Source organism: Salmo trutta, chromosome 30 (genome assembly GCF_901001165.1).
Source record: "Salmo trutta chromosome 30, fSalTru1.1, whole genome shotgun sequence".
Taxonomy (NCBI): Eukaryota; Metazoa; Chordata; class Actinopteri; order Salmoniformes; family Salmonidae; genus Salmo; species Salmo trutta.
Genome location: NC_042986.1, coordinates 19,917,932 through 20,062,110, shown reverse-complemented (window position 1 = coordinate 20,062,110; position 144,179 = coordinate 19,917,932). Strand labels below are relative to the sequence as shown.

General features: G+C 41.9%; 1 protein-coding gene across 1 annotated transcript; it reads left to right on the top strand.

The window, feature by feature from the left end:
• The first annotated feature begins 41,695 nt into the window (after positions 1-41,695).
• Positions 41,696-128,835, top strand: LOC115168180 (adherens junction-associated protein 1). Its single transcript, XM_029723204.1, has 6 exons — positions 41,696-42,579; positions 77,431-78,188; positions 111,636-111,723; positions 111,874-112,116; positions 127,369-127,500; positions 128,356-128,835. Exons 1-5 carry the CDS (start codon positions 42,551-42,553, stop codon positions 127,439-127,441), a joined length of 1,191 nt encoding a protein of 396 aa, XP_029579064.1. The 5' UTR covers positions 41,696-42,550; the 3' UTR covers positions 127,442-127,500; positions 128,356-128,835.
• Positions 128,836-144,179: the final 15,344 nt, after the last annotated feature.

The following is a 144,179-nucleotide window of genomic DNA, read 5'->3' as shown; positions in this document are numbered from 1 at the left end:
ATATTGTTTTAAATAAAATAATAGTCAATCATGTAGCTAGATGTAATATGCTAATGTTAACTAACTGGCCTGGTGTATCGTTGCCCATGAAAGAAAGTTAGGCTAGCGAGCAAGTATTTTAGCCAGGTAGCCTAGGACAACAAAAACTAAAAGCGTGTACTGTATGACAGAGTCATAGACCATTTAGGAAACATGAAAGAGGAGGATGGCATTGGTGTTTCTCTACAAGTAGGGTGACATGTTTTTGTACTTGCACGCATGCACACACACATAAATAAGTACCATTGACAGACACATCGTATTTAGCGTACATTGATTGGACTAAATTGTTTTTGGTATGTTTTAGTTGTCACCGTATTAGACTAAGCATAGGTGAAATGTTGAAGTTGAAATGGTGCTGGAACAGTGGAGGCAGCTCCTGTTTCCTTTGTGACATGAGGTAACTCTCCGTGGTTCTAAATCAATTACCTTGCTTGACCATGCAGTAGGTCATGTAACTGTTTGTTGTTTGCAATATGTTTTGTGAACTTCACTGGACAGATGTTGCTTTCTGGTTTTGTAATGAAACAAATGTGTATTTTAGTTTATTCTGCCACTGTGTCTTCTTATTGCCTCGGCCTTAGACCTATATATCACAGTGTCAAGGCATATCAACTAAGAGGTTATAGAGTAAACAACGCAATTATCACATCAACACCATTATCCCAGAAACCCTAGATCCACTCCAATTTGCATACTGCCCCAACAGATCCACAGACGATGCAATTTCTATTGCACTCCACACTGCCCTTTCACAGCTGGACAAAAGGAACACCTATGTGAGAATGCTATTCATTGACTACAGCTCAGCATTCAACACCATAGTGCCCTCAAAGCTCATCACTAAGCTAAGGACCCTGGGACTAAACACCTCCCTCTGCAACTGGATCCTGGACTTCTGGTAAGGGTAGGTAACAACAACAAATCCAACAACCTCTCCCTCAACGTGATCAAGACAAAGGAGATTATTGTGGACTACAGGAAAAGGAAGACCGAGCACGCCCTATTCTCATCGATGGGGCTGTAGTGGAGCAGGTTGAGAGCTTCAAGTTCCTTGGTGTCCACATCACCAACAAACGAACATGGTCCAAGCACACCAAGACAGTCGTGAAGAGGGCATGACAAAACCTATTACCCTCAGGAGACTGAAAAGATTCGCCATGGGTCCTCAGATCCTCAAAAGGTTTTACAACTGCACCATCGAGAGCATCCTGACGGTTTGCATCACTGCCTGGCCTCCGACCGCAAGGCACTACAGAGGGTAGTGCGTATGGCCCAGTACATCACCGGGGCCAAGCTTCCTGCCATCCAGGACCTCTATACCAGGCTGTGTCAGAGAAAGGCGCTAAAAATTGTCAAAGACTCCAGCCACCCTAGTCATAGACTGTTCTCTCTGCTACCGCACAGCAAGCGGTACCTGAGTGCCAACTCTGGGTCCAAGAGGCTTCTAAACAGCTTCTACCCAGCTTCTGACATCTAATCAAATTTACTTATAATTTACTTACACTCTTCTACGCTGCTGCTACTCTCTGTTATAATCTATGCATTATCACTTTAATAACTCTACTTACATGTACATATTACCTCAATTACCTTGACTAACCGATGCCCCCGCACATTGACTCTGTACCGGTAACCCCTGTATATAGCCTCACTATTGTTATTTTACTGCTGCTCTTTAATTATTTGTTACTTTTATTTCTTACATTTTTTGGGGTATTTTCTTCAAACTGCATTGTTGGTTAAGGGCTTGTAAGTAAGCATTTCACTGTAAGGTCTACACCTGTTATATTCAGCACATGTGACGAATCAAAATGTATTTTATTTGATAGGTTGTACAGTAATATGGCAGTAATATTTTTTTCTGGATTGGCTTCCCCGGTGATTTACCTACGCACCGCTACTGTATTTCAGTCAGGCATTCCAACCTGTCTCTTTTGCAGCAGAGCGGAAGAGGCAAAGCGAGAGGTTTCACTCTCCAATATCTGTCCAAAATATGCCCAATACATTGCTATGGGCTTATTTTGGACATAAGCTTTTCGCCTGTGGGACAACGACTCCCATTGTTAGGGTGGAGACATGAGCATCTCGTCATTATATACAGCTCTCTGTTTGCAGTCACATTGCTCTTTTGACAATATATAAATCATAAGGATGTGGTACTGGTGATGTTAAACACTTCTCCAATCGTTGTTGAGATCTGATATTCTGCGCAGTGCAAGGCGATATGTCATATCATCAACCAATCACATTTGTAAAATCCGTTCAGTTTCAATTCCAGCTAAACTTGGTGAGGACAGTTAGAAAAGAGCTACAAAAGTAAATACATAGCCCTATTAGACTGAAAATATATATAAGGTGATTAAACTGAAAAGATACAAGGTGATTTTGTCAAACTTGTACCGCTCTCCATGCTCATTAGTTTCTCATTTAACATATGTTCTGCTACTTCACTAAATCTGTTTTTCAAAGTCTCCCTTCCTTACTGCTTTATATTCCCTGAGAGCAACCAGAAATGTTTCCTTGACAAGTATTCCCAGATTTTCCTAAAACAGACACACAATTGGTCTCGTTTCTGCATGACCACATTTGCGTGAGGCAAAATAACATTAATGTACGCTACACTGTCCAGTAAATGTCCCGCAAAATCATCCGTTTGTCCCTCAATTGGGTATTTTAAATGTGGTCACCTTCGTCACATTGTAATGTGATAAGGAGAAGCAGGAGAATCTGATATGATACTGAAGCCAATGATGAACTCTAGCAAGGTTACAAGAAGAAAACACTCTGAAAGAGAGAGGGAACAAATGCATTGTTTGATTGTGTGAAGTGAGAAGTTAACCACTGAATTTGAAAGGGAAGGGTGGCAGATGATCAAAGCGTGTGACTGCAGTGGGAACACGCTACGAATCACACTCCATTAACTTCTGCATCGGAGCCAAGGCAAGAAATACGAATGTCATCAAGCTGAACTGTGTGTCACTGAGCCCACATAATGCGACTTGTGGCAGTTAATGAAAATGTATTGTCAATTTGTGAGGAATTAATCATCGCTCTAATGACAAATGCAGTGAAGTGAGATTACGGGAGCTAACAAGCTATCTGTGGTGAAATGGTGTGTCAGTGACAGAAGCAGGCATACTGTATAGTGAAACAATATGCAGGCCACATCCTCAGTATGGTTCATTGTTGGTCACAGAAATGTAGATTGTCATACAGTAAATCTACATACATTATATATACAAAAGTATGTGGATACCCCTTCAAATTAGTGGATTCAGCTATTTCAGCCACATCCGTTGCTGCCATGTGTATAAAATCGAGCACAAAGCCATACAGTCTCCACAGACAAACATTGGCAGTAGAATGGCCTTACTGAAGAGCTCAGTGACTTTCAACGTGTCACCGTCATAGGATGCCACCTTTCCAACAAGTCAGTTTGTCAACTTTCTGTCCAGCTAGAGCTGCACCAGTCAACTGTAAGTGCTGTTATTGTGAAGTGGAAACGTCTAAGAGCAACAAGGGCTCAGCTATGAAGTGGTAGGCCACACAAGCTCACAGAACGGGACCGCCAAGTACTGAAGCGCGTAGGGAGTAAAAATTGCCTGCAACACTCACTAACTAGTTCCAACTGCCTCTGGAAGCAATGCCAGCACAAGAACTGCTCATCGGGAGCTTCATGAAATGGGTTTCCATGGTCAAGCAGCCGCACACAAACCTAAGATCACCATGCGCAATGCCAAGCGTAGGCTGAAGTGGTGTAAATCTTGCTGCCATTGGACTCTGGAGCAGTGGAACGTGTTCTCTGGAGTGATGAATCACACTTCACCATTTGGCAGTTCGAAGGATGAATCTGGGTGTTGGTGGATGCCAGGAGAACGCTACTTGCCCAAATGCATAGTGCGACATTTTTACGTTTGGTGGAGGAAGAATAATGGTCTGGGGCTGTTTTTCATGGTTCGGGTAGGCCCCTCAGTTCCAGTGAAGGGAAATCTTAACGCTACAGCATACAATGACATTCTAGATGATTCTGTGCTTCCAACTTTGTGGCAACAGTTTGGGGAAGGCCCTTTCCTGTTTCAGCATGACAATGCCCGCGTGCACAAAGCGAGGTCCATACAGAAATTGTTTGTTGAGATCGGTGTGGAAGAATTTGACTGGCCTGCACAGAGCCCTGACCTCAACCCCATCGAACCCCTTTGGGATGAATTAGAACGCCGACTGTGAGCCAGGCCTAATCGCCCAACATCAGTGCCTGACCTCACTAATGCTCTTGTGGCTGAATTGAAGCAAGTCCTCGCAGCAATGTTCCAACATCTAGCGGAAAGCCTTCCCAGAAGAGTGGAGGTTGTTATAGCAGCAAAGGGGGGACCAACTCCATATTAATGCCCATGATTTTGGAATGAGATGTTAGACGAGCAGGTGTCCACATACTTTTGATCATGTAGTGTATCAAACCCTATGGACACTCTAAACTGAATTGTCTCCTACATTAACAACTTCCTCCACCATACAGGCTCAAAGGACAACTGAGTAGTGCTGTTACAGTGTATCAGACCAACATAGGCCAGTCTGTGTTTCAGAACCACAATCCAGTTCAACTACAAAGCAATGTCACAATGTTGAGCAGAAATAAGTCAGACAGTCAGAACTGGAGCCGCTCAAAACAAGGACAAGCCGCCACCACAACGAGGGCAAATCTCTCCATAGTTGGCTGTCCCATAGCTTAGGGCACTGCAAACATCTGTTGAACGTATTAAGATCTTAACTTAAGCCAATTACCAGCAAGGAACACTGCCCCCAGTCAATCAGTAGCTCGTCCCATTTGTTCATTTGCATAACTCGCACTGGCTGGTTGTTGACTGGTTGTTTGTTCCCTTCTTCCCCTGCAGGTGTATAGCCGCGTCTGGTCCAAGGACAGGGCCGAGGAGACTTTACAAAGCAACAGAAATGAGGACCTTGCAGTCTGACGCGCTTCATAAAAAATCAATGCGCCAGCACATGAGTGGGTTGTGTGGGGGTGTTTTTTGTGTTTGTTTGTTTGCTCATCTCCTCTCTCTGGCAGCTATTTAACATAGATATATTAAATTGCAGAAATGAGTTTCATCCCTGGCATTTTCATGTGCTGTGCATAGGTGGATGGACCTGAAAAAAATAGGCGATTACGTTGGATTGGTGGTTGTTCAGAAGCTTTCTAAATGGGCAACTGCCAGATCACTGGCTGGTGGCTAATGTATGTAAAAAATTCATAAAATTACATAATTTTCTTTGATACCAGAACACTCATATGTAACAGAAACATGCCACCCACCCAGCATTTTTAAACATTTGAAAAGGCTTTGGCAGGTAGTCAGAATGGGATAGATCTGTGACTGTAGAGTAGCGTGGCTGGAGATAGGGCACATGCTCCAGGTCTTGGCTGCATCCATGACATTAATGTGCTCTGTGAATCTAATAACGCCTCCACGCTTGTGTAATGAAAAATAAATCTAACGCTGTGCTCCGTAGCAGTCAAAGCCAAGGCCATAAGAAACAAGAATACAACCTATTTTGACACAACCTATTTGTATGTACAGACATTGAAGAGGACCCTCACTATAACCTATATTTTGATGACTCTCTCCTGACAGGTGTCTGTACCATTTAAAGATGTTACCAGAAGAAAATGCAAATATACACTTGCACCTGGAAAAGGTGTTACATTTCCAACTCAGTCTCTCCTTGTCTCCCAATTACCTGTGATCTGTACAATTCATCTGATTTGATTTATCAGGATCCCCAATAGCCGACGCCAGTGGCAACAGCTAGTCTTACTGGGGTCCGACATATAACAAAAAATACATTACAGAGAAGACTTTACAATTTACATATACCTGCTTTCCTCTCTATCACCACCACCCCAGCTGGACCCCTATTTTGGATTCCACAGGAATTCTACAGGCAGAATAGCTCTATGCTAGCCCACTGTTAAACACGGAACTTATTTTGTATGCTGTGTGAAGTACTTCATCAGACCAAACCTTGTCCAAGCAAATGTTTACTCTGTCTGGACATGAATCGAGGCGCCACACAAATATCCAGTGAAAGAGTAAGAGCAAACATGTGGAAGCAGCAATCCGCCTGTAGATTGCAGTTCTCATTGACAGTTAAATTGAATGAATATCAAAAGTTAGGCCTGTTATTCCAGCTAACATGTTAGGATGTAATCCAGTATTTATGACTAAGGATAGGGGTATAAGTCCCAGAGCTGCCTGGCTCATTTGCTACTCATGTAATGGGGATGTGGTGGGCTGTGCAAGTGCACCTGGGTGTGTAATGACGGCCCCATTCCCCCATGCTCAGCAGTGCAGCCTGGAAAACCATTGACATTTCTTTGTTTATACTAGAACGACGCAATGTCAAGCAGTGCACAACTTCCATCAGCTGTCTGTCAGCCATATAAAACTCAATTACACCCAGCGAAGTGAGCTGCTTATGCCTCCACCAAAAAAGTAATTTCACACCAATTAAAAGCTAGAACAACAGAATCTGTGATTCGGTATCATCGACTCCTTCAATCGTGCCTGCGACCCAGACAATGTGATACAATGAGTTTATGAACGTGAGAAGATGGATCCTGATCATTGTTCTGTGGTAATGGTTAGACTTGAGAAAAACTAACATTTGGGAATACATACTGTCTTTCTGAGACGAAAAGGAAACAAACATAATGAAAAGAGAGGGGGGGGAAAAACACACACTATTAAGGGAGAGGAGAAACAAACACAGAGCAGCTGTTGAAGAGGCTAGATAATTAAAGACACAGCACAATACCTGTGTCTACCTGATTGGTTTAGATGGCCAGTGTTAAACTGACAAATTATATTTAATGGAAATTGGGTTGTCAGTGTGGTTTGATGAATTAGAGAGAACAATTTGCACAGGTTACCAAATCACCTCATTGGTGCCCGTGCCAAAGGTAATTTTTTGACATGCATCCCATAACATTTTAACATGGAAATAGCTGTTCTATCATTCAGCCACCAGTAACAGCCAATGTGTGGTGTTCAATGTAGGCCCGATTATGCTAACCTCAGGCTATTGGCTATTTAGCTTATTCAAGCCTTTCTCAAAATGCAACACTGGCCCTTTAAAAAAACATTTAACTGATTCGCTTTTCAAAGATGTCTAGAAATGTATACGTTTTGTGCTCTTGTAGGAAGCAATCACCCCCCTATTGCTAACTACAAATTACCTTAAACTTGGCTAATAACTCTATCTAGCAAAGCTCTCACTTTGATTTACAAACAACCGCTCATTCTGTAAACACAGTCCAGTTAAAAGTAAATGGCACAGATCCATACAGTGGGGGAAAAAAGTATTTGATCCCCTGCTGATTTTGTACATTTGCCCACTGACAAAGAAAGGATCCGTCTATAATTTTAATGGTAGGTTTATTTGAACAGTGAGAGACAGAATAACAACAAAAATATCCAGAAAAACGCATGTCAAAAATGTTATAAATTGATTTGCATTTTAATGAGGGAAATAAGTATTTGACCCCCTCTCAATCAGAAAGATTTCTGGCTCCCAGGTGTCTTTTATACAGGTAACGAGCTGAGATTAGGAGCACACTCTTAAAGGGAGTGCTCCTAACCGCAGCTTGTTACCTGTAAAAGAGACACCTGTCCACAGAGGCAATCAATCAATCAGATTCCAAACTCTCCACCATTGCCAAGACCAAAGAGCTCTCCAAGGATGTCAGGGACAAGATTGTAGACCTACACAAGGCTGGAATGGGCTACAAGACCATCGCCAAGCAGCTTGGTGAGAAGGTGACAACATTTGGTGCGATTATTCGCAAATGGAAGAAACACTAAAGAACTGTCAATATCCCTCGGCCTGGGGCTCCATGCAAGATCTCACCTCGTGGAGTTGCAATGATCATGAGAATGGTGAGGAATCAGCCCAGAACTATACGGGAGGATCTTGTCAATGATCTCAAGGCAGCTGGGACCATAGTCACCAAGAAAACAATTGGTAACACACTACACCGTGAAGGACTGAAATCCTGCAGCGCCCGCAAGGTCCCCCTGCTCAAGAATACATATACATGCCCGTCTGAAGTTTGCCAATGAACATCTAAATGACTCAGAGGACAACTGGTGAAAGTGTTGTGGTCAGATGAGACCAAAATGGAGCTCTTTGGCATCAACTCAACTCGCAGTGTTTGGAGGAGGAGGAATGCTGCCTATGACCCCAAGAACACCATCTCCACCGTCAAACATGGAGGTGGAAACATTATGTTTTGGGGGTGTTTTTCTGCTAAGGGGACAGGACAACTTCACCGCATCAAAGGGACGATGGACGGGGCCATGTACCGTCAAATCTTGGGTGAGAACCTACTTCCCTCAGGGTCGTGGATGGGTATTCCAGCATGACAATGACCCAAAACACACGGCCAAGGCAACAAAGGAGTGGCTCAAGAAGAAGGACATTAAGGTCCTGGAGTGGCCTAGCCAGTCTCCAGACCTTAATCCCATAGAAAATCTGTGGAGGGAGCTGAAGGTTCGAGTTGCCAAACGTCAGCCTCGAAACCTTAATGACTTGGAGAAGATCTGCAAAGAGGAGTGGGACAAAATCCCTCCTGAGATGTGTGCAAACCTGGTGGCCAACTACAAGAAACGTCTGACCTCTGTGATTGCCAACAAGGGTTTTGCCACCAAGTACTAAGTCATGTTTTGCAGAGGGGTCAAATACTGATTTCCCTAATTAAAATGCAAATCATTTTATAACATTTTTGACATGCATTTTTCTGGATTCTTTTGTTGTCATTCTTTCTCTCACTGTTCAAATAAACCTACCATTAAAATTATAGACTGATCATTTCTTTGTAAGTGGGCAAACGTAAAAAATCAGCAGGGGATCAAATACTCCCCCCCCACTGTATATGGCAATGGTCTATTTGCATATAGACCTACTGCAGCTCTGATTGTTTATGCCACACCGGTCTGTGTAGAGTACGGGCTGAGTAATGCGTGTCAATGCAATAAAATCCTACTCCGATGTGTTCTGTCTACATAAAAATCTCTTCAAATGAAATACAATTTTATTGGTCACATACACATATTTAGTAGATGTTATTGCGGGTGTAGCGAAACGCTTGTGTTTCTAGCTCCAACAGGGCAGTGGTATCTAACACCTCACAACAATACACACAATATAAAACTAAAAGAATGGAATTAAGAAATATATAAATATTAGGATGAGCAATGTCTGAGTGGCATTGACTAGAATACAGTAGAATACAGTATATACATATGAAATTAGTAAAACAGTATGTAAACATTATTAAAGTGACCAGTGATTCCATGTCTATGTACATAGGGTAACAGCCTCTAAGGTGCAGGGTTGAGTAACTGGGTGGTAGCCAGCTAGTGATGGCTATTTAACAGTCTGATGGCCTTGAGATAGAAGGTGTTTTTCAGCTTTGATGCACCTGTACTGACCTCACCTTCTGGATAATTGCGGGGTGAACAGACTGTGGATCGGGTGATTGATGTCCTTGATGATCTTTTGCGGGCGGTGCAGTTGCCATACCAGGCGGTGATAGAGCCCGACAGGATGCTCTCAATTGTGCATCTGTAAAAGTTTGTGAGGGTCTTAGGGGCCAAGCCGAATTTCTTCAGCCTCCTGAAGTTCTTCATCACACTGTCTGTGTGGGTGGACCGTTTCAGATTGTCAGTGATGTGTACACAGAGGAACTTGAAGCTTTTCACCTTCTCCACTGAGGTCCTGTCGATGTGGATGGGGGCGTGCTCCCTCTGCTGTCTCCTGAAGTCCACGATCGGCTCCTTAGTTTTGTTGATGTTGAGGGAGAGGTTGCATAGTTTGTTATGTTTCGGTATGTTGCATTGAAAGTGGCTAATATTGTGTTGATTCGATCACAGGAAGGGGAAACATTGCTAGTGTTAACAGGGAAAACTCTAGAACAGCGCTCACCAACCCATGATCACTTTGAGTTAAAATGCAAGCCAAGATTTTTTTAACATGACTTTAAAAATGTAAGCCTATGCAACATAAACCAATTAAAAACAGTACTGGAGCAATGAAGTTGGTGCAGTAAGCTATAGGCCCAATACATTATCACTGCATATTGGCTTTGCTTGAATTGCCCTGCCAATGCATTGCTGTTCGGGATGAAAAAATATAATTACATTTCAAAATTTGAGGTAGGCTGTATGACCACACCAGTAATATATCCATTGTTGTATTATTTGTTAAGCACAGCTGAGTGAGCATACATTTCAATAATTAGCTTCTTTTTTTTTACTGGGTTGATGGGCAGATAGTGCCTGCATCTGACGGTCAGTCTCAGCAGAGCGAGAGAGCATAATCTTCCACTCTCTATGATCACTGAATGTGAAACAATGAAGAACTGGGCTCATTATTAATACCTGGAATGTACCTCAAACTATCTGGGTTGGCACTGTGTGTCTAGCAATGTACAGTAGCAGTTCTGAAGACTTCACTGGGTCAGAACATCTCTGTGTGCCCTACACCCTCCAAACACTCCAAACAGGATTCCAAAGGCATCCTTAACGATGTGAACATATTAAGTTACAAGAAAAAGTTCAGCATCTCATAACGAAACCATGCATAAAGGGCAATGAAGACTATCACAACAAGCCAATTAGAGTGATAAAGCACCTTATGCATGTATTCGCTCTGCAATCCATCAAAACAAACAAATGAACTCACAATGAACACACTTTTACGTGTGGTAAACACAATTCATACACTGGTGTGATTAATTAAAATTCCACACATTTCTGTACATTTCTGTATCATGGTCAGCAGTTCATTATAGATTGTTCATCAACTTCTGCAAACTACTTCTGTCACTCTGTAACAACCAATTTAAATCCCCAATTACTGCTGTATCACAATTTACGGCTGAACCTTGCCTCTCTGTATTACGTGTCAACTGATCTTGTAAGTTGAGGTATTTGAAAAGAGAATGCCATCTTCCTAATTAACGAAACAAGGGATTCAGGCTCCCAAGTACAGCAGCCGTCTCTGTTTGACGCTCCATGTTTCCTCAGAAGCAGGTAGCGCCGAATACGGTGGCTGTGAATTTGTAGCGGCTAATTAGCTTCACAAGGAGCTTATTAATGCAACGCCTTTATACCCCACACTGGGTGTCCTCTGTCCTGAGAGATTTCTCCCAGAAAGATACAGCAGACTGAGTCACGTTCTATTATACATTCTGTTTTATTGGCTGTGACAGCGAAGAACAGCCCAAAGACTGTTGTAACTTGACAAAAACTAATTTCGGAAACTGTCATATATCCGAGTTCCAGTGGCATCAGTCGAACAACAACGCAGGATATCATAAACTCGGGACCTTGTGCCCCACCTAATGCTGGGGCAATGAGGAAGATTGTGTAGACACTACCCTCTGCCGAGTCCCCAACAAAAGTATTTTCCGGGGGAAATGGAAAGAGCGCCTGTGACCCAACTTCCCCTTTTGGATGTTAACAGCACTGTCTTTGTTAACAAGGCGACACTCCATTTAACTCCTCCTCTACATTTACTGGATTGGTTGAACAGTGCAGAACACAGTTTTTTCCCTTCTCGTCAAGATCAGTATGTAGGGGATCTTGTTTCAGGCATTTATTTTACGCCTGCTACGTTAGGTTATGTACACACAGACACAAAGTTGTTGTCTACAATCTAAGCCTCGGTGTGTGAGCCTGTGTGGAATGTGGACTATTGACAAAGTTGTGTGGTTGAAGAAGATGAAGGAGGTATCCATTTGAATGCCCCGTGTCCCGTCTGTCCCATTGTGATTGGTATCAAATAATGTATCTTTCTGATGTGAAAAGGGAGACAAAATCATTGTGGAAAGAATGGGGGACGTCGATAAGCCCAGAGAATTATTATTGCACAGCGATATGAAACGTGGCAAGAGCAGAATATAAATGAAGCTTAATGCGTTTTCCACAAAGATTGGACACAGTCTTAACTGAAGAAGAAGGCGACAAGTTTCATTTTTTCTTGGAAATAGGCATTTTTCCATCGAGGACCTGTATTTTGTCCTCAACATTAGGCAGTCTGTTCACAAGTTTCTACATGAGCAGTTGCAAATGGGGAAAATCTGAAAATGTTTAAAAAAGGAAGAGATTGGGCAAAAATATATCAGGCATTTTAGATATCAATGGGTGTCTAGCCATTGAACCTCCTTTTAAGCCTCCCATATGTCAGCATCAAAGGCACACATTACTCACTACACTCACACACTAGGCTACTTTACTCTCAAAGATCATGTGGGTTCATTTTGAGGTTTGATAAAGGCTTGGTTGTGCCTTCATTATGGATGAATAAGCATACAGTATGTGCACATTTTGATATTGTATTCCTGTGTTGTCACGTGAGGCATTTTCTTGTCAGGAATTAATTAAACATCAAGCTGGGTCATGATGCTGCTTTTCATACACCCAGGATAACACTGCTATCTGCACCCAAGCATCTCCGCAAGGATCACACAGCATAACACTCGACTGCTGTTGCAGAAGTCTGCAGGAAGACAATTTAGTCTCTGCTTTGAGTGAATGTTATTTTCTTCTACTGTTTTCTTGTGTTTTACAAAAATTCCCAAAATCAACACATTCTTGGTAAAATAAAAACCTCAACTGACCTGTCGGAGGGCATCTAACATTGTCACTGACAGTGTTCGGTTCTCTCTTGGATGAAGCACTAGTTGGGAAAACAAAAATCTTCTAAGCAAAGTGGCTCCTGGAAAGTTTGTCTCATGCATTTTCCAATATGTAAGGGAGCTTGCCTCACTGTCTGCCACGGAAAGACACATGTACCACCACTTTTTTAGTTCCATTTCAGTAGAGTTCCTTATCTGAAATGTCTGGGACAGTGGCTCACTTAAAAAAGCACCCTAGAGTCTTCATGGCCTTCTTTAGCTGGCACTGGCACTGCTCCTGTTACAGCGATCTCTGATTCTTGAGAATGAGACATAGTCGCACCAGAGTCAGACTGGCATTGCTATACAATTGACTGCAGTTTTGAAACAGCTGCTGGACAGGTGGTATCCATGTTATTATCACCAATGAACAGGAGCCTCATCTCAGGGTTAAAGTTCAATACTTGTCATCTCAATAGTCCAGAAAGGTCTGTTGTAAATATTTGTAATCTTATTAGTCCAGAATGGTGTGTGCTATGGATTCAGAGGAGGCCTCACATCTCAAATCTCAGGTGTCAGATAAAGAGACAACGACACAAAGATTAATGTGGTCTACCTGTGGGGTCTGGTGACTGACCACCAGTACAGGCTCACAGTGCAGAAAGATGTCTATCATTTTACAAAGTAGGCTTATGAATGCATGGTGTATTTATTATTACTTTTATTATTACGTGTTTTACTTTTCTATTATTTCTCTATTTTTTTCTTTCTCTCTGAATGGGAAGGGCCCGTAAATAAACATTTTACTGTTAATCTACACCTGTTGTCGACAAAACATGTGACTAATGAAATTGAATTTGATATCAATTTGTAAGTCGCTCTGGATAAGAGCGTCTGCTAAATGACTTAAATGTAAATGTAAATGTTAAATGTATATGAGTCATTGTGTTGGAGTGAATTCAGACCTTACTGGACATTCTAGCAAAAATTGCCCCTCCCTACCTTCAGGCTATGCTCAAACCCTACACCCCAACCCGAGCCTCCTCAGGTCTCTTGGCCCTCCCACCCCTACAGGGGGGCAGCTCCCGCTCAGCCCAGTCCAAGCTCTTCTCTGTCCTGGCACCCCAATGGTAGAACCAGCTTCCCCCTGAAGCTAGGACAGCAGAGTCCCTGCCATCTTCCGAAAACATCTGAAACCCTACCTCTTCAAAGAGTATCTTAAATAATCATCCTGGTCACTTTGACCCCCCTCTACTGAAAGCTACATTATTGAGGAAAAATGCCTGTGATATGCGGTTGTCTCACCTAGCTATCTTGATGAATGCACTAACTGTAAGTCACTCTGGATAAGAGCGTCTGCTAAATGCCTAAAATATTAAATATAAACAATCAAGCAGTGATTTCCGACACCGCACACACACACAATTCCTTGCTTCCAATACATTCCAACTGATTCCAATACAACACATGTTGTTAACATAGGTGATTGATTATTGAACCAGCCAAATACCACCTGCGTACAGTAGAGAGAACATTTCCTGGTATTAACAAAGGTTTACCTCAAAGACAATGGGAAATAAGGGAGGAAAACAGGGGGAATTGTTGGGGGCTATTGGGACGGAGTAGCCTGAGTAATTGTGTGGTGTTGTTGGGCTAGAGGTGTGGGTGGTGTCATTGGGAGTGGAGATTCCACTCACCCCTTGGCCTATGTAGAATGGAACGATGGGCAATAAATCCAAGGACCTCTTGACATGATGAAATATGTCTGTATCACCTCGAGATCCATGAGCTCCATTTATTCTCTGCACCACAAGGTCATGATGGAGATGTATCTGTCAGACAGCTTTAGTCTTTTACTACTCAGTGGCTTGTGTCCCTCCCATTTGTGAACTAGACTAGAGAACACCCCAAACAGTAGTTGATGTGTGGATCATCCCGATTTCTCCCTCCCCATGGTTAAGGGGATCTACAGTGGGCACATGCATGCCCTCGGGCAAGAGTTCTGGTTAGAGTCTTTCCTAGTGTCTTAATAATAGGGGGTGGGAAAAGTATCACAAGCCAATACTAATACCAATACCAATATCAGGCCCGATACATATGCCGAGTCCAATTCTGATTACAATTCCAATACCCAATACCAATATCAAGTGAACCATTACAGAGAAAAAGTTGTCAACTGTCAAGGAAAGATTGTTTTGACTAGACCATATTGAGACCAACCACCCTATTCACAAATGCTTTGCTAGCTAATATCCATATACAGTTGAAGTACATACACTTTAGCCAAATACATTCAAACTCAGTTTTTCACAATTCCTGACATTTAAATCCTAGTAAGAATTCCCTGTTAGGATCACCACTTTATTTTAAGATTGTTAAATGTCAGAATAATAGTAGAGAGAATGATTTATTTCAGCTTTTATTTCTTTCATCACATTCCCAGTGGGTCAGAAGTTTACATACACTCAATTAGTATTTGGTAGCATTGCCTTTGAATTGTTTAACTTGGGTCAAATGTTTCGGGTAGCCTTCCACAAGCTTCCCACAATAAGTTATTGTGGGTGAATTTTGGCTCATTCCTCCTGACAGAGCTGGTGTAACTGAGTCAGGTTTGTAGGCCTCCTTGCTCGAACACGCTTTTTCAGTTCTGCCTCCCCAAATTTTCTATAGGATTAAGTTCAGGGCTTTGTGATGGCCACTCCAATACATTGACTTTGTTGTCCTTAAACCATTTTGCAACAACTTTGGAAGTATGCTTGGGGTCATTGTCCATTTGGAAGACGCATTTGCAACCAAGCTTTAACTTCCTGACTGATGTCTTGAGATGTTGCTTCAATATATCCACATCATTTTCCTGCCTCATGATGCCATCTATTTTGTGAAGTGCACCAGTCCCTCCTGCAGCAAAGCCCCCCACAACATGATGCTGCCAACCCCTGTGCTTCACAATTGTTCTTTGGCTTGCAAGCCTCCCCCTTTTTCCTCCAAACATAATGATGGTCATTATGGCCAAACAGTTCTAGTTTTGTTTCATCAGACCAGAGGACATTTCTCCAAAAATTACGATCTTTGTCCCCATGTGCAGTTGCAAACCGTAGTCTGGCTTTTTTATGCCGGTTTTGGAGCAGTGGCTTCTTCCTTGCTGAGCAGCCTTTCAGGTTATATCGATAAAGGACTCGTTTTACTGTGGACATAGATACTTTTGTACCTGTTTCCTCCAGCATCTTCACAAGGTCCTTTGCTGTTGTTCTGGGATTGATTTGCACTTTTCGCACCAAAGTACGTTCATCTCTAGGAGACAGAACGCGTCTCCTTCCTAAGCGGTATGACGGCTGCGTGGTCCCATGGTGTTTATACTTGCGTACTATTGTTTGTACAGATGAACGTGGCACCTTCAGGCATTTGGAAATTGCTCCCAAGGATGAACCAGACTTGTGGAGGTCTACAGTTTTTTTTCTGAGGTCTTGGCTGATTTCTTTTGATTTTCCCATGACGTCAAGCAAAGAGGCACTGAGTTTGAAGGTAGAAATACATCTACAGATACACCTCCAATTGACTCAAATGATGTCAATTAGCCTATCAGAAGCTTCTAAAGCCATGACATAATTTTGGGGAATTTTCCAAGCTGTTTAAAGGCACAGTCAACTTAGTGTACGTAAACTTCTGACCCACTGGAATTGTGATATGGTGAATTATAAGTGAAATAATCTGTCTGGAAACAATTATTGTAAAAATGACTTGTGTCATGCACAAAGTAGATGTCCTAACTGACTTGCCAAAACTATAGTTTGTTACCAAGAAATTTGTGGAGTGGTTGAAAAACGAGTTTTAATGACTCCAACCTAAGTGTATGTAAACGTCCGACTTCAACTGTAGACAGGTGTGTGCCTTTCCAAATCATGTCCAATTAATTGAATTTACCACAGGTGGACTCCAATCAAGTTGTAGAAACATCTCAATGTTTCAATGGAATCAATGGAAAAAGGATGCACCTGAGCTCAATTTCGAGTCTCATAGCAAAGGGTCTGAATACTTATGTAAATAAGGTATTTCTGTTTTTTATTTGTAAAAAAAGGAATAATTCTATAAACCTCTTTTCACTTTGTCATTATGGGGTATTGTGTGTAGATTTATGAGGATCTTATATTTTTATTTAATCCATTTTAGAATAAGGCTGTAATCTAACAAAATGTGGAAAAAGGGAAGGGGTTTGAATACTTTCTGAATGCACTGTATATGGCTGGTGTGTGAGAGTGAGGGGTCAATAGTGACTTCAATGAACTGACAGGCTTAGCTGAACAAAATGCTCATCGGTTTATTGACACTGGTTCTGAAGAAAAGACTGAGGAATGCATAGTTGAAAAACGAGTTTTAATGACTCCAACCTAAGTGTATGTAAACTTCCGACTTCAACTGTATAGCTTGTCTTGACAACTCTTAAAACAATTGTAATTAACAAAAGTGTGCTTTTAACATGCATTTGATCTTGGCCCTCTTCTGAAAGCAGAGACTTAAAGAGAATAAAAGTGAGCATCCTTTTAATGAGCTTACCACAAATATCCTCTCTTGAGTTTTGCTTTCAGGTGCCCTTACCTGTACAAAATAATGTAGGAGAGTGGTAGTAATTAGTGAATTTAACAGAGGCTTTTGGCATTTCTAAAAGCAGGCACTCAAAAATAATTCTCCCTACTTTCGATTCAGAAAATGGAGGAGGTGTGAAGACTTCCATACTACAGTTCAGTCTTCAAAGAGTTAAAAATGATGTGCTGTGGATATTGCAATTGTACAGTCTTGTTGACTCCTTTGCTATCTGAGGTAAGATCGGTAGTCTGCAGGTCATGAAGTTCACAATACTGTATATCTACGAAGAATATATCAAATAACGTCTAATAAAAAAGTATTTGTCCCCTAGAGAGCTAGGGAAATCTGCTTTGATGGCACTACATGAAGTTGCTCTATAAACTTAATCTGTAATTACTGTTAACCTTGTAAGGGGAATTTTTAACACTGAAGTTTAAGACTAAAGTTCGTATTACATTTTAAATGAACAACATAATGTTTGGCATATGTTGAGTGTGTGTAATACACATCATTTCCAGTGTTCTATTTCTAACACAAGCCACTAGACTTGTTCTGGATTATTCTCATATCTGTTGATTGTGGTTGACACCAGACTGGAGGTACAACGACCGAGGACACACTGATTATTATCTGTTGTATTGATGAGATTCTATGAAGGTTGTGATTCTGTAGTAGCTGACAAAGTCACTGCCTTTTGTTTTGACTTCCTAAAAGCCCCTGAGGCTGGTGTTTACAGAACATTTGGTGTTGTCTCATTGGGATATAAGGGCCTGCTCAGAGAAAGCCAGTTAGACATTTTCTCTGCTTCTGTGCTGGGTGGTGTCTCCCTGTTGCAACTTATAATAAACCAGATCGATTTTTTATTGACTTTATCAACGACTGCTCTCCTTTTTGTTCACCTGGAAATTTCTAATACAAACCTCATATTAATATGTACTATTCCACTAGTGTAGTATAAAACACACTTAACTGTATTACAATGCAATCATTAAAGTAGTATGTAACATATACAATGCTGTTACTTGGGTATTTACAGTGTTACACAGGTAAGAGCAACTTCATGTTAAGTGTTACCGTTGCTTCTGATTTGGTGCGTTAGTGCCATAACAAACTTTTGCTGTACGGTATGTAATGTGATAGTCAAAACCTACACAACTCCCCCATACTCAATTACAATCAATGATAATATCAGCAAATGTCATAAGGTCTCAGAAGTCAATTCCTCATTGACATATAGATTTATGAACTAGCAGGTTGAATGCTTTTCGCCTAATTGGTCATTAAATCAAAAGCCTTGGGTTTGGATTGCAGTTTTGCATATCTGAAGGGCTGATATTTCATAAAAGTCAACAGCCAAGGTTCAGTAAACAGTAAACGGAGGCCATTAAGACTGCGGAAATAATTAGCTTCCTTAAAAAAAAAAAAAATTGAACCACATGTTATGAGAATTCTGTTAAGATTTATTTGGCCTGAATGTATCACTGAATGCTCTATTAAGTATTTATGGTCAATTAAGTTCAATCATCAATTCATCTCTCACAGTAATTACAGAATATTTTATGAAGTAAGGAAGTATTTGACAACAAATACAAAATATTTAAACCTATTCTCTCTGAAATGTCCGTTTGAGCTGCTGAGACTCAAATAATTCTAATGAAAGTGTGTCTGGTTTGGACATCTGGCAACTTCCAGGGGGACAATAGCTCTCTAACTGATTTCAAATCATTTACATTTACATTTGCAATTAGATGCTATTATTTTTCGTTGACCACAGGCAGAATAATCACTACCCATCATGCTCAGGATATATTTGAAGGGAAGAATTCAATCACAGCACATTGCATTCTGAAGCACACAAAAAGTTAACAATACCTGTCCCTACCACAGTTAGGATATAAAGATATCCTGTGAGAGAGTATTGTGGTTTCTCTGAAAAACAGAAGATTTGCAATAAGTCAATAGGTCCTTATGGCCTCATTTATAGAATTGATCAGAACAAGAAAGGAGGACTATTAACATTGATGAGCTAAATAAGGTCCCAATTACCGAAAATACTCATTTACCCCATTGATCCACAATGATCTGGTACATTCTAGGAAATTACGTAAGGTCATTGTTTCAAATGACCATGGTCACATTTGCGGCACATCAAATGTAAATCATGGAAATATGGAGTAAAAGGGATTTTACATGCAGACTAATCCCGCATTGAATTGTGGGATTCTGACTGTGCACCACTAAATTCCCATATCGGTAAAAAATATTGAGAGAACATTTTACAAAAGATCCAACAACATGGTACATTTCATCTCTGTTAGAAACTCTTTTTACATGAGCAAATCTGGAACATGATGATAGCATGTTATTTAATGTAAAGCTTGAATTAATGATGCACTAGGCAACAATCGCTCCGCCATTTCCTGGTTGAAAAATTCTAATAGTTTGCCTAATTTCAGTTTACGTGAAAAAACAAGCAAGTATAGTTTAGAGCAGTGGTTCCCAAACTTTTTATAGTCCTGTAACCCTTCAAACATTCAACCTCCAGTTGCGTACCCCCTCTAGCACCAGGGTCAGCGCACTCTCAAATGTTGATTTTTGCCATCATTGTACGCCTGCTACACACACACAATACAATACATTTATTTAGCATAAGAATGTGTGAGTTTTTTTCACAACCCAGCTTGTGGGAAATGACAAAGAGCTCTTATAGGACCAGGGCACAAATAATAATATAATAATAATCAATAACGTTGCTCTTTATTTAACCATCTTACATATTAAACCTTATTTGTTAATTGAAAAGGGTGAATAACTCACCACAGGTTAATGAGAAGGTTGTGCTTGAAAGGATGCACATAACTCTGCAATGGTGGGTTGTATTGGAGAGAGTCTCAGTCTTAAATCATTTTCCACACACAGTCTGTGCCTGTATTTAGTTTTCATGCTAGTGAGGGCCGAGAATCCACTCTCACATAGGTACGTGGTGGCAAAGGGCATCAGTGTCTTAACAGCGCGAATTGCCAAGGCAGGATACTCTGAGCGCAGCCCAATCCAGAAATCTGACTGTGGCTTCTGATTAAATTACATTTTCACAGAACCGCTTGTTACAATTTCGATGAGGCTCTCTTGTTCAGATATCGGTAAGTGGACTGGAGGCAGGGCATGAAAGGGATAATGTATCCAGTTGTTTGTGTCATCCGTTTTGGGAAAATACCTGTGTAATTGTGCACCCAACTCACTCAGGTGCTTCGCTATATCCCATTTTACGTTGTCCATAAGCTTGAGTTCATCTACAAACAAAAAATCATACAATAATGGAAATACTTGTGTGTTGTCCTTGTTAATGCAGACAGAGAAGAGCTTCAACTTCTTAATCATAGCCTCAATTTTGGCCCGCACATTGAATATAGATTTGGAGAGTCCCTTTAATCCTAGATTCAGATCATTCAGGCGAGAAAAAACATCACCCAGATAGGCCATTCGTGTGAGAAACTTGTCATCATGCAAGCGATCTGACAAGTGAAAATGATGGTCAGTAAAGAAAACTTTAAGCTCGTCTCTCAATTCAAAAAAACGTGTCAATACTTTGCCCCTTGATAACCAGTGCACCAGTATATGTTGTAAAAGCGTTACATGGTTGCTGCCCATATCATTGCATAGTGCAGAAAATACACGAGAGTTCAGGAGCCTTGCTTTAACAAAGTTAACCATTTTCACTGTAGTGTCCAAAACATCTTTCAAGCTGCCAGTCATTCCCTTGGCAGAAAGAGCCTCTCGGTGGATGCTGCAGTCTATACAACTGGCGTGGGGAGTAACTGCTTGCACGCGCGTTACCACTTCACTATGTCTCCCTGTCATTTTCCATCTACGTAACATTGCAAAAATCAGAAACTTTCTGTCCAAAAATGATGCAGAAAAATTAATCCATGCTTTTGTTACTTCTAGGCTGGACTACTGCAATGCTCTACTTTCCGGCTACCCGGATAAAGCTCTAAACAAACTTCAGTTAGTGCTAAATACGGCTGCTAGAATCCTGACTAGAACCAAAAAATTTGATCATATTACTCCAGTGCGAGCCTCCCTACACTGGCTTCCTGTTAAGGCTAGGGCTGATTTCAAGGTTTTACTGCTAACCTACAAAGCATTACATGGGCTTGCTCCTACCTATCTTTCCGATTTGGTCCTGCCGTACATACCTACACGTACGCTATGGTCACAAGACGCAGGCCTCCTAATTGTCCCTAGAATTTCTAAGCAAACGGCTGGAGGTAGGGCTTTCTCCTATAGAGCTCCATTTTTATGGAATGGTCTGCCTACCCATGTGAGAGACGCAGACTCAGTCTCAACCTTTAAGTCTTTACTGAAGACTTATCTCTTCAGTAGGTCCTATGATTAAGTATAGTCTGGCCCAGGAGTGTGAAGGTGAACGGAAAGGCTGGAGCAACGAACCGCCCTTGCTGTCTCTGCCTTGCCGGTTCCCCTCTCTCCACTGGGATTCTCTGCCTCTAACCCTATTACAGGGGCTGAGTTACTGGCTTACTGGTGTTCTTCCATGCCGTCCATGGGAGGGGTGCGTCACTTGAGTGGATTGAGTCACTGACGTGGTCTTCCTGTCTGGGTTGGCGCCCCCCCCCCCCCCCCCCTTGGGTTGTGCCGTGGCGGAGATCTTTGTGGGCTATACTCGGCCTTGTCTTAGGACGGTAAGTTGGTGGTTGGAGACATCCCTCTAGTGGTGTGGGGGCTGTGCTTTGGCAAAGTGGGTGGGGTTATATCCTGCCAGTTTGGCCCTGTCCGGGGGTATCATCGGATGGGGCCACAGTGTCTTCTGATCCCTCCTGTCTCAGCCTCCAGTATTTATGCTGCAGTAGTTTATGTGTCGGGAGGCTAGGGTCAGTCTGTTACATCTGGAGTATTTCTCTTGTCTTATCCGGTGTCCTGTGTGAATTGAAATATGCTCTCTCTAATTCTCTCTTTCTCTCTTTCTTTCTTTCTCTCGGAGGACCTGAGCCCTAGGACCATGCCTCAGGACTACCTGGCATGATGACTCCTTGCTGTCCCCAGTCCACCTGGCCGTGCTGCTGCTCCAGTTTCAACTGTTCTGCCTGCGGCTATGGAACCCTGACCTGTTCACCGGACGTGCTTGTTGCACCCTCGACAACTACTATGATTATTATTTTTTGACCATGCTGGTCATTTATGAACATTTTAACATCTTGACCATGTTCTGTTATAATATCCACCCGGCACAGCCAGAAGAGGACTGGCCACACCTCATAGCCTGGTTCCTCTCTAGGTTTCTTCCTAGGTTTTTGGCCTTTCTAGGGAGTTTTTCCTATGGAGTTTTTCCTAGCCACCGTGCTTCTTTCACATGCATTGCTTGCTGTTTGGGGTTTTAGGCTGGGTTTCTGTACAGCACTTTGAGATATCAGCTGATGTACGAAGGGCTATATAAATAAATTTGATTTGATTTGAACACATGACAACACAGCATGGTAGCAACACAACATGACAACAACATGGTAGCAACACAACATGGCAGAAGCACAACATGGTAGCAGCACAAAACAGGCTACAAACATTATTGTGCAAGAAGGTAGAGCAGGGCAAGAAGGTAGAGACAACAATACATCACGCAAAGCAGCCACAACTGTCAATCAGTGTCCATGATTGAGTCTTTGAATGAAGAAATTGAGATAAAACTGTCCAGTTTGAGTGTTTATTGCAGCTTGTTCCGATCGCTAGCTGCAGCGAACTGAAAAGACGAGCGACCCAGGGATGTGTGTGCTTTGGGGCCCTTTAACCGAATGTGACTGGCAGAACAGGTGTTGTAAGTGGAGGATGAGGGCAACAGTAGATATCTCAGATAGGGGGGAGTGAGGCCTAAGAGGGTTTTATAAATAAGCAACAACCAGTGGGTCTTGCAACAGGTATACAGAGATGACCAGTTTACAGAAGAGTATAGAGTGCAGTGATGTGTTCTATAAGGAGCATTTATGGCAAATCTGATGGCCGAATGGTAAAGAACATCCAGCCACTCGAGAGCACCCTTACCTGCTGATCTATAAATTACGTCTCCATAATCTAGCATGGGTAGGATGGTCATCTGAATCAGGGTTAGTTTGGCAGCTGGGGTGAAAGAGGAGCGATTACAATAGAGGAAACCAAGTCTAGATTTAACTTTAGCCAGCAGCTTTGATATGCACTGCGAGAAGGACAGTGTACCGTCTACCCATAATCCCAAGTACTTGTATGAGGTGACTACCTCAAACTCTAAACCCTCAGAGGTAGTAATCACACCTGTGGGGAGAGGGGCATTCTTCTTACCAAACCACATGACCTTTGTTTTGGAGGTGTTCAGAACAAGGTTAAGGGCAGAGAAACCTTGTTGGACACTAAGAAAGCTTTGTTGTAGAGTGTTTAACACAAAATTTGTGGATTATTGTCTCAAGACATTTCACCTTTTCATTTTTAATTAATTTGTAAAACATAATACCACTGACATTATGGGGTATTGTGTGTAGGCCAGTATCCCCCAAAAATCTAAATTTAATCAATTTTAAATTCATGCTGTAACACAACAAAATGTGGAAAAAGTAAAGGGGTGTGAATACTTTATGAAGGCACTGTACCTCTGTGAGTTTACATCCATACCATAATCAAACCGCACATATTGGGACATCAACGAAGCAACACGCCCTGAAAAGTGATCTATTTTTGCAGATATTTAACTTTTCCCAGCACTCCATCACACTTTTCTCATACTCATGGCAAAAAGAGATGGGAAGAAATTGAAGGCATGGTTGTTATATGGCACTTGTAAGAGTCCCCACACTACACTTCCTGATTTATTTAGTTTTCCCTCCCTGGGATCTTCTCCCTTACCTCTTCCTCTCTCCCTTCACAATTATCTCTTACAGCCTGTGAGGTGATGAATGGCTTTCATTTGATGTTCTCACTTACCCTCCACCGAGCACCAACAAATAAAACTACAGCCGACACACAAATTGTCCCACAGAAGAGCAGTAAAAGGGGAAAATATGGGATCTGCGAAGGACAAAGAAGAAGAGAAATCTGGCCTTTGGAAAGAAAAACATTTGCCAAAAGGTATCCGGCTTGGAAGGCTTTCTCCATGTAGCCCCTTTCCCATGAGAAATCCCCATAGTGCTAATCTAGAGTTATTACAACCGCCAATGGCAGTCTCCAAATTAAAGGAGGGGAAAAACACTTAAACCTTATCATTGCTCCTATTCCCATCTCTACTTTGTCGGGACTCATTGCTACAAAAAATGTATACATCCTCATAAAAACAACGTTGTTTTCTTTAGATACAATGCCGGTCCCCGGTTTTTAATATGGAGAGACAATGTGGGAATGATCCCAACACGTCAATGCCAGATTTTGGTACAGCAAATTATGACTTGGAAACCCCCACACAGAATGTAACATTAGCTCACCAAAATAATGACTTTAAGGACAAGAACCTGGAAGGTTAAAGTCGGGCAATAAGCCCGGACTGGTTAAGAATAAGAGGCTGGAGGATATAACAGAAATTATAGGTGGTTCGAGCCCTGAAAGCTGTTTGGCTGACAGCCGTGGTATATCAGAACGTATACCCAGAGTATGACAAAACATTTATTTTTACTGTTCTCATTACGTTGGTAACCAGTTTATAATAGCAATAAGGCACCTCGGGATTGTGTGGTATATGGCCAATATACCACGGCTAACGTCTGTATCCAGGCACTCCGAGTTGCATCGTGCATATTGGCCATATATCACACCCCCTCTGGCCTTATTACTTAAATCTAACTTCATTACTAGACATATTACTCCCTTGGAGACAGCTTGCAATCTTTTATGAGACATGACAGGTAGTATCACAGGGAATTACTTCCCCACCATGTTTAGTATATCTATATTACGTATGGGGAAAATGTATTACTGTATACCAATCCATCTATTCACAGAAATATTTAATAACATTCAAAGACCATAAGCAAACATAAACGTATGTAAATCCAACTATTTGGCCCAGATGTGAAATGAGAACTGTTTCTTCTCTGACAAATTAGAAAATATTGACCTTGTTTAGAAGAAGAGAGACGCAAATACCACTAATGTCTGATGTAACCTATAGGAATCTACAGCAATCGCTCGTTGAGAACCTGATCACAACCTGACCTGCTTTTCTCTTGGCTTTCGACAGATCGTCTTTCTCCAGACCATTTCTCAGCTGTCTTTCCCTCAGACATGAAGGAAATGCCAGCGAATGACATTCAGCTCAGTAAAGGGTACATCAGTCCATCTGCTTAGTGTAGCAGCTGTCTGACCACTTACCAAACCCTGTCTGGGTATCATTATCTCATGTTCACTGCCCTTCCAACAAGTGTACTCTACGTGAAACAAATACAAGCAAACCCACTAGGTCATTTAGATGCGTGGCCATGAGATACGAGAAGAAAAACATAGCTAACTCTGCCTGTAAAACACGGTTGTCTTGATACTCGAGATAAAAATGAGATTGAAACTTATAAAATGTTCATGTCAAAGTATTTTTAAACCACCACAGTTTTTAATCACAATAGAACATTTCACCATCACGCAAAAGCACCGCAGCCAAGTCACAGTACCTATCAAGTTTGAGAAGATGCACTATATATACAAAAGTATATGGACACCCCTTCAAATTAGTGGACTCGGTTACTTCAGCCACACCTGTTGCTGACAGGTGTATAAAATCGAGCACACCGACATGCAATCTCCATAGACAAACATTGGTAGTAGAATGGCCTTACTGAGGAGCTCAGTGACTTTCAACGTGGCATAGGATGCCACCTTTCCAACAAGTAATTTGGTCAAATTTCTGCCCTGCTAGAGCTGCCCTGGTCAACTGTAAATGCTGTAATGTGAAGTGGAAACATCTGGGAGCAACAACGGCTCAGCCGAAAACTGGTAGGCCACACAAGCTCACAGAATGGGACTGCTGAGTGCTGAAGAGCGTAGCACGTAAAAGTTGTCTGTCATCGTTTGCAACACTCACTACTGAGTTCCAACAGTTATTGCATCCTCAGCACAATAACTGTTCGTCGGGAGCTTCATGAAATGGGTTTCCATGGCCGAGTAGCTGGACACAAGCCTAAAATCACCATGAGCAATGCAAAGCATTGGCTGGAGTGGTGTATAGCTCGCCGCCATTGGACTCTGGAGCAATGGAAATGCATTCTCTGGAGTGATGAATCACGCTTCACCATCTGGCAGTCCAACAGACGAATCTGGGTTTGATGGATGCCAAGAGAACGCTACCTGCCCCAATGCATAGCGCCAACTGTAAAATTTGGTGGAGGAGGAATAATGGTCTGAGGCTGTTTTTTTATGGTTCAGGCTAGGCCCCTCAGTTCCAGTGAAGGGAAATCTTAACGCTACAGCATACAATGACATTCTAGACAATTCTGTGCTTCCAACAGTTTGGGGAAGGCCCTTTCCTGATTCAGCATGACAATGCCCCCGGGCACAAAGCGAAGTCCATACAGAAAAGGTTTGTTGAGATCAGTGTGGAAGAACTTGATTGGCCTGCACAGAGCCCTGACCTCAACCCCATCGACCACCTTTGAGATTAATTGGAACGTCGACTGCAAGCCCAATTGCCCAACATCAGTGCCCGACCTCACTAATGCACTTGTGGCTGAATGGAAGCCAATCCCTGCTGCAATGTTCCAACATCTAGTGGAAACCCTTCCCAGAGGAGTGGAGGCTGTTATAGCAGCAAAGGGGGAACCAACTCCATATTATTGCCCATAATTTTGGAATGGGATGTTCGACGAGCATATACTTTTGGTCATGAAGTGTACTTAGTTTGTAATTAGCAAATGGTAAAATAAAAATGACAATCTTCCGCAAGGTATTCTGCAGAAGTGGATCCGCAATCAGCAAAGTGCCGGAGCACACTGCAGCATTTTACTTTAACAAGGAAACTAAACCAATGTATAAGGAGGGGGATAAATCATTCAAATCACCTGTCTCTGAAGCCTTGGGTGAATTTATCACAGAGAGGGGAATAGCGGGTCTCAGAGAACTTTACAGGGCTCTCAATAATCATATGAATAATATAGAGAGAGCGTCATTAAGGCTGGCCTGCACTCTGATCCTAAATCGATGCATCAAGAATAAATTAAATGCCGGGGCGAGGGAGAACAGGAGCGCAGGGGAACTGACTGTGGTGCGATTAGAAGGTGATTAGAACAATGTCTCTATAAATTGCTACACTGCCTGAGAATGTGCTGTATTAGGGGAAACAATGGAAACAAGGGAGCCTATTTACAAGCTCAAATTTGTCTGCAAGTTTTTGGGCTGATCAGATTTCCACCTGCTTGCTAAGGTATTCGTGAAATGGTCTGATAAAGAGTATTCAAAATGTTTGGGGTCTATTGTCAGCAAAATCACAAGGAGATAAGTATTTCAGTGTATTTATGCAAATATTCGCAGGCTCTACTGGTGAAACACTGGAATCCTTTTCACAATACTGTAATATCTACAGACAATGGGCCTCATTCACTAATGGCGCAGGAGGAGATGGCTGCTGTTTTACGGGCTCCTAACCAATTGTGTTATTTGCGTTATTTCTAACTTATTCTGTACATAATGTTTCCGCCACCGTCTCTTATGAATGAAAACAGCTTCTGGAAATCAGAACTGCGATTACTCACCTCGTACTGGATGAAGATTTTTTCTTTAATGAGTCGGACACAAAGGATTTACTTCAGACACCGGACAAGGCCCAAATCCCCGTCATTCGTATGAAGACAGAGATATTGGGGACATAGGTCAGGGTTCCTTGTAAGGATCTGATGGCGAGTGGGTAATCTGCCTCTACCATCAGTCCCATTAGCCAATGTGCAATCATTGGATAATTACATTCATTTACATTCTAGTCATTTAGCAGACGCTCTTATCCAGAGCGACTTACAGTAGTGAATGCATACATTTCATACATTTTTTTTCCCGTACTGGCCCCCCGTGGGAATCTAACCCACAACCCTGGCGTTACAAACACCATGCTCTACCAACTGAGCCACACGGGACCATAATAAGGGACATTAAAATCTGTAATGGGTTTTCCGTGCATCGGCAAGATAGAATAACTGCCTCTGGTAAGAAAAGGGGTGGAGTTCTGTGTCTATTTGTAAATAACAGCTGGTGCCCGAAATCTGATATTACGGAAGTCTCGAGGTTTTGCTCACCTGAGGTAGAGTATCTCATGATAAGCTGTACACCACACTATTTACCAAGAGTTTTCATCTATATTTTTCATAGCTGTCTATTTACCACCACAAACCGATGCTGGCACTAATACCGCACTCAACCAGCTGTATAAGGCATTAAGCAAACAAGAAAATGCTCATCCAGAGGCAGCACTCCTAGTCGCCGGGGACTTTAATGCAGGGAAAACATAAATCTGTTTTACCTCATTTCTACCAGTATGTTACATGTGCAACCAGAGGGAAAAAAAACTCTAGACCACCTTTACTCCCAACACAGAGATGAGTACAAACTCTCCCTCGCCCTCATTTTTTGTAAATCTGACCATAACTCTATCCGCCTGATTCCTGCTTACCGATAATGTTTCAAGCAGACCACCATGGTCCCTGTGCCCAAGAACACCAAGGTAACCCACCTAAATTGCTAACCGACCCGTAGCACTGATGTCTGTAGCCATGAAGTGCTTTGAAAGGCTAATCATGGCTCACATTATCCCAGAATTCATAGACCCACTCCAATTTGCATTCTGCCCCTACAGATCCACAGATGACACAATCTCTATTGCACTTCACACTGCCCTTTCTCACCTGGACAAAAGGAACACCTACGTGAGAATGCTATTCATTGACTACAGCTCAGCGTTCAACACCATAGTGCCCTCAAAGCTCATCACTAAGCCAAGGACCCTGGGACTAAACACCTCCCTCTGCAACTGGATCCTGGACTTCCTGATGGGCTCAAACATGTGATAAGAGTAGGTAACAACACATCTGCCACGCTGATCCTCAACACAGGGGTCCCTCAGGGGTGTGTGCTCAGTCCCCTCCTGTACTCCCTGTTCACCCATTCTTGCATTGCCAAGCATGACTCCAACATCATCATTAAGTTTGACAATGACACAACAGTGGTAGGGTCTGATCACCAACCAACAATGAGACAACTTATATGGAGGAGGTCAGAGACCTGGCAGTGTGGTGCCAGGATAACAACCTCTCCCTCAACATGATCAAGACAAAGGAAATGATCGTGGACTACAGGAAAAGGAGGGCCGAGCACGGCCCCCATTCTCATCGAAGGGGCTGTAGTGGAGCAGGTTCAGAGCTTCAAGTTCCTTGGTGTCCACAACACCAACGAACTATCATGGTTCAAACACACCAAGACAGTCGTGAAGAGGGCACGACAACGCCTATTCCCCCTCAGGAGACTGAAAAGATTTGGCATGGGTCCTCAGATCCTCAAAAAGTTATACAGCTGCACCATCGAGAGCATTCTGACTGGTTGCATCACTGCCTGGTCTGGCAACTGCTCGGCCTCCGACCACAAGGCACTACAGAGGGTAGTACATACGGCCCAGAACATCACTGGGGCCAAGCTTCCTGCCATCCAGGACCTCTATACCAGGTGGTGTCAGAGGAAGGCCCTAAAAATTGTCAAAGACTCCAGCCACCCAGGTCGTAGACAGTTCGCTCTGCTATCGCACGGCAAGTGGTACCGGAGCACCAAGTCTAGGTCCTAAGTGATTCTTAACAGCTTATACCCCCAAGTCATAAGACTCCTGAACAGCTAATCAAAAGGCTACACAGACAATTTGCATAGATTTTTACGCTGCTGCTACTCTTTGTTTATTATCTATGCATCATCACTTTACCTCCACCTACATGTACATATTACCTCAATTACCTCGACTAACCTGTGCCCCCGCACATTGACTCTGTACCGGTACCCCTTGTATATAGCCTCGCTACTGTTATTTTATTGTTGCTCTTTAATTATTTTATATATATATAAATAATTATTTATTTTTACTTAAGTTTATTTTAGTAAATAATTTAAGACTTGTTTTTCTTAGAACTGCATTGTTGGTTAAGGGCTTGTAAGTAATCATTTCACCATAAGGCCTACACCTGTTGTTTTCGGTGCATGTGACAAATACAGTTTGATTTCATTTCATTTCATTCACACCTAGAGATGCGCAAACTGCACATGACAAACAAACTTGCATATTTATCAAATATCTCTAAAGAACCAGGGAAAACATAGTGTTCATGACGTCCTGCATTGTTGCACGACCACCACAAAACAGTGTGTGGTCTCAATTGATAGAGATTAGAGTGCATGCCTCGACGCCTACAGATAGTTAGACCCTGCAGCTATAAAAAAAGTCATTTTTACATGAAAATACGCCTACGGTTGCAGCACTGCATCGGGATGTCGTGCTCCATTTTGAGATGTACACACATAAAGTTGACCACTCTTTTGGACCTACATGTGCGACATTCAAGCGTCGTCATTCCAGTGTAATTTCTGATTAATAACAATTTGGACCATGGCTGTTCTCTCAGCCAGCTATGTTATCTTTCTGCTGGCCATTACTAGTCAATTGGTGGGAGGGGAGCTCCCAGTGCTTGATGTTTGTCAGTGAAACTGAATTAGTGCAAATGTAGGGTATTACCCCACGGGCTATGTCACTGGGATGGCTTAAATCACTCTGGCACCGAGCAATAAAAAATGTCAACGAGCAGATTTAAGACACTCTAGCTATTAACTTTTCTTTTCTCTTCACAATCTTTACAAGGTTGACATTTAAAAAGAACTAGGCCTTTGAAGGAATGCTCGTAATCATCTTTGCTTTGTATCTCAGGCCATACTTCCCATTCATCTGTTCCAGTTGAAGGATGGCATGTCCAATAAGGCTGCTTATGCTGTGTATTATGAGGTATTATAATAATAATTATATCATTTATATAATTATGAGGTATTATCTGTTATTAAAAATATTTTACAAATGTACTGAATAATTTCCACCACAGCTACCATAATGCATACTTTCCATCTCTTGGGTACATGCGTAATACTGACATAATGGGGATTGTAAGTGCATTTGAGGTTGGTGTTACTCTGCATTTGATTACTCTTTCGCGCCCTCTTTAGCCAAATATGCAGCCCCCTCCATTCCGCCCCTCCCCTACCCCCAGTAAGGGGATGCCACTGTCAAATGAGGGTCATAAACTCAATCAGATTCTTCACAGGCTAAAACAAGATTAGAGTTTAATCCAATGTACAACAGGGGCTACAGCTCTCGTCACTCACAGCAGCATCGCTACAACATTTCCCAAATGAAACAATAGAAGTACATCATTTTAGCCACAATCTCTTCAATTGATATGGTTATTACCTTAACTCCATGTTAAATGGATATTCACCCAAATTACAATATGACATATTGGTTTTCTTACCCTGTAAGCAGTCTATGGACAAAGTATGACAGCAATCCATGCTTGGGTTAATTTCACTGGCACTGTTTCCAAATGCTAACGTTTTAGCACATGTGGCACAAATCCCATTGAAGTCATGGTACTGATATTAGCATTTTTCACACACCATGTTCAAATAATCTATAAGTGACTTTGTTGAGCTTCAAAATCAATTTGCATTTTATACTTTTGGATGATTTGGGCATAATGTGTGAAAAATGCTAATATCAGTACCATGAATTGACTGGGATTTGTGCCACAAATGCTAAAACGTTTGGAAACAGTGTCAGAGAAATAAAACCAAAGCATGGATTGCTGTCATACCTTCTACATTAACTGCTTACAGGGTAAGGAAACCAATGTGTCATTTTGTAATTGGGGTGAACTATCCCTATTGAAGTCCTCATTTGTGGAACGTCTTACATACAGAAGACAACCTCTAAATATCTTTATACAAAATATAAGCATATATTTTCCTATAGTGGCTACCACTTTCGCCACAGTAACCTAGAACTAATTATTATATGTGCTGCTAACTTCTACAGTTATCTTTGGCTGGACATTGTCCTGTCCACTCATCCTCTGTAGATATCTCATGGTACTTAATCCTATAGCCAACCATGTGCGATATTGGCCACGCTAGCTTGATGGTCCCCTGTCCACCCACTGCACTCCAGCTATATTTTGTTCCTTGGCTTGGAGTTGTGGAATTATGGTTATTCTGCCATTTCATTGCTCCAATTTACCAATGAGAGAAGCACATTTCCCAACTGACAGGCAGGCAGACAGGCATCTTTCTGCTAGAACGGGATGGAAATAAACATACATCAGCTAGGCCTACTAGCACTAGCCCAGTTGATGTATGTGGGGGAGGAGCTAAGTTACATTATAATTTGGGGAAAGGGGAGGAGCTTCTGGCTGACCCTGTGGATGAGTTTTGGGGTGAGATCAGTTTCAATTTCAATTCAGTTTTCAGTTGTAGCCTTTTCCTGCAGTCAAGTGCCGAGTGACCTCATGGGTGAAATGTTATTAATATTTTTCATAACCAGTGAAAATCTGATATTTCTATGTCAACAGTTTTGTTATATTTCAGTCTTCTGTTATATATACAGTGTAATATTGGGATACAAACTCAAAATGAAATACATTTCAACTCAATATCTGGCATAGTACAGATGTCTTTCTTTAAGCTCATAACCATATGTGTGAGGTGTGTACTTTGGTTTCAAAGTAGATTTGTTTAAGATTACCAAGAAACACTCTGTGTGACCCTGATTTAGCCCACTGCAGTTAAAGGTTAATGTCACTTGCACAAGTACAGTGAAATGCCTTTCTTGCAAATGCCTTTCTAAACCCAACAATGCAGTAATCAATATCAATATAGTACTACAAATAACATAAGTTGGAACACAAACAAGATAAAAAACAAATAAAAATAAGGTCAGTTCCAATAGAAGTATATACGTATAGGGGTAAGGTGACTAGACATCAGGATATATGATGAACAGAGTAGCAGCAGTGCACAGTATATGATGATTGTATGTGAGTGTTTGTGCGTGTTTGTAGAGTCAGTATAAATGTGTGTGCACGTTACATGTGTGTGACAAAAGATTTTACTGAGTTACAGTTCACATAAGGGAATCAGTTAACTGAAATAAATTCACTAGGCCCTAATCTATGGATTTCACATGACTGGGAATACAGATTTGCATCTTTTGGTCACAGATACCTTGAAAAATGGTAAGGGCGTGGATCTGAAAATCTGTAGAGTATCTGGTGTGAAGCTCGACACATCTCCTTTGCAGTTGATAAGGCTGTTGGTTGATTGTGGCCTGTGAAATGTTGTCTCAAACCTCTTCAATGGCTGTGCAAAGTTGCTGGATATTAGCAGGACCTGGAACACGCTGTAGTACATGTCAATCCAGAGCATCCTATACATGTTGAATGGGTGACATGCCTGCTGAGTATGCAGGCAATGGAAGAACTAGGACATTTTCAGCTTCCAGGAAATGTGTACAGATCCTTACGACATGGGGCAGTGCATTATCATGCTGAAACATGAGGTGATGGCGGCGGATGAATGGCACGACAATGGGCCCCAGGATCTCGTCACGGTATCTCTGGCATTCATTTGCCATCGACAAAATGTAATCGTGGTTGTTGTCCATAGCGCATGCCTGCTTATACCATAAACCCACTGCCACTATGGGGCACTCTGTTCACAACATGAGCAAACCACTCGCCCACAGGACGCCATACACGCCGTCTGTCATCTGCCTGGTACAGCTGAAACCGGGATTCATCCGTGAAGAGCACACTTCTCCAGCGTGCCAGTGGCCATCAAAGGTGAGCATTAGCCGACTGAAGTCAGTTACGATGTCGAACTGCATTCCGGTCAAGACCCTTGTGAGGGCGATGAGCACGCAGATGAGCTTCCCTGAGACGATTTCCGACAGTTTGTGCAGAAATCCTTTGGGTGTGCAAACCCAGAGGTTCATCAGCTGTCCTAGAGGCTGGTCTCAGATGATCCCACATGTGAAGAAACCGGATGTGGAGATCCAGGGCTGGCGAGGTTACATATGGTTTGCGGTTGTGAGGCCGGTTGGACGTACTGCTAAATTCTCTAAAACGATGTTGGAGGTGGCTTAAGGTGGACAAATGAACATTCAATTCTGTGGCAACACCTAGGGTGGACCTTCCTGCAGTCAGCTCCCTCAAAACTTGAACATCTGTGGTATTGTGTTGTTTGACAAAACTGCACATCTTAGAGTGGCCTTTTATTGTCCCCAGCACAAAGTGCACCTGTGTAATGATCATGCTGTTTAATCAGCTTCTTGATAGGCCACACCTGTCAGGTGGATGGATTATCTTGGCAAAGGAGAAATGCTCGCTAACAGGGATGTTAACAAATTTGTGCCAAAAATTTGAGAAATAAGCTTTTTGTATGTGTTGACAATTTCTGGGATCTTATCTCAGCGCATGAAACATTGGACCAACACTTTTTCAGGAGCCTGTTGATGTCAGACTTGATACACCTGTACCGCTTGCTGTGCGGAAGCAGAGAGAACAGTCTATGACTTGTGTGGCTGGAGTCTTTAACAATTTTCCGGACCTTCCTTTCACACCGCCTGATATAGATGTCCTGGATGACAGGGAGCTCAGCCCCAGTGATGTACTGGGCTGTCTGCATCACCCTCTGTAGCGCCATGCTTTCGAGGACGGTGCTGTTGCCATACCAAGCGTGATGCAGCCTGTCAAGATGCTCTCAATGGCGCAACTCTATAACCTTTTGAGGATTTAAGGGCCCATGTCAAACCTTTTCAAGCTCCTGAGGAGCGCGTGTGTGGGGACCATTTTAAGTCTTTAGTGATTTGGACACAGAGGAACTTGAAGCTCTCGACCCGCTCCACTGCAGCCCCGTCGATGTGGATGGGGTCGTGCTCACCCCCCCCCCCCATTTTTTTGTGGTCCACGATCAGCTCCTTGGTCTTACTGACATTGAGGGAGAGGTTGTTGTCCCGGCACAACACTGCCAGGTCACTGACCTCCTGCCTGTAGGCTCATCGTCGCCGGTGATCAGACACAGTACAGTTGTGTCATCAGTAAACTTGATGATGGTGTTGGAGTCGTGCTTGGCCACACAGTAGTGAGTGAACAGGGAGTACAGGAAGGGACTAAGCACACACCCCTGTGGGGCTCCTGTGTTGAGGGTCAGTGTGGCAGAGGTGATGTTGCCTACCATCACCACCTGGGGTCAGCCCGTCAGGAAGTCCAGGATCCAGTTGCAGAGGGAGGTGTTCAGTCCCAGGGTCCTAAGCTTGGTGACAAGCTTGGAGGGGACAATGGTGTTGAACACTGAGCTGTAGTCAATGAAGAGCATTCTCATATAGGTATTCCTTTTATCTAGGTGAGTGAGAGCAGTGTGGAGTACAATTGACATTGGGTCATCTCTGGATCTGTTGGAACGGTATGCAAATTGGAGTGAGTCTAGGGTGTCTGGGATGATGGAGTTGATGTGTGCCATAACCAGCTTTTCAAACCACTTCATGATTACATATGTGAGTGCTACAGGGCAGTAGTAATTGTGGCATGAAGCCTTGGGAACAGGAATGATGGTGACAGGCATGATGGTGGTCTTCTTGAGACGTGGGGATTACAGACTGGTTACACGAGAGGTTGGAAATGACAGTGAATATGCCTGCCAGCTGTTCTGCGCAAGCTTTGAGAACACGCCCTGGAATACCGTCTGGCCTTACTCACGTTGGCCGGATCACCCAGTCCTCTGGGTTAGTGGGGGCCCATCACGCACGGCATGGTGTTGTTATTGTCGAAGCGTGCATAAAATGCATTGAGTTAGTCTGGTAGAGAGGCATTGTTGGGCAGATCAAGGCTGAGTCTTCCTTCGTAATCCATAATGGACCGCAGCCCCTGCCAAATGCGGCAGGCGTGGGAGCCTGTGTACTATGACTCCACCTTATTCTTATATTGTCCTTTTGCTCATTTGATGACTCTGCAGAGATAGTAGCAGGACTTCTTGTGTTTGTTCCTTTCCTCAGGGTTGTTTGCAATAGCACTGTGTGCAGCAGCCATGTCCTTTAGCTCGGTGTTAATCCAGGACTTTTGATTGGGGAGGAAGCAAACCTTCACTGTGGGGACAACATCGCCGATACATTTCCTAATGAAGCCAGTGATGGAGGTGGTTAGCTAGTTGATGTTATCAGTCTCAGAACATATTCCAATCAGCGTTAGCGAAGCAGTTCTGTAGCATAATCTTTGATTCAGAAGACCATTTCTCAATGGAACGGGTCACAGGTACTTACTATTTGAGCTTCTGCTTGTAAACAGAAAGCAGGAGTACGGAGGCATGATCTGATTTGCCGAATGGGGGATGAGGGAGTGCCTTGTATGCTTGCTTCTGGGTAGACTAACAGTGCTCTAGCACATTTTCGCCCCTATCGTGTTGATGGAAGTTGGGCATCACATGTCTTAATTAATTAAAATTGGCAGCAATAAGAAAAGCAGCAACTGCACATTTTCCTGCTTATTTATAAGCAGGAAAATGCTTATAAATAGACTTCCACTGCGCTTTAGTCAGCAGACCATTTGTTGTTCACCGAACGGACAGGTCATTGGAGTCAGGCAAATCGAGTCAAACCCTGCCCCTTCTTGATTTGCCTGACTCCACTGGCCTGTCTGTTCGGTGAATGGAGAATCCATCTAATTAGATAGCCATGGGGGGTATCTTGTCTGAAAGACATGTTTCAGAAAAGCAGAGAATATTGCAGTTACAACAGTACCATTGGTAGCAAATCCGTGATCGGAGGTCATCCATCTTGTTATCAAGTGACTGGTGAATGGAATGGAGGGAAAAGGTGGCCGTTCACCTTAATCTCACCAGGACTCCCCCTGTCTTGCCTCTGCAATGCCGGCATTTCCTCTTGGATACTCCGGTCGGAATTATAGAAAAAGCCAAAGGCAGATGAGTCAAAGTTAAAGCCGGAATTGAGGTAAGTAACTGCCAATCTGATGTTGAAAAGTTATTGTAGTTTCTAAGAACTATAGCGGTTATAGCGGTTATAAGGAATGAAAAATAAACGCCAAAAGAATTACAAAATAGCAAGTTGGGTTGGAGCTCGCAAAACGGTGCTCCTACTGTACGCTGCCATCTTTTCAAATCACTGTTGATGTTGAGAAGACCAAAGGGAATTGTGGTGAAAGAGACTTGTTGACTCTGAACACAGGATCATATAGCTTTCAGTGTTTATAGTGTATATAATACAATTAGATATGAAGCAAAAATATAAACACAACATGTAAAGTGTTGGTCCATTGTTTCATGAACTTAAATAAAATATTGCAGAAATGTTTAATATGCACAAAAAGCTTATTTTTCTCAATGTTTACATCCCTGTTAGGGAGCATTTCTTCACCTGACAGGTGTGGCATATCAAGAAGCTGATTAAACAGCATGATCATTACACAGGTGCACCTTGTGCTGGAGACAATAAAAGGCAACTCTAAAATGTGCAGTTTGCCACACAACACAATGTCACAGATATCTCAAGTTTTGAGGGAGCATGCAATTGGCATGCTGACTGCAGGAATGTCCACCATAGCTGTTGCCAGAAAATTGAATGTTCATTTCTCTACTATAAGCTGCCCCAATGTGATTTGGAGAATTTGGCTGTATGTCCAACCCAGTCATGTGAAACCCATAAATTAGGGCCTCATTTTTTTTATTTTGCAGGTGCTGGAGTTATAGGTGAACTCATGAAAAATAAAAAGGAAAATGCCGTACACTACTGTTCATGCTCCAAGGTGATTTTATTGTTACAACGTTTCGACCCTTAGGTCTTCATCAGGCATGGATGCCAGCTTGTTGTTCTGCTGTATCTGGCTATCGATGTACGACCAAGTAAAATGGTTCATGCCATTCATGTACTTTGTTCAGTTCCATCGACAAACCTATTTGGTACGATTTCTTCCTCGGCACAGTTTCTCTTTAAGCTGTGGCCTATGTATGCCTTTTTCCTTGACCGTTACCCTTGTTTCCTTGTTTCCATAGCAATGCCTTTTTCTGTGCTCCCACGCTCACTCTCCTCCCAGGTAGGCACTCACAGGATGACATCATAAACTGGTGGATCTCTGATCATTAGACTACAAGACCTCCCTTAGAGTGTATGGTGAGACATTCCCATATACATAAGTGGTATGACCTTGAGGGGGCCCAAGGCACTATTAGCAGACATTCTTTAAAATGTTTTAATAACAGAACGTTTACGCCTGGCCTTGTCTTTAAAACATATTAAGTGCAGAGTGCAGAAAACATTTAGAAATGTGTTAGTACGTACTCTTATGTGTGTGTATTTGCATAATAATCTCAGACAAAGCTAGAACAAACATTTATTTGCTTTGACCGAGTGCCAGCATGCTATGTTATACGTCTCAAATTTACAGAATTGTGCTGTAGCATTGTAAGGGATCACATCTCTTGAAGTAAAGTTGAAAAAAATGGTTGGTTCCCTCATATTTCAAACACACTGCAGTTCTGCTGACGATGTGCAAACGGTAAGTTATTTTAGCACGTTAGATAGGTGTTAGCACCTACTAGCTATAATAACAGTAAAACGCCACTTAAACAAGACGTCTTCGTTTTAACAACATACACAATGGATGTTATAGCGTCACTTTTCTGTTTTCAGGGCTTCTTCTGTGGTATATTTTTCTGAGTTGGTGCTTGCTCCTGAGAAGTGATCCCAATTCCGGTTGTGTTTTTGGAAAGAGTAGGAGTTGTCTTCCCACACTAGGCATTGATTCCCACTGATGCCATGATTCATGAAGCTTAGCCTACTAATGCATTTACATTTTCTATTGAATCATCAGAAGTCCAGCTGCTGAACAACGTTTTTGTGAGGATAATACTTGATACATGTGATGATACTGCCATTCTGTATTATACATTTTTAGGGGAATGCAAGTCTAAACATTATTGAAGAAAGTGTGTTTGTCTCTGAATTGACAATATATGACATTTAACATTTAGCAAACTTGTCAGAACACACTGGACCTGCTATCTCGTGTGTGTGTGTGTGTGTGTGTGTGTGTGTGTGTGTGTGTGTGTGTGTGCATGCGTGTACACACAATTATATAAATTATTTGAAGTAACATGCAGTTATGACTACCTCAAGACAGCACTAACCTGACATGAAACTGGTAATACTACAGCACACCTTACATATATTGAACCCACAATCTTAGCTTAACATCGTCTGTTGATATATGCACAACCTTGCCAAATTTTGAGTGAATGGAGATGCATTGCATCCTACATTCCCAGCAATATTCCGATACATGGTCCCTGATGTCATTGTTTGCTTTTGTGCAGAGTGGAATTCGCAAGGATTTCCCCATAGTATAAACAAGTTCAATACAAACCACTCATCATAGCAGGGTAGAGTTGCTGCTCTCTCTGTCCTCCCTTCATATGGCATAAAACACCAATCAATAAGTGGACATTATTCAGGAAGACATCCCATATAAAGGAAAATAAAAAAACATATAATTAGTAGATACACCAAAAAGGCCATCATTGTGACACTGTGAAAAAAGTTCCTCTGAATAACTCCTCCTAGATTTCTTCATGTCTATTAGCACTTTGTTTTGTAGAAATTGAGAAGCTCATAGAGATAGAAAGGAATTTTCTTTGTGAGTAAAGGAATTTACTCTGAGTTTCTGTTTTCCATCGCAGCATGCAGTACAGGGGAATCCACTCTAATCCACACTAGTCTAAGGCAGCCTACTGTTTGGGAAAGCTCTAGGTAGCCTAGAGCAAGGCACTTAACTCTAATTTGCTCCAGGGGTACCGTACTACTATGGCTGACTCTGTAAAACAACACATTTCACTGCACCTATCTTGTGTATGTGACAATAAAACATTTCTTATTTTGTTATTTTTTTTAATACTGCGAGTACTTTTACTTTGCACAAACGAAACTAAGAAATGCCAATGTGAGGCACTGAAGAGCAATGCAGACACGCTGCACAGCCCAAATCCCTCTCCCTTTAATTCTAGTCCTCATTGCGGGGCGTTAATGACTTACACAACAGCTGTTTCACCAGTAGCGTTTGGGTTTACGATTCCTCCATGTGAACCATAACACCCACAGTCTGACTGATGCACAGCAACCAGTGACTATCTCTGAGGTAAAACAACAGCACTCTCCTCATCAACGCTGTCTTTCTCTCTCAATCTCCCTGTCACACACTCTCTCTAATATGTGTGAGAGTGTGTGAGAGAGAAAAAGAGAGGGGAGGGGAAAGAGAAATCAAAATCAATTCTATCACAATACACTTCACAAAAATAAATGAATAAAAAAGAAAGAAAGAATGAGATAGAGAGGGGGAGACAGAGGGGAAATGTGAGGGCGTAATAGCCCAGTTACTCATAGGATTAGAGTTCAGCATCAGGACTCAAACAACTTAGAAATAACCCACTGCTGGGTCAAAAGATGTTTTAACAACAGTAACCCAGAAGGAAAGTAAAACAATCCAAAATAAGCCCCATTGAGATAGTCACGCAACCCAGTGGTGATTGGTTAATAGAGAGAGAGAGAGAGAGAGAGAGAGAGAGCTACCTATCTACCTTAATTTCACTGCCTGAACTGCCAAAATGTAATGACCTAAATGTAAATGACCAAATGCACAGTTGTAAAATATGCTGGGTATTAGTCTAATGACCTCTGTCCCACAACAACAGAAACTCTTTGACCAAACCAAATTTGGTCAGTTCATTCTACATGCATTAATCTGGTACACATCAAGTTCCACCAAGTTAAGTCAGTTCTACAAGAGACAATTACATTCTGCCATAAAACATGAATGGATTGTGGTAATGTTAATAAAATACGATACAGCAAAACTTAAGGGCAGCCAAAATAAATGTTTTGAGTGTAGAGGTTTGTTTATCTGTCTCACATTCCTAATAGCTCACCTTCAAACACAACAAATTGGTAATGCAATGTTTGCTGTGTAAATCATATATAACAGGTGATTTCAACAGCTGACTGCACCTGTTTGACACATTGACCCTGAGGTGCAAAAGAAGACCACCACGTGCTCTCTCTGTATCACGCAAGAGCTGAGCTTGTCATATGTAATGTTTTCACTTATCTCGCTGTGGTTATATCAGTATGTCGAGTCTAATGTGATGGGAGGTTGCCTACCTCCAACATCTTGTAATACAGGTGTGCCGATGGCTGAGGGCAAGACCAGAGCGACGGTTTGAGTTTGCAGTGTGGTCTCCAATATCACATATTTTACTTTAAAATGACGTCAGATGGGTGTCAGCCGAAGTAGGACTGGCAGGTTGTTATTCAGTCTGCGAGAGGAACGGAAAGGCACGGAGATATAGCACGGTGTGATAATATTGCACTCTCTCTCTTCAAATGACAAGTGGTTATTTTTCCCTATACCGCTTACCACACGCAACATCTCGCGCTGACGCGCTCACAGACACTCTTCCAAAATAACCCGTTCTCTCACCTAGTCTCCTGTTTCTTTTTTAACATTTTAACCTTTTACTTACATTCATTTATTCAGAGATGTGCGAAATGTGGAATTTTGGCCAACGGTGACCTATCAGCATTTCGAAATTCTTCGGCGCATCTTTTCGGGATTGACTGTTATAACCGTCCTTGCTGGGTATATTTCCTGATGTTTTGCTATTCTCTGCTTCTCAATAATGTAGAAACGTGCGTGGTCATTTTCAGCGCCGAATCCACTGAGGATGCCAACGAATCACCTTGCCTCTCTGGTGTTCTTTTTCATAGCTTTTTGACTGTCTAGTGGAGTAAATTCGATGATTTATATAAAGACAAAGTTTGACCGACACAAGTGGTCAGAGGACACCTTTTGGTAAAAGCACAGTGGACCACCTGTCCACGGACTCGGTGCGTCCTTATCAACCTTATCAAATTAATGGGAAGATAATTGCCAAGTTAGAATAAACAAGCAACGTCCAAGATATTTGCATATTCTCTCCTTTGGTGGTGTAATATCAGGGTTGACATCATATATGGAGTAATTGTATATGCGCAATGTTGAAGGATATAGCCTTAGAATGTTTGCATTAATGACATTTGGAGTAAGGTTCGTCACTTGAGTGTATTAGCCACTATCGACTTTTGTGGAAGCCATCTAAATGGGAGAATACCTGAAGAACTGACTCGAAATTGTTGTCGAGAAAATGTGGATAAAACGGTGTATTGCACGCAGGTAAGAATAATTTAGTCTCTACCTTATATAATTTGCATTATATACGTTTTATGGTAAGTGGAACATGTCTGTTGGTGTTTTTCAATTTATAATATATTATTGTTTCATATTTGCATACGCCCCTATCGACAAATGCTCTATAAACTACGCCATGGCAAGAGTTATGAGCGTCTGCTGGAATTTAATATTACTTTATCATTAATATTATTTATATACTTCTATGGTGTCTTTACTGTGACAATGGTTTTTAGATTGTGCATTCAATATTTTGAATGTGGGCATCAGTCGTATGAAGACTCGGTTTCCAGCTATGTGAAGAAACGGAGAAAAACTTTCACTTTCCGCACGCTGGGGGTCGCCAAAAGTACATGCTGTTGCACGACACGACTGCAAGCGCTAGCTGGCAAATAGGTCGACACACACACACACACACACACACACACACACACACACACACACACACACACACACACACACACACACACACACACACACACACACACACACTATATTTTCTCATTGCTTAACACAAGTTCAATATATGAATTACAAGCCATAAGTTGTACCAGAACTGTCAATCCTGTTCCAAAGAGACTATGCTATAATTAAGCAATAAGGCACGAGGGGGTGTGGTATATGTCAATATACCATGGCTAAGGATGACACATCTCGGAGTGCCTGGACACAGCCCTTAGCCGTGGTATATTGGCCATATACCACAAACCCCCGAGGTGCCTTATTGATATTATAAACTGGTTACCAACTACATTAGAGTAGTAAAAATACATGTTTTGTCATACCCGTGGTATACGGTCTGATATACCCAGTTTATAATTAAGCAAAAAGGCCTGAGGGGGTGTGATATATGTCCAATATACCACGACGAATGGCACGATATATGCACGACGCAACGCAAAGTTCCTGGATACAGCCCTTAGGTTGCTAGATCGAATCCCCGAGCTGACAAGATAAAAATCTGTCGTTCTGCCTCTGAACAAGGCAGTTAACCCACTGTTCCTAGGCCGTCATTGAAAATAAGAATTTGTTCTTAACTGACTTGCCTAGTTAAATGAAGGTAAAATAAAATAAATAAATAAATATTGGCCATATATCACAAACCTCTGAGGTGCCTTACTGATATTATAAACTGGTTACCAACGAAAATAGAGCAGTAAAAATAAATGTTTTGTCATACACATTTGAGTCATTTAGCAGACACTCTTATCCAGAGCAACTTACAGGAGCAATTATCGTTAAAGTGCCTTGGTCAAGGGCACATCAACAGATTTTTCACCTAGTTGGCTCGGGATTCAAACCTGTGACCTTTTGGTTACTGGCCCAATGCTCTTAAGTGCTAGGCTACCTGCTTTCCCACCCATGGTATACGGTCTGATATACTGCAGCTTTCAGCCAATCAGCATTCAGGGCTCATACCACCCAGTTTATAATAACCCTTGAAATGGGTGACTTTATTTGTATGTGACAATGTTGTGTTTTTGATACATATTAAAATGTCTACATGCCTAGTCATATTTATTGCATGAATTTGGTGGCTAATATGTCTATGAGATAGCATCATCCGGCACCACTAGATTCTTTGAAGTTTGTTCCTGTGGCTGCCCACATTAGAGCAGAGCTAATGTAAGCACATCCCTCTTGCCAAGTATGCTAATGTTTACTGCTAATGTTTATGACAGCAGTTACATGGGAAAGTATCAAAAGACATCAATCGTGGCACACCTTGTTACTCAGAACACACAACTAGTTAAATACCCCTAATGAAGTAGCTACCCCTTCTCACACAGTCAACATTAACTCAACATCAACTCTACATGAACTCAACATCACACCATTAGGGCCACACAACCAGTGATTCATACTGACTTCTGTGGTGTTCAGATAGGATGAGGCTGGTTGGTTGGTTGGTTGAGACAGGTTCCCCCCTGTGAGAGGTAGAAGAGAGGAATATTATTAGTTTTTTATTCAGAATGAATTCTTTAATTAGGAAAGTAATAGTATGGGAGTGAACAAGCTTTTTAGGTGATTCACTGAATGCAGAATGGGAGGGACTGCTAATTGGAATAGGATTTCATGCTGAATTGTGTTTCTAATCACTAGACATTTATTTATTTCCCACTGAAACAACGTTAATTAGACATTATGGATAACTTCACAGTCAAACAATAATAATTGTGGACAGAGCACTCATTGCTTTGGAAGATTTAGAAAAGAAAAGGCAGAACGCCTATAAAATGATTGGTCAGGTTAGTGACATCACAGCTAGAGAGCTAGAGATCGAGTCCCACAACCCACACCCACCACATTTCCCTGGCTTGCTTTAAAATGCCATTAATTATATTTATATAGGAGTTGGTTTTATCAGGCTGAAATATTATTCAAACAATTCTGAGAATTTTGAGGTGCAGCATTCCATATTGAGATTCTATTATTGTGTTATTACTATTCAGTGTTATCACTCTGGTCATGTTACGAAACATGATCCTAGAGGAAAGCCGCAACAATTTGGTCTCCCTAATTCTAACATGTGATTGTATCATTATGCGTGTTACCGTGTGTGTGTGTGTGTGTGCGTGTGTGTTTAGGCTAGTAAAGTGCATAAGAAGCTGTTGATGTTAACCTATGGAGATTTAATACCACCTTGTGTTGCTGTAATAGTCAAATACTACAGGCAACATAAATAGTGTAGTAGCTACAGTAATGTGTCTGCTAACATCTGTTGTTTGTAGAATGGAAATTAGACATTTTGGACCTTGTTCAAACACCCTCATCAACTGGAAGTTTATTTTTGTATATATCATTTTTTTTATTGGTGAAATTACAATTTTATTGGCTTAAATGAACATAAAAGCACCGGGTTTAATGTAATAATACTTTGATGATTACAAATGAAGAGCTTATTTCCAAATCACTATATACACCAATATTTCACATTGTGTTTTTTCACCAGAAATTATAGCTTATGGCAGGGGTGTCAAACTCATTCCACGGAAGGCTGAGTGTCTGCGGGACTTTGATTTTTCCTGTCAATTAAGACCTAAACAAACAGGTGAGAGGAGTTCCTTACTAATTAGTGACCTTTATTCATCAATCAAGTACAAGGGAGGAGTGAAAACCCACAGACACTCGGCCCTGCAATGAGTTTGACACATGTGGCTTATGAGTACTTTCATGTGTGTGTAAAATATTAGTGTTCTCAGATTTTGATTCATAGATTTTAGGTGTTCATTAAAATGTTTTTTTGTTGTTGTTGCAAAACGCTATTCATTCATTCTTTAGCTGGAATGGAATGTTCGCGTATACTATATATTTGACTGTGATATGTGGTTGTCTCACCTGGCTATCTTAAGATGAATGCACAAACTGCAAGTCACTCTGGATAAGAGCATCTGCTAAATGACTAAAATGTAAATGTTTTCCATACAGTTCTCATATTACTGTGTTGATTCATTTATTTATTTTAAATTTGGTATCACAAATCTTACAAAAAAATGGTATTTGCTACATTTGACTGTGTAAAACATAGCAGTACTACTTTATCTGAGAGTGAAGTGGTTATATAGCGTTTTGCAAGAAAACATGATTATTTTTCTCTCTGAAGTGAAACCATCAAGTGATAGATTTCAAACAAATACATGGATGTCATTGAACAACCCCATGCCAGGATTAGATAGTGAAAAACACACCGATCTGTTTCATAAATTCCTTAAACAATAAAAGCTAATTGACCAACATTTCTGAAATGGATTTATAGAGTTTTAGAAAAAAAAGCTCTTTAAATGTAACACCAAATTCCTACACCTCCTGCTGCACAAGTTCCTCCATTGGGCTGGAAAAATGGCTGGCTAGAAACCCCAAAACAATCAACACAGTATTGACTAACCAAGCACGAAAGTATTGCTCATTATTCTAATCTAATCTGTCCTCTTCACAGACTAGCGAGAATGTGGTAGGACAGCACATGTCACCTATTTGTTCATTTTATACCAAAGCCAGTTACTACTAAATATGAATAAAAATGCTTTATTTACGGAATATAGGTGATTGATTCACCGTGAACAGTTTCAAATGAGATAAACTCAAAGTAGACATTGTTCCCTTGAAGCCCCCCCAGGGTTTTCTCCTGGGACCTATACGCATAGTGTGTGGGAGTGCCCCAAGATATTCATATTTTTAAAAGTGGCCCCAAATGGTTCGTTATATTTAAAGATACTCTTCATTCTACTTCTCATTGTGATGGTATAGAATAATAGAGTCAGCATGCATGGCTCGTCTTAACCAATAGGGATTCCTCCCGCTCTCCTCCTCCTTGGCATCAATGGGCCTTATCTTGAGCTCTTTTCATGGATGTCACACATGTGATGTTCCCTACGGTGAGCCCTGGCAGTAGTTAGATAGACCAGACAGCCTCTGCTACTGTTGCTGGAGGGGAAGACTTGGCAGGGCTGCCCGGATCCTTCGGGAGGGGTTTAGGGGTGGTATTTTTTTGTGTGTCTTTGTTAATGAATGTATAATCATTTGATAACTAAAATCAACTTGATTTATTTCTAATTGTTGTTGAATTTTCGAGAAGGAACCTGCAAGTAAGCATTTTATTGGACAATGTATCTCGTACATACGACTAATAAAAAGTGAAACTGAAAATTATAAATGGATCCTACACATTAAACATTTGGGGGGGTTCTACTAAGCTATATTGAATCGTTTTAAGAAGGTCATACTGAGGATCATTTTGCTATTTGATTTGACATTTTCAGACACCTTGAAGGATAAAAAAATATATATATATTTATTTTGGGCCTTACTGCTATTAGTCCATACAAACGCATGAATAACAGATTTACTACATGAAACAACAGTTAGTCCCCCCCAAAAATGAAAAGGAAGTTTGTTCTGAAGTGTCTGTCCTATATCTGAGAGATATAAGAAAGATTAGGAAACATTTGTCTTTAAAAAAAAAAATGTTACATGTATTTAACCCCTTATTTTTGGCATTTTTTCAACTGGTACCAGGGACCTTCAGATGAGTCTTGTGAGGCCTTTGAGCATCCTAGAGCAAAACAGACATGTACGTGTTCGTGAGAGTCATCTGTCCATAGAGGGGTCATAATAGTTTCTAGGCCAAACCGTTCGGACGCTACAGATGATTTTGTGGGAAGACCGATTTTCTCACGGTCTGAGAAACACCGCTCTAGCTCTGTCACCTTTTATTGCAGATGCGGAAGTGCGACATAGGCGAATGCTGTGGATTGAGATATCTCTTTGTTAAACTGACATATTTTTATGGGGATTTTTGTATTATGCTAATTAGATTTCCACAGGGTGCGGACATCAACCTTAGTTTTTTTTATTTTCTCATTTGCAGTGAAATAGGCTGTGTTGCATCTCTGAGCTTCCCTTCTCTGGAGAAGTGTGTATGTGTGTGGGAGCGTGTGTGGGTGTGTGTGTGTGTGTGTGTTTGTGTGTGTGTGTGTGTGTGTGTGTGTGTGTGTGTGTGTGTGTGCGCGTGCTTACAAACACCCTACACTCAGCAGTCTGCTAAACCCAGGAGGGGGAGGAGAGCTGGTCCCTGTGACACACAGCAGTGACAGCAAAACACAAACCGCCAACTTGGACCATGCTATTAACACCTGACGTAACAGTATACATCTCAGTTTGCCCAGCCGCACAGCCTGATCATCTGAATCTCATTAGTGCGTTATATAGCTTAATAATTGCCACAACATATAGTGGAGTTGATCAGACCTCTTACTGTAGCACAGCACTGGCTGTTAATGTGAGGCACCTAAGTCAGAATTGTGATTCCCTGAATGGTGTTAAAGTTAGACTCAGCATAATGACATCAGCATTCACAGCGGGGTTACTTCCTGCCTACAGAAACAACAACACCAGGATTCAAGACTGACACTAATTTGGCCCTACCTTGAGGCATGCCCATGTTGGGAAGAGCCAATAGTGGCAGTCTTGGCAGATTTGAATTTTGTTGTTGTTGGTTTCTGTAAGCAGGAAGTTGCCTCGCCTACCTTTAAGGGAATTGAAATACCACCACAACAGAACAAGACTTTGCGACATTAGTCAGGTTATGTTGTTACATTGTTGTGTCATGGTAAAATATGCCTAACATCTGCAGAAAGTACACAAGTTATGTACATGACAAAGGTTTACTAAGAAGAGTTAGAATCATAATGAATATTTCAGACCATCAACTTATTGAACTAAACACCATGCATGTCAACTACAAATATAGGCCTAGCTCCATTCCATGCAATTGAAACATACTCTGTTCCAACCACAATATGCTAACTGCAGAGAAGAGGTTGATAGCAAATGTGTGAGTGGTTTTAATGACCACTGCTGTAACTAAGCCTTGCCACAGTTGCCAGTGTGTGAGCATGTGAAGGAGGATATGGGCTATTATTTCACTGAAGCACATCCATCGCACTGAACCGAGCCTGGGAGAGGAAGCAGCGGAGCTCATACCTGATTCATGTAGTGAGCTTTTGTCAGATCAATACTGACTCTACAAAGGATCAGATTTATCCGTCAGGGCACCTCCACTAACTGGCCTGCTGCATGCAGGCATGGAGGTTGCCTCTCAGCGGCCTGCTTTTCCGAAAACACTTCATAAATGAACAACAGGGATTTTCTGGGAATGGTTTCCCTTTTCCCCGCTCCATCCAGTCAGACTGTACAGTAATTGAGATGGCTGGATAGGAGGCGAAAACCTTGAGTATGAGAACTGAGTTGATTCTAACATTGTCCCATAAGTCCAATCAGGAAGCTTGGGGTGGTTCCCCCCCATCGCTCTCCTTTCGCCATGCAGCCTCATCCCCCCGCTTATCTTTTTCAGCATGTGGGTCATGTACACAGTAGTGGAGGACGGTGTGCTGAGGGATTAATTAATGGAACGTCAAAGCGCCCTTGGCTGTTGCATCTTGGATCCTCCACATTTTTTGTTTTTCCAGGCGTAGGTTCCCACAGCTAGCGGAGACGCAACATTACTTCATCTGCCCGTGGTAGCAGCTGCTGCCTGCTCTGCCTTACAGGCATGGTGTGTGTGTGTGTGTGTGTGTGTGTGTGTGTGTGTGTGTGTGTGTGTGTGTGTCTGTCTGTATGTGTCTATGGCAGGGTTGACTTTTTACAGCTTTTCATGTGAGAATCTGAAGCATTGTATTGAAGCACTTGATATATTTCGTAAAATATTTACCACCTAGAGGCCTGCACTGAGGCAATCCATAAATCAGCAGAACCTTCGCTTGAGCAATTTACTCTGAAATAGTGGATTTCTACTGAGAAACCATGACGCTGGGCTAGTTCCCTGGTTCATAGCTACAGTTGTCGGAAGTTTACATACACTTAGGTTGGAGTCATTAAAATTCATTTTTCAACCACTCCACACATTTCTTGTTAACAAACTATAGTTTTGGCAAGTCGGTTAGGACATCTACTTTGTGCATGACACAAGTCATTTTTCCAACAATTGTTAACAGACAGATTATTTCACTTACAATTCACTGTATCACAATTCCAGTGGGTCAGAAGTTTACATTCACTTCCATCCAAGATGGCATAGCAGTCAGACGTCCTTTGTCCTCATCTTGTCGTGTCCCATGTATATATATATTTACATATTTTCTTCGCATATCTTTTTATATATTTTTTTTCTAAAAACTTCAAAACACGCTCCTGCAACCCGCCTCACCAATTGTTTAAAAAAGTATTATTCACCTCAAATCTGAAATCCACAACAGAAATTAGTAAGAAGTTAGCCAGAAGTTAGCCAGTTCACTGGCTAACGTTAGTATTCAGCTAACCACGGTTGGCGGTCATCAGCTATCCTTTAGCTCGAACAGCTATCGCCAGTTTTTGTACAATGCGACTCAGACCAAAGCATACCGGACCTATTTTCTCTCCATATCCCCGGATTTCAACCGCAAGCTCTGGACATATATACCTGGATCTTGCAGCTATCTGAGTGACTATTGGCTAACGTCGGTCCCGGAGCACACATCAATTATTCCGGAGCTAGCCAGCTGAAGAGTTCCATCAGCCACTCCTGGGCTACAATCACCTATCCGGACCCGTTTTACTGCTGATGCGGATGCCCGAGGGAGTTATCCAACTGGCCCCTCCGTCGCGACGTAACCTGAATGCCCATCTGCGGCCCGCTATTTGTTAGCTGTCGTATCGGCTGCTATCTGAATAGGTCTATCGGACAATTTTCTTGGGCCACTATAACTATAACTATTTTGCCAATTGGATTGGTCCCCTCTACCACATGGAACCCCACTAATCTACCGACAGAAACGCACAATGTGGCTAAAAACAGACCATCTTCTGCCAGCTTGCTACCCATGGCCGGCTAGCTGTCTGAATCGCCGTGACCCCAACCAACCTCACTACTCACAGGACCCTTATGATCACTCGGCTAAGCATGCCTCTCCTTAATGTCAATATGCCTTGTCCATTGCTGTTCTGGTTAGTGTTTATTGGCTTGCTAGCCCTGCTAGAGGAACCTTTCAGTTCCACCACCCACACATGCGATGACATCACCTGGTTTCAATGATGTTTCTAGAGACAATGTCTCTCTCATCATCACTCAATGCCTAGGTTTACCTCCATTGTATTCACAGCCTACCATACCTTTGTCTGTACATTATACTTTGAAGCTATTTTATCGCCCCCAGAAACCTGTTACTTTTATTCTCTGTTCCGGACGTCCTAGATGACCAATTCTCATAGCTTTTAGCCGTACCCTTATCCTACTCCTCCTCTGTTCCTCTGGCGATGTAGAAGTGAATCCAGGCCCTGCAGTGCCTAGCTCCACTCCTATTCCCCAGGCGCTCTCTTTTGATTACTTCTGTAACCGTAATAGCCTTGGTTTCATGCATGTTAACATTAGAAGCCTCCTCCCTAAGTTTGTTTTATTCACTGCTTTAGCACACTCTGCCAACCCGGATGTCCTAGCCGTGTCTGAATCCTGGCTTAGGAAGACCACCAAAAACTCTGAAATCTCCATCCCTAACTACAACATTTTCAGATAAGATAGAACGGCCAAAGGGGGCGGTGTTGCAATCTACTGCAGAGATAGCCTGCAGAGTTCTGTCCTACTATCCAGGTCTGTACCCAAACAATTTGAACTTCTACTTTTAAAAATCCACCTCTCTAAAAACAAGTCTCTCACCGTTGCCACCTGCTAAAGACCACCCTCTGCCCCCAGCTGTGCTCTGGACACCATATGTGAACTGATTGCCCCCCATCTATCTTCAGAGCTCGTGCTGCTAGGCGACCTAAACTGGGACATGCTTAACACCCCAGCCATCCTACAATCTAAGCTTGATGCCCTCAATCTCACACAAATTATCAATGAACCTACCAGGTACCACCCCAAAGCCGTAAACACTGGCACCCTCATAGATATCATCCTAACCAACTTGCCCTCTAAATACACCTGTCACAACGGGTGGCTTGAGGAATCAGGAGAGGTGGAGTCAGTCGCAGGAGACAGATGATTCCGGGAATAAAGTTTAATAAAATATTCACATGGGAAAAATATGCAAAGAACGGAGTGCAGGGTGTGCAAAAATAAAGTCACCACCCTTAAAAGAACGTTCACCAGGGACGCAGCCCAAAAACAATACAACGTAACTCCAAGAGGGAAAAACACAGAACCTCATAACAAACAATCAACCCTGACAACGAACAATCCCGCACAAACCACAAACCTAACTAGCTAGCCTAAATACCCTTCCCCACTAACAACTAACACAAAACAGGTGCGTAACTAACCTAGGCCTAACTAACAGAACGTGAAACATAAATCGGTGGCAGCTAGTAGGCCGGCGATGACGACCGCCGAGCGCCGCTCGGGCGAGGAGGGGCGCCACCTTCCGTAGGTGTCGTGACAACACCTCTGCTGTTTTCAACCAAGATCTCAGCGATCACTGCCTCATTGCCTGCATCCGTAATGGGTCAGCGGTCAAACGACCTCCACTCATCACTGTCAACCGCTCCCTGAAACACTTCAGCGAGCAGGCCTTTCTAATCGACCTGGCCCGGGTATTCTGGAAGGATATTGACCTCATCCCGTCACTAGAGGATGCCTGGTTATTCTTTTTAAATGCCTTCCTCACCATTTTAAATAAGCATGCCCCATTCAAGAAATTTTGAACCAGGAACAGATATAGCCCTTGGTTCTCTCCAGACCTGACTGCCCTTAACCAACACAAAAACATCCTGTGGCGTTCTGCATTAGTATCGAACAGCCTCGTGATATGCAACTTTTCAGGGAAGTTAGAAACCGATATACACAGGCAGTTAGAAAACTCTCCTTCCAGACTCACATCAAACATCTCCAATCCAAAGTTAAATCTAGAATTGGCTTCCTATTTCGCAACAAAGCATCCTTCACTCATGCTGCCAAACATTCCCTCGTAAAACTGACCATCTTACCAATCCTCGACTTCGGCGATGTCATTTACAAAATAGCCTCCAATACCCTACTCAATAAATTGGATGCAGTCTATCACAGTGCCATCCTTTTTGACACCAAAGCCCCATATACTACCCTCTACTGCGACCTGTATGCTCTCGTTGGCCCTCGCTTCATATTTGTCGCCAAACCCACTGGCTCCAGGTCATCTATAAGTCTTTGCTAGGTAAAGCCCCAACCTTATCTCAGCTCACTGGTCACCATAGCAGCAACCACCCTTAGGACGCGCTCCAACAGGTATATTTCACTGGTCACCCCCAAAGCCAACTCCTGCTTTGGCCGCCTTTCCTTCAAGTTCTCTGCTGCCAATTACTGGAACAAATTGCAAAAATCAGTGAAGCTGGAGACTCATATCTTCCTCACTAACTTTAAGCATCAGCTTACAGATCATTGCACCTGTAGCCCATCTGTAAATAGCCCACCCAACTACCTCATCCCCATATAGTTTTTTCCCCCTGCTTTGCACCCCAGTATCTCTATTTGCACATTCATCTTCTGCTTATTTATCACTCCAGTGTTTAATTGCTAAATTGTAATTATTTCACCACTATGGCCTATTTATTCTCTTACCTCCCTAATCTTACTTCATTTGCACACACTGTGTATAGACTTTTCTATTGTGTTATTGACTGTACGTTTGTTTATTCCATGTGTAACTCTGTGTTGTTTGCGTTGCACTGCTTTGCTTTATCTTGGCCAGGTCGCAATTGAAATTGAGAACTTGTTCTCACCTGGCCTACCTGGTTAAATAAAGGTGAAATAAAAAATATATAAAAATGATAACGTGGTGAACAGACTGTGGCTCGGGTGGTTGATGTCCTTGATGATCTTTTTGGCCTTTCTATGACATTGGGTTCTTTAGGTTCATGGAGGGCAGGCAGTGTGCCCCCAATGATGCGTTGGGCAGAACGTCACTCAATTACCCCATGTCAGTTAAAGGTCCAATGCAGCTGTTGTAGCTCAATATCAAATCATTTATGGGTAACAATTATGTATATTACTGTGGTTGTTTTCAATTAAAATGGTAAAAAAGAAACAAAAATGGATTCTTAGCAAGAAAATTTGCTGATATTGGCAGAGAGCTTTGGAACTCTCTTTCTTATTGGTCTATTAACTAATTTACCGCATGGTGATGACACCATGGACGGCCAAGACTCCATCCCACCAAAACAGGCAGATATTTCAGGCAGTCTTTTCAAACAGCTCTTTTCAGACAGGACATTATCATCATTTTCACAATTTCACAGTATTATTGCAACCTCATAGTGTGGAAATATATATATAAAGGCTTTTGAATACACTTGGCAAAAAAAAGAAGTAACGTTTTTGAATGCTCTGGGTTTAAAAAAAAGGTTGATTGTTAAATTAGGGCGTTTTCACATGAAATTCGGCACCATGGTTCGGTTTCCGGTAGTGTTTGTGAGAATTCTACAAAATACGTTTTGCAAGATCTGAAAAATCTGTTTCAGGTTCTATTAGCAAGACACACATTTTACATGACGTTAGCGAGCTATCTTGTTTACAATGGGGGGAAAAAGTTCCACACATTGCTGCGTCACAATACCTGGTACTATGGTCTTAGATCTTGGACCCACTACTCACGCAGGTCCAGGATTAGTTTCAGCCAGGGTTCGTTTGCGTTTCACACATGCTTTATAGCGTGGATCAGGGTGCCTAGCTCTCCAGGATCTGGATCATAAGAGGATATGTGAAAGTGCCCTTAGTCTAGTTAGTCTAGCCAGCTATTTACAGTAACTTGTAGTAATCATGGCAAAATTACAGAGCAGGGCACTTAGGGCACGTGCCCAGGGGTCCTGACCTCCAGGGGTCCTGACCTCCCAGTGTTCTGACCTTCAGGGGTCCCCCATTGATTTGTTTTAGTCACGCTAACTCAAATATCAAATGAACAAGCCATGGCAAAATGTGTACAATTGCAGGAAATTTGCTTTTTAAACTACAAAAATGTATCCCACCCAATGTTTCCACACTGACCAGAAACTGGAAACTGCACACTCCAATTAAAGTTCCAGCTTATACTTATATCTCAAATAACACTGTTTGATTAATGATTTCAAAATGTCTTGCGATGGGAGGAGTGTGTATACTGTAGTGTGTGTGTGTATGTGAGAACATGCTGGATGGTGTTTGCTCTAACGCTTACTCTAAGAGGTTGAGTACACAGGCCTCCCAACAGGCTCCAAATGGAGGCTCAATGGGCTCTCAGCCTTTCTTAAGACTTGCCGTTTTAAACAGACTTATCAAAACCACACAGACTGCTAACAATATTCACAAAATGGGATTTATTGAGCAAACACAAGCCACTAGGCCTACAAAAAAACTATATTTTGCTATTACTTTTCTGTTGATGAACAAGTGACAAAAGTGATACGTTTTCCAAGTGTCATGAACTAGGGCCCTGTGTTTTAGTTAATCATGTCACATGACCTGGATTTTAACCTTTATTTAAAGCTTTTTTATCAATCTGTCCCCTTTTCTTTTCATGTCAGATGGTACAGGACCATCCTCAGACAATTTCTTTATGTCACATGCACAAGTACAGTGAAATTCCTTTCTTGCAAGCTCTAAACCCAACAATGCAGTAATCAATAACAATGTAGTACTAAAAATAACATAAGGGAGAACAAAAACAGACAAGAAATAGAAATAAGATAACACGAGAAAGTTCAGACTTAAATTGACAATATCAGACTTAAATATTAGACTTAAATTAACAATATCTCCAGTATGACAGTATGACAATATCACCAGTATGCTCAATCTAGTCTCCATGGTTTAAGTTTTGCATATACACTCTTAAATGTTTTAAACAGAAGCTTAGAGAATATTATCAATTATAAAATAAAATAAATTCTACGCACACTTCCAAACATTTTCAACATTTAGCTTATGCTGGGCTGATTATCGCAACCATTTAGCCACTTATCTAAAGCCTGCCAGAGGATGATGCTTTTCTCTTCTCCAGAACACCCCCAATAGCCCACCTTCCCCCTGAATCTCCCCTCCACAACGCTGCTACTCTTAGCAGGGGCCAAGGCTGAGCCCTTTCTATCTCTGGTCCAGAAGCTAAGACAGTTATTGGAAAAAAGGGAAACAACATAGGCAATAAAAGATTAAAATAACTATAAACAAATTTGCTAATGGCCCTAATTTGAAGCACTGCCACAATGTGACATTTACTCAGGGGATTATACGTAGGAGATAAGTAATGCATTGATGTCTCAAAAGAACCCTAATGTTTTCCAGGCTTTGATAATAGATTCAGTGCCAATGGTAGTATTGGATAGAATGCAAGCTAATATGGAATGAGGCACTTTATATCTTGTATTTCCTAATTCTGTATCCCGAGACTACTGGCAGCGCATGTACTTATTGTCTGTGACTGTGCAATATCTTACAGTGTGATAGAATAGGCCTAACCTTTTTTTGTGATGACTGTATGAAAGAATAACAAGTTTTTTCTCTTCTACTCGTGTCAGAATATGGCACATTCAATGAAAGAAGAGATTTTGTCTGGAGGACTGTAGTACTGTAGTACTATAGCAGAATAAACTGTGTGTGTGTGGGGGGGGTTAATGTAATTAAAGAAGCAGCCATGTATCCTCATCATTCATGAATTTCCAATGCGGCAGCATCCATCAGGGTCCCTCCGAATCCCTGTCAGTATTTTGTATACACCCTGACATATTCAATTAACCTTATCGTTAGTAATTCATTGAGTTTATTGGACTGAAAGAAGGGCTGCCATATTTTTCATTTCAATAACACAATTTTCTGTGAAGTCCTGCTATTGTAAATGTCTATATATCTCCGGAAAATGATAGCTGGTGTTTTACCAACATCATGGATGATTAACTTAAGTGTACGCGTTCCTTTCTAAGTAACATTGGAGATTAACATCAATTCAGCTCTTGAGAGACACTTGCATTACAGTGTACTATAGCGTCGTTCCATCAAGCTTAATTCAGGGGAAGAAGATGCCATTGCCAATTAACGTTCTCCCCATCATTCTCTCCAGTGAGCTAACTGTTAGTCTCACTCTAACTATCTGTAGAATAACAATTTGCCAGTGATTCATTGATCATCTTCAGAATCAGCATTTCCCTTGAATGTCATTTTAACCATTCCTGACCAGGGTGATTGAGAATAAGAAAGTAATTAAGAGGAGAATGGTGCAGTAGATCTTCATAAGTGCTCTAATAATTCCATCCCAACCATCTCCAAGCACCAGTCTTAAGCACTGTAATATAGCTCTCGTTTTCCTAATGATATCTGTGTTCTAAAGTGAAGATGGTGATAAAGGTATTGGAAAAGAATGCTGTGGAGATTGTATCTCATTTGTTGATGTGAGTTCTTGGCAAGGAAGGACCACATCATCTGCCACCCCACCCCATTCCTAAACCTACAGTACCTAGCCATAAAAGTAAATCTTGAGCACCAGCCCTTCAAAGAAACTCAAAACAGTATGGAACCACAGGCTTTTTTGAGAAAGTTATTAATCACTTGGCTGTTTCAAGGTTCTGATACAGGTAGCGATAGAGAAATTAGCCATGGAGACTGACTCATTCACTTCACTACATTGCAGTGGGGGTTGATGTCGGTGCAATGTGCAAAGACGTCATAGGTGAACAGAAATTGGGCTTTTTGTAATCTCTCTGTAATTTTCTTGTTTTTGTAAATATTTATTTCATAGTGGTCAGTCGTTTATTTCAGTCGTTTGGAGCACAGTTGCTTAAGGCTATTCGGGCTTTAAAGTGCATCTCCACTGACCTCGTCTTAAAAACAGTGATTATTCTGGGTCAGACTCCCTTAAAGCTGCAATGCTCGTATTAATCGAAGTGGGAAGGCAGTGAAGGACTGTTCTCCTGCCCTTGTTTTGCCGTACCCTCAAAATAGGAGAGAAAGAAACCGCATGACCCGCTCTCTTCCTTATCTACTTAGGGTAATGTAAAAAAAAAGGCTGCTTATGAATCGCGGAGATACAACCACCCACTGTGGATATTTTGGTTAATTTACACTTCAGATGTAATTAATTATGGGGTAATTGCCATCCTATGGTGCGTGTGTGTGTTTTTTGTTATTTTTTTTGGGGGGGGGGGGGGTTTACTGTAATTTACTGTAATTTCCAAACCAATGTTGGTGCACACACACTTCTGATGTTAACCATGGTAGTAATATGAAATGCTCAGTCTAATCTGCCAATATGAAAAACGTGTTTTCCAATTCCAATCAAGGTCAACAACATTCTCCTAATACAACAATGAATGGTTGCATTTGAAGCATGTTCATTAGTTTCTGTCGATTAATCCTTTTAAGATGTAGCTATAGCAGCATTCATTGGAACAAGACTACTGTGCTATTTCCCATCCAGACTCACTGTCGATGGTGCATTGACACATGGTTGTTTGGGGAATGCATCAACATGATGTCAGCTTGTAATACCACAATCTGCTGCTGCACCAAAAACAATAGCAGAGCCCCGGTCCCTCTCCTTGCATGCTTGAAGCTATTCATAGAACCCAGGGCCTCGGCTCTCTTCTGCTCTCCTCTTAACTACACTCGTGGGGCCATTGTTGTAATTTGATGAAGCAGTCAAATCTGTCCTGCTGCCAGTGGGCTCCCAGTTGCTGTTTCTGCCTGCACTGCCCCTGTGAGTCAGATGAAAGGGATCCGTCCTTGTTCCATGGACTGTATGTGATCACACAGTTTCCCCCCGCTACACCACTCTGCAACTGTTCAGAAGTTCCTCTCAAGGTAATGCAAATTCTACCCCCCCTGTCCCTCCCTCCCATTTCCCCCACTCTTCTATTTTAAGTATCATAACCCTCATGTGAGCAGGCGCTCGAGGCTGACAGTTTCAGGAGAGGAGAGGTAGAATGAATGGATTCCCATTGTATGAGCTACTGCTGATATTTTGCTTCAGTGTCAGATGCCTTTCAATGCCCTTTCAATGCTCTTCATGCAGAGATGAACCTGGTTCATAGTGCCACGACTCAAACTGTGTGGTTTTCAGAATGTCGTTCCTTACCCCCGCATACCCTAAAGGTGATGGAAAGCCTTGGCAATGCTGTGTCTTTGCAATGAAAAATAAGGAATAAAAAGCAGCCTTTTCAGACAACTTGTCTATCTAACTTGGTCTTATGTCAGAATACACACAGGCATAAAATGACAGAGGGTTCTCTCCCAGTCAACTGGAAATTGATCCTGTTACGTAAATCACTATACTCTTCCAGAGTTGTGAAATATATAATTATTTATTAAATAATTACAACAAGCTTTGTAATATACACTGAGTGTACAAAACATTAGGAACACCTGCTCTTTCCATGACAGACTGATCAGGTGAAAACTATGATCCCTTATTGATGTCACCTGTTAATTCTTTAGAGTCTAAAACCTTGTGGGGAGGGGCGACGCTAAGATGACATATGGAATTGTTTTAAGATGGTCATACTATGGATCATTTAGCTATTTGATTTGGAATTTTAGAACCCCTTGAGGTATCCCCCAAAAATATTACAAAATTATTTGATCAAATATTGATTTTGAACTGTACTACTGTAGCCCATAGAAACTAATTGAATAACACATTCATAAATGGAAAAAAGGACTGTCAAAAAATCTATAATAAAAAACATGGTTCTGAAGTGTCTGTCCTAAATCTAGGAGATATAAGAAAACTCAGGAAATATATATACAGTGCCTTCGGAAAGTATTCAGACCACTTGATTTTTTCCACATTGATCAATCTTCACACAATACCCCATAATGATAAAGCAAAAACAGTTTGAAAGTTTATTTACTAGCAAAAACTTTATTAAAAAAATCTAAAAACTGAAATATCACATTTACATACGTATTCAGATCCTTTACTCAGTACTTTGTTGAAGCACCTTTGGCAGCGATTACAGCATCAAGTCTTCTTGGGTATGCCGCTACAAGCTTGGCACACCTGTATTTGTGGAGTTTCTCCCATTCTTCTTTGCAGATCCTCTCAAGCTCTGTCAGGTTGGATGGGGAGCTTTGCTGCATAGCTATTTCCAAGTCTCTCCAGAGATGTTCGATCAGGTTCAAATCAAATCAAATGTATTTATATAGCCCTTCTTACATCAGCTGATATCTCAAAGTGCTGTACAGAAACCCAGCCTAAAACCCCAAACAGCAAGCAATGCAGGTGTAGAAGCACGGTGGCTAGGAAAAACTCCCTAGAAAGGCCAAAACCTAGGAAGGTCAAGTCAGGGCTCTAGCTGGGCCACTCAAGGACATTCAGAGACTTGTCCTGAAGCCACTCCTGCGTTGTCTTGGCTGTGTGCTTAAGGTCGTTGTCCTGTTGGAAGGTGAACCATCGCCCCAGTCTGAAGTCCTGAGCGCTCTGGAGCAGGTTTCCATCAAGGATCTCTCTGTACTTTGCTCCGTTCATCTTTGCCTCGATCCTGACAAGTCTTCCAGTCCCTGCCGCTGAAAAACACCCACCACCATGCTTCACAATAAAAAAAATGCTTCACAAAAAAACAAAACACTAATCAAACATGGAATCATCATAAACCCAAACTCTTTAAAAAAAGAAAGAAAAAAAAGACATTCTGAATAATTGCTAGAGATATGGAGCAATTATGGCATGAGATGGTGCCAGGTTTCCTCCAGACGTGACGCTTGGCATTCAGGCAAAAGAGTTCAATCTTTGCTACATCAGACCAGAGAATCTTGTTTCTTATGGTCTGAGAATCTTTAGGTACATTTTGGCAAATTCCAATCGGGCTGTCATGTGCCCTTAACTGAGAATTGACTTCCGTCTGGCCACTCAAATCAAATTAAATCATTTGTCACATGTGCCGAATACAACATGTGTAGACCTTGAAATGCTTATTTACAAGCCCTTAACCAACAATGCAGTTCAAGAAATAGAGTTAATAAAATATTTACTAAATAAACTAAAGTGAATTTCTTTCTTTTTATAAATTAGTAACACAATTAAATTACATAACAATAACGAGGCTATATAGAGGGAGTAACGGCACCGAGTCAATGTGCAGGGGTACAGGTTAGTCGAGGTAATTTGTTAAGATACTATGCATAGATAATAAACAGTGAGTAGCAGCAGTGTAAAAACAAAGGGGGGGAGGGGGTTGGGGGGGGGTGTAACGTAAATAGTCTGGGTGGCCATTTTATTAATTGTTCAGCAGTCTTATGGCTTGGGGGTAGAAGCTGTTAAGGAGCCTTTTGGTCCTAGACTTGGCGCTCCTGTACTGCTTGCCTTCCTCTGACACCGCCTTGTATATAGGTCCTGGATGTCAGGAAGCTTGGCCCCAATGATGTACTGGGCCGTACACACTACACTCTGTAGCGTCTCAGGTGTGCGTAATGATGGGCAGCGGGAGCAGGCGTGACACAAAGAGATATTTACAGTTTATCACTGTGTATGATGTTATAATATCTTATGTAGGTGTAATAATGGCTTTATGAATGCAGGCATATATGAAAATGGTGAACAATTTGCCAGCACACCGACAAATCGCAGATGAACGGCAGATCAACATTCGGTTTGGTGTGCGTGGTCCTTAAGTGTAAGGTCTCCAAAATACATGTCACCAGTTAAATGTTGCACTGACTTTGCACAGTACTTTTGGAGTAGCTGCTGAGACAAAAAAAAATTAACTGTAGATGTTTTCCTGTCAAGGGTCTTACACCAAGATGATTAAATGGCCGCAGCACTCTTGTGGATAGCAACCAAGCTCGAGTCTGATGCCTTGGACAGGCTCCCGGTTTAAATGTGCATAATCCAATGAAGGCAATAGCAAAACCTGAATCTACCTCGTCTCATACACTAGACGTAATATAGTAAACACAAATCTGGGACACTGAATTGAGTATGATATGTTACATTTGGTATGGTTACATAAGATAGAAAGTTACTTAAGACAAAAGCAAAAGCAGAGTGGTCAGTGTGGATGGGTGGGTGCATAACGTGAATGTTATATACACGTTATATACACCCACCCATCTAGCGATCCAAAGGTTGCGTTTTCGAATTATCACGGACAACTATAGCATTTTAGCTAATTAGCAACTTTGCAACTACTTAGCATGTTAGCTAACCCTTCCTCTAACCCTAACCTTAACCCTAACCCCTAGCCTAGCTAACGTTTGCCACCTAGCTAACCTTAGCGTTAGCAACCTAACCCCCTAGCTAACATTAGCCACAACAAATCAGAATTCGTAACATATTATACGTTTTCAAATTCGTAACATATTGTACAAATTGCAATTTGTAACATGTCATACAAATTGTAATTCATAACTTAATACACACTAATGCTTACCATACGAAACGTAACATGTCATGCTGAATGGAGTGTCGTGGATTTATATTTACTATGTTACATCTAACCCTGAGTCCAGCTTGAATAAATAGGTAGCAACAGTAACCAAGTGGGTGGAGCTTAAGGAAGGGTGAATTAGAAACTCGATTTAAACCATTCCACCTAGTGGTGCACTATGGACGATATTAAATGCTTTTTACATTGTTGCAGCTGACATGATTGATGAAGACTTGAGAAATGTTTTCAATTTTGGCAGCTGTAATGTCCTTTGGACTTGTATAACAATCTCAAGGTTATTGAAATATTATGGACAATGAGTTGCACCAATGCCCCTGCTCCTGTGACATGATGTTGGAAGCAGAAGTGAGATTAGGGACTGCAACAGGGCACCACCACCATCTTAGGGTGGGAAACGGAATGAATTTCTGTTGAAAACTACTGGAAAACTGGATTTTGAGTTTCATCCCCTAAAAATTCTAATTTAACCCTCAGATGTTTGCGTATGTGGACCATCCAAACTGTACCACCTACTGTAGAAATGAAATGCATGCTCTCTGAAGCTTGCATATCTTTGCCCATTGATTTGACCTCAAGGCCATTTTTTTTAACTTTGTGTGGGAGAGAGCATGATACAACAATAGCTGGCATAAATACACCATCAATTGCTAGACACCTCCCAACAAAAAGCTTCAGTTACTGTATAGGCTCTGAAAATGTCAACATTAGCTTAAACCACGAGACATTGCCTCTAGGGCTATAAATCACATAGAAAAGACGAAACACTGATTCAGTGGGAACCCGCCTACCTGCCATCGCACCTGCTGTAGCTCTTTCAGCCAAGCAGAGGGAATGGCTGTGTTGGGAAGGGAAATTATGTGTACTCAGTGCAAGGGTTGTCGAGGGCAATGCTGATAAAATGTCTATTGATGGCAATGTGGAGCAGTGGGGAGGTGAGTGGTGGGGGGGGGGGGGGTGAACTAGATTATTTAAAGGCCTGCCTTTCTCACCTCCCTCTGGTGAAGAACCTGGATCTGCCAAAGGCCTTGTTTCTGATGCTACCTGACTCCCAGGAAGAGTTCTAATTACAACCTATATTGCACACAGCATTACTGTACTGTGAGTATGGCAGACCTCCGCTTGCCCAGCCAGAAGACAATAATTATAGTGGAATAACTGATTAGCTTCAGAGGCAATGTTTTTCTTTAGCGCTTTGTATAGTACAGCATTCACACCCAAGATGGAGTAGCAGCAAGATGTGTTTGTTTTTGTCCTGTGTTTTGTCCCGTGTAAATATTCAGCATTTTTCGTTTAAAAAAATAAAACATTTCTCTTTTTCCATTTTCAAATTAAATATACCTTCTTGCAACCCACCTCACCCAACGTGGTACGGATCTGCAATTTTTTTTAGACCTTATAACTGGAACCTCCAGCAGCTAGCCTTCAGAAGATAGCCAGCTAATTAGCTACTAGCTATTTAGTCATTGTTAGCCACTGCTAGCAGTCTTTACCTTTAGCACAGACACCATCCGCTTTAGCCCGGAGAGCCCGGATAATATCTGCCAGTCTGCACAGCGCGATATCAGTCCTGAGCATATCGGACTGCTTTTTTCCCCCACTACATCACCGGATTCCTGCCGAAAGCTCTGGACCATTACACCTGATCATCGCAGCTAGCTAGCTGCTACCGAGTAGCTATCGTGGCTAACGCCCTTGTCCAGAAGCAAGCACCAGTTAGCCTCGAGCTAGGCCCATTCCCCGGGCTAGCAAACGAAGTACACCAACTACAATACCTCTCTTGCCAATTGGCCTGGACCCTTTGTCGACACGGAGCCCCGCCGATCCATCACGACTTGTCTGCTGACGTATTTCGGCTGATGTGCTCTCAACCGGTCTCTGCGTTGACGCCACTAGTTACGTGGCGTTATTTACCTTGAAACTAATACATCTCAGCTGTGATGGAATTGCATGAAACTGCATGTCCCTATGTGCCTGGTCCTGGATGGTTTTCTTAATCTCTATCACTGCCATTGTAACCATGGATGCTCAACTGTAGTCGGCTAGTGACACTACCCTCCTACGTGAGGCTTTGCTCTCTGCCCTTTGTTTTTTCATAACCACCGAACGTTGTCCAGCCTGGCCTCATTACACACCTGAGATCTGAACACCAGGCACAAGCTCTCATAAATCCATTCCCAAACAAGGAATTGCTACCTAACCATCCATTCAATTACTCTCTGATTACACCAGTGATGGATGTCTCTCCCTGTCTTCCAGTTGTGTTCCTCTCAACCTTTCAGGAAACGTTAACCAGCTCTTTTAGCCAGCCACGTTTGATTACTCTAAACTAAAGTAGTCCATTGTGCGTTCGTCAGTGGCTCCTGAGTAAAGCCCCGAAGGCCAAGACTGAGACAGTCTGAACTACAAACAGCGAAGAAGGGGGAGTCAAATGTCACTGGTTCTCAGTCACAAGTGTCTTAGTCATCCTGCCATTGAGCGTGAGGACCATTGAACCCTCTTTGCGCTCTCTCAGATTGCATAGATCACAGAGAGCTCAGGCTTAAATCGCAGCAAATATGCAGCCCAGTTCACTACTTCACTATGTCAATGAGTTGATAATATCATAATATAGGCCACATCCTCTTTGCACAGTATGCCCTGAGCTGTAATTCCATAAACACATTGAATGAATCCTTTTTTTTATCCTCCAAACATTCGAATAAGGATTATTTCCCAAATCTTTTTGCGAACTGACATCAAAGGAAGGTTATGATATTCTATGCTCATTTAGCTTTTGGATAGCTTTGAGTTGACTGATGGAACACTCAAGTTTCACGTGCAGGTAATGGCATTAAGTAGAATATGCATTTATTTTCTATGGATCACAGTTTCTTGTCCGTTGGAATTTAAAGTTTGGTAACACTTTACATAAAGCCTGCAGGTATAATGCTGCCCAAGCCTTTATACTGTCTTACAATCAGGCATATAAAATGTTGTTTCATTATGTATTAACATTTCAAGTGACTCAAAATGGATAATTATTAGATGATAGACGACATTATAAGGGGGTTATTCTTGCTCATAACATGTCCTATATCATTTATTATACATTTTCAGTTGAATGCATTTTCAGAGTGTATACTTTAATCTTGTTTGTGAAATCTCCAAGGTGCCAGTTTGTTAACACGGCCTGATATTCAAGAGTCGGTTCAAGAGAAAGCGCTTTTTTGTCCACAGGCATGTTTTAAACATAGTCACAGAATATTATTTATAACTTATTTATAACTTACCCTAACAGTATAATCCAAGTTTTGAGTCATATGCCAATTATATTTTTTACTAAAATGAAAACCTATGAATGTGTTGCAGATTGACGTTCATCTAGCATGAGGCTCATGTGCTTAATTTAGAATGCCTGTCTAGGCCTAATCCTAACCCCCTTGACAATGGAATTTATATAGAGCTGCAAAATAACGTTACAGTGGATTTACTCTATACTGACAGGCTAAGGCTGGCTCTGTATGTGGAATATTAACTGAGAACATTCCTTCAGCAGATTCAAGTGTTGTTTTTTCCAAAATGCAAAACAAACAAATGGCCAATGTTATTGGCAATCAAAACTGTTGAATTCAAAAGGCTAGAATTCAATGATAACCTCAGTGCTTTAGAGAGGAAAGCACACCAGAGCAACGTACGTCGGCCGATTGTGTGGTCTTCCTATCACCTCTGATCAGAATATCGGCCACCAATTTCTGTTAATTTCCAGACAATTCTACATGTTCAATCACCACTGTTCGTCACCACCTTGCAGGTAGTCGCTAACACACTGCGGCCACCCACTGCTTTGAGCCATTCATCTCCACTGTGTTTTTATTCTCTTACACCCGCACAAATAATATTGTCCCTGCCTCATACAAAAACACATTTGAAGTATTAACCGGTAATTAACTTTAAATTAGACAATGTTTTCGGCTTGAAAGAAAACTAAATTAATCTTTGTTGTTGATAAAAATTGTGTGTGTGTGTGTGTGTGTGTGTGTGTGTGGTTGTGTGTGTGTGTACCTTTGCTTGTGTGTGAGCCTGTGTGTGCATGCTATCTGCCGGATGTCTAAAGAGAGCCTGAATAATGCATATTGTTTACAATCAACTTGCCCTTTGCCAGTCTCTCAGCACTAAGAAGTGCATATGAATGTGGATATGTGGGCTCTGTCTCTGAGTAATTGTTCTTCCTGCTGTTTTACTGGGTATGAAGATCAATGAGGCTGTACCATCCATAATGACTCCCACTACCATGACCATCTGAATGTATTATGCAAGAGCGGTGGTAGGGTGTGGGAGTTGTGGTGGTTGGGTTAAATGTGACTGGTTACAGGATCGGGGGCGTTTGATGCTAGTTCCTACTTCACAGTAGGTCCTTTCGATATATTTTGGGGGGTTGCAGAAATGCCTTCTTGAACATGTGAACTTTCCTGCGCCTTAATTAGAAACTTGTATGGGATCCAGTTCCGGATTCAGAAATCATAGGCTCCGGAGCTTTGTTTTTTTTTAAATAAAAAAATAGGCCCCCTTTCCCAGCACGCCATCATTTTCTGTAAACAAATCTGTGCATCAAGATGCAATTCGATACGTGGTATCTTTACTGTTGAAGAAAAAGACCCTTTATAGTAAAGCCATAATAACGTTTGCCATGTGGCATACGCTACAGTTAAGCAGAGGCGTTTTTAGGATTTCCACACAAGGGAAATGTTTTTAGCAGGGTCTGGGGCAAAAAATTGGCCTTTTAAAAACTAATTTCATGCAGTTCGTCATTTACACAACAGAAAACAGCTGAATCTTTTTAAATACCACACAATTGACCAAGATCAGTGGCTACTCTGAGACAGATCAATCTGGTCTTGAATTCAAACAAACAATGTCCCAGGACAATGAAGCAACACACAGATTGTACAATATTAGGAGGCAATATATCTACAGTATACAGTGCATTAGGAAAGTATTCAGACCCCTTCACGTTTTCCACATTTTGTTATGTTACAGCTAAAATGGACTAAATAATTGTTTTCCCTGATCAATCTACACATTTTTGCTAATCCTGTCTCCTCTGAGACAGGATTGTGTCGAGGCACAGATCTGGGAAAGTGTACCAAAAAAGACTGCAGCATTGAAGGTCCCCAAGAACACAGTCGCCACCATCATTCTTAAATGGAAGACGTTTGAAACCACCAAGACTCTTCCTAGAGCTGGCCGCCCGGCCAAACTGAGCAAAGGGGGCAGAAAGGCTTTGGTCAGGGAGGTGACCAAGAACCCAATGGTCACTCTGAGAGAGCTCCAGAGTTCCTCTGTGGAGATGGGAGAACCTTCCAGAAGGACAACCATCTCTGCAGCACTCCACCAATCAGGCCTTTATGTTAGAGTGGCCAGACGGAAGCCACTCCTCAGTAAAAGGCACATGACAACCCACTTGAAGTTTGCCAAAAGGCACCTAAAGGAGAAACAAAATTCTCTGGTCTGATGAAACCAAGATTAAACATTTTGGCCTGAATGCCAAGCATCCCATCTGTAGGAAACCATGCACCGCTCATCACTTGGCCAATACCATTCCCACACCATGGTGGTGGCAGGGTCATGCTGTGGGAATGTTTTTCAGAGGCTGGGACAGGGAGACTAGTCAGGATCGAGGGAAAGATGAACGGCGCAAAGTACAGAGAGATCCTTGATGAAAGCCTACTCAAGAGTGCTCAGGAGCTCAGACTGGGATGAGGGTTCACCTTCCAACAGGACAACAACCCTAAGCACACAGACAAGACAACGCAGAAGTGGCTTCTTGACAGGTCTCTGAATGTCCTTGAGTGGCCCAGCCAGAGCCCGGACTTGAACCCGATCGAACATCTCTGGAGAGATGTTCAATGATGCTCCCCATCCAACCTGACAGAGTTTGAGAGGATCTGCAGAGAAGAATGGGAGAAACTCCTGAAATACAGGTGTGCCAAGCTTGTAGTGTCATACCCAAGAAGACTTGAGGCTGTAATCGCTGCCAAAGGTGCTTCAAAAAGTACTGAGTAAAGGGTCTGAATACTTATGTAAAAGTGATATTTTATTTGTAATACATTTGCAAAAATGTTAAAAAAAAACTGTTTTTGCTTTGTCATTATGGGGTATTGTGTGTAGATTGATGAGGGAAAAATAACAATTTAATCAATTTTAGAATAAGGCTGTAACGTAACAAAATGTGGAAGAAGTGAAAGGGGTCTGAATACTTTCCGAATGCACTTTATATAGCCATGATGTAATTGGCTGAGACAATAGGGGTTTACCATGCTGACAGTTGGCCATGCATTTACATGTGAATTCTTAAAGAGATGGGTGGGGCTAAGGCTTAACACTTAAAGGGGCAATCAGGAGTTACTGTACTCACTGATTCTTTAAGAATATAACTTATAAATGCCTCGTGAGCTTAGTTAAACTTTTGTACCCCACCCGAACACAAAATATAAGCTTGTTTTACTCCAATGTTTGTAAACAAAGTAAATGTAAGCAAACACTATATATCCCCAAAATAGTTTAAAACTATAATGTTGATATCACGGATGGTTAGTCCTTGCATCCATAGCTCTGTCTATGAACACCATCGCAAAGATCATTCATTATTAATTATTTAAACGCAGGTCTAAGAATAGAACACAATAAAATATTTTGAGTTTAAATGACCAACCGGCTCAATTTGGCACAATGTAGCAAAATTTGAAATTGTGTTTTTTTTTTTACATTGGATAAAAGTAGAGACTCGGAGCTAGAAAATTGTTATTCATACACTGCAGTTGAGGAACAATGGGAAAGTCATTCTCCTTTAAAAAAAAAATGCTTCTTGAATTTTTGGTACACCTACTGGAGAGCTTTTCTTTGTCTACACCCAATCAGCATTGTTCACACCCTCTTAAGCCTTAGCCCCACATCTCTTTAAGGATTCACATGTGAGGCCAAGTGCTAAACACAGTAAGGTAGTGTAGTAAACAACCAAATGTTTCAAGACTAAAAGGGGTGAAAGCAGTCACAAAAATACACTTTATCTAGCCCTTGGCCTACATCCTAATCGTAACTTTGATGCAGGGCATGTTGTTCTTCACATTACTCTATATCAAATGAAATAAAAGTTTATTTGTAACATGTACAGGATACAGAAGTATGTAAATGGTACAGTGAAATGGTTATTTGCATAGTAGCGATATCAAAAAGAAAAAGTGTCCAGAATAAATATTGTATAAATATTTGATAATTATTAGATGATTCTTACCCAGACACACTTGTCTAAATTGATGGGTCATTTAAAATAAATGCTATAACCACCTCCCAGCCACATCTAGCTAAGTGGATGGTCACTATTGTCTAGACATATACACGCGCATGTTCATGAAATACAATAGACAAACCTGGCAAACGTGGTCATGTAATCATCATTGTTTAGACATGTAGCTAGCTAGCTAGCAGGATAAACAATGAACGTAATGGTGCTTTCAAGACAACTGGGAACTTGCATAAATACGAGGTCAAAACCTAACGTCAGTGAGCTTCAGGTAGGAAATGCAGTGCTCTAGAAGTTGGAGTTGGATGTCCGTTGAAAATGATTTTTCCCAGTTGTCTTGAACGCACTGAAATCGGAAGTCAGACCTTTCCGAGTCCCCAGTTTCCAGTTGTTTTGAATATGGCAATTATCCCAACTGATACTACTAGCAATACAAACTGATTTTCATAGCTAGCCACCATGCATGAATCTGCAGGTAGCTAAAGCTAACCAACTAGGTTCAATGTTAGCCAGCTATCTAACATTAGGCTATAACTAGCAATGCAAATGATTTTCTGAGAAATTAATAATGTTACTACACAGATCATGCACATAACGTTAGCTAGTGAGCCAGCCAGCTAACATTAGCTAGCTAGCTAACAGTACGCTTTAACTTGCAATGAAAACAACTTTCTGACAAAATTTGAAACGTATACTATCTGAAAATGTTGCTAACTAGACTCTCTTACCACTATACAGGGATGAACGTTTCTCCCTCTCTGTCAAGGATGCCATGGTTGCCCTTAGCTTGAAGATTTAATCTGGAGACCGACTCCAATTTGCATAACTCCCCAACAGATCCACAGATGATGCAATCTCCACACTGCCCTTTCCCAGCTGGACCAAAGGAACACCTACATGATAATGCTATTCATTGACTACAGCTCAGCGTTCAACACCATAGTACCCTCAAAGCTCATCACCTTGGGACTAAACAACTCCCTCTGCAATTGGATCCTGGACTTCCTGACGGGCCGCCCCCAGGTGGTAAGGGTAGGTAACAGCACATCTGCTGCGCTGATACTCACCACAGTTGCCCCTCAGGGGTGCATGCTTAGTCCCCTCCTGTACTCCCTGTTCACCCATGACTGCATGGCCAAACACGACTCCAACACCATCATTAAGTTTGCCAACGACACAAGAGTAGTAGGTCTGATCAACGATAACAATGAGACAGCCTATAGGGAGGAGGCCAGAGACCTGGCCATGTGGTGCTAGGATATATAACCTCTACCTCAACGTGATCAAGACAAAGGAGATGATTGTGGACTACAGAAAAAGGAGGACCGAGCACACCCCCATTCTCATCAACGGGGCTGTAGTGGAGCAGGATGAGAGCTTCAAGTTCCTTGTTGTCCACATCACCAACAAACTATCATGGTCCAAACACACCAAGACAGTCGTGAAGAGGGACGACAATGCCTATTCCCCCTCAGGAGACTGAAAAGATTTTACATGGGTCCTCATATCCTAAGAAAGTTCTACAGCTGCACCACCGAGAGCATCCTGACTGGTTGTATCACCGCCTGGTATGGCAACTGCTCGACCTCCAACTGCCAGGCACTACAGAGGGTAGTGCGTACGGCACAGTACATCTCTGGGGCCAAGCTTACTGTCATCCAGGACCTCTATACCAGGCGGTGACAGAGGAAAACCCTAAAAATTGCCAAAGACTCCAGCCACCCTAGTCATAGACTTTTCTCTCTGCTACTGCACAGAAAGCGGTACCGGAGCGCCAAGTCTAGGTCCAAAAGGCTTCTTAACAGCTTCTTCCCCTAAGCCATAAGACTCCTGAACAGCTCATCAAATGGCTACACCGGGCTATTTGCATTGCCCCCCCCCTCCATCCCCGTTTTTACGCTGCTGCTACTATCTGTTTATTATCTATGCATAGTCACTTTACCTCTAACTACATGTACATATTACCTCAATTACCTTGACTAACATGTGTACCCCATTGACTCTGTACCTGTACCCCTGATATATACAGCTGAAGACGGAAGTTTACATACACCTTAGCCAAATGCATTTAAACTCAGATTTTCACAATTCCTGACATTTAATCCTAGTAAAAATTCCCTGTCTTAGGTCAGTTAGGATCACCACTTTATTTTAAGAATGTGAAATCTCTCAATAATAGTAGCTTTTATTTCTTTCATCACATTCCCAGTGGGTCAGAAGTGTACACACACTCAATTAGTATTTGGTAGCATTACCTTCAAATTGTTTAACTTGGGTTAACTTGGGTCAGACGTTTTGGGTAGCCTTCCACAAGCTTCCCACAATAAGTTGGATGAATTTTGTCCCATTCCTCCTGACAGAGCTGGTGTAACTGAGTCAGGTTTGTAGGCCTCCTTGCTCGCACATGCTTTTTCAGTTCTGCCCACAAATTTTATATGGGATTGAGGTCAGGGCTTTGTGATGGCCACTCCAGTACCTTGACTTTGTTGTCCTTAAGCCATTTTGCCACAACTTTGGAAGTATGCTTGGGGTCATTGTCCATTTGGAAGACCCATTTGCGACCAAGCTTTAACTTCCTGACTGATGTCTTGAGATGTTGCTTCAATATATCCACATAATTTTTCTTCCTAATGATGCCATCTATTTTGTGAAGTGCACCAGTCCGTCCTGTAGCAAAACACCCCCACAACATGATGCTGCCACCCCCGTGCTTCACGGTTGGGATGGTGTTCTTCTGCTTGCAAGCATCCCCCTTTCTCCTCCAAACGTAACGATGGTCTTTATGGCCAAACAGTTCTATTTTTGTTTTATCAGACCAGAGGACATTTCTCCAAAAAGTACGATCTTCGTCCCCATGTGCAGTTGCAAACTGTAGTCTGGTTTTGGAGCAGTGGCTTCTTCCTTGCTGACCATTTTTTCAGGTTGTCGATATAGGACTCGTTTTACTGTGGATGTAGATACTTTTGCATCTGTTTTCTCCAGCGTCTTCACAAGGTCCTTTGCTGTTGTTCTTGGATTGATTTGCACTTTTCGCACCAAAGTACGGTCATCTCTAGGAGACAGAATGCGTCTCCTTCCTGAGCGGTATGATGGCTGCGTGGTCCCATGGTGTTTATACTTGAGTGCTGTTGTTTGTACAGATTAACGTGGTACCTTCAGTTGTTTGGAAATTTCTCCCAAGGATTAACCAGACTTGTGGAGGTCTACAATTGTTTTTCTGAGTTCTTGGCTGATTTGTTTAGATTTTCCCATGATGTCAAGCAAAGAAGCACTGAGTTTGAAGGCAGGCCTTGAAATACATCCACAGGTACACTTCCAATTGACTCAAATTATGTCAATTAGTCTATCAGAAGCTTCTAAAGCCATGACATCATTTTCTGGAATTTTCCAAGCTGTTTAAAGGCACAGTCAACTTAGTGTATGTAAACTTCTGACCCACTGGAGTTGTGATACAGTGAATTATAAGTGAAATAATCTGTCTGTAAACAATTGTTGGAAAAATTACTTGTGTCATGCACAAAGTAAATGTTCTAACCGAGTTGCTAAAACAATAGTTTGTTAACAAGAAATTTGTGGAGTGGTTGAAAAACGAGTTTCAATGACTCCAACCTAAGTGAATGTAAACGTTACTGTTATTTTATTGTTGCTCTTTAATTTATTTAGATTTTTAATGTATTTATTTTTTACTTCAGTTCATTTTGGTAAATACTTTAACACGTATCTTTCTTAAAACCTCATTGTTGGTTAAGGGCTTATAAGCATTTCACTACACCTGTTGTATTCGGCGGATGTGACAAATACTTTTTGATTTGATTTGATTTGATTTATACAACAGCCTTCTGTGGGTTCTCTTTTCAACTCCACCTGCATATTTGTAATCAAACAGCAGAATTTTTGGCATCTCCTTAGCTATCATACTCTGCTTCCACCGGGCATTCCACTTATTTCAAAACTTCTTTCCTGTCTTTTTCCTTGGCTAAACCAACTAGGCTCCTAATTTAACAATTTTATTCATATTTACAGATGGCACACACATTTATTATTAAGACACATGGAAGTTCACATGCTCCAGAAGGTATTTCTGCCAAAAAACAAATTTTTATCGAAAACGTATGTTTACGTTCAAATGCCTCTCCTCTGAAGTAGTGACGTGCGACATACGCCTAGTTTCCTGAACCTAGTCACATAGACTACTGTGCTTTGAGTGTTCCGAGTGCACTTGGGGAGCGCATGGAATCACAGCATTTTTAAGAGTTGTTTGGCAAGGGTAGGTGATTTGGAAACTGTCGAATCTGCTCTTTCTGAAACTATATAGACATCAAAACGTCTTACCTGCTTCAATTTTTGGCACTCTGTTTCCCTGCCTCTGTGTCAATTCCAAGCTGCACTGTTCATCAGATTGTTCTTAGAAAATTTAACTATTTATAATATTGTCACCCATCAGACTATTGTCAATTTAATCTTGTCTTTAAGATAACTCTATTATTATGTGTGTGAAATTAGTTTCAATATAGTTTAGGTGTAGTTTCGATGACTGGCGGTCTATGTCCTCTTATAATGGCTTATAACACAATTTATGTTTATAATATTAAGATTCTAACAACAACAGTGTGTTATATAGACTTATTTAGGAAAAGTCAAGGACGGGGATATGATTTAAAAAATGGCAGAGTAATTAAAAATGTAAATTAATTTTGCATTAAAATGACACTTTCGTCACATCTAGATTTAAGGAAGGGGGATGGGGTGTCTTCCCCATTTAACCCAACCCCTCTGAATCAGAGAGGTGGGGGGCTGCCTTAGTCGACATCCACGTCAGCAGATGTTGGGGGTTAACTGCCTTGCTCAAAGGCAGAATGGCAGATTTTTCTACCTTGGTGGTTCGGGATTCGGACCAGCGACTTCTGGTTACTGGCCCAACCCTCTTAACCGCTAGGTATCCTGCTACCTTCTGAATGGGCATAAACAAAGACAAGAAAGTGTCTTGAAAGTGTGAAAATCTCATACAAATCTTTCAAAGGGCCTTTTCTTCTACTTGTTTCCTAAGTGGGATAACAAACTTTCAAAGCAGAATAACTTTCCCATGCTGTGAATTTGTACTTTGTAATTTGTATAGAGAAATCTGGTCACAAGTGTCAAGCTGAATGTCAATGTCAGCTGATCATGATACTTATAAGCTAGAGGGCTATCCTCTCCTGTGATGGCTTTCACTATCACCAACATCATCACCTATAGAATATATATTTAGATTACTGTAACATAAAACAAATTCAAATCCTGGGAAATGGTAATTTAAGCCCACAGAGTTCTTTCTGCCAATAGCCATGCTCCCTTTCCTTGATGGCGGCGAATCAGATGCTAATGCTCATGATGCAGAGGTATCTATCAAGCTTCATATGTCATCCCGTTTACAAACCCCAAATACAATGACCTTACTGCTTTCATAGAGCAGCACATTCCTGATTACGGCACTGTAGGTGATCAATATGACCGACTGTACCAGGGGATGTGGCTAGATATGGCAACCACTAGACCTACAGATGTAGGATCTTAATCGAGCCAGTTTGCTGCAGCAGGAAAAGAATCATGCAGCAACACAAAATGTGAATTATTATGTGGAGTATAATTAATGGACATTTTTGTAGGGGTTTGATTAATTTTTCATAAAGGAAAATCTGTCTAAAATGCCGAAGTGGAAATTACAAACTTCAGAATCATTTTTGAACCTCAAATACACAACATGTTCTAAATGTCCTGCATTGCAGGAAAGTTTTCCTGCAAATTAAGATCCTACATCTGTACAACAACCCTTTTCCTTTAATACTCATGATAACTCACACTCAGATAGGGATGTAACAGAACACTCTTCCCTGTGGCTGTGTTGGAACCCAGTAGAGCAGTGGGGTACATGCTGAACCAAGGTGGTCATTAAACATTCCCATTCCCTGCTAGAATCGATATTACTCAGGACGGGAAACAACTGCTTCCCTTATTGGAGATTATATTCCTTCCAGAGCCCTCAGACAATAGTCTTAGGTGAGAGTGGATTCACTTCAAGTGTGCTTTTTAGGAAGTAAACACAGTTTGGTTTGAGAGCAGGACCAATCCTAGTCACTAGACATTACCATTTCTTTTTTATTTAACCTTTATTTAACTAGGCAAGTCAGTTAAGAACAAATTCTTATTTACGATGACGGCCAAACTCTCACCTAACCCGGACGATGCTGGGCCAATTGTGCGCCGCCCTATGGGACTTCCGATGAGAAACTTGATGTATTCTCTCAGAACTTCAAAAGGACCTCGCACAATGTATTACAGTTCATTTTCCTCCACTGTGCATTTTTGCTTTTTTGATGTTTGATGATGACTGTGATTCTCAAACTTGCATGGAAAACAACTGCTGGTTAGTGTGCAGAGTCTCATTGTACTTTCACTGTGTTTACATAGGCTTCCCTGTGGCTCAGTTGGTAGAGCATGGTGTTTGCAACGCCAGCATGGTGTGTGCAATGCCAGGGTTGTGGGCTCGATTCCCACGGGGGGCCAGTACAAAAAAAAAAATGCATGATGTATGCACTCACTACTGTAAGTCGCTCTGGATAATAGCATCTGCTAAATGACTAAAATGTAAAGTCTCTACAGTCTCATGAGGTTTGTAAACAGGGTACCATTTCACAGGTGTTAAAATGTAAATGTTTTAAATCACTCATTATGTTGAGAAAATACTAGTATGAATGCAATTTTAATGACGATGATGACTAAAAAGATACAACATTTATTAATTTTTATGTTAAAGGTAGTAGTGGGGCGGTGTCCTGTTTACAGATATCAATAACAACAAAAACAAAATGTTAAAATCTGCCAATACTACCACCATGCCATCACTTGAGACATACCCATATTAGGAAGAGATTGGAAGTCTGTTGATGATATTTTATAAGCACAAAGTCGCCTCGCTGTGTATGCTTTACGTTTTCATATTCAATATCATATTCACATCAAGCCATGTCTAACAATGACTTTATATTATATGACATCTTTCAGTGCTCTCGCAGCATAATCAAATTGCCCTTTGGGAATCAAGATGACATTCTATATGACATGATTATGCTGAATATTATGATCAGCTAATATTCGACAGTTAATCATGGCGGGATTGAAAAAGTAAACCTCTAAAATTAAGGATAAATCCTTGCTGCGTTTGACAGGACAAAGCAATAGAGGTTAAAGCCATAATCTTTGAAAATGAATTACACCATTTATTTTGTGTTTGACCTTTGTAATGTCAGGTGCTCCGCTAAACAAATTATTATCGGAGTCGAATTTGCCAGAGTTTACTTAGTCAGAGAGCAGAAAGTTGCCTGAGATGCAGGTCAGTGCGGAATACAGATGCAGACCAACACAATGTTACATCGACATACATTTTAGAACAGTTTCATCGTCTAGGTAATGAGACTACCATCAACATAACTTCAGTGGTGTCAATCTCACAGTTGAAAAGCACTTTGGGATGGTTTTCAAATGTAGATTAAGTTTAGTCCTGAACTAAAAAACATGTACAATCCATTGAAAGTACTTTTTAGTCCAGGACTAGGCTTAATCCATGTCTGGGAAACCAACCCTTCATCTACAAAACTACTACTATCCCTTTTGGTTTTAAATGTGAACCAATGCCAAATCTAAAATGTCCTCTGTCCTTTTTTCCCCAGTCAGATGTCGGCTTTACGGCCAGGGAGCTGTGTAGGGCTTCGGGTGTGGATCCTCCTGGCCATGACCCACCTCACCCTGGATTTTTCCCTGTGTAGCCCCCTCAGTCAGGGCCTAGGAATCAAGCTCATCCCCAAACCTGTGCCTCGTCCCCGGCCCCGCACGGCACCCCTCTGGGATACTCCCAACATGCTCCATTGGAGGACAGTGAGGCCGCTGGCGCGCCGGCTCCTCAACCCCGTCCCACCGCCAGACAATATGGGAGGGCCAGGGCCAAAGTTCAGGGGTCAAAAGCACAGGAGACTGGCACATAAAGGACAGCCATGTAAGGAGTGCCGGTTGAAATACACATCCACCGAGGTGGGGGATTTGGCAGCAGTGCTAGATCTTCCCATGGGGCACAAAACAGACGTGGTGAGGTTGTTACTGAGGGCGAGGAGGCAGCTGAAATGGGACAGCGATGACAAATCTCAGGACGGCAGGACCACGACGGTGGCCGGATATATCGACTGGGGACCCACGGGGACAGAGGACAACTTTGAGAACGGTGAGGGTAAAACGGCGGCCAACTCCACGCTGTCCACCAAGGCCTTGACCACTGCCATGGCCACCACTACCACCACCACCACCACCACCAAGAGCCCCCAGAGGACGTTCGCAGTGGTGACCACCCCTCACCCCAGAAGGCTGAGCACCACCAAGGCCAGCGTCAGTCTAGGGGAGACTGTCAAACCACCAAAGCCATATGGAGACACATCAGGTAAAACGTATTTCCTCTGTTTACGATCATGCTATTTTAAAACTCTTTCAATGTATTCCTATCCTGTTAAGCATTCCACTGTTAAGTGAATAATAGTCCTACTTGAAGGAGTGGAGTTGGATTTGGCTTGTCAAGGCTAGAATAGTCAGAAAGACAGTAGGAGAGTAGGACTTTATTGGGTCGCTCCACCAATTCGGTGCCTTTTGAGATGTGTAACTTGGTAAAAAAACGAATTCTAGCATTCTGTTTCAAGAGGTTTAAATAAAATAATGACTAAAGAAAGTGCCTATTCAGTGCCAAATAAAGTAACAGGGTTGACCGTAACAGGTTGACCATAACAGGGTTGACGATTTCATCTTAAATCAGCCATAAATCCCCTTGTGACAGGGGGAATGGAAGCTTGTTGTGTGCAACAGGCGGTGGCAATTGAATGCAAGCTTCGCGACTTGTTATGCTCAATTTTCCACCACAAAACACCAGAAAATGGCCAAAAAGAGTACTCTTTGAGAAAAATTGATATCTAAACTCTAAAAAGGTTCTTCATTTGTCCCCAAAAATTGAACCCAATTTTTGGGTTCAAAGTAGAACCCTTTTAGTTCCAGGTAAAACCCTTTTGAGTTCAATGTACATGTACAACCCTCTGTGAGAAGGGTTCTACCTGAAACCAAAAAGGGTTCTCCTATGAGGACAGCTGAAGAACTGTTTTGGAACCTCTCTTTCTAAGAGTGTTGAACAAACTCACCTGCTTTTACACTATAATTTCACTATAAATGTTTAATGTTTATTTCGGAGAGAAAAATTATTTAAAAAGGAATAGTTTCACCATAATAAAATGAGAGTTCAGTTCCCGTAACAGGGTTGACCTTAAAATGAGGGACCTGAATAAAAATTATAATATTCAGAAATTACTTTGTCAATGTAACAAAATAACTAGTGCACAATTTCTACTTAAAATATCAATATCATTTTGTGGGACAACTCTATTTCTAACTGCGTGAAGTAACATTATGGCATGAGGGGCTGTTGTCTGGGACAGATACAGTGCCTTCAGAAAGAATTCACACCTCTTTAATGTTTCACATTTTGTTGTGTTACAGCCTGAATTTTAAATGGATTACATTTAGATTTTGTGTCACTGATCTACACACAATATCCCATAATGTCAAGGTGGAACTATGATTTTTAGAAATGTTTACAAATTAATACAAATGAAAAGCTGACATTTCTTGAATCAATAAGTATTCAACGATTTTGTTATGGCACGTCTAAATAAGTTCAGGAGTTAAAATGACTCACTTTGTGTGCAATAATAGTGTTTAACATGATTACTATACCCCACACATCTCTGTACCCCACATATACACTTATCTGTAAGGTCACTCAGTTGAGCAGTGAATTTTAAACACAGATTTAACCACAAAAACCAGGTTCATCATAATTTTATTTAAGGTGAACCAGAAAAAAAAACAATAAACAACAGAACGAATTAAAAGTCTTGCAGGCTTCTAACAGCTATACAAAAAACAAGATCCCACAAAACCCCAGTGGGAAAAGGCTGCCTAAATATGATCCCCAATCAGAGACAACGAAAGACAGCTGTCTCTGATTGGGAACCATATCAGGCCAACATAGAAATGGAACATAGAAATACAAAATCTAGAATGCCCACCCAAATCACACCCTGACCTAACCAAAATAGAGAAATAAAAAAGGGCTCTCTATGGTCAGGGCGTGACACTTTGAGCATAGTGCAGTTATTAATTACCCTTTGGATGGTGTACCAATACACCCAGTCACTACAAAGACCATATTTTATGGTTGAAATTAACAAAAATAAATAAATATATGTGCATCACTGTATATACAGTGATATATATACAGTGCATTCGAAAAGTATTCAGACACCTTGACTTTTATCACATTTTATTACATTACAGCTTTCTTCTAAAAAATTGTTCCTCAATCTAGACACGATACCCCAAAATGACAAATCAAAAACAAGTTTGTAGAATTTAAGCTAATTTATTACATATAAAAAACAGAAATACCTTATTTACATAAGTGTTCAGACCCTTTGCTATGAGACTCAAAATTGAGCTCAGGTGCATCCTGTTTCCATTGATCGTCCTTGAGATGTTTTTATAAATTGATTGTACATGATTTGGAAAGGCACCCACCTGTCTATATAAAGTCTCACAGTTGACACTGCATGTCAGAGCAAAAACCAAGCCATGACATTGAAGGAATTGTCTGTAGAGCTCCGAGACAGAATTGTGTCGAGGCACAGATCTGGGGAAGGGTATACAAAGTGTCTGCAGCATTGAGGGTCCCCAAGAACACAGTGGCCTCCATCATTCTTTAATGGAAGAAGTTTGGAACCACCAAGACTCTTTCTAGAGCTAGCTGCCCAAACAATCGGGGGAGAAGATGGTCACTCTAACAGAGCTCCAGAGTTCCTCTGAAAGGCTTTGGTCAGGGAGGTGACCAAGAACCCAATGGTCACTCTGAGAGAGCTCCAGAGTTCCTCTGTGGAGATGGGAGAACCTTCCAGAAGGACAACCATATCTGCTGCACTCCACCAATCAGACATTTATGGAAGAGTGGCCAGACGGAAGCCACTCCTCAGTAAAAGGCACACGACAGCCCACTTGGAGTTTGCCAAAAGGCACCTTAAGGACTCTCAGATCATGAGAAACAAGATTCTCTGGTCTGATGAAACCAAGATTGAACTCTTTGGCCTGAATGCCAAGTGTCACGTCTGGAGGAAACCTGGCACCATCCCTATGGTGAAGCATGGTGGTGGCAGCATCATACTGTGGGGATGTTTTTCAGTGGCAGCGACTGGGAGACTAGTCAGGATCGAGGGAAACAGATCAAGGTACAGAGAGATCCTTGATGTAAACCTACTCCAGAGCTCTCAGGAGCTCAGACTGGGGCTAAGGTTCACCTTCCAACAGGACAACGACCCTAAACACACAGCCAAGACAACGCAGGAGTGGCTTCGGGACAAGTCTCTGAAAGTCCTTGAGTGGCCAATCGAACATCTCTGGAGAGACCTGAAAATAGCTGTGCAGTGACGCTCCCAATCCAACCTGATAGAGTTTAAGAGGATCTGCAGAGAATAATGGGAGAAACTCTCCAAATACAGGTGTGCCGGGGTTGTTGCGTCATATCCAAGAAGACTCAAGATTGTAATCGCTGCCAGAATTGCTTCAACAAAGTACTGAGTAAAGGGTCTGCAATACATTTGCAAAAATGTATAAAAACCTGTTTTTGCTTTGTCGTTATGGGGTATTGGGTGTAGATTGATGAAGGGAAAAAAACAATTTATTCAATTTTAGAATAAGGCTATAACGTAACAAAATGTGGAAAGGGGCCTGAATACTTTCCACTGCGCTGTAGACAGTAGGCTACTTGCAATATAGCCTAACAAGTCATTAGATTGGCTTTCATAACATACGGTAGGTAAGCCAATAGCCATCTACTAGACAGTTATACTGTGCTTTTTACTAAACATCATCAAGTATTACAATAAATGTCAATTCGGGGACTGTCAATGTATTGTAATTGTTTTATTAACTTCTGAATCTCAACCTCTTCAGCCCAGCGAGTGAGTTTATAAATTGTAGTAACAAGTGAGTGACTCTGGTGGCAGATTACATTTCATAGACACTGCACTGAAGGCTGGAAAGTCCCGCTTATTTAATTCGCAAAATAGAACCTGTCACTTCTTGGCAGAAAGATACGCATATGCGTGTGGCACCGTCAAACAAATCACAAAGCTGGAACTCTATCCGCATCCACATAAACTAGTCCCAGCATCGTTCTTTGACAAACACAGAAGCTTGTATAATGAATTCAAAAGAAGAAAACAGAGAGCGAGGGAGAGAGTGAGACTGCCAGTTCCTTAATGTAGCCATTGGCTACAGCCAAAACATTAAGGAATGTAGTTCGGCTGTTATAAGGTATTATATAAACCAATAGTCATCTATAAAGAGGGATTACAAAAAATGGTAACTATTATCCGTTACATCACCAGCAAAGATATTGTAATCAGATTACAGATACTTTTGTAAAACTAGATGATTACTTCGAGGATTACTTTTAAATTCAGAAAGGATGTTGCAAAAAAAAATCTTTGACACTTCTCTGTTTTCTCAATAACATTCAAATCTGTCACAGTTGTCGTAGTGTAGGGATGACCAAGGCGCAGCGGGTCGCGTGCTCAACATCATATTTATTTAAAATAATGAGAACACGGAAAAACAAGAAAACAACGAAGGACAAACCGACAGTTTTACAGGCTATATCACAGCAGTGCAAAATCAACTACCCACAAAACCCCAGGTGAAAACAAGCTCCTAATATATGACTCTCAATCAGGAACAACGAAGTACAGCTGTTCCTGATCGAGAGCCACACAGACAACAAAGAAATACACAAACCAGAAAACCCCTAGACAACCAAAAACCAGAACATACACCCAAACCCTGGAACACATACATATAACACCCCTCTAACCTACACATAACCCCCGGACCACATATAACAAATACCCTCTGCCATGTCCTGACCAAACTACAATTACAAATAATCCCTAATACTGGTCAGGACGTGACAAAATCAGCATTGAAAAGGGTGCAAGTTTAAGTTTGTTCCACCTGAGCAAGTCTGACCACAAGTCAGAGACCACTATGATGACACACCAAATGTGTTTGATGGATCGCGGGAAAAGAGGAGGAATAGAGTTTTGTAGGCTACAGTCCAAGCTATGTTATTCAATGGTGCGACTGCTGTCGGCATCCAAAGATTATCCACCTTGAATAAACGCTTGGAGGTAAGGATGACAGCAGTGGTGTCTACAGTGTCAGAGATCTCACTTATTATTGGTATCTACAAAGCGCGTTGATGTGAATCACACTGCTGCTCTCTCATTTAGCTATTTGTGCTGTGCGGACTGTTGTTGTTGTGAATGGCTGTTCACAAATGTAAATGTGTTTTTGAACCCAATAATGGTTGAATTCAAGAAGTTTAAGATACCTATCATTCGTTTTTGAAACCAGTGGACAGCCAGTGAAAAAGTGCTCTTGCAACAGCTGCATAAAAATCCATAGTCCTAATGAACACATGCCCAAACTTGCACACTTTGATAGATTTAAAGGGGCAATCTGTAGTTGCTACATCCGGGATGCCTGGTCTTCTAGGCTGAGTTGCAAAGAAAAAGCCATATCTCAGACTGGCCAATAAAAATAAAAGATTAAGATGGGCAAAAGAACACAGACACTGGACAGAGGAACTCTGCAAAGAAGGCCAGCATCCCGGAGTCGCCTCTTCACTGTTGACATTGAGACTGGTGTTTTGCAGGTACTATTTAATGAGGCTGCCAGTTGAGGACTTGGGAGGCGTCTGTTTCTCAAACTAGACACTCTAATGTACTTGTCCTCTTGCTCAGTTGTGCACCAGGGCCTCCCACTCCTCTTTCTATTCTAGTTAGAGCCAGTTTGCGTTGTTCTCTGAAGGGAGCAGTACACAGCGTTGTACGAGATCTTCAGTTTCTTGACAATTTCTTTCATGGAATAGCCTTCATTTCTCAGAACAAGAATGGACTGACGAGTTTCAGAAGAAAGGTCTTTGTTTCTGGCCATTTTGAGCCTGTAATCGAACACACAATGCTGATGCTCCAGATACTCAACTAGTCTAAAGAAGGCCAGTTTTATTGCTTCTTTAATCAGAACAAAAGTTTTCAGCTGTGCTAACATAATTACAAAAGGGATTTCTAATGATCAATTAGCCTTTTAAAATGATAAACTTGGATTAGCTAACCAAACGTGCCATTGGAACACAGGAGTGATGGTTGCTGATAATGGGCCTCTGTACACCTATGTAGATATTTGTCACGCCCTGACCGTAGAGATCCTTATTATTCTCTATGGTTGGTTAGGTCAGGGTGTGACTCGGGTGGGGAAGTCTATGTTTTCTGTTTCTTTGTTTTTGGGCCAGTGTGGTTCCCAATCAGAGGCAGCTGTCTATCGTTGTCTCTGATTGGGAATCATACTTAGGCAGCCTGTTCTCCACCTGTGTTTGTGGGAGGTTATTTTCTGTTTAGTGTCTGTGCCTGACGGAACTGTTTGCTTTCGTTTTGTTGCTTTTGGTTATTCTTGTTTGAGTGTTTCTTGTAATAAAGTATCATGAACACTTACCACGCTGCACCTTGGTCCGCTTCTCTTTCAAACGACGAGCGTTACAATATTCCATAAAAAATCAGCCGTTTACAGCTACAATAGTCATTTACAAAATGAACAGTGTCTACACTGTATTTCTGATCAATTTGATGTTATTTTAATGAAAAAAAAGCTTTTCTTTCAAAAACATGGACATTTCTAAGTGACCCCAAACTTCTGAACGGTAGTGTGTGTATATATACAGTTGAAGTCGTAAGTTTACATACGCCTTAGCTAAATACATTTAAACTCAGATTTTCACAATTCCTGACATTTAATCCTAGTAATAATTACCTGTTTTAGGTCAGTTAGGATCACCATTTTATTTTAAGAATGGGAAATGTCATAATAATAGTAGAGAGAATTATTTATTTTAGCTTGTATATCTTTCATCACATTCCCAGTGGGTCAGAAGTTTACATACACTCAATTAGTATTTGGTAGCGTTGCCTTTAAATTGTTTAACTTGGGTCAAAGGTTTCGCGTAGCCTTCCACAACCTTCCCACAATATGTTGGGTGAATTTTGGCCCATTCCTCCTCACAGAACTGGTTTAACAAGAAATTTGTGGAGTGGTTGAAAAACAAGTTTTAATGACTCCAACCTAAGTGTATGTAAACTTCTGACTTCAACTGTATATACATATATATATATATATATATATCAAAAGTTTGGCCACACCTACTCATTCATTGATTTTTCTTTATTTTTACTATTTTCTACATTGTAAAATAATTGTGAAGACATCAAAACTATGAAATAACACATATGGAATCATGTAGTAACCAAAAAAGTGTTAAGCAAATCAAAATATATTTTATATTTGAGATTCTTCAAAGTAGCCACCGTTTGATGACAGCTTTGCACATTCTTGGCATTCTCTCAACCAGTTTCACCTGGAATGATTTTCTCAAAGTCTTGAAGGAGTTCCCACATATACTGAGCAGTTGTTGGCTGCTTTTCCTTCACTCTGCTGTCCAACTCATCCCAAACCATCTCAATTGGGTTTAGGTCATGTGATTGTGGAGGCCAGGTCATCTGATGCAGCACCCCATCACTCTCCTTCTGGTCAAATAGCCCTTATACAGCCTGGAGGTTTTTTGGGTCATTATCCTGTTGAAAAATAAATGATATTCTCACTTAGCACATGGTATGGTGTATCACTGCAGAATGCTGTGGTATCCATGCTGGTTAAATGTACCTTGAGTTGTAAATACATCACAGACAGTGTCACCTGCAAAGCACCCCTACACCATCACACCTCCTCTTCCATGCTTCACGGTGGGAACCACACATGCGGATATCATCCGTTAACCTACTCTGCGTCTCACAAAGAGACGGCGGTTGGAACCAATAATCTAAAATTTGGACTCATCAGACCAAAGGACAGATTTCCACCGGTCTAATGTCCATTGCTCATGTTTCTTTACCCAAGCAAGTCTCTTCTTATTATTGGCGTCCTTTAGTTGTGGTTTCTTTGCAGTAATTCGACCATGAGGGCCTGATGCACGAAGTCTCCTCTGAACAGTTGTTGTTGAGATGTGTCTGTTACTTGAACTCTGTGAATCATTGGGCAGCAATTTCTGAGGCTGGTTACTCTAATGAACTTTTCCTCTGCAGCAGAGGTAACTATGGGTCTTCCTTTCCTGTCGTGGACCTCATGAGAGCCAGTTTCATCATAGCGCTTGATGGTTTTTGCTATTGTACTTGAAGAAACATTCAAAGTTCTTGAAATTTTCCGGATTGACTGTCCTTCATGTCTTAAAGTAATGATGGACTGTCATTTCTCTTTGCTTATTTGAGCTGTTCTTGCCATAATATGGACTTGGTCTTTTACCAAATAGGGCTGGCTATCTTCTGTATACCACCCTTACCTTGTCACAACCGATTGGCTCAAATGCATTAAGAAGGAAAGACATTCCACAAATTGACTTTTAACAAGGCACACCTGTTAATTGAAATGCGTTCCAGGTGACTACCTCATGAAATTCGTTGAGAGAATGCCAAGCGTGTGCAAAGCTGTCATCAAGCCAAAGGGTGGCTACTTTGAAGAATCTTGAAGAATTTGTTTAACACTTTTTTAGTTACTACATGATTCCGCATGTGTTATTTCATAGTTTTGATGTCTTCACTATTATTCTACAATGTAGAAAAATGTAAAAATGTAGAAAAACCCTGGAATGAATAGATGTGTCCAAAATTTGGACCAGTACTGTACAAGTAAACACATTACATTACATTTCAAAACACATTTTGTGCCATCAGGCCATTACTCTACTATGTGTGTGTGTGTATGCGTGTGTGTTTGTCTTTTCACAGTCCTCGCTGTTCCATAAGTTGTCTTTTTTATCTGTTTTTTTTAACCTCATTTTACTGCTAGCATGAGTTACTTGATGTGGAATACAAATCCATGTAGTCATGGCTCTATGTAGTACTGTGCTTCTCCCAAGTCTGATCTAGACTTGGGGTCTGTGAAGAGACCTCTGATGACATGTCTTGTGGGGTATGCATGGGTATCTGAGCTGTGTGCTAGTAGTTTAAACAGACAGCTCAGTGCATTCAACATATACAAGTAGTGATGAAGTCAATCTCTCCTATACTTTTAGCCATGAGAGATTGACATCCATATTATTAATGTTAGCTCTCTGTGTACATTTAAGGCCCAGCCATGCTGCCCTTTTCTTGGCCAATTGTAATTTTCCTAAGTCCCTCATTGTGGCACCTGACCACACAACTGGACAGTAGTCCAGATGTGACAAAACTAGGGCCTGTAGGACCTGCCTTGTTGATAGCGGTGTTAAGAAAGTAGAGTAGCGCTTTATTATGCACAGACCTCTCCCCATCTTAGCTACTGTTGCATCAATATGTTTTGACCATGACAGTTTACAATCCAGGGTTACTCCAAGCAATTTAGTGCTCAATTTCCACATTATTCATTACAAGATTGAGTTGAGATTTAGGGTTTAGTGAATAATTTGTCTCAAATACAATGCTTTTAGTTTTTTAAATATTTAGGACTACATTGTGCCACCCATTCTGAAACTGCCTGCAACTCTTTGGTAAGTGTTGCAGTGATTTCACTTGCTGTTCTCACGCCCTGACCTTAGAGATCTTATTTATTCTCTATGTTTGGTTAGGTCAGGGTGTGACTCGGGTAGGAATATCTATGTTTTCTATTTCTTTGTGTTTGAGCCGAGTGTGGTTCCCAATCAAAGGCAGCTGTCTATCATTGTCTCTGATTGGGAATCATACTTAGGCAGCCTGTTTTCCACCTGAGTTTTGTGGGAGGTTATTTTCTGTTTAGCGTATGTGCCTGACGGAACTGTGCGTTTTCGTTTTTCCCTTTTGTTATTTTGTTTGAGTGTTTCTTGAAAATAAAATATCATCATGAGCACTTACCACACTGCGCTTTGGTCCACTTCTTCAACTACAAACGATGGGCGTTACAGCTGTGGTAGCTGACGTGTACAGTGTTGAGTCATCCACATACATAGACACACAGGCTTTACTTAGAACCAATGGCAGGTCATTAGTAAAGATTGAAAAAAGTAAGGGGCCTAGACAGCTGCCTTGGAGAATGTCTGACTCTTCCTGGATTATGTTGGAGAGGCTTCCATTAAAGAACACACTGTGTGCTGTAAGACAGGTAACTATCGATTCACAATATAGCAGGGGATTTAAAGCCTTAACACATATGTTTTTCAAGGAGCAGATTACCATCGATAATATCAAAAGCTGCACTGAAGTCAAAACAGCTCCCACAATTTTTTTATTCAAAGATTCTCTCAGGCAATCATCAGTCATTTGTGTAAGTGCTGTACTGTACATGTTGAATGCCCTTCCCTATAAGTGTGTTGTTCATTTGTTTACTGTGAAATAGTATCTGGTCAAACACAATTTTTCCAAGAGTTTACTTAAGCTTGGTAACAGGCTGATTAGTTGGCTGTTTGAGCCAGAAAAAGGGTACTTTGCTATTCTTGCATAGCGGAATTAATTTTGCTTCCCTCCAGGCCTGAGGGCACACACTTTCCTGTAGGCTTAGATTGAATAGATTGCAAATAGGAGTGCCAATATGGTCCGCTATCATCCTCAGTACTTTTCCATTCAAGTTGTCAGACCCAGGTGCCTTGCCATTGTTGATAAGCAACAATAATTGTTTCACTCACTTTACGGAATTCAAAATTACAATGCTTGTCTTTCATAATTTGGTGCAGTTATGCATGGCTGTGAGGGTTCAGAATATTTTGTTGCCATGCCTAAATTTGCTAATCTTGCCAATTAAAAAATCATTAAAGAAGTTGGCAATATCAGTGGGTTTTGTGATGAATGAGCCATCTGATTCAATGAATGATGGAGCCGAGTTCGCCATTTTGCCAACATTTCATTTTAGGTGCTCCAAAGCTTTTTACTATCATTCTTTATATCATTCATCTTTGTTTCATAGTACAATTTCCTACTTGTATTAGTCATGCGATTTCTTAATTTACAGTATGTTTGCTAATCAGATTTGCCAATTTATTTGCCATTCCTTTCGCCTCATTCCTCTTGACCATACAATTTTTCAATTCCTCATCAATCCATGGGGATTAAACTGTTTTTACAGTCATTTTCTTAATGGGTGCATGCTTTTTAGTATCTGGAATAAGCAATTTCATAAATGTGTCAAGTGCAGAGCCTGTTGCTCCTCATTACATACCACACACCAGCAAATATTCTTTACATATTCAACATAGGAATCACTACAAAACTTATTGTATGACCCCTTATACACTATTTTAGGCCCAGCCTTTGGAACTTTGATTTTTCTACATATGGCTACTATATTTTGATCACTACATCTGTATGTGATGTGGATACTGCTTGTTTGTAACTCCCCTGGTAGGTTGACTGATAACCTGAACAATATTGCAGGCACTGGTTACAGTTTGAAGCTTTTTCTTCAGTGGGCATCTTGTTATTTTACCTGGTAAAAGAACAAGCACACAACACAAGATGTTTAAGGAAATATATATACATGTGTGAATGACTAGCTTACTAACATTTACAAATGTGGCAGTAATGATTAATAAATGGTTAGCAAACCGTTTGTAAATGCTTTATAAATGGTTTATTATGGACCTGAATGTATTATCCTAGGATGTTGCTCGGCCCAGCACAGGCAATGTGGTCCTCTGGTCTTCTGGTCCTAGTGATGCTAGCAGCACAGACAGCACAGACATCTTAGCTGAGAGAGAGGGAGCGACACACATTGACACATGTATTGATGTTTTGGCTCTATATTACATATGTAATAGTAATTAACCCTTACGAGTGTGGTCCCCTGGTCTTCTGGTACCAGTGATGTGGGTAAGGATGCTAAGCTTAGCAGAGACAGTGCCGACAGAGATAGCGCCGACAGGATGGTCGCCTCGCTTCAATTCCTTAGAAAACTATGCAGTTATTCGTTTTTTATGTATTATTTCTTACATTGTTAGCCCAGAAAATCTCAAGTGTTATTACATACAGCCGGGAAGAACTATTGGCTATAAAAGCGATGTCAATTTACCATCATTACGACCAGGAATACGTCTTTCCCAATGCGGATCCTTTGTCCATCCTGGACATGCGATCTTATCCCAGAGGCCGACCCAAAACAACGTGTTCAACGCAGGAGAGGCTGATGGCGCGGCCTACTGGTCAGACTCAGAAGGCGAGCACACCATTCACCGCTTCCAAGTATATTATTCGCGATGTCCAATCTAAAGATAACAAGGTTGACGAAATTAGGGCACGAGTTGCCTTCCAGAGAGACATCAGAGATTGTAACATTCTCTGTTTCACGGAAACATGGCTCACTCGGGATATGTTGTCAGAGTCGGTACAGCCACCCGGTTTCTTCACGCATTGCGCCGACAGAAACAAACATCTCTCTGGTAAGAAGGGCGGATGTAATCACAACAACATTGTCACGTTCTGACCAGTAAAGGGGTTATCTGTTATTGTAGTTTGGTCAGGACGTGGCAGGGGGTTATTTGTTTTATATGGTTCGGGGTGTGTGTTTATGTAGAGGGGTGTTTGATTTATGTATTCCGGGGTTTTGGTCTATGTTCTATGTTCTGTCTAGTCATTCTATTTCTATGTTTAGGTAATTGGGATTGGGGCCTTCAATTGGAGGCAGCTGTTTATCGTTGCCTCTGATTGAAGGTCCTATAATTAGGAGTGTGTTTGTTATGGGAATTGTGGGAGGTTGTTTATGCATAGCTGTGTATAGCCTGCATTACTGTTCGTCGTCCGTTCGTTTTCTTGTTTTGTTTAAGTGTTCAATAAATGTAAAAAATTAGCACTCAACCCGCTGCGCCTTGGTCCACTTCCTACGACGGCCGTTACAAACATACAGGACCTCAAGTCCTTTTGTTCACCTGACCTAGAATACCTTATAATCAAATGCTGACTGCATTGTCTTCCAAGAGAATTCTCTTCGATTATAGTCACAGCCGAGTATATCCCCCCCAAGCAGATCCTTCGTCGGCCCTGAAAGAACTTCACTGGACTCTATTTCAACTGGAAACCATACATCTTGAGGCTGCATTTATTAATGTTGGGGATTTTAACAAAGCTAACCTAAGAACAATACTTCTTAAATTCTATCAGCATATCGAATGCGTGACACGAGCTGGTAGTATTCTGGATAATTGCTACTCGAACTTCCGCGATACATACAAAGCCCCCCCCCCGACCTGCCTTCGGCAAGTCTGACCATGACTCCATTTTGTTGCTCCCAGCCTATAGACAGAAACTAAAACAGGAAACGCCCGTGCTCAGGTCAATACAATGCTGGTCTGACCAATCGGATTCCACGCTTCAAGATTGATTCGATCACGTGGACTGGGATATGTTCTGGATAGCCTCAGACAACAACATTGATGTATACTCTGACTCGGTGAACGAGCAAGTGCATCGGTGACTACCCTCTGTGACTATTAAAACCTTCCCTAACCAGAAACCGTGGATTGATGGCAGCATTTGCGCAAAACTGAAAGCGCAAACCACCACTATTAATCATTGCAAGGCGACCGGAAACATGACTGAATACAAACAGTGCAGCTATTCCCTGCGCAAGGCAATCAAACAAGCAAAGCATCAGTATAGAAACAAAGTAGAGTTGCAATTCAACGGCTCAAACACATGGCAGGGTCTACAGTCAATCACAGATTACAAAAAGAAAACCCGCCCCGTCGCGGACGTCAACGTCTTGCTCCCAGACAAATTAAACAACTTCTTTGCTCGCTTTGAGGACAATACAGTGCCACTGACACGGCCCTCTGCCAAAGCCTGTGGGCTCTCCTTCTCCTTGGCCAACATGAATAAAACATTTAAACATGTTAACCCTCGCAAGGCTGCCGGCCCAGGCGGCATCCCTAGCCGTGTCCTCAGAGCATGCGCAGACCAGCTGGCTGGTGTGTTTACGGACATATTCAACCAATACCTATCCCAGTCTGTTGTCCCCACATGCTTCAAGATGGCCAGCATTGTTCGTGTTCCCAAGAAAGCTAAGGTAACTGAACTAAATGACTATCGCCCCGTTGCACTCACTTCTGTCATCATGAAGTGCTTTGAGAGACTAGTCAATGAGCATATCACCTCCACCCTACCTGATACCCTAGACCCACTCCAATTTGCTTACCGCCCCAATAGGTCCACTGACGATGCAATTGCCATCACACTGCACACTGCCCTATCCCATCTGGACAAGAGTGTGTTCTCAGCCCTCTCCTGTACTCCATGTTCATCCATGACTGCGTGGCCATGCACGCTTCCAACTCAATCATCAAGTTTGCAGACGACACTACAGTGGTAGTCCTGATTACCAACAACGACGAGACGGCCTACAGGGAGGAGGTGAGGTCCCTCGGAGTGTGGTATCAGGAAAATAACCTCTCACTCAACGAAAGTTTTAAGTTCCTCGGCGTACACATCACGGACAAACTGAAATGGTCCACTCACACAGACAGCGTGGTGAAGAAGGCACAACAGCGCCTCTTCAACCTCAGGAGGCTGAAGAAATTTGGCTTGTCGTCTAAAACACTCACAAACTTTTACAGATGCACAATCGAGAGCATCCTGTCGGGCTGTATCACCGCCAGATACGGCAATTGCACCGACCTCAACCGCAAGGCTCTCCAGAGGGTAGTGCGGTCTGCACAACGCATCGCGTTCTCACAGGAAGGCCAAAAAGATCATCAAGGACAACAACCACCGAGCCACTGCCTGTTCAACCCTGCTATCATCCAGAAGGCGAGGTCAGTACAGGTGCATCAAATCTTGGACCGAGAGACTGAAAAACAGCTTCTATCTCAAGGCCATCAGACTGTTAAACAGCCATCACTAACATAGAGAGGCTGCTGCCAACATACAGACTCAAATCTCTGGCCACTTAAATAAATGGACTTATTAAAAATATCACTAGTCAATTTAAATAATGCCACGTTAATAATGTTTACATATCCTACTTTACTCATCTCATATGTATATACTGTATTCTACACAGTCTAGTGCATCTTGCCTATGCCGCACGCTATCGCTCATCCATATATTTTTATGTACATATTCTTATTCATCGCTTTATATTTGTGTGTATTTGTGTGTATAAGGTAGTTGTTGTGAATTTGTTAGATTACTTGTTAGATATTACTGCATAGTCGGAACTAGAAGCACAAGCATTTTGCTACACTCACATTAACATCTGCTAACCATGTGTATGTGACCAATACAATTTGATTTGATTTGATTTGATTTGAGCTCAGAGGTGAGTGCAGTGGAAGTAGGAAGAAAACAGAGTGACACAGATGTATTGCCAGTTCCTTTATATGTTGGCTCTATATGTTATAGCAATTACCATTTAGGAGTGATAGACAGAATGACAGACAGAGAGAAAGAAAGACGGCCAGACAGACAAAGTGACAACAGAGGAGCAAAAGGAGAATCACAGACAGACAGAGTGACAGACGAACGGCTGGACAGACAGAGAGACAGATTGAGAGAGAGACAGAGTGACAGAAGAGAAGTTGCAGAGACAGACTGCACAACAGGGAGGCAACAGAGGCCCAGTTCAAGTGGTGAGGTGTATCTCCAGTGGTGCTTTTACATGCACAAAATGTGGCAAAGAAATGTACTTTTTGTCCTAAATACAAAGCAATGTTTGGGGCAAATCCAACACAACACATCACTTAGTACCAATTTATATTTGCACGCATGATGGTGGCTGCATCATGTTACGGGTATGCTTGTCATCGACAAGGACAAGGGAGTTTAAAAATAATAATAATAATAAACGGAATAGAGCTAGGCACAGATAAAACACTAGAGGAAAACTTTGTTCAGTCTGCTTCCATAAGACACTTAGAGACATATTCACTTTACAGCAGGACTTTTACCTAAAACACAATGCCAAATACACACTGGAGTTGCTTAACAAGATGACATTGAATGTTCCTGAGTGGCCAAGTTATAGTTTTGATTTAAATAGGCTTGAAAATCTATGGCAAGACATGAAAATGGTTGTCTAGCAATGGTCAACAACCAACTTGACAGAGCTTGAATAATTTAAAAGAATAATGGGCACATATTGTACAATCCAGGTGTGCAAAGCTCTTAGATACTTACCCAGAAAGACTCACAGCTGTAATCCTTGCCAAAGGTGATTCTAACTCAGGGGGTTGACTACTTATCTAATCAACATACTGTGTATTAGTCTTTTATTTTCTATTATAAACTGGGTGGTTTGAGCCCTGAATGCTGATTAGCTGAAAGCTGTGGTATATCACGGATATGACAAAACATAGATTTTTTCTCTTCTGATTACGTTGATAACCAGTTTATAATAGCATTAAGGCACAACAATTACAATTAAATCAATTTTAAATCAATTTTAATAACACAACAAAATGTGTAAAAAGTCAAGGAGTGTGAATACTTCTTGAAGCCACTAAGTAAAGAGTGTGTTGAATATGTGTGTAAAAGAAGTGAAATATCATTCAGTGATGAAAGATTTCTCCTTTGGACTTATCTAGTGTATTGATAGGACTGTGCCCCTCAAAATGATTCAACTATTCAAAGTACATCCTCCCTAACCATCGGCCAATTAATATTTTAGCGAAGCTTTCCCGTGAACTGATAGGAGCTGTGATTCAGAGCAAACTGTCTTGTTTTATTCAACAGTTTGCGGCTTCAGAATAGGCTTCTGCCATATTTGTACCTCTGTAGATAGGCCCATTACTTTATACGCCAATGTGACTTGCAGGTAGAGCATTGTTAAATTGTTCTTACAGCATGGTTGTGGTACCGTGGTATGATGAAATATACACTATATATACACAAGTATGTGGACACCCCTTGAAATGAGTGGATTCGGCTATTTCAGAAACACCTGTATAAAATTGAGCACACAGCCATGCAATCTCCATAGACAAACATCGGAAGTAGAATGGCCTTACAGAAGAGCTCAGTGACTTTCAACGTGGCACTGTCATAGGATGCCACCTTTCCAACGAGTCAGTTTGGCAAATTTCTGCCCTGCTAGAGCTTGCCCGGTCAACTGTAAGTGCTGTCGTTGTGAAGGTGAAAAGTCTAGAAGCAACAACGGCTCAGCGCTGGTAGGCCACACAAGCTCACAGAATGGGATCGCTGAGTGCTGATGTGCGTAGTCCGTAAAAATCGCCTGTCCTCGGTTGCAACACTCACTACCGAGTTCCAAACTGACTATGGAAGCAACGTCAGCACAAGAACTGTTCATCCTCTCTCTCAACGTGATCAAGAGAAAGGAGATGATTGTGGACTACAGGAAAAGAAGGACCGAGCACGCCCCCATTCTCATTGACGGGGCTGCAGTGGAGCAGGTTGAGAGCTTCAAATTCCTTGGTGTCCCCCAATTCTCATCGACGGGCCTGCAGTGGAGCAGGTTGAGAGCTTCATATTCCTTGGTGTCCACATCACCAACAAACGATCATGGTCCAAACACACTAAGACAGTCATGAAGAGGGCACAACAACGCCTATTCCCCCTCAGGAGACTGAAAATATTTGGCATGGGTCCTCAGATCCTCAAAAGGTTCTACAGCTGCACCATCGAGAGCATCCTGACTAGTTGCATCACTGCCTGGTATGGCAACTGCTCGGCCTCCGACCGCAAGACCGCATACGGCCCAGTACATCATTGGGGCCAAGCTTCCTGCCATCCAGGACCTCTATACCAGGTGGTATCAGAGGAAGGCCCTAAATATTTTAAAAGACTCCAGCCACCCTAGTCATGGACTGTTCTCTCTGCTACTGTACGGCAAGCAGTACCGGAGCGCCAAGTCTATAGTAGGTCCAAAAGGCTTCTTAACAGTTTCTACCCCCAAGCCATAAGACTCCTGAACAGCTAATCAAAGGGCTACCCAGACCCCTCTTTTACGCTGCTGCTATTCTCTGTTTATTATCTGTGCATAGTCACTTTAACTCTACCTACATGTACATATTACCTCAATTACCTCAAGTAACCGGTGCACCCACACATTGACTCTTTACCGGTACCCCCTGTATATAGCCTCGCTATTGCTATTTTACTGCTGCTGTTTAATTATTTATAATTTTTATTTTCCATTTTTACTTATCTATTTTTTACTTAACACTTTTTGTTGTTGGTTACGGGCTTGTAAGTAAGTATTTCAGGTCTACACCTGTTGTACTCGGCGCATGTGACAAATTAAACTTGATTTGATTTTGATTTTATCAGGAGCTTCATGAAATGGGTTTCCATGGCCGAGCAGCTGCACACAAGCCTAAGATCACTATGCACAATGCCAAGCATTGCCTGGAGTGGTGTAGAGCTCACCTCCATTGGACTCTGGAGCAGTGGAAACGCGTTCTCTGGAGTGATGAATCACGCTTCACCATCTGGCAGTCTGACGGACGAATCTGGGTTTGGCAGATGCCAGGAGAACGCTACTTGCCCCCAATGTATAGTGCCAACTGTAGAGTTTGGTGGAGGAGGAATAATGGTCTGAGGCTGTTTTTCATGGTTCAGGCTCCTTAGTTCCAGTGAAGGGAATTCGTAACGCTACAGCATACAATGACATTCTAGATGAGTCTGTGCTTCCAACTTTGTGGCAACAGTTTGGGGAAAGCCCTTTCCTGTTTCCACATGACAATGCCCACATGCACAAAGCGAGGTCCATACAGAAATGGTCTGTTGAGATCGGTGTGGAAGAACTTAACTGGCCTGCACAGAGCCCTGACCTCAACTCCACTGAACACCTTTGGGATGAATTATAACTCCAACTGCGAGCCAGGCTTAATCGCCCAACATCAGTGTCCTACCTCACTAATGCTCTTGTGGCTGAATGGAAACAAGTCCCTGCAGAAATGTTCCAACATCAAGTGGAAGGCTGATATAGCAGCAAAGGGGGGACCAACTCCATAATAATGCCCATGATTTTGGAATGGGATGTTCGACGAGCATGTAGTTTTGGTCATGTAGTATATACATATAACATATATTTGATTTGGTATGTCATAGAATAATGAATACCATCATGATTCAAGTAGGTGCCAGTATAATAACATCTCCCTCAACGTCAACAAAATGAAGGAGCTGATCGTGGACTACAGGAGACAGTAGAGGGAACATGCCCCCATCCACATCGACAGGACCTCAGTAGAATGTGTAAAAAGCTTCAAGTTCAGCGTGCACACCACTGACAATGTCTTCAACCTCAGGAGGCTGAAGAACTTCTACTTGGACCCTAAAACCCCCACAAACTTCTAAAGATGCACCAATGAAGCATCCTGTTTGGCCTTATCACCACCTGGTACGGCAACTGCACTGTCTGCAACCGCAAGGCTATCCAGAGGATGGTGCGGTCAGGTCAACGCATCACCGTAGGCACACTGCCTGGCAGGAATTTGAAGCTTTTCACCCTCTCCACTGCGGCCCCGACGATGAGAGATGCTCCCTCTGCTGTCTCCTGAAGTCTATGATCAGCTCCTTCATTTTGTTGACGTTGAGGGAGAGGTTATTTTCCTGACACCACTCCCCTAGGGCCCCCATCTCCTCCCTGTAGGCTGTCTCATTGTTTTTGGTAATCAGGCCTACCACAGTTGTGACATCTGCAAACTTGATGATTGAGTTAGAGACACGCGTGGCCACGCAGTCATGGGTGAACAGGGAGTACAGGAAGGGGCTGAGCACGCAGCCTTGTGGGGCCCCTGTGTTGAGGATCATCGTAGTGGAGGTGTTGCCTACCTTTACCACCTGGGGTCGACCCATCATGAAGTCCAGGACCGAGAATAGTGACAAACTAAAATCATCCAGTCAGCAGCAGTCCTTTGGGCAAAAACAGCTTGTTGATGAGAGGTTGATGGAGAATGACAAGAATTGTTCAAGTTAGCAGGCAGGCCACAAACAGGCAAATAATGGCTAAGTACAACAGTGGTGTGCAAAACGGCATCTCGGAATGCACAACTCGTCGATCCTTGTTACGGATTGGCTATTGCAACAGACGACCATACCAGGTTCCACTCTTATCGGCTAAAACAAGATGAAAGCAACTCCAGTGGGCACGCAATCACCAACACTGGACAATTGAGGGGTGGAAAAACATTGCCTGGGATGATGAATCCCGGTTCCTTTTGTGTCATGCTGATGGCAGAGTCAGGATTTGGCGTAAACAGCATGAGTCCATCCTGCCTGATGTCAACGGTACAGGCTGGTGGTGGTGTTGGAAGGGTGTGGGGAAATTTTTCCTGGAACGTGTTAGGTCTCTCGATACCAATTAAGCAACATTTCCATGCACAAAGAATTCAGGCTATTCTGGGGGCAAAGTGGGGTTTGATCCGGTACTAGATGGGTGTACATCATAAACTAAGTGTGTACCCATTGCTTATTGAAGAATATAAATTAGAAATGCCTCATGAGCTTACTTCAACTGTCGTACCCCATCACAACCCAAAATATAAGCTTGTTTTATGCCAATGTTTGTTAAAACCTGTTATGGCTTGAATCCCGTTAGCGGGATTGATATGACGACAGCCAGTGAAAGTGCACGGCGGCAAATTCAAAACAACAAAAATCTCATAATTACAATTTCTCAAACATACAAGAATTATACACCCTTTTAAAGATAAGATTCTCCTTAATCTAACCACAGTGTCCGATTTCAAAAAGGCTTTACGGCGAAAAAATAAAATAAAATCAATTACTAACCTTTGATGATATTCATCAGATGACACTCCCAGGACTCAATGTTACAAAATACATGTATGTTTTCTCCGATAAAGTTGATATTTATATCCATAAACCCGATTTTACATTGCCGCGTGATGTTCAGAAAATGTATTCCCACCAATGAGCACATCAATTTACAAAAATACTCATCATAAACGTTGATTAAATTTACAACAGTTATTGAAAGAATAATAGATATACTACTCCTTAATGCTACCGCTGTGTCAGATTTTAAAATAGCTTTTTGGCGAAAGCACATTTGTCAATATTCTGAGTACAGAGCTCAACCATCAAAGCAAGCTATACAGATACCAGCAAAGTTCTGGAGTCAACTAAACTCAGAATAAGTATTATAAATATTCCCTTACCTTTGCTGATCTTGGTCGGAATGCACTACCAGGACTCCTACTTCCACAAGAAATGTTATTTTTGTTCGAAATACTCCATATTTATATCCAAATACCTCCGTTTTGTTCGTGCGTACAGATCACTATCCAAAGGCATATCGCGTATAAATAAAACGTAGATAATATTCCAACCGGACAATAGCGTATTCATTACTGAAGAAAAAGAATGAGCGGCGTGCCAGCGTGAATGCGCAGTAAACAACTCACTGCTCCCAGGCAGTCCACTGATAGACTGAGCTCCTATTCTCTGCCCAGTATCAGGAGACGCATGAAAGACGTTTCTAAAGGCTGTTGACAGCCAATGGAAGCCTTAGGAAGTGCAAAATGACCCCACAGACACTGTAGTTTGAACAGGGATTAGATAGCAGAACTACAAATCACTTCCTGGTTGGATTTTTTCTCAGGTTTTTGCCTGCCATATGAGTTCTGTTATACTCACAGACATCATTCAAACATTTTTAGAAACATCAGAGTGTTTTCTATCCAAATCTACTAATACTATGCATATCTTAGTTTCTGGGAGTGAGTAGGAGGCAGTTTACTCTGGGCACGTCAGTCATCCAAGCGACTCAATACTGCCACCATCCAAAAGAAGTTAACAATGTAAACGTAAACAACCACCGTATAGCCTCAAAACATGCTTAAAACTATCATTTTGATATCATGGATGGTCAGTCCTTATATCCAGAGCTCTATCAGTGAATTTGAGAGTGGTTACATTTGTCCAGGCCCATCACTCTGTTTTTTCCAAAACAGTGGCGGGATTATGCTTTGTTATTGTTAGAACTGCAGTTTGCTCACTTAAAGAGGAAGTTCCATATTATATTTTATATACGTTTTACCTTATTTTCAACTTAATATTGTGTTTACGTTCAATCCAGACAGTTTTTAAGCTTGTTAGCTGGTTATGTTGCTAGCATAATTTGGAGCATTTAGCAGTGCAAGTGGAAACGGTTGATATCAGCTATAAGTGCATTCAAAAGAATGGGGAAAAATGTGTGGAGGAAGAGGCATAAGCCCATCCTTATACAAATTATTTTCAATGCACTGCACATGCATCACAAATCAATATGTCATCTCCCATAAACATTGAAGATTTCAAATAAGTGTGACGCTATGTAAATTCACATCCACACTCGAGAAATGCACTGTGGTCATAATTCATTGTGACTCAGAGAGTTAAGACAGAGCCACCGGGGGTGGTTAGCACACAAGTAGCACGACGTGGAAGACAATACCATACAGTACAGTTAGGATGGTGTGCTGTAGATCATTATGCTTTAGTGGTCCTATGGCCCACCATGTGAAGCAGCTGCAGAGCCTCCTGATGCTGGCTGATTGTTCCTGATGATATTGTGCTAACTCCGCTCTGCTCTCTCCAAACCGCACAGATGGAACTGTCAGCTTCATTATGGATATGAGATGATTAAAACTACCGTCCATCTTGCTGGCTGATCGCTCAGGTCTTGTTATTGCATTCCGAAGTTAGGTTAAACAAGGCAGTGGAGTCAATATGTAAATGTGAAATCCTGCCAAAAATGTGATGGACGCATCAGAAATGTATAGAACCTGCTGCTAATTTGGGTTTTGTTATGACATTCTGAAGAGACGAGGTTAAACGAACAGTAAATAAGTAAGGGTAGAGTCCAGCCAAAGCAAAGTGAACACATATAAAATGTATGTTAAGTGCTCAAGTGCTTCAGTTTTATATCTATATTTAAATAGGTGTGCAAATGTGGCAAATGCCACGCCACTAATGCTATATTGTGACGTCGGTGAGACTTGTAGAGGCGTAGGCTTCTGTAGAGAGAGAGGCCCTTCAGGCACAGATAGAAAGAGCGAGAGAAAAGAGAGAGAGAAAATGAGAGAGAAACACTTTCCCCACTGGTTACCATGGCAATCTAATTATCTCGCCATTACTCTATATTGACTCTCAATAAAGTGGGTAAAAATGAATCTTCTTCCCGAGCGTTAAATATGGACTTAAGTGCTGATGCCTGGTGACAGCCATGCACAGTCAATCCTCCTGATTTACAGAAACTCAGCCAAGAGGAGATGAAGAGTAGCCAGAATGAACAGATGCTGCTTTACTTTATGTTTCTAATGCTCAGCTCTTTCATGTCTTACATTTCCTCTGAGAAGAAAATGTGTACTACTGGCAAGCGAACATTTTAAAAAGCTAGCAAATTTTTCCTTTACCCACTGTTGACAAGAAATATTAAAATTTTTAGATTGTAATTTCTAACAGCAAGTATTCACTGTGTCCGTCATTAGTTTTTTTTTACCACAAATTCAGACAGTGTGAAGAAACATCAATATCAAGCCAGATAATTGAGTGGATAGGATATGTGAGGTATTTCGTTTGAATACATCCAACCCATAGAACTCTCTCTCTCTTCTAAAGTCCCACTTACTGGTGGCAATCCACTTTCTATTCATTTATTTATTTTATTTATTTTTATTTATTTCACCTTTATTTAACCAGGTAGGCCAGTTGAGAACAAGTTCTCATTTACAACTGCGACATGGCCAAGATAAAGCAAAGCAGTGCGACACAAACAACAACACAGAGTTACACATGGAATAAACAAATGTACAGTCAATAACACAATAGAAAAAAATCTATATACAGTGTGTGCAAATGAGGTAAGATTAGGGAGGTAAGGCAATAAATAGGCCGTAGTGGCAAAGTAATTACAATTTAGCAATTAACACTGGAGTGATAGGTGTGCAGAAGATGAATGTGCAAGTCGAGATACTGGGGTGCAAAGGAGCAAAAAAACCAGAAAAAACAATATGGGGTAGTTGGATAGGATTTACAGATGTGCAATGATCTGTGAGCTGCTCTGACAGCTGATGCTTAAAGTTAGTGAGGAAGATATGAGTCTCCAGCTTCAGTGATTTTTGTAATTCGTTCCAGTCATTGGCAGCAGAGAATTGGAAGGAAAGGTGGCCAAAGGAGGAATTGGCTTTGGGGGTGACCAGTGATATATACCTGCTGGAGCGTGTGCTATGGGTGGGTGCTGCTATGGTGACCAATGAGCTGAGATAAGGCGGGGCTTTACCTAGCAAAGACTTATAGATGACCTGGAGCCAGTGGGTTTGGTGACGAATATGAAGCGAGGGCCAGCCAACGAGAGCATACAGGTTGCAGTGGTGGGTAGTATATGGGGCTTTGGTGACAAAACGGATGGCACTGTGATAGACTGCATCAAATTTGCTGAGTAGTGTTGGAGGCTATTTTGTAAATGGCATACCCGAAGTCAAGGTTCGGTAGCATGAGTGAAGGATGCTTTGGCAGCATGAGTGAAGGATGCTTTGTTGTGAAATAGGAAGCCGATTCTAGATTTAACTTTGGATTGGAGATGTTTGATGTGAGTCTGGAAGGAGAGTTTACAGTCTAACCAGACACCTAGGTATTTGTAGTTGTCCACATATTCTAAGTCAGAACCGTCTAGAGTAGAGATGCTTGACGGGTGGGCAGGTGCGGGCAGCGATCGGTTGAAGAGCAAGCATTTAGTTTGACTTGCATTTAAGAGCAGTTGGAGGCCACAGAAGGAGAGTTGTATGGCATTGAAGCTCGTCTGCAGGTTAGTTAACAGTGTCCAAAGAAGGGCCAGAAGTATACAGAATGGTGTCGTTTGCGTAGAGGTGGATCAGAGAATCACCAGCAGCAAGAGCGACATCATTGATGTATACAGAGAAAAGAGTCGGCCCAAGAATTGAACCCTGTGGCACCCCCATAGAGACTGCCAGCAGTCCGGACAACAGGCCCTCCAATTTGACACACTGTACTCTGTCTGAGAAGTAGTTGGTGAACCAGGCAAGGCTGTTGAGTCTGCCGATAAGAATGTGGTGATTGACAGAGTCGAAAGCCTTGGCCAGGTCGATGAATACAGCTGCACAGTATTGTCTCTTATTGATGACGGTTATGATATCGTTTAGGACCTTGAGCGTGGCTGAGATGCACCCATGACCAGCTCTGGAACCAGATTGCATAGCGAAGAAGGTACGGTGGGATTCGAAATGGTCGGTGATCTGTTTGTTAACTTGGCTTTCGAAGACCTTAGAAAGGCAGGGTAGGATAGATATAGGTCTGTAACAGTTTGAAGAGGGGGATTACCGCGACAGCTTTCCAATCTTTGGGGATCTCAGACTATACGAAAGACAGGTTGAACAGGCTAGTAATAGGGTTGCAACAATTGCTGAGGATAATTTTAGAAAGAGAGGGTCCAGATTGTCTAGCGCAGCTGATATGTAAGGGTCCAGATTTTGCAACTCTTTCAGAACATCAGCTATTTGGATTTGGGTGAAGGAGAAATGGGGGAGGCTTGGACATGTTGCTGTGGGGGGTACAGGGCTGTTGACCGGGATAGGGGTAGCCAGGTGAGTAGCCAGGTGGAAAGCATGGCCAGCCGTAGAAAAATGTTTTTTGAAATTCTCAATTATCGTGGATTTATCGGTGGTGACAGTGTTTCCTAGCCTCAGTGTAGTTAACTAGAAGATGAGCAGGCCAGTCTTTTATAGCTAAATTTCCCCAAATAAAGTACAAGCATGAAGGACAACTGCATTTCCTGGTCAGTAAAAAAAGTTGCGGAACATGAGCAAGAATCCGACCACCTCTCCTCTCCTGTCAAAGTTTGCTATCAGGAGTGATTGAATTATGCAGTGTTGCCTTTGACATTGGGAGAAAAGGAGTTTGGAATAATTGGCTCTGATCTTTCTCTATCTCTCTCTGTCGCTCTCTTTCTCTCCACTTTCTCTCTTCAAAAGCATCCTCTCTTCTTTTGTAAGTGTTTTAGATTGCTTGGTGACTCAGTGGAAATCAGGCCAGATTGACAATTTGACATCAGTGTTAATTGGCCATTGCGAGCCATCAGCAGGCTTCGATAGAAGGTTTACCCCGCCACATCCCTCAAGTACCACGTATGGGAGGATGAATTGGAGAGGGGCCAAGGAGGAGAACAGAGGGGATAGGTGGGTTCTACTACATGTCACCCCTCACACTCTCCAGGAAGTTTAATGCATTATAAATGAGAGGCAGATTCCGGACATTTGTAGTGGGTGGGTGGGAGGGAGTGCGTTGGCTGGCTCGCTCTCCACAACGGCGCCATTTACATTTTTCATGAGCTTTTAAGCTGCTAGCGGATGCAGCCGTATGGCGGCATTAGTCCTTAACTATGCCTTAACTATGCCTTCGTTATTGAGGCAATTTTGGGAGGACAAACCGCTCGAAGGGGGTCTGTGTACAAATGGTATTATAACAGTATCAAATCGATGCCCAAAAGCAATTCAAATAGCCAGGCTGTAAAATTGACAGGCTCTGCCATTGGGAACACAGATGTGAGAGAGGGTAAACAGCTGTAATGTGAAGCCAATGTTCAGTTATTGAGGAGCATCATAGAGAATGATAGAGGCCTTTAGTGGCCTTAAAAGCCATTGTAACATGGGCCACGCCAATGAGGGCTTCCACTATTTTAATGTAGTCAACTGACTGAGTCATGTTCAACCGGGTCATCAGGAGGGATCAGCCAATCGTGAAGAAGAAAATTGACTACTTCAAAATGGAAATTGCCTGAATGGCACTACCTACTGTATGCTGTCACAGATGCTATAATAGCACAGAGACAAAGATGAGTCCTCTCTTTCTCTATGGAGAGCACAGAGTGGATGGTTTCTTTACTAAATACACTGTTTGCTTCTGGTACCATTGACTTAACATGCAAGAGTTTTCAGCTCAATATCAGTGTCCCGTTTCGTTATCGAGGTTGGCTAGAGTATGGTTCTTATTTTGGCCAGTTAAGCAGCCTGGACTCAGGGGTAGACGTAACATAGTAAATGTAAATCCAGCCCACTTCTATCAGTATATGTTACGTTTCGTATAATATGTATTAATTTGTGGATGTCCATCATCCATTTTATACAAATTGTATAATATGTTACTAATTGCAATTTGTTGTGGCTAACACTGGCTAGGTGGCTAATGCTAACGTTAGCTAGGCTAGGGTTAAGGTTAGGGTTAGGAGTTAGGTTAAAAGGTTAAGTTAGGGTAAGTGTTTCCTACAATGCTAAGTAATTGCAAAGTATCTCAAAAGTAATAAGTAGTTGCTAAAGTTGTCCCTGATGAGATTCGAACACCAAACCTTTGGGTTGCTAGACATTCACGTTATATGCCCATCCATGCATCCATCCATCCAACCCGACCAAACACCCTACTTTCATTTTTGCATTAAGTAACCTTCTGTCTTATGTAACCATACCAAACATAACATATCATATTCAGATTTACATTTACTATGCTACGTCTAGTCTATGAGACCAGGCTGAGTTAAGAGCTATAGTGTTGCTAGCTTTTTATCAACTGGCTGTGGTGTTTTGCCACAGGTATACACTACCGTTCAAAAGTTTGGGGTCACTTAGAAATGTCCTTGTTTTTTAAAGAAAAACATTTTTTTTGTCCATTAAAATAACATACAATTGATCAGAAATACAGTGTACCTATTGTTAATGTTGTAATTGACTATTGTAGCTGGAAACTATTGTAGCTGATTTTTTATGGAATATCTACATAGGCATACAGAGGCCCATTATCAGCAACCATCACTCCTGTGTTCCAATGGCACGTTTTGTTAGCTAATCCAAGTTTATCATTTTAAAAGGCTAATTGATCATTAGAAAACCCTTTTGCAATTATGTTAGCACAGCTGAAAACTTTTGTTCTGATTAAAGAAGCAATAAAACTGACCTTCTTTAGACTAGTTGAGTATCTGGAGCATCAGCATTTGTGGGTTCGATTACAGGCACAAAATGGCCAGAAACAATGAACTTTCTTCTGAAACTCTTCAGTCTATTCTTGTTCTGAGAAATGAAGGCTATTCCATGTGAGAAATTGCCAAGAAACTGAAGATCTCATACAGCGCTGTGTACTACTCCCTTCACAGAACAACGCAAACTGACTCTAACCAGAATAGAAAGAGGAGTGGGAGGCCCCGGTGCACAACTGAGCAAGAGGACAAGTACATTAGAGTGTCTAGTTTGAGAAACAGATGCCTCCCAAGTCCTCAACTGGCAGCTTCATTAAATAGTACCCGCAAAACACCAGTCTCAATGTCAACAGTGAAGAGGCGACTCTGGGATGCTGGCCTTGGTTGTATCCACTACTATTTAATGAACTGGATGTGCATAGACATAGGTATATATTTATGTTAAGCTGAATGTGTTTGATAGAATATGATATCAGCAACAAACGTGGGCTGCACCAGCTATTCTTTTAATAAAGGCAGGTAGCGGGGGCGATTTTATTAAAACACCATGCTTGTCAATGGCATGTTCATCAAACTGTCAAAACCACAAAGGTGAACACCTCATTTTGTTCTCTCTGGGAGCCTTGGTGTAGCTCTCTCTATCCCTCTCTCTCTTTTCTCCCCCTCTCTTGTCTGGCACTGATTTGTCCAAACAAAACCTAACCCAGCACCTCTAAAGCAAGGTGACTGACAAAGGTGATTTTTAAGCCTCGCTGCCAGAGTACAATGAGTTTGAGCTAGCAGGGCCAAATATTTCTCCCTTCAGCTGGCAGGTCTGGACGGGAATAGAGAATAGTCTGGACTGACTCTCAGTTGTGTCAGTGGAGTCATTATCTGACTTGATCTTTTCTTCTTAATACACTGCCCTGAAATTAGGTCAAAATGAGACCTAAGACTGGGTTTGTATGGCCTGGGCTTCAGCCTGATATTGATTTGGTATAGAATTAAGCCGGAAATCTCTGTCAGAGAAGCCTTTCACGCTGACAAATGTAAAACGAAACAATTCTCTATGGATCAAGTTCAAGGGCAAGCTATATTATCCATGAACTTGGACAGCTGTTAATTTATTACTCCACACTTTCAACTTCAGCCTTGATGTCAGCCTGGAAGGGAGGGAGAGGAGCGAGCCGAGCGAGAGCGAGAAATGCAAATGCCAGATAAGTGAATGTGCCTTTGCTGCAGAGGGACTGTGATTGCAGCGAAGGAAAGAAGGCTTTCCTGAGCCAGCCAGAGATATCAGTCGTCCAAGGTTGACCTGGCTGCTTTGTGCCCTGCCCACAGAAGTTTGCTATCCAAGTGCATATGCACAATGATGGAGCTAGAGTAGCGCTAGCCTGCAAGCATTCACCACGAGCGCTGGCACGTCCGTGAGGAGTGGCAGCTCCTTTTGAGATATTCTGAAGACAAATTGGCCTGGATCAGCAGCCAATTGGCTGATGAGAGGGTCTGGACGTATGGGCCCATGAGGAAATTTTCATCATGAAGGGCTTTGCGTTGTAAATGACGTTCAATCCATTTTGAATTCTGTCTGTAAAATTACAAAATGTGGAATAAGTCAAGGGGTATGAATACTTTCTGAAGGCACTGTATATAAACCCTGGATTGCTGATGCTACGTATTGGCAGTTGAGAGGCTTTGTTGTTGTTGTGGGTACAGTAACATTAGAAATCTAACAAAATTATACTTTAAGGAAAATATTTTATTAAAAAAAAATGTATATATATTTTTATGTTTTGCTCACATAATATAATTTAAGTTATACATTAAGGTGTCTGTAATATAATACATATGGTGAAAAACGAATGTAGACATTGATAAATGCATTTCCATAGCTTCCAAAATATTTTTTTTAACAATTTCAATGTTTTACCAACTGAAGTACTCAAAGCGTCTTACATAGTAGGGAGAAACTCACCTCATCCACCACTAATGTGTAGTAGCCTTCTGGGTGATGCACGGCGACCATTTTTTGTGCCAGAACACTCACCACACATCAGCCATAAGGTGGAGGGATGTGGAGTGATATATGCCAATTAGGAATTAGGGGGATGATGAGGTGGCCAGGTTGGGAATTTAACCATGACACCAGAGTTAACACCCCTACGATAAGTGCCGTGCAATTTTTAATGACCACAGAGAGTCAGGACACCTGTTTAATATCCCCATCCGAAAGACGGCACCCTACGCAGGGAAATGTCTCTTTAGACCAGAGAGCCCCCTACTGGCCCTCTACACCACTTCCAGTAGCTTGACAAGTGACAAGCATTAGGGCTTTGAATTCACTAATAGGGAATCAGGAAAGTGTTAAGAAACTCAAAGGAAGTTCAAAGGTTCCCACCAGTTCAAGAGAAGTTATAAAATAACTCTAATCGAACATGCGGGTGCCTGGCTTCGATTTAATATTTTAAAGTTCTGTTATTTAATAAAGAGAATAATGATATCTTTATCAATACCTAAAGTAAAACTCTCCACAGATATCTTCCTCTGACTTTGAGTTGATTGCCCTTGGGCAATTAGGGTGACCACATATAAAATACGCAAATGCAGGACAACAGGATGATTTTACGGGACGTTTGCGGGACAGTGTAGCCTACATTAATAAACACATTTGGCAGCACCAAAGCACATTCTGCCTATTTGCACGCCCTGTTGAGTTTTGGCCACAGGATAATTTGTTCTGACTATTCAGCTAACCATCCTAAAATCTCATACGAAATGTGTTTTTTTGTGTGTGTGTAACAGTAACCACGTTTCCATCCAAGCTTTCCATGCAGATTAATTACCTGACTCATGAAAATAGTCACGACCGGGCTAATGGAAACATGAAATGCCGCTACAATTTTATAAATGCAGACAGACAATTTGTTCCTACGACATAGTGGGATATTTTTGTATCTGTAAAATTAATTATGCGATAAATGTCGGTCGAGACGCCTTTATGCAGAAATATTGAAATAATAACCAACATATTGAAGTAAACTTGGAGTCATGCAATGATATGTTGTGTGGTCCTCCCACTATGACTCGGGAAAGAATGCAGTTTATTATTGGGGCGGCAGGTAGCTTAGGGGCAGCAGGTAGCCTAGGGGCGGCAGGTAGCCTAGGGGTGGCAGGTAGCCTAGTGGTTGCTAGATTGAATCCCCGAGCTGACAAGGTAAAAATCTGTTGTTCTGCCCCTGAACAAGGCGGTTAACCCACTGTTCCTAGGCTGTCATTGTAAATAAGAATTAGTTCTTAACTGACTTGCCTAGTTAAATAAAAAATAAAAAAATAAAAATGTGTCTACAGAGGAAATAAGTTATGATGAACTTCACAGGGTGGTGAATGTGCAATATGTACATTTTTCCTCACCTAACTGGTGCCCCTGCACATTGACTCTGTACCGGTACCCCCCTGTATATAGTCTCGCTATTGTTATTTTACAGCTGCTCTTTAATTACTTGTTACTTTTATTTCTTATTCTTATCTGTATTTTTTTTAAACTGCGTTGTTGGTTAGGGGCTCGTAAGTAAGAATTTCACTGCAAGGTCTACACCTGTTGTAGTGCATTTGACTAATTAAATTTGATGTGATTTGATGCTCCTTAACCCTAACTTAAATATGATCTCCAATTAGAGACAACGCGAACCAGCTGCCTCTAATTGGAGATCATCCCAAAACTCCAACATAGAAATAGAAAAACAAGAACTAAACATAGAAACAAAAAACAGAATGCCCACCCATATCACACCCTGACCTAACTAAACAGAGAAAAAACATCTCTCTTAGGTCAGAGCGTGACAATAATGCAACAGTTTTTGTGACAAAACCATCAGTAGAGTTGAAAATGCGCTGGAAATCAGTTAACTTTTTTTTTTAAATTTTTTATTTGGTACATGGGAATTTAATTTAATGGCAAAAGTTATTATTATGTGAACTATGTCATCACTAACTGCAACATTTCAGTGTGATGGAAACACATCTCTGGTGGAAATATTTGCATATTGTTTTATGCAGATTTTAGAATATTCGCATGAAAATCTGTCGCAAATTGGATGGAAATCTAGCTAGTAATGTTATACTATGCTATTATATTTGGTTATATTATGTAGAATACTCATTAATCATTGTGTGAACTTCCGAGACATTGATTCAGCTTTGATCTAACTTTACTAAACAAGCACCATTGGGAGAAGTGGTGGAGCCACCGACGCTCCGGCAGCACTACACCCCTGCAGTCTGTTGCACTGAATGAGAAAATGAAGCGCACCTAGCCTACTCTTTTACCTCCCGGAAAATGTGGTGATGCAGAAATGAGAGACCACGTGGCTGTTTAATGAAAAAGTTGCAGAAAATATGTTGAATGAGCAACTAATGAGCATGGAGAGCCTCACAAGTTTGACTAAATTACCTTAGATCAGTCAGTCTAATACGGTTATTTACTTACTTTTTGTAAGTGGTAAGCCTAACTGTACTTTCCAAGTTTAGGTGGAATTTAGCTCGAAAGTATTTTATAAATACGATTAGTTGAAGATAGGCCTATGACATTGGCCTACGTCTCATCTTAGGACTGTGCAGAATATTAGATCTCAACAACGAGTGTTTAACATTACCAGTAGGTTAAGGCTACCACATCCATACACTGAGCAGGTGCGCAACTTTCACTGGGTACAGGGGGGACATGTCCACATGTCCACATTCTGAATTTGCATTTTTTGTCCCCCCCAGTTTTATAATTGAAATGTGATACAAAACGAGGTAACGGTGTGCTTTAGGGCCCTGCGGACGCCTCCGAGCGGCCGGGTAGGATGTTTGGAGTGTTTATCCGGCTGATAAAAATATATAAAAATAATAATAATATGCCCCCCCCACTTCTAAAACCAAAGTTGCAACCCCTGACACTGACTATACCAAACATTAGGAACACCTTCCTAATATTGAGTTGAACCCCCCAACCCCCTTTTGCCCTCAGAGCAGCCTCAATTCATTGAAGCATGGACTCTACAAGGTTTCCAAAGTGTTCCACAGGGATGCTGGCCCATGTTGACTCCAATGCTTCCCACAGTTGTCAAGATGGCTGGATGTCCTTTGGGTGGTGGACCATTCTTGATACACATGGAAAACTGTTGTGCGTGAAAAACCCAGCAGCATTGCAGTTCGTGACACAAACCTTTGCACCTGGCACCTACTACCATACCCCGTTCAAAGGCACTTAAATATTTTGTTTTGCCCATTCACCCTCTGAATGGCACACATACACAATCCATGTCTCAATTATTTCAAGACTTGAAAATACTTCTTTAACCTATCTCCTCCCCTTCATCTACACTGATTGAAGTGAATTTAACAAGTGACATCAATAAGGGATACTAGCTTTCACCTGGATTCACCTGATCAGTCTAAATCATGGAAAGAACAGGTGTTCTTAATGTTTGGTATACTCAGTTTGTATCTTTTCGTAAGCGCAACGTGACTTCAAGAGACAGGTTGGAATTTTGGACTGAAATAGAGGACAAATCAACCTTTTTTTCTAAATGAGTTGTGTTTGAATTTGTTGATAAAATGGGGGACATGATAGTTTGGTTGCAGGACGCGGGACAAAATGCATAACTGTCCCACACAATCCGGGACATGTGGTCACCCTAGGTGCAATGTGGAGCACATATCCTCATTCAAAAACATCTTTAAAATATCACTATATCATTTTCTATAACATGGCAAATCACCACCTGCCTTTAAAACAGTTCCCTTCGGAACTAAGCGTTTCTGTGTGTTTTGTGTCTTTGTCTCTTTGCAGGTCTGGCAGTTCACCAGATTATTACAATCACTGTGTCTCTCATTATGGTCATCGCAGCCTTGATAACTACGCTTGTCCTTAAAAACTGGTAGGAAAGATTCCTTTACTTTGCAATTACTTCCCGACACACAACACACCACTTTTGAAATGGCAATGAAGCTTTTACCAGAGCCACTCATCCAGTGGTACAAGGTATGATTTTATGTTTGTTTTTTGTCTTTGGTACGTGTTTTTGTAGCTGTGCACAGTCGGGGAATGGCCGTCACAGTAGCCATCAGCGGAAGATCCACCAGCAGGAGGAGAGCTGTCAGAATCTGACCGACTTCACCCCCGCCCGCGTGCCCAGCAAGGTGGACATCTTCACCGCCTATAACGACAGCCTGCAGTGCTCGCACGAGTGTGTGCGCACTGCCGTGCCCGTCTACACGGACGAGATGATCCAGCAGACCCCTATATACAAGACCACCTACAATGGAAATAGGTATGTCGGCTTTAAATTGCTCTTGGCTCTAGGTTTCTGGGTCAGTTTGATTACTGTTTGTGTAAGTGATTCCCTCTCACTGTTGGGTTAGTTATGAGTTTTTCCTGGTAAAATCACATATTTGGGAAAAAGTCCTTGCCCTATCTTTGGGAAATGGTGTAAATCCCTCTTGTATGTTAAAACCAAGTATAGGGTTTATTTGTTATAAATAATTGGTATTAGATTTAAAAGGGGATCGATTTGCTCCTGAATTGTAATGCTGTTAATGCAAGTGAATAGATTGGTTTACTTTTAAGTTTAAGTTTTGACCAATAAGGTAGCTCTTAAGCTGTGGCCAATGGGAGAGTTGACCTGGTTAACAGGAGGCCTGGGAAAGAAAGAGAGGGGTTGGAAAGAAAGAAAGATGGAGAGACATTATCAGTGCTGGTGAAGAAAAATGAGAAAGAAGACGATAAAAATAGAACAAACCCCATACCTACTGAGTTTTGAAGGGAAATACTTATTTTATTTTAGAAGAGAGTATTATTATTTTGTTAAGAAAGACTTAGTAGCGACTGAAGCTACCGTATTTGACACCCTCGAGGTTAGCCTAGCAATGTGCGAGACCTGGAGAGAATTGCTTGTGGAAGATTAACGAGTTCATGTTTCCATGTGATATCTGTTGCTGCTAAGGAGTACTGTCTGCATTGATAGCTGTGCTTGCTGGGGATATTGTGAGGACACCTGCACCGAACTGCTATACTTCGCTGAGGAAATATCTATGAGTAGTGAGTAACTACAACGGTGGGGCGCTTCGGAACTTTATGTGTCACGTCCTGACTATTGAGTGCTCTTATTTTCTATGGTAGAGTAGGTCAGGGCGTGACTGGGGGGTTTATCTAGTTTATTTTTTCTATGTTGTATTCTAGTTTATTTTTTCGATGTTGGGGTTTTTGTATTATTCCTAATTAGAGGCAGCTGGTCATCGTTGTCTCTAATTGGGGATCATATTTAAGTGCTTGTTTTTCCCACCTGTGTTTGTGGGAGATTATTTTGAGTTAGTGCATGTTGCACCTCTTTCGTCACGGTTTGTGTTTTGTTTATAGTTTGTTTGTTTGGCTAAGTTTCACAATCAAATAAAAGATGTGGAACGATATTCACGCTGCGCCTTGGTCCGTTCCTACACACTTTTGTGACAGAATCTCCCACCACCAAAGGACCAAGCAGCATGCCCAGGAGTGGACATGGGAGGACATCCTGGATGGCAAAGGATCCTGGATGTGAGAGGAGATCCAGGCCGGATGGGATCGCCTCCCATGGGAACAGATGGAAGCAGCAAGTGAGGAACGACGACGAGATCGAGAGTCACGGCAACGACGGAAGCCCGAGAGGCAGCTCCAAAAACGTTTTTTTTTGGGGGGGCACACGGGGAGATTGGCAGAGTCAGGGTTTAGATCTGAGCCAACTCCCCATGCTTACCGTGGGGAGTGTGTGACCAGTCAGGCACCGTGTTATGCGGTGATGTGTACGGTATCCCCAGTGCGCATTCACAGCCCGGTGCGCTCGTTGCCGGCTCCCCGCATTTGCCGGGCTAAAGTGAGCATTCAGCCAGGACGGGTTGTGCTAGCCCTACGCTCCAGACCTCCAGTGCACCTCCACGGCCCAGTATATCCTGTGCCTGCTCCACGCAGCCGGTCTCCAGTGCGTCTCTCCAGCCTGGTACGCCCTGTGCCTGTTCCACGTACTCGGCCTCCAGTGCGTAATCCCTGTGGCAGCTCCCTGCATCAAATCAAATCAAATCAAATCAAAATGTATTTATATAGCCCTTCGTACATCAGCTGAAATCTCAAAGTGCTGTACAGAAACCCAGCCTAAAACCCAGAACAGCAAGCAATGCATGTGAAAGAAGCACGGTGGCTGGGAAAAACTCCCTAGGAAAAACTCCTGAGAAAGGCCAAAAACCTAGGAAGAAACCTAGAGAGGAACCAGGCTATGAGGGGTGGCCAGTCCTCTTCTGGCTGTGCCGGGTGGATATTATAACAGAACATGGTCAAGATGTTAAAATGTTCGTAAATGACCAGCATGGTCAAATAATAATAATCATAGTAATTGTCGAGGGTGCAACAAGCACGTCCGGTGAACAGGTCAGGGTTCCGTAGCCGCAGGCAGAACAGTTGAAACTGGAGCAGCAGCATGGCCAGGTGGACTGGGGACAGCAAGGAGTCATCATGCCAGGTAGTCCTGAGGCATGGTCCTAGGGCTCAGGTCCTCCGAGAGAAAGAAAGAAAGAGAGAAAGAGAGAATTAGAGAGAGCATATTTACATTCACACAGGACACCGGATAAGACAAGAGAATACTCCAGGCTGCCAGTACGTCTCCTCAGTCCGGCGAGACCTGTTCCGGCCCCACGTTCGAAGCCTCCATTGATGATCCATGGTCCGAAGCCTCCAGTGATGATCCATGGCACGTAGCCTCCTGTGATAATCCATGGCACGAAGCCTCCAGTGATAATCCATGGCACGGAGCCTCCAGTGATAATCCATGGCACGGAGCCTCCAGTGATAATCCATGGCACGGAGCCTCCAGTGATAATCCATGGCACGGAGCCTGTAGTGATGATCCATTGCACGAAGCCTCCAGTGATAATCCATGGCACGGAGCCTCCAGTGATAATCCATGGCACGGAGCCTCCAGCGATAATCCATGGCGCGGAGCCTCCAGTGATAATCCATGGCACGGAGCCTCCAGTGATAATCCATGGTGCGGAGCCTGTAGTGACGATCCATGGCACGGAGCCTGCAGCGACGGTCCCCGGTCCAGAGTCTCCGGCGACGGTCCGCGGACCAGAGTCTCCGGCGACGGTCCGCGATCCAGTGTCTCCGGCGACGGTCCGTGATCCAGTGTCTCCGGCGACGGTCCGCGATCCAGTGTCTCCGGCGACGGTCCGCGGTCCAGTGTCTCCGGCGACGGTCCGCGGTCCGGTTCCTCTGGCGACGATCGGCGGTCCGGTTCCTACGGCGACGATCGGCGGTCCGGTTCCTCCGGCGATGATCCACGGTCCGGAGTCTCCAGAGCCGCCACCAACACTAGACACCCCCCCAACCCTCCCTCTTGGTTTCAGGTTTTGCGGCCAGAGTCCGCACCTTTGGGGGGGTACTGTCACGTCCTGACCATTGAGTGCCCTTATTTTCTATGGTAGAGTAGGTCAGGGCGTGACTGGGGGGTTTATCTAGTTTATTCTTTCTATGTTGTGTTCTAGTTTCTTTTTTCTATGTTGGGGTTTTTGTATGATTCCCAATTAGAGGCAGCTGGTCATCGTTGTCTCTAATTGGGGATCATATTTAAGTGGTTGTTTTTCCCACCTGTGTTTGTGGGAGATTATTTTGAGTTAGTGCATGTTGCACCTCTTTCGTCACAGTTTGTGTTTTGTTTATAGTTTGTTTGTTTGGCTAAGTTTCACAATCAAATAAAAGATGTGGAACGATATTCACGCTGCGCCTTGGTCCGTTCCTACACACTTTTGTGACATTATGTCTGTCGTAATTTTTGTTGAGCTCCAACACGCGCCAACGGGTGCAAGTAATTTTGACATGGGTTGTGCACAACTCATTGGGGTTTATTATTTTTATTTATTTTGATGTGGTACATTGAAAATGTGATAATACAGATCTTGAAACGTATGTCTGTTGCATTGGTGGAGTCATTTACTGTTTCAGTTTCATTTAAATGCATGGGTAAGCATATCCTTATATAATAACAAAAATCGATAATCATTCTATCTGAAGTGAATACCCTAGTTGTCATCACCCTAGATAGTTTACAATAGGGGTTCTTATTGGACATGTCCTTCTCAACTAATATCCCATGCTTTTGAGATATTCTAAATAAGGTAATATCGTGAGAGTCAAATTCGAGCTTGGTGAGAGGGTTACATTTTTGGGGGCTCGTCTGGGATTGTTGTTATTGTTGGTGGATATTTTGAGAATGACTCTGGTGTTTTTTTTGTTCACTGTTTTCACTGCTGACATCTAGACTAAGATTCTACACTGACTCACTATTTGAACATTTTGAATTGAATTTTTGGATTTCTTTCTGACATTGCTGCATAGGCATAAACCTACAACATGGATGTTGAAGAGATTGTTACCTGGTGTAGAGAGAAACAACTAGCTACTAATCATGCATTTGTCCTTAGCAGTGTTACAGAGGATGTGTCTGAGGTTCTGCTGTGAACGCTGACTTATGTTAAGTTAAGGCTTTAGGTAAAATTTGACTGCATGGTTGTTGTTCTTATTCAGCTGATTAAAAGCATTATTTTTTGGTAGAGATATCAAACAACCTTAACAAAATAGCTGTGCCAAGTGTGGTTGGGATACCTGGAGAGTTGGGTCCCTGGCCTGTACATGTAGTTTCACAAGTCACATCTCCTGTTGAGAGAGAGGGTGAAGATTTTCAGGCGAAGCTATTATCCTTTCTAAGACATGAAGGGAAGACTGTAGCTGAGGTTAAAGGCCTAGTAAGTCCCTCTGGTGCTGACCTCAACACTGAACTGGTTACTGCCATAAGTTCACTGGTAGAGAAAGGCAACAATGTGCCATATGAGACTCAGAGTTACTGTAAGCTGCGTATGTTCTCAGGTGTGAAACCCAGTTTGACACATGGGCTGAGCAAACCACCCATTTTCTAGAGGAATGGCAGTGCACCGACAATGTGAAAAAACTGAGAATAATACAAAGTCTTAAAGGGCCTACTGCTGACATTGTGAGGTTATTCAAGACAGGAAACCCCCATGCTACAGCGATGGAATACATGAAGGCTCTAGAAACAGCATTCGGTACCACCGAAAGTGCACCTGATCTCATGGTAAGGTTCAGAAACACAATCCAGAGTGAGAGAGAAGCTTTCAGTTTACCTGTTGAGACTTGACAAATTGCTGCACTGTGTATCGAAAAGAAGGCATTGAGCTGTCAGAGATTAATCGCACAGGTATTGGACAAGTAGTGAGAGGTGCATCCTTACATGACATGATTGCGCTTCGTATTCACATGACCTATAAGTTGCGTGAACCACCAACCTTTACTGAGCTGCTGCAAGAAGTAAGGGAGGAAAAGGACATGATTCAAGACAGGAACACAACAAAGAGTGTTGTGAAGTCATCAGCTGTTGCTCCTGTTACTACAGTTTGCAAAGCAGCTAATACCGAGACAGAAGTGCTGAGAAAGAGCTAAAAGGTTTAAAAACTGAAATGACGCGTCTCATGTCTGCTCACGTCACAGCAGCTCAATCTGACACACCAAGGTCAGATGTTGCCTTTAAAGGCAAAAAGAAGAGAGTAAATCCATCACAACAACAGACACAAGCTGACAGCAAACCCAGTGTTCTGTTATAGATGTGGAGAAGATGGCCATTTCAAGAGAAACTGTGAAGGTGAAGAGAGCTTGAGGAAAGTCAACACACGCCTGGTCAAACAAAAGCGGTCTACAAAGGGACCCAGTAAAGGAGCGGCCTGACGTCCCGGTGAAGATATGTTCCACAAAGTGCCACAAGTATGAAGACATGAAAGACATGCTACCTACAGGTTTAGTTGGTCCAAGTTCTGTTGTTCCTGTGCAGATTGAAGGTATCTATGCTAAAGCTTTACTATATAGAGTAATCTGAGAACCACTACTTTACAGATCCTTTCATGACAAGTACCTGATGCATTTGCCATTGATTCCTATAGGACATGTAGAGATATGGGGCCTTAGCTCTGATCAGTATCCATATGATGGCTATTTGTCGCTCAAGCTTGAGTTCTCAGGATCGGTTGTGGGTGTAGCAGAGACCATGGAAGCACTTGTGTTGATATGTCCCGATCCGTCCATGAAAGGTGATGTGTCTATTCTGTTTGGCACCAATACGTCTATAGTGAAGAGACTTATGACTGCTTGCAAAGAAAAGGAAGGTGAAGGTTTCCTTAACACACTACAAGTTAATCCTGCTATCAAGGAGGCATATGAGAGGATGAGAGAAAGCTCAACTGATAATGACAAGAAGAGAGGAACGGTCTGGTACGCACAGACAAAACCTGTCACCCTGCCACCTGGTGTGCAAGCGAGAGTTACTGGAATTCCAAAGTTTCCTGGGATACCTTCTACTCAAACCCTCTGGTAGAGAGGCCTGAAGAACTCCGGTTCCCTGAAGAATTACTAGTGAGGCCTAAAATCCAGACGGTTGCAGTTGTGTCGACCAATAGAATCACCCTTACTGTCAGGAATTTCTCGACAAAGGAGATAACCCTGAAATGAGGTACGCCTATTGCTCATCTGTTTCCTGTAGATGTTGCTCCGGGTGTTCCATTGAAAAGTAAGCAGGATTCATCTGAGATACTGATGTCTTCTTCATTGAACTTTGGAGACTCTCCAGTGCCTGAGGGATGGAAGAAGAGGTTATGTGAAAAGATGATGGAACGGAAAGAAGTGTTCTCAACACATGAGTTTGATGTGGGTTGTTCAAAAAGTACTCACCTCATCATCAGAGTTACTGAAGTCAAACCGTTTAGGGAGAGATCTCGCCGCTTGTCCCCAGCTGATGTTGACGATGTGAGAAAGCATCTTCATAACTTAAAGTTCTGGGATCATATCTGAGTCGAGAAGCCCCTGTGCATCTCCTATTGTGGTGGTGAGGAAGAAGAATGGCACTATACACTTGTGTGTTGATTACAGGGCCCTCTACAAGTGTACAGTTTTTAAAAATGTTTTTATTTCACCTTTATTTAACCAGGTAGGCAAGTTGAGAACAAGTTCTCATTTACAATTGCCACCTGGCCAAGATAAAGCAAAGCAGTTTGACACATACAACATCACAGAGTTACACATGGAGTAAAACAAACATACAGTCAATAATACAGTAGAAAAATAAGTCTATATACAATGTGAGTAAATGAGGTGAGATAAGGGCGGTAAAGGCAAAAAAGGCCATGGTTGCAAAGTAAATACAATATAGCAAGTAAAACACTGGAATGGTAGATTTGTAGTGGAAGAAAGTGCAAAGTAGAAATATAAATAATGGGGTGCAAAGGAGCAAAATAAATAAATACAGTAGGGGAAGAGGTAGTTGTATGGGCTAAATTATAGATGGGCTATGTACAGGTGCAGTGATCTGTGAGCTGCTCTGACAGCTGGTGCTTAAAGCTAGTGAGGGAGATAAGTGTTTCCAGTTTCAGAGATGTTTGTAGTTCGTTCCAGTCATTGGCAGCAGAGAACTGGAAGGAGAGACGGCCAAAGGAGGAATTGGCTTTGGGGGTGACCAGAGAGATATACCTGCTGGAGCGCGTGCTACAGGTGGGTGCTGCTATGGTGACCAGTGAGCTGAGATAAGGGGGACTTTACCTAGCAGGGTCTTGTAGATGACCTGAAGCCAGTGGGTTTGGCGACGAGTATGAAGTGAGGGCCAGCCAACGAGAGCGTACAGGTCGCAGTGGTGGGTAGTACATGGGTCTTTGGTGACAAAACGGATGGCACTGTGATAGACTGCATCCAGTTTATTGAGTAGGGTATTGGAGGCTATTTTGTAAATGACATTGCCGAAGTCGAGGATCGGTAGGATGGTCAGTTTTACGAGGGTATGTTTTGGCAGCTTTGTTGCGGATGCTTTGGATGCTTTGTTGCGAAATAGGAAGCCAATTTTAGATTTAACTTTGGATTGGAGATGTTTGATGTGAGTCTGGAAGGAGAGCTTACAGTCTAACCAGACACTTAGTTATTTGTAGTTGTCCACATATTCTAAGTCAGAACCGTCCAGAGTAGTGATGCTGGACGGGCGGGCAGGTGCAGGCAGCGATCGGTTGAAGAGCATGCATTTAGTTTTACTTGTATTTAAGAGCAGTTGGAGGCCACGGAAGGAGAGTTGTATGGCATTGAAGCTCGTCTGGAGGGTTGTTAACACAGTGTCCAAAGAAGAGCCAGAAGTATACAGAATGGTGTCGTCTGCGTAGAGGTGGATCAGAGACTCACCAGCAGCAAGAGCGACATCATTGATGTATACAGAGAAAAGAGTTGTTCCAGACCAGTACACAGTCCCATGTGTGGAGGATGCTCTGACATGTTTGAGTGAGAGCAAATGGTTCAGTGTTATAGATCTCAGAAGCGGATGCTATCAAATTCTGATGGGCGATACAGATAAAGGGAAATGCAGTCTTATCTATCCAGTTGGATTTGACCAATTTGAGAGGATGCCGCAGGGTGTCTCCGGAGCACCTGCAACATTTCAGCGTGTCATTTAAAAGACAGTAGGAGACATGAACCTACTCGAAGTTCTTGTTTACCTCGATGACTTTACTTCTCTAGGCTTGGGGGTGCTATTTTCACGTCCGGATGAAAAGTGTGCCCAAAGTAAACTGCCTGCTACTCAGGCCCAGAAGCTAAGATCTGCATATAGATTTGGATAGAAAACACTGTAACGTTTCTAGAACTGTTTGAATAATGTCTGTGAGTATAACAGAACTGATTTGGCAGGCGAAACCCCGAGCACAATCCATCCAGGGAATTATTTTGAGGTCAATCTGTTTTCCATTGGGTTTCTATGGTAATCCCGTTTTAATAAAAATATGCTTGCAGTTCCTATAGCTTCCACTAGATGTCAACAGTCTTTAGAAATTGGTTGATGTTTTTCTTTAGAGAAATGAAGAAGTACGGCTGTCCAGAACAGCTCTCTAATGTTTTGATGCGCACGACCTGGAATGCGCTTTCTTTGTTTTCCTCCGGTATTGAACACAGTTTATCCCGTCTTAAATTTTATTGATTATTTACGTTAAAAATACCTAAAGTTGTATTTAGAAAGTTGTTTGAAATGTTTGGATCAAGATTACAGGTAACTTATAAGATATTTTGTAGTCATGTTGCGCGAGTTGGAACCGGTGTGTTTTTTATCAAACACACCAGATAAATGGACATTTTGGAGATATAACGACGGAATTAATCGAACAAAAGGACCACTTGTGATGTCTATGAAACATATTCGAGTGCCAACAGAAGAAGTTCTTCAAAGGTCAGGCATGAATTAAATTGTTATTTCTGACTTTTGTGTCGCGCCTGGCGAGATGAAATATGATTGTCTGTGTTTGTTTGATGGGGTGCTATCCTCAGATAATAGCATGGTTTGCTTTCGCCATAAAGCCTTTTTGAAATCTGACACGGGGGCTAGATTAACAAGAAGTTCAGCTTTAATTTGGTGTATTGCACTTGGGAATGTATGAAAGTTAAATATTTGTAATAATTCTTTTTCACCGGATGTTGTCAAATCAATCCCGTTAACGGGTTTTGAGCCATAAGAAGTTAATCGTGTTTGGAAGGACACTGGAGGAACACGAGCAGAGGTTACACAAGGTGTTAGACCGCTTGAAAAGTGAAGGCCTAAAACTGTCCCTTGACAAGTGTCAGTTTTGCCGCACATCTGTCAACTATGTTGGACATATCATATCCCAGAATGGAGTGGCGACAGACCCGTCAAAGAGTGAAGCTGTCACCACGTGGCCAAGGCCTGAAACTGTGACTGCTCTGTGTTCTTTCCTAGGATTCTGTTGATATTACAGAAGATTTGTTAAATACTATTCTAAAGTGAGTTACCCCCTGAATCAGCTCTTATGCGGATATCTTCCCTCAGCCAAGAAAATAAGAAAGTCCAAGGAAGAGGAGAAAGCATACCTCAACCCCTCAGAACCATTTGGATCAAGGTGGGATGAGAAGTGTGATTTGGCATTTGAGACATTGAAGGAAAACCTCACAAAAGCTCCTGTCTTGGATTTTTCTGATCCTCAGTTGCCATACGTTTTACATGTAGATGCTAGCCGTGAAGGGTAAGGTGGAGTACTGTACCAAGATCAAGGTGAGAGTCTGCATCCTGTGGCATTTGTGAGTCGTAGCCTGACTGCTTCTGAACGCAACTACCCAGCTCACAAGTTAGTTTATTGCGTTGAAGTTGGCCATGGTTGATAAACTACATGATTACCTGTATGGGGTCAAGTTCGAGGTTAGAACAGACAACAACCTATTGACAATGTCCTCACTTCTGCAAAACTGGATGCCACTGGTCATCGTTGGTTAGCTGCTTTGTTTACCTATGACTTTAGTCTCAAGTACAGCCCCGGCATGCCGATGCTTTATCTCGCCGCTCTCATCAGCAATCTGCAGTGGAACAAGTTTGGAGAGCCATTCCTGCATCTGGTGTTAGAGCCATGTGCCAGATGTCTAATGTAGTTAGAGTAACTCCTGGATCATCTAGTAGAGTGATTGATCAGTTGGGAGCCTCTATGCATGCTGTGCCTCAAACATACTGTAACCTGAGCATGCTGACGTCTCACATGCCCAGATTGAGCACTATGGAACTTTCTGCATCGCAACAAGAAGACCCTTTCTTAGGAGAGATGTGGATTGCTCTTAATAAACATGATATCACCAGGGTGACCAAGACCACACATCCACTCATCTCTTTGCTCCTGAGAGAGTGGGAGAAGCTAAAGATGGAAGATGGAGTTATGTACAGGATCACACATCCACCAAACGAGACCTGTCGGGCTCAGTTCTTCCAGAGAAGTTCAGAACTATGTCGCTGCATGATGATTCAGGTCATTTAGGATTTCTACTGGCCACGCATGGAGATGGAAGTAGAAGAGTACTGTAACTCCTGTGCTCGCTATGTACAGAGGAAAACACTTCTAAAGATAGTTGCTCTGCTTGGTCATATGCAAAGTGATGGACCTATGGACCTTGTGTGTATGGATTTCCTGTCCATTGAGCCTGACTCAAGTAACACAGAATGTACAGGGGCCTCATTTATAAATGTTGTGTAGGTACAAAAGAAGGCATACGCCACTTTCTAAGCAAACTTTGGGATTTATAAAAAACAAACTTGACGGGAGAATGTACGGTCCTCCACGGACACTTTGACCCATACGTAGGCACATAAACTGGAGAAATGAGAAACTGCGACTCCGATGGCAGAAGGATTAAACTCAAGAAACGCTTTGAAATTGATACCATTGTGTAAAATAAATCGAAATATTACTTCTCACGTATTATATATGAAGAGTTCCCTGGAATGTACACAAAAAATACACACAAACACGATTTAGGATAATAAATACAAATGGAGATATCTGTTTTTGCAAAAGAACCCCTCATATATGTTGTATAGTTTAAATCGGGAATCAAATTTAATTGGATCTGTAATTATTAAACAATACTTGCATGTTATGAAATGTATTCTCATGAATAATAAGGTGAACAGTAGGACAAATTACGTTTAAACTGATGCCGTTTTCGATGCCTCAGTCGGGCAGATAACAGATTCATATATTGTTATCACATGTTCGTTGCACAGAACTGTCAATGTGATAATGGCCCTGTCATTGTCAGTTACAATCAGGGTAATTACCACACCTGAAGGTTTTACGCAATTGGGTAGCTTTGACAATCAAATGAGTGGGTATAAAAAGGCCTACAATGCGTAATGACGCACAATGGCTGCTTTGGCACTGTTGGAAGAATTCGGAGCGAGCGAATTTTCAGAGATCAGCAAGATTTACTGATCAATGATAATAAATGGCTTATGAGCCGGTTCCGATTACCAAGAGCTGTTCTCTTGGATCTCTGTGCTGTATAGTGGGCCCAGCTTTACAGAGAAGCACCTGCAGAAACCAAGCCGTGCCTGTCCCACTTCAACTCCTTGACAACCTCGTTAATAGAGTTGATGGTGTCTCTTTGCGTTTGCAGGACTGCATCTGTGAGGACATGGCCGCTGGAGGGCTGTGAAGCACGAGGTGCAGTGGCAACGCCAGGGCTGGGCGCACTCAGCGACTGCTCAGCTGCAGGACCACCGACCCCGCTGGCACACGCAGCGACTAAAAACAATAGAAAATGTCAGTTGTTTGTATAAATAAATGTTTAAACACAACTTGAATGCATTTGGTTTACTCTTTTTAAATGACGGAATACTAATTACATACCTGGATCATCCGGTGCATCTCATGTCTATGTCCCCCTCCACCTCCGTCACTACTCCACTCAGGAGGGATTTCCCAATAATACCGGCAAGTCGCTCATCAAGGGGGTTGAGCTCCGTGTCCCCTTTCCCCCTGCCCGTGGCACAAACACTTTGTCTGTGTAAGGCTATGCCCCTTTTGGCCTCCGCTTTTATGTCAGAACACTTTTCTTATTTCTGAGAGGGTCCGACCTTCAGAGCCAACAGTATTCACAGCGTCCGCTACATGCTGCCACTCTAACGCCTTTTTGGCATTTGTAATGCCCACACTGTGTCCACCAAACAATGTATTTTTTCTTGCTTCAACCTCTCCTACAAGAACTTCCATCTCACACTGGGTGCAATTTTTTTTTGCTTTTATGTCGGGATTTGCCATCATTGTCATCAAGCAGTCAGTATAGATGAATATTAATTAGGGGCGTTTCACTATTTATAGGCAACTATGGGCGTTAAAAGGGTGGGACAAGACGCTCACTCACATGCGCAAAATTTAGAGTTGATAGTGATTTATAAAGGGAAACCGGCGTGGGACGTGCGTGCGAACTGTGTTATAAATCAGAATATTTTTGTGCGTAAGCACTTTCTGTGTTTTGTCCGTGCGCCACCTTTTGACGTGAATCTTCCGCACAGTTTTATAAATGAGGCCTCTGGTAATTACAGATCATTACACAAGATACGCTCAAGCTTTTCCTACGAAGGATCAGAAAGCATCCATTGTCGCCAAAGTATTGTGGGAGAGGTATTTCATCCATTATGGTCGACCCAAGAGGATGCATAGTGATCAAGGTAGAGATTTTGAAAGACGACTCATCCGTGAACTACTGAATATGCTTGGAGTGGAGAAGTCAAGGACAACACCATATCATCCTCAGGGAGAGCCGCAACCCGAGAGATTCAACCGGACCTTGTTGAACATGCTTGAAACTCTTGATCCTACACAAAAGAACAATTGAAGTCAGTATATTTGGCATCTAGTTTACTCGGAATGAAGCGACTGGCTACTTACCATATTTTTTTGTTTGGACGTGAAGCTAGATTGTTTCTGTTTTGGAGTCTCAAGTGATAGCTCTTCAGAGAGAACTTACCTCAAGTATGTATCTGATATGAAGAAACAGTTACAAGCTGCTTACAAACTTGCTGAGAGCACTGCTGGAAAGCAAAACCATGAAAACAAACAGTGATATGACACGAAGATTCGCCACGTGCAACTTATGTCTGGAGACAGAGTTCTCATATGGAATCTAGGACTGCACGGAAAACATAAGCTGGCAGATCGCTGGGCCTCTACACCATATGTGGTGGAAAGTCAGATGTCAAACTTACCTGTGTTCCATTTGAAGCCTGAAAGTGGAGATGGACCCAGTAAGATTCTTCATCGGAGTCACCTGCTACCACTGGGGCAGAAAGTGCGCCTAGAACCTGTGGTTAACATAGAACCAAATCCTAGTAGAAGGACCCTGCAAAGGAGGAAGAGGAAGCACTGTACTTGGAAACTGTGCTCCTCGGAATGATCAGAAAGTTGAAGAGGTTAAGAATGAGAAGAATTTTGACTCAGATGTGGACATCGGAGTATGGTATGAAGTGCTAATACAAACTCTACAACCAGGGATAAAAATAACTCGGAGAGTAAAGAAATCTCCTGTACTACTTACCTATGACAAATCTGAAGTTCCAAGTATAGCCCCAGTTGTCAGATATTGTTTCACACTATACAAGTGGATTGGACAAGGGAAACACAAATGTATCTCCTTTTCAATTATCTAACAAGTTTTGTCTCAAGCTGTAGGTTGTAGACAGAGTTAAGAGTTTACTTATTACATTTCCCTTGTATCTTTACAAGTCATGAGGACATGCCTATTTTTGGTGGGGGAAGAGTGTAATACCCTTGTTAATACCAAGTATAGAGTTTATTTGTTATAACTAATTGGTATTAGATTTAAAATGTGCTCGAATTGCTCCTGAATAGTAATGTCATTAATGCATTTCTTTTGAATAAATATTTATTTAATGCACAAGTGAATGGGTTGGTTTACTTTTTAAGTTTAAGTTTTGACCAATAAGGTAGCTTGTTAAGCTGTGGCCAATGGGAGAGTTGACCTGGTTAACAGGAGGCCTGGGAAAGAAAGAGATTGGAAAGAAAGATGGAGAGACATTATCAGTGTTGGTGAAGGAAAAACAATGAAAGAAGACGATCAAAATAGAACAAAACCCATACTGAGTTTTGAAGGGAAACACTGATTTTATTTTATAAGAGAGTATTATTATTTTGTTAAGAAAGACTTAGTAGAGACTGAAGCTACCGTCTCATTGTGGAGGTATTTGACAGCCTCGAGGTTAGCCTAGCAACGTGCGAGACCTGGAGAGAATTGCTTGTGGAAGATTAATGAGTTCATGTTTCCATGGGATATCTGCTGCTGCTAAGGAGTACTGTCTGCATTGATAGCCGTGCTTGCTGGGGGTATTGTGAGGACACCTGCACGGAACTGCTATACTTCGCTGAGGGAATATCTACGAGTAGTGAGTAACTACAACGGTGGGGTGTTTCGGGACTTTATGTCTGTCGTCATTTTTGTTGAGCTCCAACGCATGCCAATGGGTGCAAGTAATTTTGACATGGGTTGTGCACAACTCATTGGGGTTTATTATTTTTATTTATTTTAATGTGGTACGTTGAAAATGTGATAATACAGATCTTGAACCTTATGTCTGTTGCATTGGTGGAGTCATTTACTGTTTCAGTTTCATTTAAATGCATGGGTAAGCATATCCTTATATAATAACAAAATCTATAATCATTCTATCTGAAGTGAATACCCTAGTTGTCATCACCCTAGATAGTTTACAATAGGGATTCTTATTGGACATGTCCTTCTCAACTAATATCCCATGCTGTTGAGATATTCTAAGTAAGGTAATATCGTGAGAGTCAAATTCGAGCCTGGTGAGAGGGTCAAATGTAACTGGTATTTGTTTCCTTTCCAAAGTACCTTTTTACATTTTTACATTTTAATCATTTAGCAGACGCTCTTATCCAGAGCGACTTACAGTAGTGAATGCATACATTTCATTTAATTCTTTTTTTTGTTTGTTTTGTATTGGCCCCCCGTGGGAATCGAACCCACAACCCTGGCGTTGCACACACCATGCTCTACCAACTCTATAAGAGTGTGTCCTGGACTTAGTTACTCATCAACTAAGTCCAGGACACACTATCAGGTTCTCACTGTCTTTTTGTCTCAATCCTTTGTCCTACAGACCTTCTCCCACTGAAAGGCAGCTGATTCCTGTGGCCTTTGTGTCAGAGAAGTGGTTTGAGATCTCCTGCTGACCAGCTGAAGGCTTTTTTACATCATGTGGGTGGAATAGACTTCCTGAATTTATGCTCTGGTGAGTACCACTTTCCCCCCCCTGATTTTTGTCCCAGTTTGGGAATAGAAGGGAACTTGGCATATGGTTGTTATTTCGGCGATGATTTTTCATAAACTGCTTTGCTAAATGCAATTTAAATGGCAAGATCACCAAAGGTCATTCATTAGCTATTATAATTCAATATGTTTATGAGAAGTTTAGGCTTGATCATGTTTGATTCATTCCCTTCGACAACCTAGTGTGTCTTTATTTGCCTTTATGAAACATTTTAAGCATTTATGAAGTTGCACCCCTCATTCATGTGGTCAGTGCAATATTGTTTGAATGTTGTGTTATGGGAAAGGGGCACTTTCACTTGACTTTCCTGCATTTCTTTTATGCATCACGATAGGCTGGACTGACTCCATTTTGAAATTCAAAGCGTGAAAGTTAAACACATGCTCCGGCTCAGAGTGTGGCTGAAATACCAGGGGGCCACACGTCTGTTTTTGACCCAGATTAAAAAAGGAATAGAAAGCCTGCAGGTACCATAGAAGAAGGAAGAGGGCCAAGTCCATCATATCTATACAAACATTGGTCTTACTCAGAGAAAGAACCCAAACGCCCCAGTTCTTCCTTCCAGCACGGCAGTCTTAAAGGACATGGAGGGCCATGGTAGTTTGATGGACATATACTATGTATTACAGTGTGGGTGCATTGTGACATGGTACTTACAACTGGGTGTTATGGCACATGCTGTAGGCTATTTGATGTGCTTTATGATGAGTTTGACACATAAATGCTTATATTTCTCCAACTACTGCTTCAAACCTATTGACTTTCTACAGCTATTTTGACAATTTTAATGACATATGTCATGATTTTTCTCCACAGGACACTTTGGTAAACTTTTCCAACCAAGAGAAAGAAGTGACTCAAACAATGGCCAATTTTGTAAGATACTGGGAACTCTCTCTCTGGACACTGAAGATATTTATTTTTCTAAATATTATGACAAACCGAGCAGCCATACCGCTGCCACTTCATATTATTATCCAGAGACCTGTGGTAGTTTAGATATGTAGTTAGAGTTAATGTGTAGCTATATTACTGGATGTGCAGGAGAAGACCATTGACGTCAGCGACACCTTGAAGAAGACTAGCTGCCTTGGAGAGCTAGGAGACTCTGAGACGCTGCTCACAGTGGAAAAAGCTGAGCTGTATTACTGAACAATGTGCCAATAATGCCACTATGTGCCACAATCTGTACAGAAGGAACTTTCGACAACAATTTATGGACAACTAAAATATTGCTATATTAACTCTGTATCAACCCAAGTCTATCTTTTTTTAAAGAAAAGTGAAGAAAAAAAATGTTATAAGTATTTGAATATCTTTCCTGATGTAGTTTTAAGAATTGTTGCAAAGTCCCAAAAATGTTTATTATATGAAGCACTATTCATTGAGGCCAAGAAAAAAAAAGCATAATGCTAAATGCTTTATCCAACACTTACATTTAAGGCATTGTTTAAGGTCCCATTTTAAAACCAGAGTGGTCTGCCTATTTTTATACATAAAAAGAGGTCAGTCACAACCCAAGCAGTGCAGTTCCCATGCCACACGATGTTTGGACTGTTAATGACGTGCCGCTGTCCAATCAGATATTAAAGCAAAGGGGACAATTTCAAAACACTTATCGAATCCAAGCCCAGATTAATTCCCCATTCGGTATGACCTATTTCTCAGTAGTTTTTGATTGTGCTTACTACATTTCTTCAAAACTTCTGTCTCAATGGCTGTCGAACAGTGCATACCCTATATCCTGTTGTGGTCAGTTCAATCTGAATGGTTATCCAGATAGCTAAGGCAAATAGAGAGGATTAGCAGTATGTTTACATATATACTGCCTCAGGTCATGTCTAATATATGAGTCTTCATTTCATCTTCCATCCCAAGCATTATTCACAAGTGATAAGACATACGTTACTATGAGTGGAGGTAGGATATGAGCAGTACCGCACAAGGATGTAAAATTTAGAATTAACTTGTAAGAATATAATTATTTTAACTCTACAATTACGGTTAGTGAGAAATATTGAATATCTCCTCTCAACTACAGTGCATTCGGAAAGTATTCAGACCCCTTAACTTTTTCCACATTTTGTTATGTTACAGCCTTATTCTAAAATGGATTATATTATTCCCCCCCCCCCCTCAATCTAAACACAATGCCCCATTATGACAAAGCAAAAACAGGTTTTTGTACATTTTTGCAAATGTATTAAAATAAACTGAAATATGACATTTCCATAAGTATTCAGACCCTTTACTCAGTACTTTGTTGAAGCACCTTTGGCAGCGATTACAGTCAAGTCTTCTTGGGTATGACGTTACAAGCTTGGCACACCTGTATTGGGGAGTTTCTCCTATTCTTCTCTGCAGATACTCTCAAGCTCTATCAGGTTGGATGGGGAGTGTTGCTGCACAGGTCTCTCCAGAGATGTTTGATCAGGTTCAAGTCCGGGCTCTGGCTAGGCCACTCAAGGACATTTAGTGACTTGTCCCAAAGTCTCTCCTGCGTTGTCTTGGCTGTGTGCTTAGGGTCGTTGTCCTGTTGGAAGGTGAACCTTCACCCCAGTCTGAGGTTCTGAGCGCTCTGGAGCAGGTTTTCATCATTGATCTCTCTGTACTTTGCTCCGTTCATCTTTCCCTCGATCCTGGCTAGTCTCCCAGTCCCTGCCACTGAAAAACATCCCCACAGCATGATGCTGCCACCACCATGCTTCACCGTAGGATTTGTGCCGGATCTACTCCAGAAGTGATGCTTGGGATTCAGGCCAAAGAGTTCAATCTTGGTTTCATCAGACCAGAGAATCTAGTTTCTCATGGTCAGAGTCCTTTAGGTGCCTTTTGGCGAACTCCAAGCGGGCTGTCATGTGCCTTTTGCTGAGGAGTGGCATCCGTCTGGCCACTCTACCATAAAGGCCTGACTGTGGAGTGCTGCCGAGATGGTTGTCCTTCTATAAGGTTCTCCCATCTCCACAGAGGAACTCTGGTGCTCTGTCAGAGTGACCATAGGGTTCTTAGTCACCTCCCTCACCAAGGCCCTTCTCCCCCGATTGCTCAGTTTGGCTGGGTGGCCAGCTCTAGGAAGAGTCTTGGTGGTTCCAAACTTCTTCCATTTAAGAATGATGGAGGCCACAGTGTTCTTGGGGACCTTCAATGCTGCAGATTTTTTTTTTGCCCCTCCCCAGATCTGTGTCTCGACACAATCATGTCTCGGAGCTCTACAGACAATTCCTTCAACCTCATGGCTTTGATTTTGGCTGACATGCACTGACAACAGTGAAACCTTATATAAATATGATGTGTCTTTCCAAATCATGTCCAATCAATTGAATTTACTACAGCTGGACTTCAATCAAGTTGTAGAAACATCTCAAGGATGATCAATGTTAACAGGATGCACCGGAGATCAATTTTGAGTATCTTAGCAAAGGGTCTGAATACTTAATACATTTGCAAAAATGTATTTAAAAAAACTGTTTTTCTTTGTCATTATAGGGTATTGTGTTTAGATTTATGAGATTTTTAAATTTTAGAATAAGGCTGTAAAGTAACTAAATGTGGAAAACGTGAAGGGGTCTGAATACATTCTGAATGTGCTGTATCTAATTATTCAGTGATTTATATATTAAAACAACTAAGGTTCAGATTTTTCAAACAGCGCTTCTACGGCCACTATTCTGTGTATTTTTTGGGGAATTGTAATACTTTTTTTGTGTTGTATTTATCAAGCACATGCTAATTGAAATTATAATTGGAATGATCATATTAACATCTCACACGGGGCACCATTTATAAAGGTGTGTGAAGTATTTACAATTGGAAGTAGTCTTTTCTATACCATAATCTCAGAAATTAATGCAATCAAGAAATTGACATCTGCACATCCCCCTCCAGCAATTTTTTAAAAGGTATCCCTTCAAATTAGGTTCAAATTAGCTGTATATCTTGCTCTGGGAATGCAGTCACAACCATGTATAATAATGTTCCTCCCTAAACCTCACCTCTACTGTATGAAGGAATACAATCTCAGCTCTTTCATGCCAAGTGCAGTACAGGAATGTACTTTCCTGGTGCGTGGGGGTTGCTCATGGATGCGTGATTGTGGAATATCAGTGTGTTTGCCTCGTCAAAACCTCCAGCATCATCAATGAGATGCAGAACCAGGGGGATTGGGAGCAGCCAATCAAAAACAATAAGTCTGGGCCACATGTAATACATGAATTCATTGATAAGTTAATTCAATTCCATATTTGGTAAGTCAGGACACTTGGACAATGCAAAAAATCTTTCATTACACTAGTGGGTTGGTAGAAAGCACAAAAAACAACAACACTCGATTGCAATTATTCTGTGTGGAACGCAATATGTACAGATGTAAAGATGGACTGGATTCTGGCCCGGGTTGAGATCTGCACTTACTCAAGGAGACGAACAAGATTCAGGCTTCTGCTATTCTGTTCCCTGAGCTCAAGGCAGAAGACCTTTAGTACAGGTCCGAGATGAGTTAACCTAAATCACTAAATCATATGTTTATGTACCTGGAGGGGTAAAGAACTGACCTTGGATCAGAGGCTGCGGTGCAATATTGACTCCAAGTACACCCTTCTCTCCCCTCACACACCAAAACACCATGAATGACAATGCCAATTCGGCCCAACATGTACGTTGAGGTTGAGTTGCGTCAACATAACATATATTTTTGGAATGAAGAGTGTTATCCTAATAGTCAGAGGGTTACTAAATTACTGTATATTATACATGTGTAAATGTATTTTATATATATTTGCTTCTATTTGTGTACAGGTGTGTTCTATTTTTAAAGACCTGTCCCTTTTTGGGAAAGGTTCAGCTAGGTCGGGGATAGTGTCTTTGTTTACATGTGTAACTACTGTATTTCTTTCACAACACAAACTAACATTGTGCCAAGCTTCCTACCTGCACTTTCAAGCAGTACTTGTATTATATATTTAGCTAACTAATACAATACTTAAATAGAAGCTGCAATATTTTAAATACTGATAAAGGATTTGGGTTGTGAGAGGTTACAGAGCTACCGTCCATGAGAATCTACACAGACGTGAGAAGTTATTTTGATTGTATACAAGGTTGAGATCAGAATGCTGCTGCCTTGAGTTTGGTTGGTAAACAATGTGCAATTATCAAATGCTGACACACCATTTTCATAGGAATTCTATTTGCTTCTGGAAATATGATTAGTCATGGTGAAAAGGGGAAGTAATGTTAACCTAATAATAATTGTGATGAGAGAAAGTTAGACACTGAAACTGAATTTGTGTTGTAATATTTACATGTAACTACTCTAGAGATCTAGATGTGTTATTTTTCTCTTTAAAGGCAGGGAAAACTATTAGACCTATGACCCCGATATTATTAAGCATGAGTTGAAGCTATAGATACATTATCAGGAAGAAGTAGAGTAGTAAAGAAAACAAAGATTATTAAGGGTTCAATGGGTTTTTAGTGTAAATATTTCACTCCCCTTTCATGGTAAACCACTCATTGATGCAATGGTAACACGGGCAAGATTGAAAAAAGGACACCTGCTGATGCATATGCAGAGAACAAGTACATTTTTTGTCATGCTGGTACTGAAATGTATTGGGTATGTAATTATTATGTCTATCTTTCATATGATGATGACTGAAATACCGCTAATTGTTTTCCACAAAATTCTCCCCTCTCATGAACATCTTTGGATATGATTTTTAGATATGATTGTTTAAAGCCAGTAACATACTACACTATTTTTGGCATAAATGTGTTTTTGCCTCAATATTCTAAAGGAAGTTTGGGACATCAATGGAATATCAGTGGCACAATTCCTTTCATGTGAAAGGTTCCTCGAGTGCAATCTACAAGCCTCAGATGTTCGTATATGCTCTCAATCAAATATCAAAACGTGATATTACATTGTCCTGAATGCACATTTCTTAAATTCCTGATATACTGTGAAATTGTTACATGTGAAAGCCTTGCACCTTGCAACATTAATATCAGAACTCTCTCAAGTGTCTTGAAATATGAATGGTAATACACCTATAGGACTTCTAAATGTAGTGTGTGCCTACCTGGCTTTAGGGTCGTCACTTGAGTACTTAAACTAGCACTGGAATGGCAAAGAAAATGTAACTTGACATAAGCCACTCACAGGATTTCAGTTCTTCCCTCAGTGTGAAATATCAATACCAACTACAATAACCATGATTCTCTGCTCAAATATGATGCACTGAACCATACCTGTGCTGTAGTTCCCTAACGTGTTCACAGTACACTCATCCTTCCTCCACATTTGACCTGTTACCTTGTATCGGTGTTTCAAGAAAGTTGTTTGAGGTTATCAATTCTTGTGGCAGGTCAAAATCAGGAAACACGAAAGAACATACCTAGCTCATGCAAAACCTATTTACTTTTCACAAAGTGTAACACTAAGTTATCATTTTAGGCAACTCGGACATACATTAACATGACTATTTTATGTCATTGTTGATTTCACAGTTAGCCCACTTGACTGTGAAGATGACTTATGTATACTCTGAATGGGGGGGAGTAAGATCAGAGAAATATGAAGTTGACACCAAAGACTGAACACCTTTTGTGAACAAACAAATGTCTACATAAGAGACATATCTGCTCTAGCTGTCTCTTCAGTGATCCCTGACACTAACGGTACAGAATGTCCCCAATGTGTCACCTATGACAAACAAACTGTCAATTAACAAAAGGATGCAGTCAGTCAGTACCATCAGCAAGAGGAAAGGAGACACATATAAAGGAGACACACATATTGGGCAGTATTTCGCTTCATGTCAATATCGGATTGAATATTAGTTGAATTGATTGCGACCTACTGACATATTCAATGTATGCCTGACGTCTCAATGGCCCAAGAGGCTTTTTCTATCTATGAGATATGATGAACACTCCAGAACTAAAATAATCAATCTGTCTTGTTTCTCAGTCTAATCACAGGCCAGGGGGTTCAGACTTAAAGTATTCCAATATGGCACTATACTGATGGGGGAGGACATGTTATCATAATGAACATTGTGACTGATTGATATCATTAGAATTCTTCTGGCCACAGGCTAGTTATGGCACCGGGGGGTTACGGATACTCCTAGTTGTTCTGAAATACTTAGAGAAAGGGAATAAATACGGTGTCTGGGTTGTTTTTGGGTGCATATTTTTGCATTACATAGGGTCATTCGTTCACACTGCTTCCCTCATCATGTTATTATGACTTCACGTATTGTGCGCTTAAACTGTATCTAAAGCGGAGGGCTCCGATTCTCCTCCCAGATCATGTTTTTATTTTTCTATTCATAAGAGCTATTGTACTGACATGATCACCAGTGCTTATCAATAGTGTCAATGACTTGAACTATCATTTAATGACGTCATCGTTTCCTATACGGCCATTTTGGGTCAAGCGGAGTCTGGTTACATGAAACGCATCTGCCTATGAGCATAGCTATATGCCACTGCACAAAAAAGGGCCTTGGACTGACATTCAGTATGACGCCTTGAAAATGGAGTGTATGTTGATCTGGACTGGTTTAACATTGATATTTGAGATAACACGACTCAATCGATACATGGTTATCACTGGACAGGTCATCAGAATGGAACAAAGTCAGCCCTGACAGTGAGGCATTGCCTCAGCATTGCCTTGTCACTCTCTCAGAGAAGACGAAGCCAAACCGATATATGTCTGGGAGATATTTTATGAAGAGGTTTCTTCAGGTATTGAAATCATTCACAAAGCTAAACGATAGACACACACATTACATATTTTTCTTTCTGGTGTTTTTTTTCACACGGGGCCACCCAACAACAATTTGTTCAGAGAAACAATCACAAGAATCCATACTACTACTACTACACAGAACTGACTGAAGTCTTGTTGCCATAACAACTGAAAATTTGTACTTTGTGACTCTTAAACTTTTATATTTGTGTTTAATATATCAATGAGTACCTATGTTAATTTTGTATAAGATCTATGAATATAGTACACACAAACACACATACGCACACAGAAGGACTGTACTATAAACAGTAAGTTTCTGTGTCAGCTAAATGTTGTATACTTTTATTTTGTGTCTTATGGATCACATCTCTCTTCTTTTTGTAGGTATTGGTAACGTTTGAATTTCCAGGTGATCTTGATTTGGTTACTCTTGTACTTCTAAGCTCTGTATTTGCAAGCACTGTAAATGCGATTCTCATTGGATTCGTCCTCTGTACATTTAGTACTCTGATGTTGCTATTAATAAAATTTCAAACACAACAGACTGTCTGTCTAAAGTCATGCTGGGGAGCTTGTCTAATAATTATAGGTGTGGATTTAGGGAAACAACACAAATTAACAAATAAACAATTTGAATATGACCCAGCTAACAATGAGGAATCCACCCAGAAGCGTTCCTCTTCCAGGGGGCCCGGAACTGATTGAATTGGCCCGGAATCGGTTGTCGGACTCGGCCCGGAATTAAAATGCATGACTGCCCAGAATCGGCCCAAGTACATCGGGCCATTTCCGTCTGGTCAACCGGAATTCAGCCGACTTTGCTGGCATTTTACCAGAATCCCCCAAGAAGCTGCCCGATGCAAATTTAAATAAATGTATACAAAGTTACCCGATTTAGTCATTTTAAATATTAAAATTTTATACATACAAATTATAGCCATCCACAAAAAAACATCTTGTGTCAGAGGAAACACTATACACCTGGTGACCGTGTCAGCATGCAGGCGCCTGGCCCGTCGGGACAAAGACAGCCCCGGCCGGCGAAACCTTCCCCTAACTCAGGCCAATTGTGCGTCGCCTTGTGGGTCTCCCGGTGGCAGCCGGCATGGGTCTCAAACCAGCATCTGTAGCAACGCAGTTTGCACTGCGACGCAGTGCCTTAGACCACTGCGCCACTCAGGAGCCTTCATCCACAACGTTTTTAATGCTTATCAATTGCTTTGCACAAAGTATGAAAACACTAAAATACTACGCAGGATTCGTAAAGAATTTCATTTAATTTTTTTTTTTTTTTATCACAGACACAATGAGAAAATATGGAAAAATAAATTATGAAATGTTAATTACACTACCATTCAAAAGTTTGGTGCCACTTAGAAATGTCCTTGTTTTTGAAAGAAAAAATACTTTTTTGTCCATTAAAATAACATCAAATTGATCAGAAATACAGTGTAGACATTGTTAATGTTGTAAATCACTATTGTAACTGGAAAAGGCAGATTTTTTAATGGAATATCTACATACAGTAGGCATACAGAGGCCCATTATCAGGAACCATCAAGCCTGTGTTCCAATGGCACGTTGTGTCAGCTAATCCAAGTTTATCATTTTAAAAGGCTAATTGATCATTAGAAAACCCTTTTGCAATTATGTTAGCACAGCTGAAAACTGTTGTCCTGATTAAAGAAGCAGTAAAACTGACTATTTGAGTATCCGAAGCATCAGCATTTGTGGGTTCGATTATGGGCTCAAAAAGGCCAGAAACAATGAACCTTCTTCTGAAACTCATCAGTCTATGTATATATTCCATAAAAAAATAAGCCGTTTCCAGCTACAATAGTCATTTACAACATTAACAATGTCTACACTGTATTTCTGATAAATTGTATGTTATTTTAATGGACAAAAAATGAGTTCTTTCAAAAACAAGGACATTTCGAAGTGACCCCGCAAACTTTTGAACGGTAGTGTATATAATCTGTCAGAGAGTAGCCCCAATCGGCCCGAGCCTCAAGTAATACATTTGGGCCAGATAACTCTCACCGGAATCGGCCCAAGCCCCAAGTAATACATTTGGGGCAGATAACTCACACCGGAATCGGCCCGAGCTCAATCCCAACATCCTAGCCATAAGTAATACTGCTGAAGGCGGCCCACATGACGTCGGCCGAGTCTGACTCTCAGCCGAGTGCCTCAACTCTCAGTCGGATTCGGCCCAGATCCACTGTGCTAGGGGAGTAGTACCCACTCTGGAGAAGTACTGTAGATAAAGAGCCTCATTGCCTCATAAGCCTCATAAGCTAATTTCCTCCCAGATTTCTCTCAAACAAAACCAGACTATGCAAAGCACCCAGGGGGGTTGTCAGTCTACCTACTTACCCTGAAGTTTGCTCTTCCTGCCTGCCTGCTTGCCTGCATCTGTCTGTCTGTCTAATTCAATCACACGTACATACAGTATAACTCATCAGATTATTTCTATAACTCTACATATTAAATATATTCAACATCCCTAATGTAAAATGACTTATTGGATATTATTTCACCTTTATTTAACCAGGTAGGCTAGTTGACAACAAGTTATCCTTTACAATTGCGACCGTGCCAAGATAAAGCAAAGCAGTTCGACACATACAACAACACAGAGTTACACTTGTAGTAAAACAAACATACAGTCAATTATACAGTAGAAAAATAAGTCTATATACAATGTGAGCAAATGAGGTGAGATATGGGAGGTAAAGGCAAAAAAGCCATGGTGGCAAAATAAATACAATATAGCAAGTAAAACACTGGAATGGTAGATTTGTAGTGGAAGAAAGTGCAAAGTAGAAATATAAATAATGGGGTGCAAAGGAGCAAAATAAATAAATACAGTAGGGGAAGAGGTAGTTGTTTGGGCTAAATTATAGATGGGCTATGTACAGGTGCAGTGATCTGTGAGCTGCTCTGACAGCTGGTGCTTCAAGCTAGTGAGGGAGATAAGTGTTTCCAGTTTCAGAGATTTTTGAAGTTTGTTCCAGTCATTGGCAGCAGAGAACTGGAAGGAGAGACGGCCAAAGGAGGAATTGGCTTTGGGGGTGACCAGAGAGATATACCTGCTGGAGCGCGTGCTACTGGTGGGTGCTGCTATGGTGACCAGTGAGCTGAGATAAGGGGGGACTTTACCTAGCAGGGTCTTGTAGATGACCTGGATCCAGTGGGTTTGGCGACGAGTATGAAGCAAGGGCCAGCCAACGAGAGCGTACAGGTCGCTGTGGTGGGTAGTATATGGGGCTTTGGTGACAAAACGGATGGCACTGTGATAGACTGCATCCAGTTTATTGAGTAGGGTATTGGAGGCTATTTTGTAAATGACATTGCCGAAGTCGAGGATCGGTAGGATGGTCAGTTTTACGAGGGTATGTTTGGCAGCATGAGTGAAGGATGCTTTGTTGCGAAATAGGAAGCCAATGCTAGATTTAACTTTGGATTGGAGATGTTTGATGTGAGTCTGGAAGGAGAGCTTACAGTCTAACCAGACACCTAGGTATTTGTAGTTGTCCACATATTCTAAGAACCGTCCAGAGTAGTGATGCTGGACGGGCGGGCAGGTGCGGGCAGCGATAGGTTGAAGAGCATGCATTTAGTTTTACTTGTATTTAAGAGCAGTTGGAGGCCACGGAAGGAGAGTTGTATGGCATTGAAGCTTGTCTGGAGGGTTGTTAACACAGTGTCAAAAGAAGGGCCAGAAGTATACAGAATGGTGTTGTTTGCGTAGAGGTGGATCAGAGACTCACCAGCAGCAAGAGCGACATCATTGATGTATACAGAGAAAAGAGATGGCCCAAGAATTGAACCCTGTTGCATCCCCATAGACACTACCAGAGGCCCGGACAACAGGCCATCCGATTTGACACATTGAACTCTATCAGAGAAGTAGTTGGTGAACCAGGCGAGGCAATCATTTGAGAAACCAAGGCTATTGAGTCTGCCGATGAGGATGTGGTGATTGACAGAGTCGAAAGCCTTGGCCAGATCAATGAATACGGTAGCACAGTATTGTTTCTTATCGATGGCGGTTACGATATTGTTTAGGACCTTGAGCGTGGCTGAGGTGCACCCATGACCAGCTCTGAAACCAGATTGCATAGCGGAGAAGGTGCGGTGGGATTCGAAATGGTTGGTAATCTGTTTGTTGACTTGGCTTTTGAAGACCTTAGAAAGGCAGCGTAGGATAGATATAGGTCATTAGCAGTTTGGGTCAAGAGTGTCCCATCATTTGAAGAGGGGGATGACAGCAGCTGCTTTCCAATCTTTTGGAATCTCAGATGACACGAAAGAGAGGTTGAACAGGCTAGCAATAGGAGTTGCAACAATTTCGGCAGATCATTTTAGAAAGAAAGGGTCCAGATTGTCTAGCCTGGCTGATTTATAGGGGTCCAGATTTTGCAGCTCTTTTAGAACATCAGCTGACTGGATTTGGGAGAAGGAGAAATGGGGAAGGCTTGGGCGAGTAGCTGTGGGGGCTGCTGTTGACCGCGGTAGGGGTAGCCAGGTGGAAAGCATGGCCAGCCGTAGAAAAATGCTTATTGAAATTCTCAATTATAGTGGATTTATCGGAGGTGACAGAGTTTCCTATCCTCAGTGCAGTGGGCAGCTGGGAGGAGGTGTTCTTATTCTCCATGGACTTTACAGTGTCCCAGAACTTTTTTGAGTTTGTATTGCAGGAAGCAAATTTCTGCTTGAAAAAGCTAGCTCTGGCTTTCTAACTGCCTGTGTATATTGGTTTCTAACTTCCCTGAAAAGTTGCATATCACGGGGGATGTTCGATGCTAATGCAGAACGCCACAGGATGTTTTTGTGTTGGTTAAGGGCAGTCAGGTCTGGAGAGAACCAAGGGCTATACAGTGGGGGAAAGAAGTCTTTGATCCCCTGCTGATTTTGTACGTTTGCCCACTTACAAAGAAATTATCAGTCTAATTTTAATAGTAGGTTTATTTGAACAGTGAGAGACAGAATAACAACAAAAAAATCCAGAAAAACGCATGTCAAAAATGTTATAAAATGATTTGCATTTTAATGAGGGAAATAAGTATTTGACCCCTCTGCAAAACATGACTTAGTACTTGGTGGCAAAACCCTTCTTAGCAATCACAGAGGTCAGACGTTTCTTGTAGTTGGCCACCAGGTTTGCACACATCTCAGGAGGGATTTTGTCCCACTCCGCTTTGCAGATCTTCTCCAAGTCATTAAGGTTTCAAGGCTAACGTTTGGCAACTCAAACCTTCAGCTCCCTCCACAGATTTTCTATGGGATTAACTTGTTATGGATAGGGGGCAGTATTTTCACGGCCGGATAAAAAACGTACCCGATTTAATCTGATTATTACTCCTGCCCAGAAACTAGAATATGCATATAATTGTTTGGATAGAAAACACTCCAAAGTTTCTAAAACTGTTTGAATGGTGTCTGTGAGTATAACAGAACTCAAATGGCAGGCCAAAACCTGAGAAGATTCTGTACAGGAAGTACCCTGTCTGACCATTTCTTGGCGTTTATGCACTCTCCTTTATGAACTCTTGTTTATGCAGAACTCCTTTATGCACTCTCGCTATGTCCGATTTTAAAATAGCTTTTCGGTGAAAGCACATTTTGCAATATTCTGAGTAGATAGCCCGGCCATGACAGGCTAGCTATTTTGACACCCACCAAGTGTGGTACTCACCAAACTCCGATTTAAAAAAGTTTGATTACCTTTGCTGTTCTTCGTCAGAATGCACTCCCAGGACTTCTACTTCAATAACAAATGTTGGTTTGGTTCCAAATAATCCATAGTTATATCCAAATAGCGGTGTTTTGTTCGTGCGTTCAAGACACTATCCGAAGGGTAAAGAAGGGTGACGCGTCAGCCTTGAAACCGTTTCGCGTTTCGTGACAAAAAATGTCAAAATATTCCATTACCGTACTTTGAAGCATGTCAAACGCTGTTTAAAATCAATTTTTATGCGATTTTTCTCGTAAAAAAGCGATAATATTCCGACCGGGAGTCGTTGTTTTCATTCAAAGAGAGAGAAAGTAAACATGGTGTCGGCTCGTGCACGCGCCTCCAGTCTCATTGTCCTCAGATCGACCACTATCCAAATGCGCTAATGTTTTTCAGCCATGGCCTGCAAAGCCACCATTCATCGTTCTGGCGCCTTCTGAGAGCCTATGGGAGCGTTAGAAAATGTCACGTCATGCCAGAGATCCCCTGTTTTGGTTAGAGATGATCAAGAAGGCCAAGAAATAGTCAGAGAGAGCGCTTCCTGTTTGGAATCTTCTCAGGTTTTGGCCTGCCAAATGAGTTCTGTTATACTCACAGACACCATTCAAACAGTTTTAGAAACTTTAGGGTGTTTTCTATCCAAATGAAACAATTATATGCATATTCTAGTTACTGGACAGGAGTAGTAACCAGATTAAATCGGGTACGTTTTTTATCTGGCCGTGCAAATACTGCCCCCTATCCCCAACAGGTTAATGTGCTTCTTCTTGAGCCACTCCTTTGTTGCCTTGGCCATGTGTTTTGGGTTATTGTCATACTGGAATACCCATCCACGACCCATTTTCAATGCCCTGGCTGAGGGAAGGAGGTTCTCACCCAAGATTTGACGGTACATGGCCCCGTCCATCGTCCCTTTGATGCGGTGAAGTTGTCCTGTCCCCTTAGAGTCACTGGCTTACTGGTGTTCTTCCATGCCGTCCCTGGGAGGGGTGCGTCACTTGAGTGGGTCGAGTCACTGACGTGGTCTTCCTGTCTGGGTTGGCGCCCCCCCTTGGGCTGTGCCGTGGCGGAGATCTTTGTGGGCTATACTCGGCCTTGTCCCGGGATGGTATGTTGGTGGTTGGAGAAATCCCTCCAGTGGTGTGGAGGCTGTGCTTTGGCAAAGTGGGTGGGGTTCTATCCTACCTGTTTGGCCCTGTCCGGGGGTTTCATCGGATGGGGCCACAGTGTCTCCTGACCCCTCCTGTCTCAGCCTCCAGTATTTATGCTGCAGTAGTTTATGTGTCGGGGGGCTAGGGTCAGTCTGTCACATCTGGAGTATTTATCTTGTCTTTTCCGGTGTCCTGTGTGAATTTAAATATGCTCTCTCTAATTCTCTCTTTCTCTTTCTTTCTTTCTCTCTCTCGGAGGACCTGAGCCCTAGGACCATGCCTCAGGACTACCTGGCTTGATGACTCCTTGCTGTCCCCAGTTCACCTGGCCGTGCTGCTGCTCCAGTTCCAACTGTTCTGCCTGCAGCTATGGAACCCTGACCTGTTCACCGGACGTGCTACCTGTTCCAGACCTGTTGTCCCAGACCTGCTGGAACCCTGACCTATTCACCGGACGTGCTACCTGTCCCAGACCTGCTGTTTTCAACTCTCTAGAGACAGCAGGAGCGGTAGAGATACTCTCAAAGTTCGGCTATGAAAAAGCCAACTGACACTTACTCTTGTGTTACTGACTTGTTGCACCCTCGACAACTACTATGATTATTATTATTTGACAATGCAGGTCATTTATGAACATTTGAACATCTAGGCCATGTGCTGTTATAATCTCCACCCGGCACAGCCAGAAGAGGATTGGCCACCCCTCATAGCCTGGTTCCTCTCTAGGTTTATTCCTAGGTTTTGGCCTTTCTAGGGAGTTTTTCCTAGCCACCGTGCTTCTACACATGCATTGCTTGCTGTTTGGGGTTTTAGGCTGGGTTTCTGTACAGCACTTTGAGATATCAGCTGATGTAAGAAGGGCTATATAAATACATTTGATTTGATTTGATTTAGCAGAAAAACACTCCCAAAGCATAATGTTTCCACCTCCATGTTTGACTGTGGAGATGGTGTTCTTGGGGTCATAGGCAGCATTCCTCCTCCTCCAAACATGGCAAGTTGAGTTGATGTCAAAGAGCTCCATTTTGGTCTCATCTGACCACAACACTTTCACCAGTTGTCCTCTGAGTCATTCAGATGTTCATTGGAAAACTTCAGACGGGCATATATATGTATTCTTGAGCAGGGGGACCTTGCGGGAGCTGCAGGATTTCAGTCCTTCATGGCGTACTGTGTTACCAATTGTTTTTTTGGTGACTATGGTCCCAGCTGCCTTGAGATCATTGACAAGATCCTCCCGTGTAGTTCTGGGCTGATTCCTCACCGTTCTCATGATCATTGCAACTCCACGAGGTGAGATCTTGCATGGAGCCCCAGGCCGAGGGATATTGACAGTTCTTTTGTGTTTCTTCCATTTGCGAATAATCGCACCAAATGTTGTCACCTTCTCACCAAGCTGCTTGGCGATGGTCTTGTAGCCCAATCCAGCCTTGTGTAGGTCTACAATCTTGTCCCTGACATCCTTGGAGAGCTCTTTGGTCTTGGCCATGTTGGAGAGTTTGGAATCTGATTGATTGATTGCTTCTGTGGACAGGTGTCTTTTTTACAGGTAACAAGCTGCGGTTAGGCACTCCCTTTAAGAGTGTGCTCCTAATCTCAGCTCGTTACCTGTATAAAAGACACCTGGGAGCCAGAAATCTTTCTGATTGAGAGGGGGTCAAATATTTATTTCCCTCATTAAAATGCAAATCAATTCGTAACATTTTTGAGATGCGTTTTTCTGGATATTTTTGTTGTTATTCTGTCTCTCACTGTTCAAATAAACCTACCATTAAAATTATAGACTGATCCTTTCTTTGTCAGTGGGCAAATGTACAAAATCAGCAGGGGATCAAATACTTTTTTCCCCCAATGTATCTGTTCCTGGTTCTAAATTTCTTGAATGGGGCATGCTTATTTAAGATGGTGAGGAAGGCATTTAAAAAAATAACCAGGCATCGTCTACTGATGGGATGAGGTCAATATCCTTCCAGGATACCCGGGT

Excerpts from the sequence above, each read along its gene's own strand:
- LOC115168180 (XM_029723204.1), top strand. The coding sequence starts at position 42,551 with ATGTGGATAAAACGGTGTATTGCACGCAG. Across the intron at positions 42,580-77,430 it reads AAACGGTGTATTGCACGCAG|TCAGATGTCGGCTTTACGGC; the intron begins GTAAGAATAATT and ends TTTTTTCCCCAG. Across the intron at positions 78,189-111,635 it reads GCCATATGGAGACACATCAG|GTCTGGCAGTTCACCAGATT; the intron begins GTAAAACGTATT and ends GTCTCTTTGCAG.